General features: G+C 36.9%; 1 protein-coding gene across 2 annotated transcripts; it reads right to left on the minus strand.

Annotated features, from left to right (window-relative positions):
- Positions 1 to 48,362: 48,362 nt before the first annotated feature.
- On the minus strand, positions 48,363 to 115,920 carry rai14 (retinoic acid induced 14). 2 transcript variants are annotated; one of them, XM_015340249.2, is made up of 18 exons: positions 115,675 to 115,920; positions 114,922 to 114,992; positions 83,016 to 83,146; positions 77,171 to 77,259; positions 76,678 to 76,742; positions 75,477 to 75,534; positions 70,535 to 70,605; positions 65,174 to 65,280; positions 62,864 to 63,051; positions 61,720 to 61,745; positions 60,565 to 60,651; positions 58,117 to 58,215; positions 57,599 to 57,712; positions 54,760 to 54,861; positions 52,557 to 54,179; positions 52,134 to 52,283; positions 51,421 to 51,486; positions 48,363 to 50,774 (listed from the first exon to the last, which is right to left on the minus strand). In XM_015340249.2, the coding sequence occupies exons 2-18, from the start codon at positions 114,955 to 114,957 to the stop codon at positions 50,697 to 50,699; spliced, it is 3,090 nt and encodes a 1,029-aa protein (XP_015195735.2). In that variant the 5' UTR covers positions 114,958 to 114,992; positions 115,675 to 115,920; the 3' UTR covers positions 48,363 to 50,696. The 2 variants fall into 2 exon arrangements, with proteins under 2 accessions (XP_015195735.2, XP_015195736.2); XM_015340250.2 differs by lacking the exon at positions 60,565 to 60,651.
- Between the last annotated feature and the right edge of the window lie 28,259 nt (positions 115,921 to 144,179).

Consider the following 144,179-nt stretch of genomic DNA (forward strand, 5'->3'; position numbering starts at 1 on the left):
GTAGATCATCCATGGCATATCTGTAACACTCCTACTTTATCTCACATGAAAGTCCTTGCTACACAAGCAGCATGAGGACATGCATGATCCTGTTGGAATGTGGTTATATCAGGATGAGCCTGTAGAAGAACAGGTAGATTTAATTGTCTTAACTATCACAGGTTGCAGGACTTAGTCAATGTAATGTTGTGGATTCATCTTGCCACCATAATAGTCATCTTTATAAGTACATTTCTGAGTAAAGTTCTGAATTGACTAGATTTTTCTGCATTTATGCATAACCCTGTAAGACTGAATCCTAAAAGCGAATGTCAGAGGTGATGACTAGTGGACATGGGTCCAACTGTAATGTTTGAGTCTGCAATACCAGGGATGGGACTGAGAAGAATGAGGGGCCAAAGACCAGTATTTTTCCTAGACAACACCTGGAAATTCTTTACTGAGGTTTGGGAGGGATGATAACATCCAAGCCATTTACAGCTATTCTAAATCTTAGTCAATCCCTACATCATTTCTCAAAAGATATATTCTGTACTGTATATATACTTTCTTTCACATTTTTTCTCATACACTCCTCCTCCAACCCATTTCCACCTGTACAGTTCCCCCTTGGTTCACTCCTCACTCTGTGGGGAGGGGGGAAGGGGTCCATCCTCCTTATCCTATGGCCAAGGAGCTGGCTAAACCAGATCTCATTATATCTAAATCTTCAATAAACATCCTCAAGCACATTTAATTTTTGAGCGTTGTTATCCCTCGTGAAAAAAAATCATGAAAGTTATTTTGACAAATTTGTTTATTCCTTGTTCTGCATTATTTGCAAAAAGAATGAACACATTTTTATATGCATATAAGGTATACAGTATCAGTATATACAGCGTATAATTTCACATATACTGTATGTATATGAAATTAAATGAGCTCTTGTATTGCCTCTTTAAAAACTGTAGGATACACTTTTTTATTTTACGACTAACCTTTGAATAGGCTGAAAACCTTACAATGCAATTATTTTATAAATATTTACACACTAATAAGGTTACATCCAAACATGTATAAAGTGATGAGAACCATCTGTAGTTCCTAGAACTAAGTTTATCCAATTTAACCTTTAACAGGCATAAAAAGAGAAAAAAAAAACATTATTCAAATCAACTACTTTATATACAGTCCACCCAAGGGTTTGGAATTGGCACCCTATATTATGCATCAAGTTCTGCTTAGGTGAATCTAGAATGTTGATAAACATTTAAATGTCTTTTGAATTAAAGGGGAAAATGCTAATAATTTAATATTATTTAACCCAGCAGGCAACATTTAGATCCATTTAATCAAGAACAAGACAAATCAACTCAATTTTCAAGATTCATGAGTGGAATAACAATTTTATGTATACATACTATAGTCTTCTGCGCCAGTCACCTTACATTTTTCAAGGTTGTTTGAAAAGGTTTTTGCACACAGTACTGACAAAAAAAAGCAGGAGAATTATGACTCTCCTAATCTTGTGGCAGGTTGAAAGGTTCTTCTCTATTAAGGCATTCTCTGTGTCATTTGTGGCAGATCAGTGCCAAAAGCAGTAAAAATGAGTGCAAAAAAGATTCTTCAAAACCATGATAGCTTTTTTATTGAGATGAGACACAGCATTTATCTAAAAACATGGTCCCTTATAAATAGTAAAACAGCTTTTTTTACAGAGTCCTAATGTAAGAAAATAGTTCAATCCATGTACTGTAAAAATCATAAAAAATAAACCTTCAGTAATGAATCCTAATCCAAAAAATAGTAAAAGTGAAAAGTGAGCATCTCTCTTTCTCTATGTAGATTAGATTTGGGAGCTGAGTCAGTGTGTGAGGTTAATTCCAGGCTAAAAAAAAGAAAGAAAAAAAGCACACTACTGTACACCTGAAGAGGCTCTTCAGCCAAGATGTTACCCTTTTATTTTTAAGCATGGAATTTATCTTTCTATTTGAAATTGAAATCTGCCCTTTTACGTCAAATTCAAATTGGTAAATCCTCCATTGAGACATTAAAGAAATGGTTAACAACAACAACAACAACAACAACAACAACAACAACAACAACAATAATTTCTATTTGTGTAGCACTTTTTATCCCAAAGTGACCCACTTCATCAGAGTGTTACATCACTATGTTACATCACAGATTTAGTGTTTAAGCACCACCATCCTCACCACACATTAGATCTGGTAGACAAGGTAGAATTTTTTCACCACCTGCATTAAGGGGGGAAATTTAGACTGGCAAGACTGTGATCTTTAGCTAGGTCACCAGCATTGACTGAGAGAGAAGAGTGCTTCTAACTCGTCATCCAACAGTAACCTCATTTTCCATGAAAGCCTCCCATCCAAAACCTGTCTTACAGCTGTTTTCCAGCTCTGTCTTACAGCTCTGACTAATGTCTCTTGGTGTAGCACAATAGATTCAGCAAAGTAGTTCCGGTGGTTCTTTCATTAAGATCAAAATGAATGAAACAGAACTCAGAGTAAATAGAGCCTTTCAGTTTGAAGTATGGATTTCTCTTAAATGCAACACTCAGAAAAAAAAAACACCTGTTTTTTTTCCTTTGAAGCCCTTAAAATCTGTAACCACATGACCATACTTTTGTCTGTGTTTATTGGGGAGGGGTACAGAGGGACTGATGGCAGAAATGAAACCCTGGAAACTCCTTTCAGCAAGTTCACCTGTTTAAGCAAAGGTTTTTTCACTCTTATTTTAGAAACAGACTGGATCAAAGGTATGTCTCATGATCACATTCAATGAAATTCAAAAAAGCCTTTCAGACTTCTGATGTGGTTGGCACATCGAAGGGAGAAAAAGTCGGATGTATACCAAATGTGACTTTTATTTGTAAAAAATAGCTTAAGAGAATGTGTCTGTGAAGGGGGTCTTGAATTGACAAAGTTAGTCATCCAATACTGTACTTCGATGTTTTAGGCCCAAAGGAACCTAGTTCCTGTGAAGTAAGGATAGTAGGGATTGGAGGGAAATTTTTAATATTGAAATGATCAGGAAAAGCGGGAAACAATTATTTCACATGTACTTGGAATGCAGGGAAGCCAAAACATATCGAGCATGTTTTTTTTTCTGAAAACTGCTTCAATTACACAAAGAAAAAAAAGTTATAAAACAACACCATTTTGACAGACCACTTTGGAAGTTTGCTGGCTTCAGTGGCAGTGTTTGCAGCTTTTCTTAAAAAAAAGAAAAAGCCTGACTATGATTATTTTGCTAAAGAAACCTAACCACATCAGAAACCAGACATACCATTATCCCTAGCTTTTATGCCACAACCCACAACAGGCCTATAATTAGAGCAGTCATTAAATACTCAATAAAGGTTTTTTTCCTTTGCATTTTGCTTCATGATATTTCAGCACCCGCTATAAAAAGTATGTTTTGGCATTCGATTTTTTTCTTAGATGAGAAACTATCGATGTTTCAGGCTTGCATCTCCTAACCCTGAATGTTGCACCTTGCTAACTCTAGTTAATCTTCCAGGCTTTGAGATTTTTTTATTCAAGCTATGAAACACTTTAAAATACTCACCCCACGGGCCTGTGGAGAAAGACGATCACAGCAGTCACGCCTCTAGGTCTGGGTCTCGTTAGTATCAAAGAGCAGAGGGATCCCCTTTGGTAGCAGCTCGGATTGAGCCTCCCTGCCATTAGCAAACCATTAAATGAACTAAACTGTACCAGGCTCACCCTCTACTCCTCCCCAAACAGGGTGCATGCAATGAGGCACACTCAAAAAAAAAACACAACATAGCAAAGCAATGTAAAGCAAAACAAAAAGGTCTCCCTTTCTTTTATCATGAGTACCGCAGTATAAGAGAAGGGTGGTGTGAACACAACGGACTGTGGGATTTGTTTGAAATATAATCTGGTGTTACAAGATTTCATTTGGAAAAAACTGTGTGTGTGTGCTTAATCATATGTCAGGGGCTGTATGTGAATGTGAGCAGAAAAGTATGAATGTGGATTTTTCCTGTAATTCCCATTATGACTTTCTAAGTGAAGCAAAATCAAATGTCAGTCAAATTAAACAAAGCTGATAAAATCCACTTGTCTCAGCATACAGAAACTCTTTTTTGCTGTTTCTACTATGAATTCTATAAACCAGAAGAGACCCCCAGAAGCTTTGCACCAGGTACTTTCAACACTGGTCTGATGTTCTGTTTCTTAAGCTCTCAAATTGTTTAGGGAAAAACTGAAATGGTAGGGGAAAAGATACAGTAAGAACAGCACCATGAAATTCAATGTTGCATTGTGGAAGATAGAGAGATGGTTAAACTTAACTTGTCTGTATCAGGCTTCTTCAGAACTAAGTTGACACAAATTGAATTAGACATTTAGGTATTCTATTGGTTTATGTAATGCAAGCAGCATGTGTTCATCAGTAATGCCAAGCAGGCTTCATATAGTGTTCAAAAATAGTTTGGATGTATGAATGTAACCTCAAATCAAACAGAATATTCCATTCTAAATCAGCAAATTGCCCATCAAGTAATCATTTCATTGCAACAATCAAGTGGAAATGTAGGTCACATGGCCTGCAGGTCTTTCTATTAGAAGAATTTAGCATTGACTTAATTCAGCTTCAATACCACGCAGGTCCCCCTCTGGTAACACAGATAGGGATTAGCATGTTTATTATCTGCCAACTGCATTTTATTCACAGTGAGAATGATTATTTCAAATGGCCCATTGATAGCCAGGTGTGTTTTACAGTCTGGTTTCCACCTTTGAAATCCTAACACAAAGTCACAATAAGCAAGAACAGAAAGGAAATGGGATGCAGCCCTTCACAAAACAAACATTGTTTGTTGTTACTGCCAGACTAGTGCAGCATTTAGCTATGCAGCTCTGTCGTATACAGTATTTAAAAAAAAAACATGAGAAGTATTCATAGCTGAATACTGCTGTGTAACATACTGTATGTGTAACAAGACATGCACTTGACATGACTGCAAATGTCTTTCTCCCTGAGGGATAGTGCAGTTCTCACTCACTTTTCAAGCTGGGGTTCTATTGACAAATCTGACCCACCCAGCTCTGACAGCATGGCTGATTTTGCCCCAGTGTCTGAACAATCCTAGTCACAGTCGTCTAATGACATCATCCAGTTTCCAAGCAGCAATGTCTGGACTGTAAGGCTGCAATCTGATCAAGAAGAAGGTCTAAATCAAATAACTGGACTAGTGTTTTTACCTAATAAGTCTAAATTTCCCTTGGTTTCAAGATCTTTTGCTCTTTGATGATCAACAGACACCTGATCTTTAGTACTTTAGATGCCATTACAAAATGGTTCAAAATGTGAGGCAGGCTGCAACTCAAAAGTCACCTGACTCCATTGTTAATCACAGAAGTTATCACCTGTTTGTGTTGTCTTAGTTTAAATTCAAATATAAATTTCTGAAAGCTAATAGAAATTATTTTACTATTTTTCTAAGCAGGCACATTTTTCAGGCAGGACACTGTGTAGTGTGCCAAAAATTATTAGCTCATTGTCAACTGGATCACAGACTAGTGAATACCTTAGCTAGTTGAACCTAACCTTCACAGTGACACTTAATGTGATCTAACAGGGAAAGAAGAGTCATGTGGTGACAGATTATACAACAAACAAGTGTCTCACCTCACTCGAAACAAAAGAGGCTGCATCCTGGTAATAAAACACCACAAAACTGCCCATGTGCAATGGCTAGATTAAATATTTAAACTAAATGGCTGCCAAGGAACAAAGCAGGAAAAAATTACTCAGCAGTATCACCTATTAAAGCCAAAGGCCCGACATTGAAAATGATGAACCAGTCTAATAACTGAAAGAATAGATCGTCACTCATTTCAACTTCTGTTGTCATTGAAAGACAAATGGAAGCTAATTAAAAAGAAAAATGAATGCTAGACTGCCTATGAGTAATTATAAATTTTGTAGGTATAATGTGAACTACTTGCTGCTGTCAGGTGGCCCATTTTCAGGTCAAGGACTCTCTCTGTTAAGGGACAGGCAGAGTGCCAAGAGCTAGCACATTGTTGTGTGTAATTGCAGTTTGTATCCCACTAAGAACAACATTCTAATACTTTGGCAGCAACATCCCAGTTATTAGAGAGCTAAAATATTACATTTTATTGGTGTACACATGCCTTACAAACAAAATATTGTTTGTAAAATACACCAAAAGCAATTTAATATAAGTAGAATAAGTTAATTGCGATCCTGGAACTGCTGGAATACTTTTAGAAGTTTAATGGATGGAATACTTACAGTATGGAAGTTTTCTGTGACTGTAAGGTTCTTTTCAAAACAATGAGGTTGTTCAATGTTTGGTTAAGGTTAGATCTCTGTTGCTTATTCCTATTAAGGGCTAAGACAGAGGCTGGGTCCTGAAAGCACAGGCTCATGATGGGACTCTTGATCCCATCCAAAACCCCAGTCTATGGCACATTGACATTGAAATACACACACAGGAAAACATCACTTACCAATTCACCCTTTTATGCTAGGTGTCACAATATAATATTCTAGACAAACTGGATAACACCTGAAAGTACATATCAACTTAATTGTTCATGCAGTGCCAACTGAAACCATGTTCGTACAAGTCATCTCTCTTGCACCTGTACTAAAACACATACTTTCTGTTACCAAAATACACTTACAGATTATTAGGTTTATGTTTTATGGATCACTCCTATTTTGTACATAGTTAACATTCGCGAAAGGTCTTCATTCTGCCAGTTTTCAAATTTGGGAGGACATGTTAGTGCTCTAGACTCACTGTCAGGTTGTGGGCTCCAGTCCCATGTGAGGCACTGCTGCTACCCTTAAGCAAGGCATTTTGTTCAGACTGGGAAGGTAACGTGTCCATACTGTATACTATAAATGGGACCTAACGTAAGCCAAACTAATTAATAACAATAATCCCTAAAGCATTTTGGAGCTGCCACAAACAACAATAATGACACTCTCATTCTTCTAACAAGAGCTCAGAACCAAGATAGCAGATGTTTAGCAGAATACAACCTTAAAAGTACAGTAACAACCAATCTGACTCATTCCCAACAAGCCTTCCCTGTTTTAAAATCTATCCACTTCACTTAAAAAGATAATTTAGTTGATAGTTTCAATGCATTACAGAAAGCAGTAACAGAAATGTACGGACAAGTGAGGTGTGCAATGCTTGTTTTTCTACTTACACATTGTTCTCACTACTTGATATTTGGAGCAAGGTCACATGGCCAACACTGAACTTCCAAATGTTCCTCCTGGTATTTCTCTCAGGGCTTCGGAACAGCCCCAACTGTCAAGCCTGCTGAGTGTGAAAACCAATCAACTGTGCAGTAAAGGTTGAAAAACAATTCTTTTGCTAAGGTAATAAAGCTGGTCACCCATTTGCAATGGGCCATCATCTGATAATATGAATAAATCACAGGAGCTAGACCAGTACTAGTCTTAGTACCAGTACAGATAGTGTTTGTGTGTCTGGGGGAAAATTCAACGACAAAAGTGGGTGGACTAATAATTTTATAATACCACAAAATAGCAGTTCTTTTAAGAGTTATCTGGTAATATAATAACAAAATATTAACATTAAATAACTATCAGTAAATGTTATGTAAATTCTTATGTTAATTTACTCAGGAAGTGGACTTGTCCCTCTTGTTGCACATACTGTAGCTTTGCAATATGACTGTCATTTCCTGTTCATTCTGATCAAGGTGATGAATGTCACCTCTGATGATGAATGAGAACAAATGACATTGTGGATTGTTTCAGTGTCACCAACACAAAGGGTGTTAGATGTGACACTTTGACCTACTTGAAACAGAAAGTCTAGGTAGCTAGTTGTTTGTTTCAGTTTCATACAGATTTGGTTACTTTCATCATTGATACTATGATAGTAGAAGTCAGATTATACAGTGTGCCCTGGTGTTTTACAGTGTGATTTGCTGGTCCATTGTTCAGGTAACATATGAAGAATGAAGCTACGGATCAACTCCACTCCAGAATAAAATACTGTACGTTGGTGAAGAAACAACTAAGATAAGTTGACCTTTGCAGAACACATTGTTGCTTCCTGTGCACTTTGTTTAGTTGCAAAACCTTTGGTTCAGTGATAATGTCAATAAGATGAAGATAAAGTGAATCACATTGAATTATAATGCTTTGAAAAATAACATGAATCCCCTTTACTTTCCTATCTCAATTTAGCCCTAGCTATTTGGACAAGTGGTTTATAACTTTTGCAATTTACGACTTTTTTGTGTCTTACTGAATACTGTTGCATTCATGCAAGTCAATTACACGCAATGAATCATTTAAAAACAGACCACACGCAGATGTGCACTTCAAGACTGCTATATCCATTAACTAATATGGGAGATCTGAAAGGCCCCCGATGACAACAGGGCATCGCAATAGGAACACCGGCTGTACACTGTGCAGAAAATGCTGTAAGGAACTGTGTAAGACAGTAAGACAGTAAGCGTACATTAAGCGCAAATTATTTTGAAAGATAAGCTTTTATTTCTAAAATGTCCACTCCTCTAATTAACCTTATCTTATGGTGGAACATGTGTAAAGCAGAACCTCTTTTGGGTGAGTTGTTCATTCATTAGCAAACCTGGCAGGAGGGAGACATGATAACTGTGGCTAAGGATCTGCGCCTGTGGCTGGAAGGTTGCTGGTTCAAATCCTGCATCCGGCAGAGGAATCCTACTCCATTGGGCCCCTGAGCAAGGCCCTTAACCCAAACTGCTCCAGGGGCGCTGTACAATGTCTGACCCTATGCTCTGACCCCAAGCTTCTCTCCCTGTCTGTGTGTCTCATGGAGAGCAAGCTGGGGTATGTGAAAAGATGAATTCCTAATGCAAGAAATTGTTAAGGGCTAATAAACTGATGTTATGTTATGTTATAGTGGTATATAGTGACGCACTTAGGTCGTGCCAATTAAGACATTGCTAATTCTGGTTTCTGTAGGGGTCTGAAGGGGTCTGTGTCCTTAACGGATGTGGTAAACTCTGGGTTCGAGATTAAATTCTCAGTGCCTAGCCTCCTATGATGCCTGTTCTGAATCTCAAAACCCATTATAAGACATTGTTAAAGGTCAAGTGGTATGAGTTTGTTTCTCATTGTGTACACCCCTTAATAATCGTCACTTCTGACATTATTGTGTTTGGAACAATTCTCCTATGAGAAAGCACACTTTGGTAAGGTTGCTGGCTGTGTATCATGAGCAAGATCATCAGCTTTAGTCCAAATAATATAAAAACCTCTACAGCCACAACAATATCAGATTCCAACAGTTCCCCTGATGGCAGCTTTCTGTGTCCAAAAGCCATCATTATCCATAAGATTTATAATTTGTAACTGAATAGTGGGTAAAGTTTTTATTTAATTAAAACTCAATTATATTTTTAGCAAAGTAAAGGTATGAATATGATTTTGATTTATTACACAGGAAATTAAATCTGTGAATTGGCCTAGAAATACGTTTACCAGAACCAAGAAAAGCCTACCTTTCAGAATGGGAAATTTACTGGTAGCTGTGACAACCGTTTTCCACTAATTACTGTGTACTTAGCTTTGGAACATTCAGAACAAACTGTCGCATTAGCTTCCGAGCAATTACATAAATCTCTTTACAATTCAGGACATTTCCTTTAATATGCAGAATACCCTTGTCACTGTACAGTATGTGTACTGCAATCATTTTAAAGATCTGTAAACAACTTAAGGAAATCTGCTATAAAAATGCTTAGCACTAAAATAGATCAAGATATATTATCAACATTGCATTTACAACATTCTGTAGTCATTAACTACAGAAAGCACTTGATATAGCACAACATATATTGTTTAATAGCTTCTCCAGTGAATTCTTTTCTTATCAGAACTATCTGTAAAAAAGAAATGTCCAAAAGTAAGCACTGTGGTAAGTCATGCCTGATAAAAGTTTGAAGACAAAATACTTTGGTGACTCACATGTTGATGTGTAGATGGCTGTTTATACACAGGTCCTCAAGAGGTCTATGAATGGAACTGGTGATTTGGTAGCTTTTCAAATCTAGTGATGGTTTTTAATGGGTAAATAAGAAAAATCGTGGTTCTGGTAATAAGATTATGGCAAACATGCATAGCCTTTGGAGGATGTTTATAATACCAATAAGTACGCTCTTCTTCTTACAAAATCTGACCACCAGCAGTGTACAAAACAGCACAAACGGCAGTGTCTGTGTCAACTAAGGGAAAACCTACCTTTGCTCCTACCACCACGGAGACCTCTAACAAATATTGTTAAGCTTTTAGCTACTAGGTCTCCATGTGTTAAAACTGTACTGAAGAAAAGGTAACAAAAATAACATTTCTCTCACACAGTCCCTTGCAAAAGTATTCAGAATTGTCCTACGGTGTACTCTTTTGTGAAATTACAAAAATTCCAGAATTATAAATCTTAGCTTGAAGATCATTACCTGACTGAAGAACCTTACAGTGATAGCAGTATTTATTGTGAAATTGTGTAAACCACTTTTATTGCACACAGAGACCAGCCAACTAATTGTGTGGGTCATTATGGTCATTTTGTGCATCTACAGCATATTAACTTAGGTTTGACACTGCAAGGATTTGAATTTTATTTTTTCTATGTGTTAAGATGGCTGTGTATTTAATAAATATTAATTGCGACTTCGAAGTGTTGTGCTTTAAAATGACAAAATGTGAAAACTGAGCAAGGGCTGGAATAATTTTGCTAGGTACTCTATATTAATGATACATGAACATTAATAGAGGATTGATTGACTGGTGTGAACAAAATCCAACACTTATTTATGATCATTATTTTTTTATGGCAACTCAGTTGTACTGCCAGTATGGTCTACATGAAGAGTCTTTGTGGAATCCTGAGATTTCCTCCGATTTATAGTACATTTTTATTCTGTATTTTAAACAGCATGTTATCATTTGACAAACAGGACTCAGTGGTGTACTTCACCTTATTACCTCTTGACAAGACCTTTGTAACTCCTATTTGCCAAAACTATAAGAAGTTCCAGATTTAACAGAGTGTAGATGCTAAAATATTCAATTATACAGTACTGTCTGTGCCTCTCATAACAATTTACCCAAGTACTCACATTCCTGGATTGGTTACCAGTGACTTATTGAACAGGTTTATAAAGCATCTATATTGAAGTCCTTTATGGATTAGAGCCTAGGTGTCTCTGGGGGATTTATATATACCGTATTCCTGTCTGTTCCAGGAGTTCACTGAAGTCCGACCTGCTGGTTGTTTTATGCATTGAATCCAATGAGGCAGCTGGGACTGGAGAGTTCAGCTGCTGTACTGCATGCCTGAAGAGTTGCCATCTAGTTGGAAGAGTTCCCATCTAGTTGGCATCAAGTTGGGAGAAACTCTAGATTCTTTAAGGTCTAAATGTAAAAATTAAATTTTTGAACATGTTCCCTGATTTTAAAGTAGTTTGTATGCTGCATTGTGTTTTACTATTTAGCTTTTTTATTGTTTAATTTTGTGAGAAAGTGTGCAATGCCCTTGGCACAGTGGTTTCAATAGAAAAATCATTTTTTTCTTGGATTGCATTTACAGTACTGTATATTGTTTGGTAGTGAAAAAATAGGTACAAAGGCCTCACAGAGGAGGAGTAATACTTAAAGAACAAGTAGCTACTCAGTGCAAATTAATATCAAAGGTACTGTATATGCTAGTTTACACGTGTATTTTTATGTTGTGTGTCCATGTGCTTGTACATTAAGTTGTAATTCATTTAAATGTAGCCCTTGATCATATACCATTTTATAAATTCTGCAAAACTACAAACTGAAATGTCCCATTTAGGAAAAAGAAAAGGCTAAACAATACACACAAATAACCTAACATGTAAACATCCACATTCAAAGATCTTTATTGAATTCATTTGACCTACAGTAAAATGTACTATGCAATTTTAAATATTTTATATTTGACAGTAAATGTGTGACAGTCTGTATATAAACAGAATACACATGATGTCCTCTATTATTATTTCATGTTTAACTTTCAATTAATATTTTGTGATTTTGTGCTTTGAAAAAAACAAACAAACAAGCTTTCCATAAACGCAATATAACTTGGCTGTTAAGCAGTTAATCAAAAACTTTGCTTGAACATGTTTTAGAAAATCAAGCTTCTCTTTGGACTGTAAGGTTGCACAGGAGTGCTGTTTGTTTTGTCCTTAAATAATGTACATCACTGATACTCACACTTCATGTGTCAGAGTCACAGTCCTGCAGGGTTTACGAGTAATTCAAACCCCTCAATGGCTAAAGACCTGGAAAAATCGGTAATTTAGACTAATTAAGCTAATTAACTGTGCTCAGGTGGAAGGAGAGCCAGATGCCCCTGTGGCTTTGCAGGATCAAAGAAGAGTATCATTGTCATAACAGCGAAAAAATTAACGACAAAATACCTTATGTCAGAAACTTCCAATTTAGACTGCTAGGAAAGAAAAGTCACTCTTGAATCTTGATTTTAGGATTTTGGGAATTCATTTAACAGCTTCACTAGTGCTCGCTTAAAAAAAACAGTTGAAAGCATTAACATTTGTTATACAAAATTATGTTTGTAATTTTACAAGTAATTCAAGAGTCCATCCCTTTGGGAATTCTGGGTTAAAAGAAAATACATTACTAAATGTAACAAAGAACCCTTATATTTTTTTAGAGCTGCAAAGCTTCTGTCTTCACAGGAAATTTGCCAAGTGAATTGTAATGAGTAGTGCTATGAGTTGTAAATGGTGCACTGTATATAGTATTTGCATATGAAAAATACTCTGTGGGGCAGAAACAAAATGTGAAAATGTGTTTCTTGACAGATGCAATCTTATCATTCAATTTAGTTGATTCCATTTGATTCAGCAAAAAAAAAAAGAGCTTAGGCAAGGTACTTGCGTTTCTTAATAGTTTTCTGTAATGATCCTTTTTACATTTGGAATCGTCAATTATTTTTCTTTGTTTGAGCCTCCCAGATTAGAACTAACTATTAATAATGAACTCGCAACTATGGTGCTCATAATGCTATAGGATAGTAAGGACCTTGTATGCTTCCTCTTAGTCATCTATTGTCTCGATGAGATTTAGCATCAGTTAGAAGGGTGATGCTGATTCTATGGTAATGGTGTTGACATGGGAATGGGTCACTTTTGCAGCACAAAATGTAAGAACTGGACTGAAGTAGTTCAGTCCAGTTCTAGTTCATTGACAAGACGAGTCGATTAATGTAAATGAATAGTGTACTTAATATTTTAGTGTCTGGCATTAACTCGTCTGGCTGAGGAAATGACAACCTTGCCCTTTTGATCAAGTCTACCAAAATCCCCCTCACTTGTGAGGAATGATCCAGGGATCCTACTACAAGGGTGAAAATGAGGTGCAAGGAGGGACCCGAGAAATGATGCTGGCAAAGAGGTGAGTATTCATACAGAAAGAGTGGAAGTGCACGATTACAATGTGACCGCCTCCCAAACCTCCGTTTAACAACTACTGTTAGATATACAGTATTCATGTACAAGATTCATGGCATTACGTTTCTTTTTAACTGTACCTGTACAAGTGCTAGCAATCTTTTTTCAATCAATATGCATTATCTTGTAAATACGGACATATAAAAACGTAAAGGGACATCTAAATATCACCTATAGAGATAAAAGGGTAATGTAGCTTTGTTTAAGTGAAAAACCACACCGAAATGCTAATGCTGAGGATTGAAGTGCTAGATTTTTCAATTCAAGTAAATGTCTTTCTTGGTTTTCCCCTTTCACTGTTAACACATCTCATCACCCTAGATAGTTTCTTAGGAAGCTCATCATGGCCAACATTTGTCACAATCCCTGAAGAGTTAATAACTCTCCCATTACACAGCATTTTGATAGGGAGAAAATAAATTTGGATAAAGCGGTTGGAAAATGGATGAATCGATTATTTTTAACTTTACTGTATAAGATCACTTTATTAGCCATATACAATCTCTTGCATTAGGAATTTGTTTTTTCACATACCCCAGCTTGCTCTCCATGAGACACAGACACACAGACACGGAGAGAAGCTGGGGGTCAGAGCACAGGGTAAGTCATTGTACAGCGCCACCAGAACAGTTGGGGTTAAGGGCCTTGCACACAGGTCCCACAGAGAAGGATTCCTCTGCCAGCCACAGGATTTTAACCGGTAACCTTCCAGCCACAGGTGCAGATCCTTAGCCACAGTGCCACCATTTTTTTATTAGAGTTTTATTACAGGTAGGAAGTACTGTATTAAACATAATTTTAGCTATGCGTTAAAACTGAACTATGAAAAATATTTGAATACCTGTTCGGTTCCTTTACTCCCAATGGTATTGGTGGCAGGCAAGTCATGCAATTAACTGGGTAAAGTTACCATAGTAATTTGAGCCAAAGGATGATTAAGAAATTAGCAGTCTAACTGCAGCAAGTGCAACAGGGATGATAAGATTTAACAAGCATTTCACAGTTACATCTCTCTCCTGGACCATCATGAGCGTGATCTGAACCGGGGGTCTGACATGCTGTGACCTACTGTAGATCGAATACAATATCATATAAATGATCCACCTGAGACAGCAGTTCAGATCCAGGTTCTGATGGTCCTTCCACTTGATACGGGTTCTGCAATATATGTACTGTAGAAAATGTCTTCAAGCATTGTACTGTACTTACTAATTATAGTTGTCAGCTTCCCAAGTGATCAAGAGAATGACATACTGTATCAGTAACGTAAAAAAACCTTTAACCAACATCAGGCAGCTGAGTGGCATAGCGTAGCTTTTCTCCTGTTTCAGTTTCTATTGCCTCTTAGACTGAATTTTTGTTTCAGTGTTATTGTTAAGTATTATTGCCATTAGGAAAATTGCCACATGGGCTCATCGTTTGCAATATTACCAGGAGAGTAGAAGAGTTGGTTTCTTTATGGACATACTGTAGTCATTATGCAAAGTCCTCAAATCCGCAGTTAATAAAAAAAGAAAATTCCTTGCAATATTATCATTGCTTAACTGACAAGTGTAGGCTTGAAAACTAGTTTTCTATTAGATACTAACGTTTATTTTAGGCATATCACGGGCCCTAGTGCCAAAGCACAGGACTGTTTATAAAACGAGCCGTCCTTTCTCTAACAATTCATTTCCCTTCAGGGGAAATATTCTAAAGTCATAAACTTCTGAACAACGATACCGTAACTTTTTCTAAGATGGAAAAAAGGATGAGTTCCAACCGATGTCAGATTCTTTAAAATGCTTCAAAAACTGACGAAGTAAAAATCACATCAAGTCTGAGAGAGGGTTGCCCTTCTTGTTTCCTAACAGTGATAGGAAACGCCTTTTTTGACTTGATTGATGCATTATTGCGTGGAAACTGGTTGCTGTTCACGAAACATTATATAAACACTTGTTATGGTTTCATGTGGTGTTCTGTACTGTAACATCTTTCTTCTACACAGTTCTTTCCAACTAATGAAAGGCTAGTTGGCAAACTGAATTGATCTGATTGATGATGATTGTTCGAAAAATGAAAACTAAAGCCAAAATGAATTAGAGCTAATGTAACACAATATCGAGAAAAAATGATATAAAACTGGTAATATATGAAGTTTAGAATTCCTAGTGTCATACCGAGTCATGGATCACATTAAAATTAAATACATTTGTGGGATTTTTTTATAGAACAAAATTAGATACTATTTCAACTATTATTATATCTTTTACATTGTAAGATGGAGACTTTACGAGCCAACAACTAGCACCAAATGGAACAGGTATGAGTTGGATGACATTTAAAGGACCTGTTGAATAATCTTTCAAAATGCACGGTGTTGGAGACATGCTGGAGGCTTAATTTCTTTTCCAGTTGTTTTGTGTCTAGCAGATATCGTGGTATAAATGTTAAATTTGTTTGAAAGAAAAAGCACATTGCAATCACAGCCAACAGCACACTGCTGTAGATATAATCGGTTAAACTCCAGGGCAATCCTAAAGGTCTTTTCAGTCTGCCTTTGTTTTTTTTACTGATAAAGATAAAGCTCAATTTTATGTTAAAAAAATCTCTAGAGCAGTAGTTACACCTGGGGCTACCATTTGGAATAGGATACTAGATACTGTTGGTAGTAAAGGAGCGGAAAGTATATGCATTAAGAAAATAGTTGCATACATAAACTAAACTTAATTTCTTTCTTTGCTTCAGATTCCATTTTAACCATGAATTCAACTTAAAATACATGCCTTCAGGGACAGCACCCATTTCCAAATGAAGGCAGAGGAATGCTAACTAATTCAGAACTGATTAATGTTAATCCATTTCCTTATTTCTCAAGCCAGGTCCTGTAGACACAGGGCAGAACCTACAGTAGTTGAGTTTACCTATTTTTCTACCATTAAATCATTAATAATCAATAAATACTCAACTAATCAAGAACTAGAGGTAGACCAAGCATGATTTTTTTGCCACAATACACCCTATTGTAAAATGAATAAAAACAGGTAGATTTTTAGAGCTTTTCACTACTGTATAGTGGAAAATCTCTAGTTTTTCTCTTTCCACCAGGTCACTTTACCAAACAACAGTTAAGCACAAAAATATTTCCTTTCTGGTTTATTTAGAACTGCATTCATTGTTAACCTACACCCTCAGTCCAAACAGTTACTTTTTAGAAAGGGACAGCAACTTTTACTTTGTAGCAGAAAGCATTCAAAATCACACAGAAAATGTGATGTACTGTACAAGTAGTTTATAGTATTAGCCTTTACTTTGTGAGACAGATGCTACTAAAATAAAAACAAAATAAAAGAATACATTGAAAAAATAATTAGTGTTACTTCAAAAGAAAACAAAAATAGAAATAAGAAATGACTCACCTTTTTTCAGAAGTGTTTCTATTTTCAGCGTACAAGACTTTGTGTTGAAATGCTTTAAGTTAGTAAGAAAATTGGTCGAGAACTGCAGATTTCCTGCTTTTATTTTGCTTTCTGTGACTCAAGGAGTCCATTGTGGGATGCCACAAGAAAAAGTTTCACTAAACAGAAAAACATGTCAGAAACAAATGAACAGTGGGTATTTTATGTATGCTAAGTGTAAAAAATTGTGAATATTTGGTATCATTTTTTTACTGAAATTTTTTACTTGTCTAAACATAGCAAAGAGAATAGAATAATTATGTTGGTCTGTATAGAATTATTTTTGTCCACACACCAATAAAAAGAAAAAAAATATAGTAGCTAATTTTTGCCAAATCATTGCACTTTTGCACAAAGTAGCACTTTTGTAGTGACAATGACAGAATGTCTAGTGATTTGAATTTCACCAACTTCAGATTTCAGAGAAAAGTTTCCATAACCAATCCAGTTCTCTTGTGCTGTTTAGAAACTGGTAAATATTTCAAGTCTGTATTTTCTTACTGGTTTTTAAAGATCCATTTTGTAATCCTTAGGATTCATCTTGTTGGCACCCGCACACACACAGACACTCGCAAAGTGAAAAACGACTTTATTTTAAAGGGAAATTGATTTAACAGCGTAGATTGCTTTAAAAAATTCAACATATTTTTTCCTTTAAACAAGAACAAATGGATATTAATGGAATGTTCCAACTGTTCTGCCTAGAATACTATCAATGGAGAAGGTATGTTACAGAACATCAGTTGAAAAAAGCACAGCAATATTTTGGAAAATCTTCAAGCCACCATAAAGGATGAGCCAAAAACACAAAACCACAATGGGACAAGGATAGAAATTTATTTATGATGCAACTAAAACTAAACATTATGTTGCAATAGATCATTACAAAATGTCCCAGCACATTGTTTATATTTAGCCTTGCTTTAGCTTTAAAGTAATTCCTCTCCTTGTATTAATCAACTTCATTGCACTGCCATTTTATCTTAACAATGGATTTGAAAATGGGTTTAAATGAATAAAAGACACTTAAAAAAGCAACCAGGCCAAGTAGGCTTTAAAGCAGTAGTTACCTAGACAACCCAAAGTAAGGCCTGTGGATCAAATTGCCCTCAGACATATAAAGAGCAACAAATCTGGAATTCTATAAACATCCATTTTGCCAATGCTGAAATTTTTCCTCATCATAAACCATTTGGGCCCTTTGCGGGTCTTCAATCAGTATCCACACATGTAGCCTGTTACAGTAGGTCCAATTTGAGAGAAAACTTAGACCCACCACCGTTCACAAATTCTAGATACAGTACTTGTACAAGATGGCTGGCCTTCCATGGAGTACACACTGTTAACTTCTAGGGAACAGAATGTCATGATTAGAATTCATAAATGGTGAAAACAAAAGATACAGCTGTACATATCCATGGATCTTGTCCATACTCCACATAAGATCCACACATACATTATCCTTTGCTAAGGGCTGCATGTGTGATGCTGAAACAGCTATAAGAACTTCAATTAACAAGAACTCACAACAGCACATGGGTTCTGAATTTGTTCATCTTTGCTGCTTTTGTCTCTGGGGGCTGTGTATCTTTTACAGGCTGCTCTCCCCTGCTCTGTGGAAATAGATTGAGCAGCCAGCAAATAACTTAATAATCTGCAATTGATGAATGTTGGCATCAGAAATATAGATATGGAAATGTATCACATCATGGTATAAAACATACCCCCATTTATTATTGCTATGAGGACTAATGATTAAAATTTACTAGAAGGAGGCTGGTTTCAGAAAAAAAATGGCATTCTGCAGACCAGACCTGCTTCTTCCAGCATGTCATTTGGAAGCTTTATGGAAAAAGAGATTTAGGAATCTTTAATCACTCTTAATGCTCAAATAATGTAATTAAATTAGGAGGGGATTAAGGAATTATATCATTATGGTATGTAAATACACAAGAATTGGAGCCCAAAACAAATCAATGAAGGTATAAATTGCACAAAAACAACAAAGAAGCATTGAGAGAAACTGTATTTTATGATGTTACAGGACATGCTGTAAATCTGCTTTTCAAGACAATTTATCTGGTAGAAATTTACACAAATTGCTCTGATTACAGACCAAAGAAGAAAATGGACTGTACAGCATATGACCTGAGATCATCCAGTAGTCCACAAAATGTTATTCAGAGTTATATTCGATTGCTGTCTCTCCTTACTAACTCTGGTATCTAAACTAAAATGCATGAGCATACATCTTCTGTATGTAGCTTTCATGTGTTGAATCACTGTGGGTTTCAGAACACATCTTCTTACCTGTAAGGCTTTGAACGGTTTACATATTGACTGAATCGGTAAACTTTTAATTCCCCACACACCTAAACATCATTTGTGCCCTCTAGACTCTGGGTTGCTTTCCGCTCCCAAAACCAGACTCAGGTCTTTGGGAGAACACACTTTCTGTTCTACATCTGGTTTCGAGGTTAAGTAATCATCATTAAACCTGTATAATTACATTGCTAATTACATTATTATAACCTATGATATTATTTTTATTATTCTTATATCAGAGCTAGATATGAAAAATTGCTTGAATACTCTGGTTTGTAGGTTAAAGTAAAGTCCATACCAGAACCACAGAGGCACATTGGGCCAGAGCTCAACCTGGGTTTTGTAGCATTTTATGGACTTCAGAGTATGAGACACTAATCTGGATGGGATACAGACCCTAGTTTGTATATTTGTTTCATTTATTCTAATAATTTGTGGTCCTAATGTTTTTTTTACATTTGCTTAATTTAGTTGCAGAGTACCTTAAAAGGTAATGTCACGAAAAGCTCTATATGCAATAATGATGATTATTACCACATTTGTTAGGCTAAAAAATGCTGTGTTTAAAACTACAGTTTTTTAGTGAGTCTTTTTATCATATTATTACTTTCTGAAATTGTTTTTTTCTGATTTCCAACAGTTTTGCAAAAAAAAAAAGGTCATTGTTTTTGTTTATGAATTCCTCTGGTTTCAATTCGATCTTTCATGTACCTGTATGCATGGCACAACATAATTTCATTTTCGCATTGTGGTCCAGCATGACATTCATTTTCATCATCTTCCAGTCAATTCTTTATATTTTGGATAGAGAAAGCATAAAAATTTTAGCACAGTGGTAAATGAACACATTTTTGTTTTAGGTAAATTAGAAATAAGATGATAACTTTAACAAAGTAAATAGAAAAAGGTTTTAGTGAGTGAAGACTTAAATTAAGGTGATGTACTGTAAGTGCCCAAATCTGAACAGTACTGCAGGATTGTCACAGGGATCTGTACTATAACTGCTATTCTTCTTAATCTATTAATGATTTAGGTTCCAGAATAATAAACTAGTCAAGACTGCTGATACCAAATTAGAAGAGAAATACCAAAGAATAGTACAAAATTAACAGATCACAAACATTGTAGAAGCAGCATATTCAATTTAAAAAATACTGTAAATACAATGTAAGCAGCTGACATTTAATGTAGACAAGTGCAATGTGTTACATACTGTACAGATAGTAAAAACATAATCTGAAAGTCTGAGCTCTTAGGTCTACTTATGAAAAACAATTGGGTGTTAATGTTATCACATCTATTACACCTTATAGACAATGTGGGGAAGCAATAAAAAAAGCAAACAAATTCTAAGGTTATATCATCAAAATTTTCAATGATGAGAGTTTGCAGCAGTAATGTTCAGTGCCTCTTTGTATTATATGAAATAATTCCTATGGTGTTTGTATAAACCCAAGACGTGCCAAAATGCCCCGTCTTCACTTGACACAGCCTACGAGAGAACTGTAGGAGGAGAATGCTTTTTTTGGTGGTTGCTTTGTTTCTCGTTGGCCATGTGTGACCATGCTGGAAGGAAAGCCTTTGTGTGTGTGTACTGTATGTGGCACAAACATGTTTTTACTATTTGGTTTGGTGGGTGACAACATAAAAAGGAAAACAATGAGAAGAACAAGAACTTTAACTGTAAAAGCTGGGTGACACACTGACTTCATAGACTTTTTGTAATGGTTGGAGTATTAAACATGAGGAGGGACTCAAATGAATTAGAGAAACTGAAATATAACAAAGTTATAATACCATTTCTGGAGGAAAGGTAGATCCTAATCTCTCACACATCCACTCACCTGTCTTGCTCCCGGGACTTCCAGTAGTGCCTCTCTCTCGTATTCCTCCTGCTACACCAACTGCACCCCTGCTGCCGCTCCCTTGCTCAACCCTTACAATATGGGAGGGTGGGGGTTGGGGAGCCTCATCCTTTCATTGAGACTGCCACATTCCCTCAGCCAAGGCAAGCTACACCACATATACTCTGCATATTGTGTCTCTTTCACTCATTTGTGAGGATTTAACTGAGTGTGACAGGGCAGTTGAATTAGGAGTGTAAAAATGGGGCACAGCCACCAGAGGGCAATGATGAGACACTCACAGAACAGGAGATTTCAACATTCTCACAAGGAAATCAAGAAGTCCGCAGCTCCTGAACACTGTGGCCCTATACAAAGCCATTAGACAGGGGTTGTGTGTTCAGACCCACACAGTCTGCCTAACGTTGTGACCCGAAGTCTCAGGGTGAGATCAGTTGTGATGATTTGGAAAGGATTTAAAACTTACAGGATAGGTTAAAATACATATCCAGAGAATTATCAACAACAGCTTAAGATGGCTTCAATGCCAGCCCACTGGTATGAACAAAGATGGTTTTAAGTGGACTGGCCAAATGGGTTCGGCCAAGAGAAAATCTTCCGCTGTTACTTACTGTATATGTTTAAGTGGGAGTTTGGCAAGCTTTGAAATGGACGGGGCAGGTACAGTATTGTTACAAACTCCTTTTCTAAATCCACAGTTCTATGTGCAGGTTCTCCACTATGCTACATATTAAGGGGATCTGCAAGACCGAGCTGCTGAATAGCCATTTACCCTTTGTGGATTCTCCATTGGTTCTGGATCCAACAGATTTTCTGGGTCTGTAAGTCATCAACCATTTAAGGCTGTGTAAAGGAAAAACTGCCTTAAAAGCAGTTTTTCCTTTACTGCCTAAAAAATATAGTATTAAGCTTTATTTGTATCTGTTTAATCTTTCTATCACAGATGGAGCAGTTTGTGAGAGACAAAAAAACTGCTTTATTCCAGAACTCAGGGATCACGTGGGAACCCCTTGGTTTGTAAGTATCTGTTTACCCGTCTTTTTTAGCAGTTTCATATCTTGATCAAATCTTCCACTAGTTTTATTTTTTTTAACTAAACAGTCCAATAGCTGCATAATAAAACATCAATACACTGATCAGTAATAATTTCATCTGCTATAATAAGATAACTCAGATCAAAAATGCAAAAATATAAATAAATTATCTTTATAGCTATATAAACTTCTCTGTACACTCTATTCAAAGAGCTTAACAGGTCACACACAGCACACACCCAGATGATGCGATGGCAGTCAAAGTGGGCCTGTCCGCTCCTCAGACATCAGTTATGAGTGAGAAGGAGAACAGAATATTGATGTCAATTCATAGATGGGAGTTTTAGAAGACTATGATTAGTAAAGGCCAGGGGGGAATTTGGCCAGGACACCGGGGTAAACACCTCTACTATTTCCAAGAAACACCCTGGGATCTTTAAAGGCCACAGAGAGTCAGGACCCTGTTTTCACATCTCAACCAAAGGATGGTGCTTTTTTTTACAGTATTGTGACCCCATCACTCTACTGGGGCATGAGAACCCACATAGATGGTAGGGTCCGCACTATCCACCAACACCTCTTCCAGCAGCAGCCTTAGCTTTCCCAGGAGGTCTCCCATCCAGACACTGGCCAGGCTCACACCTGCTCAACTTCAATGGATTGCCAGTTGTGAGTTGCAGGGTGATATACAGTAGCTGCTGCCTATATGTTTCTTCCTCCACCTTAAATGCTGAGGTGTATTGTACCGCCTTCTTTCATTTGTAATCCTCCCTGTGATTTCTTTTGCTTTGAGGATTCTTTGGGTGACCAAAAATCCCTTTTATTCAAACACGAATGCAGGGTGATATAGCTGCTGGCTATAAATATTCTACAGCCACTGTAATCTGTGTTAATAATTTCTTCCAATTATGAGAATGACTTTTCAATACACATCTTGTTTTTCCCTCATCTCTCCAAATTTGAAATTGTAAAAGTCGACCGCATTAGACTTTTACTCCCTCTCTTTTTTACAAAGACAGAAGTGTTCCGGTTGATACTGGCACTTACAAATCCTAGGTTATTAAGCAAAGATGCTTGACACTAAACTTAAGTCTACAATTAACAGAATAAAAACAACTGTTTGTTTATCTAAATAATCTAAATGACCCTTTCTTTCAAATACATCTTGAGCACAACATTGACTCAAAGCTGGCCTTCCTGTCACATTCCACATGAACTCACTCTGTCAATGGTTGTTATGGACTTTTCTACAAAACAATGACCAGAGCCCTTAAAAGCCCTTAAATGACTGTATCCTTCCATTTGTTATCTTTTTTTCATGGTGCCATCTCTGTCTTTTGCCATTTTTTTTACAATAACATTGGTTTGCTGTTGACTTTTGCACAGAGACATTTCATTTGGCTTTGATGTTCTTTAATCTACTGCTTTTTTCGTATTTAGAACACACAGGTATTGTGGCTCTTCATTTGAAACCCTTATGATATGGCTAACTACTCTGCAAAAAAAGATACTCAGTAAAAGAAAACACACAATCAACTGATTTGGATTTGTTGGATATAATTATAAACAATATAAACGTTATACTATAATTACAATACATTTTATTTTATACAGCACCATTGTAATTATTAGCAATTATGAGTGTAATGGTTTGAGCCACATTTAGTTCTGTGAGCAGATTATGTTTTGAATCCATGTATTTGTCTTCATTAACAAGGCATAGACTATATTAAAAAGTCTACCAGTCCACCCATCAAGAAATTAAAACAGGACAGGAGAAAAGAGGCAGCTATGAACAAATAAAATTGTTATACTGAGAAGCATTCAGCTTCAACACATGATATTTTTACAGTATTTATTTCACTTTTAGCACAATATGTATTATTTCTTAATAGTTATCATGTTTTTAATGTTGATGCAATTCATAAATCCTTTACTGAAAAATTGTATCCACAGACTAGATTTATCAACAGCACTAAAGAATGTTTAGTCAAACTGAAAGCAGGTGACTGGTATATTGTGTTCAGTTGTCAGCAAAGACCAGGAATAGAAAACAAAAATAAAAAGTAAGTGTACCAAGATGCAGAACTAAGAAACACAACAGGATACTTTTTTGCACAAAAAGAAAGAGTTTGGTCAGTGTTTGTTAGAGTGTCCTCTGAGGACACTTTAGTAGGCTGCTTCTGGAAGTGATAACTCTGGACAAATAAGTTGCACTTATCATTGGAAATAATGGAATTGATAAGCTAAAAATATTATTTATAATCATTCCTTACACTAACAGTATATGATGCTTTTTCTGGACATTCCACTCAAAGACAGATAATGGGGACTCCCTCCACCACCACCAGTGTGAAGCCCCACCTGGATGATGCAAACGACAGCCATAGTGCACCAGTATGCTCACCACACATCAGCTATTAGTGGGGAGGAGAACAGAGTAATGAAGCCAATTCATAGATGGGGATTATTAGGAGGTCTCTACTGGTCCCACTAACACCTCTTCCAGCAGCAACCTCAGCATTCCCATCCAGTTACTGACCAGGCTCACACCTGCTCATCTTCAGTTGATTGCCAGTTGTGAGTGGCAGGGTGATATACAGTAGCTGCTGGCTATATGTTTCTCCCTCCACCTTAAATGCTGAGGTGTATTGTACAGCTTCTTTCATTTGTAATCCTTCCTGTGATCTCTTTTGCTTTGAGGATTCTTTGGGTGACCAAAAATCCTTTTATTCAGTCAAACTTGAATGGATCAAAAAGCATGATCACAAAAGCTCACTTAATCACAGTTTAAGCAATGTCTGTGTCTAATAAGAAAATAGGGTATGAAATCACTGAGACTCCAGGGCGGGGGAAAATGAGCCCCTGTGTATCAAACATCACAGGTAGGGCGTAACGTTAAATCCAAGCATTCCCTGGTGCTGCTGTCTTCGGCATCTGTTCCTCCTGCATTTATTTTCACCTGTAATACCTGACAAAGTTGTAGATTATTAAAGTTGCATATTATACCGTTTCACTTCAGTTACTATAACAGCCATGTATTTTAAACACCTATACTGTCCATGCCTTATTTAAATACTGTAAGAGCAAGCCAGAAAGCCAGAGGACACCGTGAGACCCAAGCATCACAGCAGGCCACTGCTATTCTTGAACATCCTGGTAAAAATGTTAACATTTCCCACATGCCATCTCTGAAAAGGCCCAGAAGTAAACTTGTACAGAACAAAGGGTCCCTGTCTTCAATTCATGTTAGGTTTCATCTTCTTTCTGATCGAAGCAGAATTCACGATGGTGTAGCACTGCTCTAGGCCTTACACAGCTGTACTCGTACTCCACCATGTTATTTAGCCTGAAGTACCGCAGCTCACACTGTCAGTTACTCTTACTTCCTTGTGTTTGTACTTTTCAAACCTAAACAATTTAATTAGTGTTGCAAAAATAACTTCATTTTTTCTTTTTCTGCCAATACAACAAAGAGCAAAACACTTCTGCAACTTGGCTGGTAGCTAGCTACCGAATGGGACGAATCTTGCTTTTTTGATATTAGTATTATTCTTTTCATTGTTTACTTACTAATGTCAAAACATTCGGCTCTAGGAACTCTTGACTACTTCAATCAGTGAAGGTACTTGCTTCAGACACAGGAAAGTGAGGCCTGTTTATTGTGTGTGCAGTCTTGAGTCGTGTCACTAGCCGACTGTGACTGTGATTCACACATGGTGAACTCAGTTAGCAGAGTGCAGCCAGGGGCTTGCCGGGCAAATAAAAGTGACTCCTGCAACTTTCCCAAGCTCCTGCAGGCTTATAGTGAGGTGAGGCACACACCACTTCTGAACTTGTTATGTACCTTCAGTGCATCAAAAGAAGAATGACTCAATGTGCATGCTTCTCAGAGAAGTGTGTCAGCTCTCCCTCATTCTTCCGGCAAGCTACAGGCACTGTTGCCACGAGCTGAGATGCAACAGAAACAATTAATGATTCTAAATTGGGAGGATATAAAAATGACAACTAAAAACTGTGAAAAAAAAAACTTAATGCTACAATGTTCTTCAACAACAGCCTTTAAGGGCCATGACCTATCATGTTTTTTAGGTTTTTTTTGAGTTACAGAATGTAAACTGAGTTAAGTGAATGATAAGTTCAATAATCTACAGTAATTAAAAGCTCTGCTACAATAAAAAAACAAAAAACAGAAGATCCCTATTCCCCCTGAAGCCCTAAAATGCGGAAATCGGCTCTATGACAATAAACAGTGTGATTCACCTTTTGGGAAGTATTGTCCTAATGAGAGCAGTTCACTCAGCTTTGAATTGCCCAAACCCAACATGCCGATGCAGGGTGTTTCAGTGGCTTTTCAAAGTCTTTTGGACAACAAAAAAACACTACCAACAACTAAAACCTCCTTAGTTTTTTTGGGCATAAAAGCATTTTCCCATTGGCTCATGTAACAGAAATAAATTTCTGTGGTTGCTTTCAAATTTGAAATTCATGCTGGAATTAGCAAAATTCAAATGTTTTGAACAAAGTTAAGGACATTGGCCTTATATCCCTTGAGGACTGATGTTAAACCATCCATAAATGAAACCAGGGCAGGGGTCTCCATTGAGCCTCAATCCAAGATTGGTAATACCTGCAAGCTAATGATGAATCGAGTAATGTGTTCAGTTATGAGAAAACTCTGGTTCAATACGGTGAAGAGTACATAATTGTAGATTTTAGTACTAAATCTGTAATGTATCTTTAGAAACCATCTGTTTATTTGATCAGAATGGAAATGTTCCATAATTTTAAGATCTGGTAATATAATGGGTTATCTACAAATTCAGATGGACTAGGGCTCTCAAGGACCAAGGTCAGAGATTTCTGAATTAAACCATTCATTACAAAGCAAATTGCTAAATTAATTTAAAAATAAAAACAACCCTTTAAACGACAAAAAGCAAAAATTTGATTCAAGTTTTAGAAATTTAGGATTTCATTTATTTTATTAGGTGGTCTATTGCCCTGGAAATGGGGGGAGGTTAGAGTCTGGTTACCTTTTGGAGAGATAAGAGGGCTTGAGTGTGTCTGCTAGGAGTTAAATGCTGCAGTTAAACAGACAAGACAAAATTCCTGTGGTTCTGTGTATGTCAACAAGTGAGGAAGACTTGGAATCTCCTGATTCCCAGGGGGACAGTCATTAAGATCTTCTGTAAACAAATAGGGCGAGATGATGATGTTGAGTACTTCCTTCTCTCAGGGATACCCTGCATGGTATTCTTGGAGTGCTTTGGAAGGGCCCCACAGTTGTTCTGTGTTAACCAGGACATAAAGCATTTGTTTTTACAGAAAACAACTCTAATGTTTCACAGATACTAGTCAGACACTGACGATGGTCAGAAATCAATTTCTGAATGTTTTGTAGTACAGTTCTGTGCAATAGAATTTTAGTATATTATATGCTATAGGATCAAACAACAGGCTTTTTAATCCCTAACAAGTTATCCCTAATAATTTATTAATCCTCTTTCGGAAGAGTTTGTTCTAAAAAAGTTTGCTCTGCTCAAGGTGCTTCAGATGGTTGATGTACTGTATAGTTATGTTTTTTAATAGGGTTGGTTTCATTGTTTCAAATATTTGCTACAGTAGGTGAACTATTTTGGCTAATTAATTATCTGAAGTCTTAGACACACCGTGAAGATATTCAATTTGAAATATCTAGGACCTAAAACCCCTAAACTCTTGACTCTCTAACTTCTGAAAATGCTAGGACCTAAAGATGCAAAAATATCTTCAAATTCACTCCAGACAAATGCTGGGAAATTCTTCAAATGAAATTCTGCATTCCCTTCTATTACCATTAGCAAGTCTTAGTGGAACAAATTAGCTTGCGGTACTGCTTGAAGATAATAGTCACTACAGTATCTCTCCATCTCTACTAAAACTTTCTCAATTTGTGTATTATTCTTTGAAGTTAATATGTTTTGGCATTTTTTGTTTATTTTGCTGTTTCTAAGCACTGTGGGGCTCACGAGGAATGTCTCAGACAGTAACCAAGAGGAATAGTTCAGACTATTAATATTTTATTTTTCATACATTAGGTGAAAGCATACAATACAGGGCTCTCATGCTTCACATGTTGACATCAGGATTGCAGTAGCACAGCAGAGTTATTTATCAACCAGCCAGTCCCAAAAACAAAAGTAGGAGGAGTATGAGTGGGGTAATCGGCAGAAACAAAGGCTGGGACCTTAACCTTTAACATTTCTTGTTTATGGACTCCACATAGTCTAAATACACACACAGCAAAGGAATCAGGCTGAGAATAAAGAGGTGAATAAACTATATACTATGGAACTGTTACCCCTTTAGGGTAGGGTAAAGTTTCAAACTACTTATTCTGTTCAGAGGAAGAATCTGAAGCTTTCAAAATATCAGTAAGGAAATGGCCTTATCAGAGTATCAGAATGGGTGGTTGGGACCAATATAGTTAGAAACGAATTAGCCATCACCTTTTCTAAATCACCCCTGAATAAGAACAGCAGAAAGAAAATGCTTGCACTTTGAAGACTGTAAAATAACTCCACTCAGAAGCGGAGATAGTACGACCTCCTGATACACAGGAGAGGGCATGCTGGAATGTTTCAAAATGGTTTGAAAATAGGTTCTGACAGATCGGGGAGCGCTTGCTCAGGCAGGGCCTTCCTTAAACAGCTCCTTATCTGAGGGATTAATGTGCCTTTGCCATTTGCCATGACAAGCAGCTGCGAAGGATGTTCACAGAAGTTGCCTGCTGCATCTGGTTTGGAAGCAGAGCAAAAAAAAAACGACAGCTTTGCAGGAGGGAAAAAAACACAACAAACAAAAAAGACACAAGGGATTGACCGTTGTGCCATTGTTGCTTATCTTTAATGACAGTCGTGAGCCCAGTTAGCCACTACAAAAGGGGAACCAGAGCCTGAGAGAATATTTTACGCCTTTGATGCAAATTCAAAGGTTTGGAAGCTGGATTGGAACTCTTAAAGGGTTGGTTTATACAGTCTGTATTTTGCCTGTCATCTAATTTACTGTAAGCTAATGACTCCCTGAAGATGAGGTTGATGTTGCTACTTTATCTTCAGCAGTTGTTGAAGCAGAGTAAAGGTAACAGTATAGAAGTGCTGATCAGGCCAAACTCACTACAGTGTTTCATCAGTGAGCTTCACAGCCCCCCACTGGTTTAATACCCCTGCCCTACACACCTGCCTAGAAAAGAGCTTTTTTGGAAACTATTTTTATTAGAATTGATAATAGGAGGTCTAGACATTCAGCTACAGCACATATGGGGCAATATTCTCGATTTTGTTTCCATATTACTAAATGTATCAAAACATTTTAAAAAAGAACAAGTTTGCTGACACATTTTATAATTGTATATAAGTGTATAATTTGTGCCAGTGTAATTACAAAAGAAGGAATGCATTGTATCCTGCTGATTTAATTGAAGCTATGATACACAAATAAAAGGAAAGATGAATATAACTAACAAAATGTGAAAAAGAGGATGTGGATACTTGTATGGATTATTAATCAGACTGGAATCAGCATGGAATACATCTTTACTTGTTCCATTGCAGCCTACATGTGCTGACGCAGCTACCTACTGTACTTAAACTATTATAACATCATTGGCAGACTTGCAGGGTAGTGGTGGGCAAAGCTCTTTAGCAATGAAAGAATGCTATATATTGTACATAATTAAACATAGGGGCAGACAGTTGTGTGACAAAATGGCAGTGTTTTAATGATGCCTTCTTTCTTTCTTGAAAGAGTGTTGAAATAAAGTCCTTTGTTTTGTGGGATGCCATCTCTGGGGAGTGTCAGAATGAAGGTGACTTTCAAAATGGCACACAAGGTGTCTCAGCCCATCATTACCTCTTCTTATTCCATTCCATTTGCTGTTGATTGACATCTCGTTTTTCAACATGTCAAAGGATCCAGAGCCAAGCCCATTCAACCGCTGGACAGGCCTGCCCTCTGCACAGGTCTGAATCTTGTGCTTAGTTTTAAATTGGCATGGGTCCAGTAAAGCTGGCAAACAGAGTTGAGTGACTTCAGTTATGTGTGACATACAGTACTTTCACCAGATATGCCTTTCTCTTAAAGGGCTGACACACCTGCACAACCATTGTTGATCCATAGTTTGATCTTAGAACACTTGCAATTTCCTTCAGCAAACACTGCAGCTCTAATCAGTTACTACAGATGTGTTAGCAATAATAAGTGACTTGCAAGACAAAGTCGTGTCAGAATCTCATGAAGTGTACTGCTCACAAGTCACATACTGTAAGTTAATTAAGTATATATTGTTCACAAAATGCTATATGTGTGGTGCTGTCTTATTAAATATTTATTAAGACATTCCTCAAGTCTCCTGACATTTGGTTGTCAGTCTCTACCTACTGTATCTTTATCTATGATCACTTCCTGCAAAGCTTAGTCTGTCAAAATTAGGGATTGTCATACCCATTCCCTTGTGTTCATGTCTTCATCAGGTTTACAGTACTGTATATCTAAAGCATTGAGTTGTTCTCATATTCACCCTTTTGCAAGTAAACAATAGTAAAAGTTCTGCCTATAGAAGCACAACATGTATGGTTTCAGGGGTTTTTTTTTGTGCTTATGTTTCAAACCAGGATCACAGACGTCCAGCATTTAGGACACTTGAAATAGTCCAGAAATATCAAGAAAAAGAGGCCCATATAGAAGAACAGCAAAGTGCAATGTAGTTACCATGGAAATGAACCTTCCTCATAATATTAGGCTGAGTTCCTCCAGGCCTTCAAGTGTAAGCACACATGTTTGTTAGTCCTGTATTGTGAATACATATTATGCAGTTTACTTATCGCTGCAAGAACTATATTAATGGAAAACAATATTGTGGTTATGGACTGATGCCAGCGATGTTATTTTATAATAACAAGTGTATAGGAGGAAAGGGTATGTTCCTTTGCTTCGCAACTCCCTACTCCCCTTCATCTCCAACACATACAGTACAGTATCTTGTTTTTCTTCAGTAGTTTGGCATAGGCAAAGCGAAGAGCTTCGCCAGGGTTTGGCTTGGTGTCTTTGAAGAGACACCAAATACAATTTTTGGTTGTGTGAGGGAGGGAACACTGCAGAGAGTTAGTGGCAACATCTTTTTAGCCGCAATCAGTGCAGTGACTGTGAACAGGAGAGTGGAACAGAAGATCCTATTACTCCCTGTTGCTAGTCTTTTACATAAGATTGCACCTGTAAGTGCCATGACAAATTTTGACTGTTAAAATATGATGTACTTTATTAACCTCCAAGGGGAGAAATTAAATTGCCAAAACAGTTCAGAGACAAAAAAGAGCATACAAGCACTACACAGACAAGACAATTGCTCCAAAAACAGACATATACTGTACAGTACTTTCACACAGCACGTTAACACAATTGATCAAACTGTACAGTTCACTATTCTTAAAACAAGGCCAGTAAAAAAAAACAGTAAAAGTCCAAGATAAAAAATCTTTAAAATCTTGAAAGCTTTTCAGTACATGGATGGCCATGGGTAAAACGGATCTCCTAAACCTCTCTGTGGTGCATTGGGGAACTAAAAAGCAACCACTGAAGAGGCTTTTGTGATCCAAAATCACTGTGTGGAGAGGATGCCACACATTTCCCACTGTAAATGTGGCCTTCCTCAGGATCCGTTTTTATACAATGTCCTCCACAAACTGCAGCTGTGTCCCAACAATGACACCCATCTTCTTAAATAAATCTATTAAATCAGATAGAGGCTGTCTTCTGTATGTTACCCCCCCCCCCAAACACACAGATGGATAAAAGACCATACTAGTCACCACACTCTGATAAAACATAGCCAGCATTCTACCACAAACATTAAAAGCCTGAAGCTTCCTAAGAATAAAAAGCTTTGACTAGCCATTCTTACAAACAAAATTGATGCCCAGTCCTTTTTCTTATCCAGATGTACACCAAGGAACTTGTAGGACTTCACAATCTCTGCACCAGTACCATGGATAAAGTTGCAGTTCTTAGGCTGAAGATAAGAAACCATGCATTGTAGAAGGCAGCAGATGTCTGATCATCAATAAAGTATGATAAGCTTTAAAGTGGATGATCACCCAGTATCCTATATTTTTATTAGCATTATTTTCCAAAAGCTTAATTTTCCCTTTGCATCTGTGATGAAGACATCTCATTTAATGGGAAAATCTGAATGAAGCTCTGTGCATTTGCCAAGTTTTACAAATAATTTGGGTTTAATCATTTTCAGATTTTAGTCAAAGTCTCTTACAGCCTAACATTAATAACTGTAGAAAGCCATCTTTCCGACAAATAAAACAACTCAGTTTCAAGGTCAGCATGAAAACCAGAAAGACTAATCACAAGCAGATGAAAACAGGCGAAAAGTAAAAAAGTTGTAAGAGTGACAAACCACCAACATACTGTAAGCTTAAAGCAGAATGGCAGGATTTTGAATTTTTTGTCTTAGAATACTTGAAGAATGAACTGCTTCATTTCAGAGATCAACCTTACACATCATTTGTACAGGTTATCTGTTCTGCCATGAAATCAGATTGAAAAAAATATAGGCAGCTGGATTTATTTAATTGAAGATAGCATTAAAGAAGTTCTTGCTACTGTATGCAGCTTCCACATTTGACCCTACATGACCCAGACAAGACAAAGATGATCTCTTCATCATTATGTAGATTAGCTAGTAATCAGTGGAAAATTATTGCTTTACAACCTGTGGAAAATCAGAAAAGAGGGTCTAAGGGTGAATGGGGAAGGGGACAAATAAGGTGCAGTCGTGGTTGTGGGTATTTCTTCTGGGCTTGATATTTTCACCTCACTTTTTGTAGCTCACTTGACAGATCAGTACAGTAAATAGTGTATGAAGGATATCGCCTGTCAAAGAGAAAATATCACATATTAAGGGCTTTTGTTTTATGCCAGACTCACCTCTGTCTTAATGATTAATTTGACAAACAATTATGCCATTATGAGAACGACTTCAAAAACAAGATGACTCTCTGCTGTAACCTCTTTATTTATTGAAGATAGCAGTTTGCTGTATTGAAGACAACAAAGTAAAGTGACCGTTTCTTTACAATAAAATATCTAAATTCTTCCATTTGTTTAACAGTGAAATAATTATTTGTATATATATATTCCTAAATATTTATTCAAATAAATTTAAAGCATGGTTTGCAAGATAGCTACAGTCATCTGGGTTCCATCAGAGTCTTGGGACTATAAAACTGGCATGTTGCTCCCTTTCCTATCCAAGTATTTTTATTAAATGCAGGGCATGCACACCATTTTTAATGGGACCCAGTAAACATAGCCCTAAGGTACAAATAGGCATGGGGTTCTGCAAACATACAGTCCAGATATATAGAATGTTTCTGTGTCTCTTTGAAGTGGAACAATTTATTAAGCCTGCATTAACCTCAGTAAATGTTTCCAGTAAAAATAAAAATGTTTACTGCTAGGACAGTTGTTTCACATTTTGTTTTGACAAAAGCTCTTTTCTTATACTCCAAAACAAATCTTCAAATTACTGAATTTGAAAAATGCTGCACCTTAAGCTGAGTGTATTGGTATCACAGAAACGCTGACACATTTTTAGGCTACACTGAGCTCCTCTCCTTGGCAACTATTAAGTAGGGGGGTGTTAAAAAAACATTTTGCAGTAAACTTAAGTTCATTTTCGATGTCTTCGCTCACACACTATGCAGTGTTTCAGTCATGGGATGTGAGATTTAGAGTGTCCCTTGACACATCAGAAAAAGTATAATATAAAAAATTAAATCAATTGCTGTGACTTATGACTGTGTTTTATTCTCAGAGCTGGTAACAGCAACATTGACAAAAGGTTTCACACAGAAATGGAAAACATAGAACTTCTACTTGCAGAAGGAATCAAAGAGAGATGTGTGCACACCACTCTCTTCACCAGTGGGTCTCCATTGTGAGTGACACCTGTGTCTTCTGGATTTCATTCCAGCTGAGCCCTTAATCACTAATCACTAATCACTAATGACTAATCACTAATCACTAATTAGTGCCTTAACTGATCTGCTTGCTTGTTTAGACTGCAAGACCTACAGAACCAGATGCAATTTTTCACATTATCCTCCTTATTTACTGACTAAAAGGCTCTTAACAAGCAACCAGGTTATGATGGACTGACAGCTGAGAAAGACATCATATCAGACACGGCCTCAGGATGTGAGGGTTCCTCCAGCCGCTTAAGTCCAATTGGTCATGTGTCTTGGTCACAAGTACAATAAATAGGATGATGCAAGTAAATAAAAATAAAAATCAAGGCCTATTATTTATACTGGAATTTGGAAAAGGGTACCATGCAAATCTAAAACAATGTGGAGAGACTAAAGAAAAAGGTTAAGTAAACACCTGGTTGGGATGTTTTCCATTTTTACAGTGAATGAGAACAATTAGCAGTTTGAGAATTAAGACCATTGCAATACAGTGAAGATGACCAAATGTCTTCTTTTTCTTGGGACGTTTCCAGGAATGAAAACACTATGCCAGGTGTTTCTATTTCAAAATTGGAAATTTGTTCCATTTTGCCTTTGCCTGTGGATGTATTACATAGTTGTAATATTAAAGCATTTATTGTATGATATTACATTTTCAACATCAAAGCATTTCACTATTTGGTTTACTGTAGGAGGGGTGGTCATGACATAGCAGGGCAGTGCAACCTCCTTCAGTGAATGCCAACAGCAATTCAAGTTAAAAAAACGCACGGCAGCAGTTAACAACAGCCAGGTTGTGTGCCAGATATGCCGTGTGTACTTTTCAGTCACTCACTGCGGCTGCTGTGACATTACTCAGCACCTCTGAACAAAAGAACAAACATGAGGAGTCTGAAATTAGTAAGACTTAACTCAAAGCACGTTGTTGCTCATAGCTCAAAACTTTTGTGAAGCCAAACACAGAAGGGGATCAAAGTTATGAGTTATCGACTGACTGTACATCACAATTAGTTAAGGAACTCCCCTGATCTAAGTTTTGTTTTAACTGCACAGTCTAAGAGTGTTCCTTTCACCTCTTTATCAAAAGAAGAAGTACTTTGTGATTTGGAAATGTACTTGTTAATTATATCTTGTATATGCATCAAACATAAAGAAGCAAAAGCTATTTTCCATTCTTTAACAGTATTGTCTTCCACCTAGAGAAGTGTACACAAAAATAATCAAGCATCCTGCTCTCTCGCTACACTTTGTGTTTCGCAGTGTCCAACTGATTACTACTTTCTTAGTACCGTGGCACTTGAAAAAACAACCTGTGGCTTAGAACATAGAAACATACATGAAAAAAAGGTTAAAAATGCTAGGTGCTCAATCTGCCCATCTGTCCAGTGTGGTAGTTAGTATTTAATTGATCCAAGGATCTCATCCAGCCAATTCTTGAAACAAACCTGCTTGAAAGTATTGGCTTCAACAACATGGCTGAAGTTGACCACAGTTCACTTTCTTCCAGTGTACTTACAGTAGCTTTTGTAGGTAGCTGCGTCAGCATGCCCAGACTGCAAAGGAACAAGTTAAAGGTTTATTCCATGCTGAAAAGGGAAGAAAGGAAACACAACGTTTTGGCTCACCCCCGAAGAAGGCTCTACAGCTGAAACGTTGTGTTTCCTTTTTTCTCTTTTCAGCATGGAATAAACCTTTAACTTGTTCCTTTACAGTAGCTTTGCTGTAAAGGTTAATGAACATTTCCATATTTACATTGTGCTTGTTGAAAAGCTGACAGACGTCTGTCCCAATTGATCTTTGCAGTGTAGTTGCTAATTTCTTTCACTAGGACCTCTGGACAGGTTCTAGGTGGACAGAATTTTGTTCATGTTCAGTGGGCTTAAAACATATGTCCTTTCTCAGGACAAATATTCAACATTGCTAAAGGCAATCTTCAAGGATCTGAACCAGTCAACACACAGCAATGTTTCAAAAAACTTTACGGGTCATCAAGAGGAGAGGTGTGGAGGCAGCATGAGCCTGAAGAAAATCTACAACAGGAAGGAAAGCAGTTTCAGTGGAGCTTGACACACACACTGAAGAGCCTGAAGCGGTGCGAAAATGGAAATTGGGTGGTATGCTGCCCACTCAAGAGTTTTAGAGAGCAAGAGAAGGGAAATGGGAAGATAGTTCTGAAGGGATGATGGATCAAGGGGGGTGTTTGTAAGGAATGTGAAATGCAGATGGTTTAAAGCAGAAGGAACCTAGCCTGAGAGTAGAGAGCTGCTAAGGAAAGATAAAAGGTAGACAAGAGCTTGAAAGGATTAAGACTAGGCAATCACAACCTCAAGATACAGGCAGTTGGCTACCATTTGGCTAAAGCTGCACATTTAATTATCAAAAAACATTTATATCTGTAGTGAAAGCCACTTCAAATATTGCTAAGGCTGGGAAATCTATTGGATCTTAACAGAACCAAGCACCTAAGAGCAGAGCAGTTAAGTAGTGTGTAAGTAGAAGGAAATGTACACCACTTACAAAATACAATAAATAATACTTTAATAGCACTTGCTAGAAATTTCACCCCCCCTGTGTCTCTCATTTTGTTCTTCTTTGGCTTCATTTTCTGCTCTGCATTGCTAGGCATCACAGGGCAATATTTTTATTTAGTCTTAGTATAGTGAAACAAAATAAGCCATACCCTTAATGATCCCATTAACCAGTGGGTTTTGGGTTTAAGTCACTACTGCAGGGGCTGCTGTTGCTCTCATGAGTGTGGAGCTTTATTTGGACTGAAATTCTTTAGTGTGTCTCTGAGACAGGGTGGCAAAATGGAATGGTGTTTAAGCACCTATGCTGTCTGATGCTACAATGATCCAGATGAGTATTTCTTTTGTATTTCTTATTCCACTGAATCTGCTTGAGTAAGTAGAAATAATCTGTATGGCTAATTATTATTGTGCCTTCTGGACCATATGAAAAAGCCATATGGATTGCATTACCCTGAAGTCTCAGCTGCAAATAAATAAGCATTGAACAGCTGATCTCTGTTGGACCCGACTTTTGTACCTTAAAGCAGACCATTATGTGTTCTGGAGCTGTTTCAGTCTTTCTGGTTTCCATATGGGGCAGATGGAACTGCAAATCAGAGAGAGGATAACGGAAGAACCCAACCAAGTAGGGAAAAGAGCATCCGGCCTACTGAAGAGAGATATGTTCAGTGCTTTTTAATTTTCTGCTCCACTTTATTTTCATCTTCATGGAACAAAAAGGATGAGTAGTCCCAGTACGCTGGCGATCTCTGTAATTTCCTACTGCCATATCAGTGCTGGAGGCAGCTGTATTGAGAAATAAAATATATTTTTTTCTGTATACAGTATGTAACATATACAGTATAAGTCAAATCTTTTTTAAAGACATTTGTTTCAGACTTTGGTTTTTTTATAACACTGCATAATCAGCCTTGCAAAAATAATTTGTAACATGAATAAAGGTTGACTGTATCATAAATATTGTACATGCACCCAAAAATGTATTGTATTGAAAATCTGTAGAATGTCTTTTGTCAATTCACAGATGAGTCCGTTGGATATATGGACACATTAAAATTTGTTTCCCTTTCTTAAATGCCCAGACCTGAAATTTGGCCTGGCAAAACAGAAAATTACTTCGATAAATCTGTTTCCATAAGTCTTTACCAACTTTGCACACCATCATGATGTCCATTGTTCTCGGCAGATTCGTTTAAGTTGTACCAATTTTCAATCATTTTCACATAGTCTATATTTTGACTGGACCATCTGAGGACATTCACTTTCTTATTTTTAAGCCAGTTCAGTGTAGCGTTGGCTTTGTGTTTTGGTCCTGCTGAAAGGTGATTGTTTTATCCCAGTTTTAGGTCTGATGAAGATTTTACTTCTGCATAGTAGATGGTTCAGAATCTCTTACATTTTGTTAAACTGACAATCTTAACTCTGTTTTAATATTCTAATCTTTGTTAAAAATATTCTATTACTAAAAGAAATTTTTTAACATTTCAGAAACAATATTTAACTTACCTATAAGAGTACAGCTGCCGCACTTTGCACAGTATGTCAGCCTTACACATTCCCACTTCTTGATCTTAAATAGGAACCAATATTTGTAATTTTTCAGTCGTTTGGCAGGTACCTGAATGAACCATGGGGTTCCTTTGTATTGACCTTTGCCTTGTTAGATTATGTGGGATTATTTTGCAAAGAAACCGGTCGGCATGACACTATGAAAATAACTCATAAATTATAAATGTTTTACGTTAGCTACATTTTAAAGGATAAACTTGACAGACAACACAAAGAGAAAATGCATTTGCAGGATTGCTTGGCGTAAGAGGACGGACATTAGACAGGAATGGTTAACTCGGGGAACTAAACCTTTATTGTACGTTCTTCAGCAGGAGTTATTTCTAATCCTGGTCTTAAGGGAGGGGATTTTGTAGTTTACATATTGTGTCATTAATATTGTGATCCCATCTGTTTTGAAATAAAACGTATGCATCTGTTTTAGGTTACACTCATGGGAACATCATGTCTGATCTCTGGTGAAACCTTTAGAGAACAGTGACAGGCATGTTCCTTAACTGTTCGTGCTGACACACTATATATAGATGTATGTATCGGAGGTAATAAAATTAAAAGCAGAAAGCCAGGAGAAGTCTTAAAAGGTTTGTAAGACTTAGCAGTGGATATCTGGTGTATAGTTGTAGCTAATAGAAAAAGCACCTGCCCTGCGGGCACTTCATAATTTTTTTAAAAGCTGCTAAAATATATCCATCATTATACAGTATAAATCTCACTCTTCACCACTTAAGGTCTTTTCATTATACAATGAGAGCCATACGAGCCTCTCTTTCATCACCTGTAAAATCATGGAACTCACAGAAAAATGAAGTGGAAAGTAGTCATCAAACTATGCTTACATTGCACATGTGGAATCTGATCTTGCCTAAAGTTTTTAAATAAAGTAAATACCAGTCGATGGATCTCTCCAGAATCTGTACCATCTTTTTAAATAGTTCAGTATGTGTCATATGAGGAATAAACATTGATTGGTGGTGGTTTTGTGGATATACAGTACTGGAAATAGTTACAGGAACAAGGGAAATATTTATACATATTGGCTCATATTTTGCTATGTCTATACATAGTAGATTGCTACGTTTTTTTAAATAAATGAAATGCTACCTAATACAGTATCACATTGGTATGTTATATCAATGGTTGTCAAACATTCCAGAAAGGCCTGCAAATGTACATGCATTGATACCTCTGTGGAAATTTTATTTTGTTTTCGGAAAACTCTGAATCCTGGGAAGGAAATATCAAAAGACAAGAGAGTAGAAATCAACGTTTTGCTAGTGAACACTACTGCTACTGATGGATTTCCACCCAGTGTCCTGTTTCATCCAGTGCTGTACACTATTTAAGACCTGATAAGGGTTTATGAAATTGGCACTGCTATAAATAGAAGGAATTAAGGAGTAAAATTCAAATTGTTATTACACTTAGGATACTCTTGTACCCCAGTCCAAGTTTGCTAAAATAGAAGAAAATAGAATATCTCACGTTGTAACCTTACTTGTATACTATTATACTGCACTGTAAGATGGATGGTTGTATTTGATTTAGAATTCCACTACCTTCATTTTGAAATTGTCGTGACGGCTCTAACTTTATGACTGATTTATGACCATTTAGGAAACATTTTCTTTAAAAAAATAAATTATGACATTAATTTCAAATTGTAGTAAAATAGTATTAGTAAAGACAATCACAATAGCAACTGGAGTGCTACATTACCATTGCATTTACTGTAGATATGTTTATTTCTACTTGGGACTGTAGAGTCCATGGTGATGCACTGAAAAGTGCATCTCATTTACCTTCCCATAAACCCATTAATAATGTAATGGAACAAACTATTCCCATATGTTAGTGCCTTTAAGGCAGTTGTTATTTATTTTATTAAACGGTGCTCCTTTAGCTAGGGCAATACATGACAGAGGAACAGAGGAGCGGCCGTCTTTGAGTTTTGTGGTTTGTAGACCAACAGTGACATCTAGCGTCCGATACGTGTATCTACCTAATGCTTCCAGCTGGGAAGCTCAGGCGTTAGAACAATAAAATCAACCGACTGTAAGTGACACCAGTAATTGTTTTAAATAACCTATAAATAACAAGGTGTGTACAACCATCATCTGCCTCATAGAATTTGTTGAATGCTTCATTGCTATGTTCAATCAATCTTTCTCCGATAGAACAAGGTCATAAAATACTTCCCTCTTTGAAAACACTGGCTTTGTACTCCATGGCACATGATTGGTTGTGAGTTATATTATATATACAGTATGGCTTAATCAAAAGAAGAAGAGAAGTGTAATTATGATGTGGAAAGGGAGATACTGTAGGTCAGTTTCTACAGGGCGCTGACAGGGACTAAACCTTCTGTTCAACATAGCGCAGAACTTACATGCTTGTTGAATGCGCTTCAAGTAATCACTGTAAGCGCAGCTCTGGTTTTCCTCTTATCCAAATGCAAATCCATGAACCTGAAAAACAAAGTTCATTTTATTTAATGAAACAAGTGTATTGTATTCAATAACTCAATGATGAATTAAAAATCGTATTGGTATTTGTAGTCATGTTTAAGTACAGTACACATATACAGTAATTCTTAAAACTACCTTGTGCTTTTTTTTTTTTGTCACACGTGACAAAGTGTAAATACAGACAAAGGTAAAGATTTACCTCGGATTTCTACAGGCCCTGCCACTTTGATCAATAAGAGAGCTTTTTTTCTCTCCAAACAGGGTCACATTGCCAGCACTTTAAAGCTGAGCTTCAGATGAATTGCCAACCTGTGTACTGCGGATACATCATGAAATGATGTGCCTACCCTCACTTTCATCCCCAGGAAAGCCGAACGCTCAAACTACCGAGAAGGGAAAGGCACACAACAGAATCTGAGAGAAGTATGTTTGGCAAAACATCTAAGACAGCAAATTAATAATACATATTTCAGAAAGCCGAGGTTAGCTGCATTTCAAGATACCTCTAATCCATACTCACCAATGTCGGACCAAAAGAAATTGCCTACGGGCAGGCTCTGCTGTGTATAAATTATACCATGTGTGGAATGTAAGTGACCCTGGTTGAGAGACACCGAGAAGGAGAAAGGCCGGCTTGTTATTGACATCCTGGTAACTGATGCTGAATGGCAACTATGCAAGTCCACAAGCAGCAAACCTGACAAACTCTGAGAAAATTCCTCAACACTATCTCTTTGAAGGAGATCACAGCGTGATACAACCTAATACCAATGCAGTCTACACCCACTGTATGAATTCATTTAACTTCATGCGTTACTATTAATAGTTAATGTTTTTTGCAGTACAGTGTGTCAAATCCTAAACTGGGAAGTGTAGTTTTGGATTTTACAGAAGAATCTAAGGTCAAATGTATATGGGGAGCAACAATAATACACTATTATGTTTAATGTTATAGGGTCTGGCTAAATTAAAAAACTAATTGTCAAAAACAGTTTTAGGCATCACTTCTACAACAGTTCAAGTCCAGAATAAAGCATATCAACTGTGTGTTCACTCACACTCAACAAGGAAAGAGTTATTGACGTTCCCGAAAATGTATTTTAACAAAACCTCGATTCTCATACTGGACTGTACATATGCCCTAAATATGTGTTCAGTCTTTTATTAACCTTTCTGTAAATCATTGTAACAGCGTTTACACAGGAAACAATACAAGTCAGTTTGAATCAGCAATCAGCTTTGCATTTGCAAAGCTGTTACACAATCATTTAATTTATTGCTTATAAAACTGAAAATGCCATTTTTTATTGAAGCAAAAAAAAATATTTTAAATTTTCTAAATTATAATGAAAACATGTTTTATGAGATAATCAATGCAACCTGCCATCCTGGCTCATATGAATTCTCACAGACTTAACCTCTTTAAAAAAAAAGACGCGTTTAACTTTTATGAGACATGATCATGACCTAAAAATTAATGCCAGTTGTCTTTTAAACTCAACTGGCCAGATCTGACTATTTTACAGTAAAATATTTAACTATATTCATATTGCATCCAATAAATTATCGTATTACTGCCAAACCAGTGTAAAATTACATAAAATTATAAAGGTTAGAAATGAGAGGCCTACAGTATCTTGCCTGTTTGTCAGTTAGAAGCCAAGTGATCCAGAGCATCTCATGCAGTCATCTATTAAAAGAGGCCAGGGTTTCAGCTTCCAATTGTATCCTGTTTTGTGTTTCACTGTTCATATTTCATATTCACTGTTACATAGCACAGATATGCATCGTCAACCATGTCCAGAAATGGTTCTTTCATTTATTTTAGAAAACAGAACTAAACAGCCCCATCAATAATATGAAAATATTTCTCTTCAATTTGTTGATTTTCTATTTCTTGGTGTGTTTTCGGTCTTTTGTTCGGAAAATAACATGCAAATTAGATTTAGTCTGGCAAACCCCACTGGCCTAAATCATCATAATAAAATCCAAAGGGTGTGCTCAGCGACCCACCCATCTTTTCTGCAACACATTGACCTTCAGCTGACATGCAACTGTGATGATAGTTCATCAACAGCTTTTTTATTCAAGAATTAGAGACAAGCTGGTGTTGTCCATTGCAATGATGACACTCTGATTCTCACTCAACACTGCAGTCATCAGAAATTGTAGATCAAGCACGGTTTGGGAGACATTGTGTACATATTCTGTAGTAATGTATGTATTTTATGTATTAATAATGTACATTACTAATATACATAATGCAGCTAATCATGTATTAACATAGGGTGATATACCCTATTGAATATTGCTAACACAAATAGAGGTAGAATTCATAGATTGACAAGTGGTTCCAAAGACAGAATAAACAAAAGAAAAAGAGCGTTAATTATTTCATTACTGCAGGGTTACAGTGTAATATTTGAATCATATGTATTAATCTGCACCATTGCACGCTGATCAGACACGTGATTTCAGAATTGGGAATTTGCCTGCTTTTATTTCTATCTGTGAAGCTTATGATCTATGATGACATTAATACTGTATGTGGACTCAGAATAATACCAAAATTGGAGAGTTCTATCAGGATTTAGCCAGGAACTGGTTCAAGCATCTTGTGGAAATACAGTAAATGAAATATATTTTTTTTTTTTATCTGAAATGCTAGTTTATAATAGATTGTCACTCCCTGGCCCTAAAATAGAAATAAAAATAAAATAGCACCCTGTGGTTGTTCTCTGTAGCAGAAGAGCCTGCCACATACTGTACATGTAGTAATATTTATTAGTAAATGAGTTGTTTCAAATGAGACTCCTCTATTATGGCAAAATCTGTTTTTATTCCTTTGTAATAAATCTAGACAGTCCATTTAGTAGGAGATTTTAGCTAACATATGTTTAAAGACAAAATGGAAATGTTCTTTATCTTTCAAAACCATTCTGAAATACTGCAGAACAAGATAATGTCTAGAATAGATAAAAAGTAAATGCAGAGAGAATAGAAAGACAACACTTCTTGGCCTACTTTTGTGATCTTTGCTCATATTCTGGGTTGCCATCTTGACATATCAGCCATTAGCAGGACAACTTGGATTGAGAAAGCCTATGATATTCATCATTTTATAGTGTATTTTACTGTACTTCAAAAAGTTTTTCTTGTGTTTTCCCTCTGAAATTTGCAAAGAGAATTTCTTATTTTAAATCCTGAGGCTCTGGAGAGAAGCTGGTTACTTATCAACAGTCATTGATTCAGTTACTGCAGTCAGATCAAATAGTCATATAGCTGAAGGTCATCAATTATGCTGTCTTATAAGCAGAATTTGTTTGTAAGGGGAGTTGTAGAGATGTTTCCAACTGATGGAAACAGGAAAACCATGCAGGTTTTTTAACTGTAATTTTCTTTGGAGTTTACTGAAATGTGTTTTTAAGTTTGAAGCAGATAGTACCTCCAGGTTGAATAGCGTGGAACAATGATTTTGTGTTCCAGAAATATAGATTGAAATATCCCTGTTTCCAAAAACAACAATCCATTCAGTGTGGCTTGAAATAACTGATGTGTGTGAATTGAACAGAAAATACACACAGTACCACTTGAAAAGTAAGAGTGTCAAAGTTCACAAGCTTACATTTAAGTGACCTCTCCATTAATTTTTAAACACTAATAAATGTTTTCTTGCAAGGCAAGCACAACTCTAGAAAAAATACACAAGTTTCTGTTACCCTTGACTTCTATGAACCCAAGTCTACTGACAAATGTTTTAAAAAATTTAGTGATTTTAAATCAATGGAATAAAAGATTATAAATTAACTTAATTTAAAAATTAGTATAAATTTAACTTGAAAATAACTGATTTTTGCTTCAAGACAGCTGTACTGTAAATGGTCTCGGGAAAGACTGTGCATACAGTTCTGCATACCTACTGTGTTTTCAGTGTTATATTGATTACCTGCTATTGTTCTGTGAGGACAACTCCTTGCCAAGATTATGGGCATCTCTGCTGAATCAGAGAAACACGGAGATGGATTCTTAGCCAAACAATACATTACAGGTCGCGCAGGGAGGTTTTCCACCTTTAAGATATATTTCACTTAGATATCTTTTACTTCAACTTATAGAGCTCTTGTACCTGATGCATATTTTGCTCAAACCTAAGCTGTATATCTAATCACTTTCAATACAAGGTAAAAATTCCCCAATGACATGAGCAACTGTTTTTCAAGCTGATTATATTTGGACTGACTGTGTTACTCTATGTCATTGCTCCAGACTCCATTTTACTTCCTTTGTGCTTTAATGACTTCCACCTGTCTAAAAGAAAGAGCAGGTGGGAATTATACAGTTGTAATTAGATCCTCATAATTCCTTATGATTTGGCAGAGCTTGCCCTGTCATACTAATTGATCTTTATTTATTAGAGCCTTGAAGCACTTGCATACCATTGTCTGGAGTGAATCGTTTTTTCATTTAATGTTTTCACATAATAGATGGCTACCTTCTATGCTAACCTGAATATGAGATCCTTATGCCAGTAACATCTGCTACATTAGGGAATTCATCATGCTAACGGGAAAAGAGAAAAAAATAGCTTTTCTGAAGAAATTACACAAAAGAGGCCCTTTCCTAGTAATAACACCAACAAAAAAGTGAAATCATTAAACATTTTAGCATCCCCAAATCTTATCAGATTGTGAGAGAATTCATCCATCCACCTTCAGTAACCACTTAGTCCAGACTGTATTGAGTTAAAGCTTAACACAAGGTCAGGATTAATTATACTCTGGATGTATCCTTTACAGGACACACACATCAAGGATGATTTAGAGATCATGATTAGCATAGACAACAGATCCTGAGACTCAAGCACCTGGAAAAAACTTCATACAGACAAGGGTCTCAGGGCTTAGTCAAATTCAGGACCCAAAAGTTATCAATCAGTCAGGCTATTCTAGATTGCTATTTTATGCTTTGTACTACTTAGACAAACCACTTGGCTATTGGGTGATTCAAAAAATAAAGAAAAAACAGTTTTTTCATTCATGTCTGGACAACAGAGAGCAATGGACCAATAGAGAGCAGTCTCTTATTAATTACATTTTAACTAATTCAATGTAGAAATAACTGATACACGACCGAGAACTCTATACCATTGCTAATGAAACATTTGTTGACTTACTTTTGCTTGCTATTATTATTTTCGCAAGTGTAAACAAGTTCTGAGGGATTTTAGATTTAATCTGTGGCCGACATTCTACATTCAAAAAAACAAGATCTTCACTGCTATTAAAGCAATAACAAGAGTCACCCATCATGACTCGCCCATCGTCAGGCCATTATTTCTGTGTGGAGTCAGGAGCTTATTTATCCAACAATCTCAACCAGCATCTTCTGAAAATGGCTCCCAGGAGACTGGCACACTTTCATGCTTCACACACATCACCCTTTGTGTGAAAAAAGCCTCCTGTTATCATTTCCAAATACACTTCCTCTTCAAATTCATTTGTGCTCTTATGTTTTTGTTTTAATTTAAAGAATCAAGTAAACCATTAGGTTGACTTTAGTCAAAACATTAAAGGAATTTGAACTTTTTTTTTTTTGCTTGTAACTGCAGAGATTCAGTTCCTTTAAACTAATACTTATTAAATTCCTTTTACACATTTTAAGAGTGGAAAACAAAATGAAATGCAGCACAATATGTCATTTTAAGATTACTCCTTTCATTTAAAGTCTTTCAAAGCCTATCACTCTCTACTTCAGGATTTTAGAACATGTGGATGCTCTAGAAACTCTGCTGTCAAAGCATACCACTTCAAAGAACATGATTATTTTGCCTTTTCTTCCCTGCTGCTACAAAATGACTTTCACCTGGTTCTCAAATTGAAGAAGCATCGCCGTTGATAGGGTTTTGAGCGCAAAGATGGGCTGAAGGAAATTATGCAAGAGGACACAGATGAGATTCAGGAACAAAACACATGCAGGTGGTAGTATTTAGTTGGAATTAAAGGGTATTTCTGAAGGAATATAATAAAAATAATTAATGCTTCAGAATACTAGAAGTTAAGAGGCATCTGTTATTTTGCTTGTCGAAATTTCTTAGATACAGCAGACAACAGTTACGTAGATCAAACAGAGATTAAATTAACAATTTGAAGGCTGAAAAGCTGCGTTTCACATGGCCCTATCCAGTTCAATTTGGACACAGCAGGAAGTGTGTCTAATTTCTGTTTGCTGCAGTGTTCCAGAATATGAAAAAAGCCATTGCTTGTTACATCAGGCTAAAGGCCAACCATTATTCTCATCCAAAGCGTTCAGAATGTTCAAGTACAAGACATTGATATTTCACAGTATATGCTGCTTTATAAAGAAAACTGTGCTGGGAAAGAATAGTAAACTTATGTACAAAATTTGTAAATGCAGCAACAAGACAGGGATTTCTTGACATCTTCAGAGCTAATTGCAAGAAACAAAAAATATATATATAAACCTTAAACCTGCACCTATGAATTGCTGTGGTATTTCAATTCAGTACTCTTTCCTGTGTTGATTGTAATGCATGATAGGGCAACTGTCCCTTCCATGGTTTGTTTCACAACAAACATTTTGACAGGTTTGAAATTCTGCTTACAGGTTACCAACATTGCTTAGCAATTAAGCAGTCAGTGCTGCTGTCAATAGTGCTGAAATTAAACTTTTGACAGAAATCTTGGTTTTACTTTTGACTCAGTTTTGCCATTTGAAGTTCATGTTAGGAATGTCAGCATTACATTGCTTGATTATAGTCCTTACTCTTATCTGACAGATAAATATTGATGTGTGCATTTATTGTATCAGCCATATACTACTATAATTCCTTTCTTACTGGTGCACTTACTAAGAGACTTGATAGACTTTAGCATGGACAGATTTCTACAACATGGATGCTAATTAATACTAATCTGTATCAGCACATAACTCCAATACTCTGTAAATTGCACTTGCTCCCTTTGAAATGTACTGTAGACAATCCCTTAAAGTTCTGTACCTCATGCATAAAGCAATGAACAGTCAAGCTCCAGGTTATTGTAATGCCTTACTGTGTGAATATACTCCAACACTTAACATGTGATATGTGGATTCAAACCTTTTTACTATTCAGTCTCCACACAGTAAAATAGAGCTTTCTCTTGTGTTGCACTACATTTGTGTAACTCACTAACAATCCATTAGACTCCGTTACCTGAATAATTTATTTTTTAATGTTATTTATACCACACATTTTTAGCCAGCACTTAAAATTATACCGGTCCTTAAAAATACTTCCTACAGTGACAGACTAAAAGAAGACGCTGATCTTTTTTTGATGTGAGAAGATAACATGTGGACTTGATTCAAACATTTCTAAATTCTCAAAACATATTGGTAAAGTGCAATCAGTGGACTATGTCAGAATCAAAAGTGAAACACAAAAGGAAACCAAAAGGACATGCATTTGAGATTGTATCCAATCTAGATAACCTGAATGGTTTTCCCTCATTTAAGAAATCTCCCAAAGAATACCCATATGCAGTACATTCAATACCAAAGAAAAAAACAAAATCAAATTTACCAAATTTTATTTAGCAGAAAATCCTTGGCAGGTTAAGAAAGACGTTTGACAAAAATATCAGATTTTGTTTCTATTACAATACCATAAAAATAGGAAGTAGTAAAAGGACCAATCCCTTCTTTTGAAATACCAATACAATGTACATTAGTTCTTGTACTTTATATAACCACGAAGTGGGAGAGCTATTTTGTCCATGGCAAACACTTGTAAACAAACTTAAAGCAGTGAGCACTTCTGCTGTCTTCAGAGGCAGCAGTCACATGACCAGTCATTTAAGCACCTCGGCCACACTAGAACATTCTGCGCTACATCTCAGAATGGAATGCATGCATAAATTTAAGGCAAAAAAGGTTTGCTATGCAAGGAAACCTTTCCTTTGTAAGCTTTATTAAGATGGCATTATTAATTCCAGACAGAGATACTCTGCAGAATGACAGCCTGTAGGAAAACTGATTTGGAAAATTTAAGCGTTCAGAGTTTTGTGTACCTCCTATCAGAAGAAGCAGTCATATCTTATCGGGGAAAAAAAAAATGCAGGAGCAAGTTTTGGCATTATAAAAAAAACAGTAAAAACGTGCTGAAATGTTCAAAAATCTGCATGACAAAATTCCTGCTTCAAAACATACTGTATCAAATACATAGACTACTGTAATATTAACTAAAGCAAATGCCTTAAGTGCTATATATTTTTTTGAAAAAGAAATCCCAGTGGCAGTTTACAAAAACAAATTCCTTACGCATTTAGCAATGCTGTTCCAGGATCATCAAATCTGAGGCCAATATGACATCAATATGTCTTCCCATCATCCAATTTGACTGCAGGTATGCATGTAAACATATTATTATGTTCCTTAAATGAAACTTGAAACGGGGAAAAAAAGTGCAAAGATAATACACGTTGAAAAATATTTTTTGGAGAAATACCATTTTCTTCTTCAACATATTTAGCACTTATCTAAATCATTAAATGTATCAAAAATAAAATTTTGGCTCTATAAACATGCAACATTGTCTGAATAAAGATCTTAATTCAGAGCTTTATGTTTGACAAGCAATGCTGTCATGATGCATTTTAATGGTTAATTAAAAAAAAATCACCCAAATGTTCTCCCAGTAACAGAAAATATCAATAAAGGATATTTTTGTAGTTCGGATTTGGTGCCTTAAGCCAATTAATTAAAGAATGATGGTATGTGGACAAATACATACTGTTCATATATTGTAGGTATGAACAAAAAAATCCAATAAATGAAAAACATCTCAGTGTAGTGCTGTAACAAGAATTCATACTGTATGCCTTGATCAATATCTTAAGAAATTCTACAATTAAGTTGTACAATAAGGTCACCATTTTCTACAAAGAGTACAATATGCTTGTAGGTAGTTATTCAAGTACACGATAATAAATAGTTAATTCATCAGATTTTACACAAATATCAATGTCAAAATTCTGTTATTGCATGTTGTTTCAAAAGGCATTATAAAACATGATACACACTGAAGGTATCACAAATCAGAATATAAAAAATAACTTTCACAGCATGCTATTTTGTTCAAGGGGGACAACAACGCAAGGTAGAGAATGGCATTAAAATATGACAAAACAATTACAGACCTTTCGGTCTGAAAGTATCACTGTGGTAATTCCTTGTTAGCATTCACGAGAGAAGCAGAATAACTTTAGAACATGCTAATTTCCAGAAAATATTGCTTTCTTTAGAAAAATGTGGTTCATAGAGACAGGTCTTCATTTTAGCCTTAACCTTTTAATGTGCCTGTTTGCTTTTATGGAAGCCATTACAGCACTCTTGAAATGTCAAAAATAAATTACAATATTTTCTAACGAAAATATCTGTTAAATGATAAAAAGGATATTTGTACAGTTGACCAATTAATACTGCAAATTCCTTTTACACAAAGAAAATATAATATTCTAATTAGATCTTAAAGGGCTTCCTCAGAAGAGCTTCATCTGTCAAATATTTTGGTATGTGTTATGAATCAGAACGTGGGCAAGGGATGTAGTTTTATTTTACCTTTTTACCTACTTGTATGTCAGAGAATGAATTGAAATTCATAGTAGTTTAGACTCTTTAAGTCTAAGTAGTTTAGAATCTTAACAAGTTTAGAGTTCTGTCTGTCTGTAATACCCAGGTTTCTGTTTCTAACATGCACATCACAAACGTGCTGCACTTTATAGAGGACGGATTTAAAAACACACAGTGAGGGTCTCGCTTGACTCAGAAACAGAAGATGTGCTTGTCTGTTGGATGGTCTCATGAGTCCCAGAGTCTAGTGTAACTCCTGGTTTGGTTTTAGCAGCCTCACTTTGTCTCTGCCGGCAGCTTGCACATCATTAATATCTGTTTCAGAGCCTTCTGGACGTCTTCATCCATCTGACCCTGTGAACAGACATGAAAAACAGTCATAATTACAAAAAAGTAACCACCTTCAGCAGCATTTTTTGTCGCATGAGCTTTCAATTCCATGTACTTGAATAACTAATAATGTCCGGCACATAAAATAAAGACTCCAGAGTTCTTTATTGGAATAGTTTTAGTTGGAATAGGAACTCAATATCTTGATGTAGATGCCACGGATTTCATACAGCATAATACTAATTAAATCTCCTACACACCAACCACTATAATCTAAAAAAATACTCATCGTTACTTTTTAATGGGAAAATGCAGTTATCCAACGCAACTTACAATTTTAACCATTTACAGTACATACTAGGGGTTTTTACTGGAAAAACCTGAGTGAGGTGCCTTGCTCAAAGGTACAACAGCAGTGTCATACATTTAACCCTGACCACTGCACCACACTGTTGCTTGTATATCAGCATATGCATGTTTTAAAAGGCAGACTGGAACAAATCAAAAAGCAGGATAGGGACTGAATAACATTTGGGGTGACCTTAGCTTCTGTAATACCTGACCGAACTTGACATTACAAAAGGGCTATTCCTAGGCACAAACACTGGCAGTAGAAGAAGAGAATGGAGAATGCATCTCTGTGTAAATTAATGTAAAAATTAAGTCTAACCTGGACAGCATACAGAAGGTGCATCCTATAAACAGACACAATCTCCTGGTGTTGCTTTTTAGACTCCTGTAAATGAAAAGAAAAATAATTTGAATTTAACACGTTAAAAGGGGGGAATCATTCATCTATGCTATTAACAGATATGAGAGCCCACTTAAAAGAACAAAGACATTGAGCATTTTCTGGTTACAGTAATTTCTATGCTTCTCAAAATAATCATTGAAAAAGAACATGGTTAACCTAAAAATTAAATTGCACAGATCATGCACTGAGCCCTTGTTTTGATTTCCGACACTTTGATCTTACGAAAATAGTACAAGAAAGGTCTCTCAATGCTGTTGCTCTGTTGCGTCAAGAACAATGTTTTCCACAACTGTATGTAACAGTCTGCTCACTAATGCTACAAAGGAGAAAATGAAACATCTGTGGTAAACCTGATCTTCAGAACATTGTAATCGAGGGCTCTGCACCCAAGTTATCCTCTGGTTACCAATTCTCACTGCTGTCTGATGGATTAAACTTCAATAACTGCTTTATTTACTTATTTAGCAAAAGCTAAGGTAATTTCTGGGGATTTACTCGTTGATCATTTTAAGCTTCTTGTAGCACCTAAAAGACTTTGGCTCTCCACAACCAGGGCTGCTAACACCAATATTAGTAGAAGATTCACATTATGGATAAAACAAACATCTTATAAATTTCAAAACACTTACAGCAAGCTGGAACTGCAGCTGCTTCACTTGTTGTTGAAGAGACTCCATCTGCTGGTTCTGTCTCTTTGGGGTTCCTGTTGTGTAGGACAGCTGGGAGAGACTGTTCAACGCATCCTTTAGTTTGACGACTTCCTTAGTCAACTCCTCAATCTGTGCAAAACAGCAAGTCTTTCAATAATGCTAAATGAAAGTAGATGAAAGTACGTGTCTGTGGGCCACTAGAATAGCATGATAAAGTATATTACAAGACTAGCAAAAGAACTGTTGGACTATTTAAGTCTACATATCTACAACAACAGACTTTGCTGCAAGACTGAATGACAGAGAAGACTAAGCATCTCAAATCAGAGGATTCCAGTTGGATCTTACTGCATTTTCTACATGGCTTAGCCCTAGGCAATAAAATATAAAATAACTATTTACCTTTTTATCTTTGTCTTGTTCAAGGCTAGAGAGACACTCAACACGTTTCTTCAAATCAAAAATTAGTTCTTGGGCCTCCCTACACCTGGTCCGCAGCTCATCACACTCTTCATCTTTAGATGCTACTATTCCCTGAATGGTCTGCTTTTCATTCCTGGCTTCCTTAACTTCTTGCCTTGCTTGGGAAACTTCTCTATTCAGCACCTCCTGCTTCTTCAAGGCCTCCTGTAGGTCTAGCATTAGCTGTTTTATCTCGCTCTCAAGGGTATTCTTCAGCCCCTCATGTGTACTTCTGGGTACCAAGTCTTCTTGTAGACTGATCTTCTCAGAGAGCTGCTTTTGTAATGCGTCAATCTGAAGTGCCTTCTGAGAAAGCTGCTCTTTTAGCTTGTCCACCTGGGCTTCTAACTCTTTGATGGCATTTCCAAGAGAAGAAACTACTTGCGTATGGTCGCTGAGGCTCACGGAATGTTGCTTTTCACTTTCAGCCTCTTCCTTAAGTACTGTATTTTCTTTCAATGCTTCACGGTACTTGGCCTCTGTTTCTGCCAGACTGTCTTGCATCTTCTGTATTTTTTGAGTAAAATCCAACATTACATTATCATGGTGCTCCTTTGTCACGTATTCTTCAAGCTTCTGTTCATTAAGCCCAGTTTCCTTCTCACAGGTGGCGAGTTTATTTCGAGCACTGCTCAGCTCACTCTTTGCTTCACTGTATGAATGTGATAGCTCAAGCAGACGTCTCTGCAGCCCATCAATAGTCCGGCTCATTTCTGCTTTCATATCGTCAAAATCTTTGGCAGCTGATTCCACAGGTACTGTACCTCTCAGGGCATCCTGTAACATTTTATTTTCTTCTTGTGCTTCTTTATATTTCTCAAGAAGCAGGGCCTTCTCTTGGTTTATGTTCTCTATGAGCATGCTGTATGAATTTTTCATTTCTTCGCATTCTTCTGCCGATAACCTATTACCCATTGACTCCACGTTGCTTTCCAACTGCTTTATCAAGTTGGCATCCCTTTCCTGCTCTTGCAAAGCTCTCGAAAGTTTGTCCTTCAGATGTTTAATTTCACTGTCATATAGCTCTTTCAATTCTTGCATGTTGGGAACAGCTTTGTCTTCTTCAGAAACAACTGCTTCTGACTTCATTTCATCGCGAAGAGCTAACACTTCTTTCATTGCATCCTCGTATTTGCTCTGTGTCTCTTTTATTTTGTCCCTAAGTTCAGAGACATATTCAGACACTTCGTCTGGACTGTGCTGGAGAACATCTGCAGAGCCAGGTAACAGTTTGGCCTGTAGAGTTTTTTTCTCCAGCTCAGACTCACTAAGTTTAAACTGGAGGTGCTGCAAGGCCTCCCGAAGAACTTTAATCTCTTCTTCACTCTCCATTTTCACTGACTTCCCTGGATCTTCCTGTTCTACAGAAGTAGAGCTAGAACCTAAGGCAGGCTCTTCAGAAACAGTTTCTTCATCTTCTTTTGCTGGCATGTCATGGGCTTCCACAGACTTGTCAAAATCATCCTTAGTGGAGTGGTATGAAGCATTCGAGTCAAAGCTATTGGGACGAGAGCCTTCCTGTTCACCGTGTTGACTGTCTTCCTCACTCTGATGGGTCGGCCTCTTGGAGAGCCAAACAGAAGAGATTTTAGAAGAATTTATTTTTTAAAGGACTGTTATGTCTTGAACATTAAAATGGTAATGAATACATAAACAGATTTAAATGTAAATAATTATAAATAAGCTTAAGTATTTTTATTTTTTTATTTTACAGTAGCATTGTTTGTGGCATTTTTGAATGACACCTGAGCATGAAATAATTTCAAACTTTAGAAAAGTTTTGAGTCAGTTCTATGATTAACTGAATCAAGTATTCAACATTTTAATTGTGTGGACCCAATCTCTTAAACAACGAAAGCCCTGTAGCCAAAATACAGCCCCATTTTATACTTTTTTTAAATAATACGGAGTGAACATCCAATCTCATTTGATAACATATGGTGCTATGCTGTGGACAAACCAGGAGCAAAAAATAGATTGCCACTATTTGTATTTTCATTCCCTTAACAGAATCAAAGTTGCTGCATGCAGTGAAAAACTGTTGGCCTACAAAAGATCTTGTACACTTGTACATCTGTAAACACTTTACAAATCAAATTGCAATATTTACCAAGCAAAACCTTGCAATTATTGATAAGCCTACCTTTAAAATGTTTTCCACCTGCTGATGTTCCAGTGAAAGAGAAGCAATCTTTGCTTGTAATACTGCTACTAGATTCCCTTCTTCATTTCCATTTAGTTCCGCCTATGTGAACAAGGAGAAGTAAAAACAGGTCTAGCTTATTACATAGGCAACTGAAAAGTTACTTTTTAACAATACAGAAAAGCCTCTCAGTGCTTTCAACCCAGATAGTTACTAGCTTCTCTTTTTTCAACTTCCAATGCTGACACAGACCTAAAAAATATGTTTAATTGTAATTATAATGTTTTTGCACCAGCAGACATTAAGAAATGTCTCTTTGTATTCTGTCTGCTGCTTACTTCTTGTTACCACTGAATATATTTTATTCAATAGCTATAGAATCATGCAAAAAAAAACACTTCTTATGCTATATTATCTAAACGCTACTGTGAACTAAAAAGAGTTGCAGAGATTTAAAATTGCATAAACACAGAACGTTGTGATGCAAAAGCAGGCACTGAAGTTTCACATCCTTTAATCGATGACATTTCTGCTTCTGTATTGGCTAAACAAGTTTTTGTAGCATTGTCCATTGTTTTAACACTTTAAAAAGACCTCATATACTATATTTAAAACATAAGTATTTGTGTGATTCTTTGGGTTTAACTGTCCATAAGTATTTTTTTTTCAGAGGACTACCATTAAAACACAGATTTAGTTACAGTGCCTTGCGAAAGTATTCGGCCCCCTTGAACTTTTCAACCTTTTGCCACATTTCAGGCTTCAAACATAAAGATATAAATTTTTTATTTTATGTGAAGAATCACCAACAAGTGGGACACAATTGTGAAGTGGAACGAAATCTATTGGATTTTTGAAACTTTTTTAACTAATAAAAAAATGAAAAGTGGGGCGTGCAAAATTATTCGGCCCCCTTGCGTTAATACTTTGTAGAGCCACCTTTTGCTGCGATTACAGCTGCAAGTCGCTTGGGGTATGTCTCTATCAGTTTTGCACATCGAGAGACTGAAATTCTTGCCCATTCTTCCTTGCAAAACAGCTCGAGCTCAATGAGGTTGGATGGAGAGCGTTTGTGAACAGCAGTTTTCAGCTCTTTCCACAGATTCTCGATTGGATTCAGGTCTGGACTTTGACTTGGCCATTCAAACACCTGGATACGTTTATTTGTGAACCATTCCTTTGTAGATTTTGCTGTATGTTTGGGATCATTGTCTTGTTGGAAGATAAATCTCCGTCCCAGTTTCAGGTCTTTTGCAGACTCCAACAGGTTTTCATCCAGAATGGTCCTGTATTTGGCTGCATCCATCTTCCCCTCAATTTTAACCATCTTCCCTGTCCCTGCTGAAGAAAAGCAGGCCCAAACCATGATGCTGCCACCACCATGTTTGACAGTGGGGATGGTGTGTTGAGGGTGATGAGCTGTGTTGCTTTTAAGCCAAACATATCGTTTTGCATTGTGGCCAAAAAGTTCGATTTTGGTTTCATCTGACCAGAGCACCTTCTTCCACATGTTTGGGGTGTCTCCCAGGTGGCTTGTGGCAAACTTTAGACGAGACTTTTTATGGATATCTTTGAGAAATGGCTTTCTTCTTGCCACTGTTCCATAAAGGCCAGATTTGTGCAGTGTAAGACTGATTGTTGTCCTATGGACAGACTCTCCCACCTCAGCTGTAGTTCTCTGCAGTTCATCCAGAGTGATCATGGGCCTCTTGGCTGCATCTCTGATCAGTCTTCTCCTTGTCTGAGCTGAAAGTTTAGAGGGACGGCCAGGTCTTGGTAGATTTGCAGTGGTCTGATACTCCTTCCATTTCAAGATGATCGCTTGCACAGTGCTCCTTGGGATGTTTGAAGCTTGGGAAATCTTTTTGTATCCAAATCCAGCTTTAAACTTCTCCACAACAGTATTACGGACCTGCCTGGTGTGTTCCTTGGTCTTCATGATGCTCTCTGCGCTTTCAACAGAACCTTGAGACTATCACAGAGCAGGTGCATTTATACAGAGACTTGATTACACACAGGTGGATTCTATTTATCACCATCAGTCATTTAGGACAACATTGGATCATTCAGAGATCCTTGCTGAACTTCTGGAGTGAGTTTGCTGCACTGAAAGTAAAGGGGCCAAATAATTTTGCACGCCCCACTTTTCATTTTTTTATTAGTTAAAAAAGTTTCAAAAATCCAATAGATTTCGTTCCACTTCACAATTGTGTCCCACTTGTTGGTGATTCTTCACATAAAATAAAAAATTTATATCTTTATGTTTGAAGCCTGAAATGTGGCAAAAGGTTGAAAAGTTCAAGGGGGCCGAATACTTTCGCAAGGCACTGTATTTGGTAAAATATAAAACAATCACTGTTATAGGCTTACTTTATACAGCACAACAACAAAATATTTTCCTGATCATTAAAACCTGTACCATTTCTTTAAAAATAATAAAAAACATGCCTCATAGATAAACTTACTGTATTAGATGCTTTCTCTAATGTTTTCATAGCAATCACACCAAGCCTTAAGATTCATTAAGAGAGTTTCTTTACACTGAGATCAAAAAACACCTTGGGACAATATGTGATAGGTGTAAGTTCCCAGCAACAATTAGATATTTAATCTTACTCAGGGTGAGAGAGTTATTTTCAGTGATGGATAAACTGGAAAAAGAAACCAGTTTGTTCATTGGAAGGCAAATTGCATTAAAAGCAGTTCAGTGTGCAGTGCTGCTGGTATCTTCTTTGACTTCTCTTAGACTTAACAAGCTTTCTATGGACAGAAGTCAAATATGTTTAAGCAAAATGCCCCTTTTGTGCAATTTTGTTTAATGCTTAAGAAAGGTACTTGCCTGGTTGTGGTTAAGAATTACATTCAAATCCTGAATAGTCTGTAACAGCATATTCCTCTCTTCCTGCAACTTCTCAATCTCTCCTTCAAGCACAGTGTTTTTCAGTTCACCTTGCTTCAATGATAAAATACTGTATAAATACAACTGTATAAAATAAATACCCCAAAGTCCATGATTTAACAACGAATAACAGAAGAGTAGAATATCATGGCGTGTACTCCTTATTACTTTCTGCTTGTATTACTTAAATCACAGCTTTTGCTTTATCATTACAAGTTTTACATACTAAAAGTAACAATTCTTATTCAGGCAGACACACTGAACTAATTTGCGGGCAATCAGTCATATTACACTATTTCAGGTGCTAAAGTACTTTGTTTATAGTATACTTACTGGCAAAACAAGAACTCCTGTCCAGTAACAGGCATTCTATTGAATTATAAAATTTGTTAGAAAAAACTACAAACATTTGTTTTAACCACAGAATTGAAAGCAGCTGGGTATGGAATTAAGATTACCTTAATGTGCAGTTCTGTGAATGAATCATCATTACTCATGAAAGGGGTCTGTGATGGAGTCACAAAAGGTGGGGAAGAAAAATCACATGGCTGGAAATTCTGTAAAGAAAGAAAATATTAATTACTATTGTACTGCATTCATGATGTCCGCAGCTTTCAATCCATCCATCTTAATCTCTGAATTGAACAATATTTAATGGTAAATATTCATCGTAAGGCTGCAATAGGAATTGACTGGAGATAGACCAACACTCTGTATATCTGGTCTGCAGGATGGCAGTCTGCTTTGTTCCCTTTACTTATTTAGCTTTACAGACCAAAGATCATATCTATGCCACCAAAGTTCAAAGTTCAGGACCTGAAGAGTCCTGCCACAACAAACCTCATACATTCATTAACATACTGTAGAGCATATTATTTAACACAGAGACCCGATCCTCAATGATGCTTAGCTCAAGGATAGTTCTATATTTTACTGAAGCAAGTTACAGTTACACCCATTTTCTGTATACAGCTGGGAGTATACTGGCACAATAAGGGTGAAGTAACTTGTTCAAGGGTACAAAAACAATGTCGTACCTGGGATTGGAACCCACAGGTGAGTCCTACTACCCTACCTACTACTCCTACTATTCATTATTGTATAAACAATCAAAAGTGTAAAAAAAACTCAACTTTTTGGTGACACTAAAAGGCTGCTACAAAGCCCCTGATTAACTGCACATTGTAGCAGTCCACCACTCCATTAAGCAGGAAACAATCAGAAATATTAGGTAGGGATGCACCGATATGGAATTTCTGGGCTGATAATGATTACTGATAATTAACTGCTTGTTGCGGCTGAGACAGACACCGATGATGTTGTGGTGAAAACATCATACAGAGCCAGCAAGGCAACATCAGACAAGTCGCGGCGGCTTGGGAGAGTATAATGGGGTTCCAAATGCTCAATTAGTTGACGGATCCTTGATCCTCCACAATCGAAAAGTGTTGGTCATCAAGTGCCATAAACTCCATGATTTTGTCTGTGATTGCTTTAGCCTTCAGACTGTCCTTGGCAAATTTTCTGCAATTTTCAAATGCCTGCTGGATAGGTGTCGCTGCACTTGCTACTGTTTTTGTTTTCTAGTTAATGCTAGCTGCCTCATATTCTTTAAATACATCATTGGAATGATGGTTTTTCAAATGAGTAATTAGATCAGTGGTATTGGAATTCTTTACTCTGTTTCTTCCTCGCTGGACTTCGGCTGAACATTGCAAATTGTTGTCCTCTGCTGAAAACGTTCCACACCGCCGACATTTTCACTCTGCCGCAACTGTACTGTACCCAGTCTAATGCGTCAGTGTGTACACATAAAAAAACTAGTTGCACAAACAGAAATAGGGCTCATTATCTGTTGTAATTATCAGCTGTAATTCCAATATCGGAACGATAATAATAATTAAAGTTTCCTATTTATTGGAGAATAATATATCTGCCTCCGATGCATCATGCACCCATAATATTAGACTTTAATTCTGCACGGCCTTAGAATAATCATGAATAATAATTATAATAATCATGAATCTTTAAAAAGCCTGGCAGTTTATTATTGCAATAGAGAAATGAAAAATAGCCTCAAACAATGGAAACCCCTTATTTGACAACAAAGATGCCAGATGCATTTGAGAACATTAGCAAGTCCATGCCAATTTAAAAAGTTCAAACATTATTTTTACCACTTGTTAAGACCGAAGGTCAGCAATTTGCAAGCATTTACAGTTGATTAATGATGGCATCAAGATGAGGTCTCTATCTGATGTATTGATACCACAAGTAGAAAAACAACATTATGCAAAACCAAAAAATCATTTGTGCACACACAGTATACGTCTGGGGAACAAGCCACGAATGAACAGAGCTCCCTGCTTTGATAATGAGGCTATAATATCTAAAGCACATGATTGTAAAAAAAAAAGACAGCATAAGCATATAAACAACAGCTTGTACAAACCTTTTGATTTTAGCTCAATGTGTAAGTATATTACGGTTTTTAACCCTATTAGTGAGAAATTTCTAAGAATTCTAATGTACTATTTCCAAAAGGACAAACAAGTGCCTGTCCATGACTGTAAACACAATGCACTGTATACTGTTTTTACAAGACGCATCCTCCTCAGTGGGGTTAAAGATATTATATTACTACTACTACACTACTAGGATTCTTCATGTGATCAAGATGTTTGTTAAACCAACACAATGCATAGAACTGTAACTGCAGTTGTTCTACAGAGTTCACTTACAGTATCTGAAGTAGTTTAGTAATATATTGATTTAAAATGGACATGAAAAGAACAGCCTGCAGCTCAAGGTGTATATCTTAGTGCTGTAGCCTCACAGGGATTAATTCCAGAAGGGGGTACTGTAGAACATCACACCAGCTTGAAAATACAGAGACATGCAATTACCTGCAGAGGACTAATAGGTGGAGGTGGAGCTTTTCTTTTTTTGGGAGTTGTGCCTCTTTCCTCATTTAACCTAGTGACTTGATCATGCTGAAATTTAGTGACGATAAAAAAAAAAATCCAGGAACGTTTAGTTTGGTTAGTACAAAGATGAAACTCAAGAACATTTTTTGCAATGATTTCGAAGGTGTAATTTAATTCCTTTTTTAACATTCACAAGTTAGGGTATAGAACATGCACTGCAAAGTGGAGGTGTAGTTAAGTATACAGTAAGCAGACTAATGGCAAAGTCAGAGCTAAGGAAGAAAGGATGCTTTAGAAAATGCTGAAATTCTTATTATTTGGTGAAAACCAAAAACCGATACAGTGACTCACTGCATATATGGCATAGTTTTATCTACAGTATCTCAAAAACCTCTTCAATTGAGGTTAATTTAATCGTTTTATTTTAAACATGTTTCTATAAAAAAACAAATAGCTCCCTCTAGGACACTAAAGCATGCCTTAGCATTCCATTGGTCCTTTCACACAATTTAGTGAAAAACTTGTCTCCCACTACAGCTGTGATCTTATTTATTTAGTTGCAACCCAAACTAAATTAATTACTTAGACCTTTTTATTGTCCATTGTTCATACTGATTTTTAACTGTAGCTCACAAGGCCCAGCACACCAGCACTGTTCAATAAACTTGAACAATATAACACTGATCACTTATTACTGAACTATGTTTATTTATTAAAGAATAATGCTTTGGTCTGCCACTAAATCACACATCATGCATCAATGCAAGTACATACGTATGGGTATTTTTGTTTACATAAAAATATCTTTGTGCAAATAATGGCAATTCAAACTCACTTTCTTCTATCACTATTTATAGAAAACAAATTCAACTTGTGAGGTTCAAGTGGACAGCTGCTTCATTGTATGAATGCTGTCCCAAAATGAAAATAAAAAAGAATGAAGAAAGCTTTGCAGGTGATTTTTTTTCTTTTTTCTTTTCAGCATGGAATTAATCTCATACAGTGCATACTGTATGTGCTTAAAGATTTTCCAAAGGGTGCTGAGATATGAGCAGTCTTTTTAAAGAGGACAGAATACTTAGTTCAGTTACAAAAAGAGGAGAAACTTAAAACACACATGAAAGAAAACAATACCTGAAGTTGCTTTGGTGTCTTCTTATCTGTTCCAAAAATAATAGGAGATTAAAAAAATCATAAGGTGACAACACAGGAAAGCTAGGAAAATTATGCTATCGTTTGTACAGATACAATGGTGTTATGGCATAAAACACTGATATGTAACTGTTACAATGCATTGCAACATTTTTATTTTAATGTACTTAAAAGCAGCTGAGAATTATAAAGGATTCAAAACTCGTGTGTTAAAGAATGATTAACAGTACTTTCATGCTTAAGTATAACTTTAATATAATACTTTTACAACACAAAAAATTGACTTAGGTAAAACTACAGTAGCTTTAAATGACCTTCAGCTGTGATCTCTGGATTGAGTAGTTTTTTGTAGTGGGACTGAATCATTCATTGAAAATAAATGACGATGTTTTCCTGAAGATAGACTACTGCAGCAATTCTAAACAAGTCAGCAGATGTCAGTGTTCCTCTAAAAATGTACTTAAGTTGCAGAAGGTCATTTTTGAGAGTTAAAATAATTCTTGCCACTAGGTGAAAGCAAATCACTCTTTATGGCTATTGATACTGCTTTTTAACATCAGGCTAAAAAAGTGGACAAAAGAATCTCTTTGCAGTCACAAATTATTTTTGTTAACATAGCATGATGATATTAACAAACACAGCAATTTTCCCTTTTCCTTACATAGCGTATGATGCAGGATTTCATATTCTTAAATATTTTTATTTTTCAAATGCAAGATGTTAAAGAGAAGGTAAGAGTGATCAAGAAAAAATTCAAATTAGCAGTATCTGTGTACTTCAGAATTTTCAGGCATGTCTTCTTAATGTGCTTCCATATTTTATTTAAAAAAAGCATGTGAATATTTTCAATAAAATACTGTATATACTATTACATGTCACCAAATACCAGATATAAAGTTGTACTACAGTATGTTACACACACACTGTATAAGGAATTCATTCATGTCTGTGTTATTTTATTGTTTCAATCAATACTGGAAAATCTGGAAAGCACCTCTAAAAGCTCAAGACCTGGCTTTGACACTGATGTTGAAAAATCCTAAATACCAAAGGAATTAAAATATTTTTTTCATGGTAACATCATATAAAACCAAACACATAAATGACAGGAATTCCAGGCACGTACCACAATCTGGGGATAATTTACTGAGGGCAGCCTGCAGCAGGTTAACAACCTCTGCGTTCCCAGACAGCTTCGCATAGTGCAGCACATCATGGCCGAGCGTGTCCACCAGCCTGAGGTCAGCACCCTTCTGAATTAGGACCTCCACTGTGGGCAGACTGCTGCTCTCACTTGCTAGCATCACAGCTGTCCTGCACATTGGATGATCACAGAGAGGGTGAGATGTTATTCACAGTGACCTTTCATCTCAATAACGGTGTGCTTCCCACAGAACAATCCCAGCATAATGTCTCCATTTCCATGATTGCTGGTGGAAGGTCAGGGCATTAACCTAGCAAAGTATGACTCTCAGAGAACTGGGAGAAACATTAAGATTACAGTTAAACCCTAATAAGGAATGTGGAACCCTAATGTGTTGGACCTACAGCTGTTCTTCATAGTATTACTTGCTGAAAAGAAAAATATGGTAATTCACACAGACCTAGCATTTTAACGGGTTTAATCCATTACCTGGCAGCTAAGGTTAATTTGTCAAACCCTATTTAACAGTCAATTAGCATTGCCCCACAATTCATTTCTCAAAAATCATTCATAATTACCAAAAGCTTTCCCTTCACAATTTAACAAAACATTCCACAACCATTCAGACTGGTGATTACTAAATAATCTACATCTAATGTAGAAATCATTTTAAAACCCAAATGTCCTATTGATATAAAGTAAGAGATGTATTTCAAAATCTGGTCGAATCTGGTCACCCCCACTTAACAATACCGTACATAAAAAGCAGAACAATAAAAACCAAACCAAAAATTATAAAGCTGCCTCTGAAAACAAAGCAATAAAAAAGATAAAACAAAAAAGCTCAAATCTAAAAAAGGAGCTTTTCAGGACAGATTTAAAAACATCCCCTTGTCTTTTTTTTTTCAAACCTTAAGGGCATAAAATCAAAAGGCAACAAGAATCAGCTGAGTGAAGATCACATGGAGGGACATAGGTACATATTAGCTACTGTTTATATAGTGCCTTGCAAACATGTTCGCACCATTTCTCATTAATGTTCCTTTTAAATGAAAATACAAATGAAAAACCATTTTAACTGAATAATTGTAATCAAAATTTGACTGCTGAAATTTTACACTTTTATGGATAAAAAAACTTGGATGTCAGTTACAGTAAATGTCAGCCAGCACTGTCATGTAGAGCTGTGAAAGCAACCTGGAGGACTTGAAATGAGACAAGAAGCCAGAGCAAGGACTCCAAGAAGGGAATAATCTTGGCACTTGATCTGGTCAGTGGATAATGTAATGTGGATAATAACGATAAAAAGAGAGAAAAAGTATAGAACAGAATTCATAGAGTATGTAGGGTGGTATTATATGTAATATTGTTTGGATGGACTGCTGAGAGTCCATATTGCTCCTCTGAAAACATATTAGAAATGCTCTTTATTAAGTGGATGGTAGTACAATACATATGGAATTACACTGGTTTAAATTTTGTAATCAGTTTACAATTTTGGCTTTATATAGTCCAAAGATTAGGAAATAGGCCGAATAGTCTATAAAAACAAGAACAAAGAAAGAAAATTCCAATCCTCTCTAAGAATGATGATGAATAACTTATGAGGCAAAACTAGAAAAGATCAGATTACATCCTATGTGAAGAAACTTGCTTCGCTGTCATGTGTCTAAAATTGAATTGGAAGGGAGAAGGAATAACAAGCTAACTCATAACCCCCTAGTACAGACCAAGGGAGACATTTGATCCGTCCTATGAGGGTTTTTCTCTACATGAATTATACAGAGAAACAAATCCCAGATGATTGCTTAAGTGCTTTCATCTACATGGGCATTCTTTTCACACCACATTTGGAGTTCTCCACAATATGTAATATACTGTATGTTACAAATTATGGCTTCAGCCTACTGCCAGTCAATGTATCCCATCTGTCCACCAGGCATGACTTCAGCTACACTGTAACCTGATACCTGTGTCTTTACTTGAAAGGGTCATCAGGATAATTGTGTGGGTTCCAGAAGGAAAACTGGCTGTGCTGCTGGAACAGATCTGCAAGCCGTGGTCTTGTTCAAGGGACAAAACCCAAGTTTGTCCACCTTCTACCTACTTGAAACCAGTTTAAAAACATAGATCACGGATGTTGTTGAACATGTCAAACAACACAAACATGAAAGTTAATGAGTCATTTCAAGAAAGTTAAGATGCACATATGAAAGAAAAATATTTTATTTTGAATTCTCACAACTTGCATTTTACTGAATATTTCATATTTAGTGGCAAATGCAATATTACCTTCCATTCTTGTCACATGTGTTGATATCAGCCCTGTGGTCTATCAGGCTCCTGCACACTTCAGTGTGAGCGTGTCTGGCAGACAGGAGGAGGGGTGTGCACCCATCCTGAGGGAAATCAAATAGTGAAAATACTGAACATCACATAATTCATTTACAAACATGCATCTCAATTGAAGACGAAAATCCCCTCGCATTACTCAAGACACAGCCTGTTCCCATAAACGCTTACAAGCTCAAAACAAATGTCTGTAGTAAAAGTAATCAGGCCATAGACTGCAGAATTACATCCACGTTAAAGGTCTTACTGGGTATATAAAAAAAATAAAAGGTTCTTGAGCAATACTGTTCATTTTTGTTTTCAACCCCCTGGTTATGTTTTCACATTCAGTGGCACAATTCTGAAACTAGAAATATATTTTTCTGTCTCGAGTGACTTTGTGCTCATTAACACCACTTTAAAAAATACCGCGCTTAAGAGGTCATGACATTTTTCTTTGCATAATTTATAGCGCTTGAAGCTAAAACATATGTTATGACCTCTTAAGCACATGATAAGTCATTTGCACATGTCCCTTTAAGGTATTATACATGTGATTATAATGTCTTGTGTAGCAGTTCTGAAGGGATTATCAAGCCATTATGCTGCAACACTCAAATAAAGCAGTACTGTTTATTTTAGTAAAGGCATTTTTAGTTTCTGCTGACTGCCATGCCTCTTATTGCTTAGCTGGAACTGAATCATGTAAGAAATGGGAACCGTGACTCCACAGCATTGTAAGTGATTCCACAATGTAACAAGTCGCATTGTAATGAGGTGGCACTGTAAATAATTACATTTTTTTATTTGCTAGCTATGTTCAAGTTGAAGCCAGTTGTTGGAAAGCTTTTAAATAGCAATAATCTGGCATAAAAGTAAATGCCAGTGTTGTGCTTTCCTAGGAAAATAGTCATAAGAAGCTATTCTCCACCACAGAAAATACAAACATAAATTGCCACCATGGCGTCTTTCTAACACATGCTGTGTGTAAATCCCTTAATTCAACAAATTGCAACAATTTATAATGTTGGTGCTGTATGTGCCAGAGACTATTATTTAAAGTAATATGCTGTTTCTGGAGAATGTGTTTGTCTAGTGCCATTTCCAGGTTATTAGACAGAAAACATGTTCCATAGGTCAGACCAAATGTTTTCCAAATACATTCCAGACACCCCATGCCCTGCTCTCAGATGCATATTTAACAACTTAAATGTGTGTAGAATTCAAGTTTTCCAAAGTACCAGCAGACCAACTCTCGTTGCTAATGCCACTGCAGAAGGAGAAACGATGTGGGACATTTCAACAAATGGCACCTGGATTAAGGCTTTATATACAGTATACATGTGTTGGGCCTCTAGGTGACTTTTAAGTATTACCTATTAATCATTTATGTATTTACTTGTAACAGGGTCCAAATAAAGAATGTATAAGTACTTACAGTAGTCACAATTTTTTAGACTATTATACCTATTACATAAGGATACCTATTCCCACGTGTACCTGTATTAGGTGCTTGTTGGATGAATATAGAATTGGATTCTGAAATTCTGAAAAAAATAGAAACTTATATCAAGGACCAATAACCCAAAAAAGGTCTCTACTAATATTAATTAATCTTTCAATTAAGAATTAAGAATTAGCAATCCCCTCAGAGCAGTTTAGAAATATAAGTTACATTGCATTTTGTACTGCATTGAGACTGAGGATAGCTGTTTCTTACCAAAGGCTTAATATTAACAAGTAGTCATTAAGTCATGAATAATATTAATTTCAGAAGGAGATGTTCAAGGCCTTTTCATTATTCAATTAACAATTGATTCACTACTGGGGAAAGTGTAGCTATTCTACACAGCCTTATTCAGTGAGTATAACATGGTTAGAGTACCTACTGTAGCTGACAAATTAGTAATAAATACCTAATACAAATGTCTTAAAACTACATATGCCGGACGTATATACTGTATTGCAATGACCTTTCAGAGAAATATACTTGTCTTTCTGATAAAGGATGGATAGATGTGCTATTTGCATGGGTATGTATATTGAGTACAAATGTAACTTTAAAAATAATCTCAGTATCTCATTGCTTTTTCAAGTAACATAAAATAGCATCCATCTATCCATTCATCTTCTAACTCCTTCATCTAGTTCAGGGTCGCAGGAAGCTGGAGCCAGGCCTGGCAAGCATACAGTATAAAGATCTACAATACTAATCATTTGTAATCCTTGTGCATAAAGGCTCACTGTTACTAATAATTAACAAGGCCATCAAGACTCACGTGGTTCTCACACTGGAGTAACAAAGCCAACATGTGTTCCTTATATTGCCAACAGATAGTTCAAATCATAATAAAGTGATCACTAATAAATGCAGAATGTAAAAAATATTGGTTCATTAAGGCTAAAGCCCTCACTGTACAGTTTGAAGAAACATTCCCAAATATAGCACACATTTCAACAGATAAAAATTGTGAATTATGGCTGTTGGCAAACTAGAATTACCCAAGTATTTGGACAAAGTTTTCATACCCCGTGGTGGAAAACACAGCATGGAAACATAACTATTTTTTCTCCTGTAAAACATTTTAGAACACATTACATTTATTTTTAATAACATTTTTACAATTTTTTATAATGTATATGCATATATTTTCAAATGGCATGTCAAACACTGGCAGAGAGAACTTTTCTTCTTTGAAACCAGGACTTTCAATGAATTCCAGATGTGCACTCTCCCACTGTCATGATTAACTGACAGAATTACTGGAATCACTGTCAAACGTGCAAGAGAACTATTCAAAACGCATCTGAAACCAAATGCAAGGGGAGTTAATAAAACTTGTTTTGTTGTAAAAGCTGACAGACTAATAGCTCGAAGATCTACATAATGGACTGTTTAAAAGCTCCTAAATTTAAACAGCAACACAACAACTTAATAGCTGTCATTCAACCATTTTGAGAGAAATCTGCTGACAGCAAAACTTTAAAGAATGTTTGGGAGAGAGAAAAAAACATCTCGAGAACGTTTTCGATTAATCGGTAAGAACGGAATAGAAAATATCAGTTTTAAGTCAGAGATAATAACTGTGATGTTTAATTCATACTATTGAATCATTGTAATACCCTGCAAAGAGACATCAGGATGCTGTCAAATAGCCAACGCCAAAGGTATTTAGTTTTAACTAGTATTGAGATGCATAATACTTTTGGCATAGAAATGGCACAGAAATGTATGCATTTTAATGTTCTGCATTCAAATGATTTTTTATGATACTGGTTTTGTTGTCTGCTCATCTTTACAGACCTCCTCCTTCTTTATATCGTTCCAGGATATTTCCAACATATATAAGGAACCACAGCTTTAAACCACTGAGCTCCCTGCCAGCCATACACTGTTCAGTTACAAGGAATGTTCTTTTTTAAATGCAATAATCCCTTTTTGAGCTTGGCTCCCCTAATCCTGCGGAGACCTACAGTGCTGTTACCATAAAACCCTCCGCAAGGCAGTGCCCTCTGCCATGGCTATGGGAAAGATGCCCCGCTTTAACAACCTCTCTCCTGCCAGGGCATAAAGAGGATTATCAGACCAGGTGGCACAGGCCTTCCTTGCCATCTGGACTGCAGCTCATTGGACAGGGAACCTGCCAATGACAGAGCTGTGACCTGACGCACATCTCTCTGCAGAAAGAAATGCCAAAAGGAAAAGCCCGGCATTAAATGCTCAAAGGCTTACATGTACGGTATATACTGATGCAGAACTACGACAAAGCACAGCAAAAAATACATGTACAATAGCTAACTGAATATACAGTAGCTTTACATACAGTACAGTTGATGACTATTTTAGCTTTTAAAACTGGATACTTAAAACCTTGAGGTCCAAGGTATCCCCAGGGCCTTTTCCTGTGCCACTTAAAAAATACATCCTGAAAGGCCACAAATACTTTTGTCTTGCTACAAAAATCCATGACTAGAAAGACAAGAAAAGTAAATTGGGTTTAGACTATGATTATTCTACACAGACTGGCCCTTCTGATATAGCATTTTGCCTTGTTTATATATAACTTGTGCTTTGTTGCACATGATATGGGAAATGTTCGGTCTGATTTTAATTTATTACCAAAGCAGCATCGCATGGTATTTCACTTGTTCTCCAAGGTAACAGTAAAGTGCACTGCCATTAGAAAAAAAATGGTTCCCCAGATATTAAACAATGGTTTTAAAAGGACTGCATGATATGGACTGATTGTGATGAACTACAGTACTACTTTAAAGACTAAATGAATTAAATGAACTGATACAGACATGCATTGCAAGCAAGAGAACAACACTGCCCATATGAGGTAACTGATCCTTTAAGGGCACTAAACACACTATACACATGCTATGACTTTAAGAGAGTGATACAGTATATGCAGACAGAACAGCAATTTATTTAATCGTCTGCTAGAAATAGGTTTAAACATCACAACAATCAATACATTGTTGGCAACGAGTACAGCCTATAGCCTCTCCAAAGCTGACGCTTACAAATAATGGTTCTGAAGGAAAAAGAAATAGCTTTAAGTCAAATGACTTTCACAGCAGTTTTGTCTTTTTAATAAATGGCATGAATGTTCAACTGTTTTAATCCATCACAGTTTTCCACGTAATAACTTTTAAAGGGTGATCGATTAGTAATAAGAACTCCAGCTTTATGAATTATGCTACAGTATATGCTCAACTATGATGACATCATTTTCCTTCAGTTCATAGATTATATTTCTTGCATTCAAGAACTTATACATTTATCATGAGGGATTCAAGACAAAAAACAGTTGACATAAACAACACTTCAGCGATATATTCTATCAATACAAAAGCATGTGAAACATAGCCTATCACTTTAAGAGATGCAAGATTCAAAGCTGAATAACAAGACTGAGAAAGCAGGCATGTTGAACATTGCAGCACACAAGCCCAAGCAAACCACAGACATAATTAGAAAATGCATAAACTTTGTGTCAGCTTAATTTGAAATGTAGCATATTTTTAAGAAGTTTTAATTGCATGTAGTTTTAGATCAACAAAAAGAACATATAATCACTATCTTAAAGGATAAGAAATGAACAAGAGAAGCTATGCAACTCATACTTGTGCTACTAAACTACCTAACAAACAGGACAGGCCTAATGCTCACCTCTTGTTTGCAATCGTTATTATGATTAACAGGTAAGAATTGCTTTTGACGCACAATAGCAAAACCTGCCTGCACATGATCTTGTGATGTTTAAGTTCCTACAATGTAACTGCACTTAATACATCCAATAAAATTATACATACCACATCTTTGATGTTTACAGGACACTTGTGCTCACACAGCAGTTGGACAATTGGTACACTTCCAATCGCAGCTGAAAAAGAATATTCCTTATTTTAGTGAATTTAAGTGGAACAAGGAAAAATAGACGATACAGTATATAGCAGTCACATTTTTAGATTTATTCCTCTTTAACCCTTGAGGATTCTGTCTTTAAGTAAAACAAATGGCTATTCAGGTTATCATTCCATTTAGAATCACGACACATAGCAGTTTGTGACACAGCCCTGCTGTGGAAAGCTGTGCCATTGCCTTTTTTTGTATCTCTTTATGGGGGCAGCAGTTTCTGGCAAAAAATAAACGAAAAGCAGAATTTTTATGGGTATGCTTTTTTACCACACCTTATTATTTTTAATTCTGCTCCCTGCAGTAGAGTTCAGCCATCCCAGAGGAAAGACTGTGTACTGTATAATGAAATACACATGCACCCTGTTTAAGATCAATGATGAATCTATTTTAATTCCCAAACCCATGATCCTGAAAACAACACAGGCCAAGTAGACTGTTTTCAATCCAACAGCACACACAAGAGACTTACAGACGTTCTCCTATTCTTATGTGTCTTTTGGTCCACAGCCCTAAAGGTAGTAATTATTTTGGATAAAGGGAAAACAACATGCTTGTCTAAGGTAACTAAAATACATTTTACAAGGCAAGCACTTTTTGCAAAGACCGTTGGATTTTCTGGTAGATCTGCAAGATACACAAGGTGTGGAACTAGTGTTATTTTTCTTAAAAACAAAGATCAAGGGAAAACATTACAACGTTATACAGATATATACAGAGAGGAGCGGTGGCTCTGTGGCTAAGGATCTGCGCCTGTGGCTGGAAGGTTGCCGGTTTGTATCTCGCGGCAGGCAGAGGAATCCTACTCCGTTGTGCCCCTGAGCAAAGCCCTTAACCCCAACAACTGCTCCAGGGGCGCCACATAAATGGCTGACCCTGCACTCTGACCGCAAGCTTCTCTCTGTCTGTGTGTCTCATGAAGAGCAAGTTGGGGTATGCGAAAAAAAATTCCTAAAATCTGAAATTGTATATGGCCAATAAAGCTATCTTAGATATCCACTTATTTTCTTTTTTTCACATTCATAACTTACACAGGGAGATATACATTTAGAAGAACAACAACAGAAAAGACAATTGCATACATCAAGGAACAGTGTAAATTTTGTTTAATTTTATTTAATACCCCCACAGCAGAAGACATTGAAAACCTTTGTTCAGAGTAAACAGTACATTACCGATGCCCTCCAGGCTTACTGTTGGGAAAACACCACAACAGAGAACTGAGATTCCGTCTCGGAATGTACCACTCATTATGGCTCAGAATTTAAAATTGCTTTACTCCAAAAGTGCGTTTTCTTTCACACACCGTGCAAACTGCCAGATTAAAGAAGCGTGGAACCTGGAAGTCACAATGCATCTTCCCGACTTCATAAAGTCCTTTGATGTGTATAGGGGAGGAGGAGGGTTTATTAAGGAAGGACAATTAGTTTTTCGCTAGATAGGATTGGAGAGCAATTTTGTCAAATACCTGGAGAGCTCTGAGTCACACTATTGTGGAACTAAAACTTGCTTGTGGTTGCTCATCCCCATTTTGCAATACCTTACTTGACCGATGTTTCCATTTTGACACTATGGTGCATCATCAATAGTTCTGTCTCTGGCCAGATGTGAAGCATCTACTCATCCCCTTTAAATCCACAGATGCCAATAACTTCCTTCCTCTGGAGCCCAAACAATTTTTTGACTAAGACTTGACTAACCCGCAAACTAATGATGACGTGATGAAGTTACCAGAAGAGAAAAGAACTCAGCTTGCATTTTCAAAGGAATCAAAATGAACGTTCAGATTAATGCAACCTAAACTATACAAAACTTCACTCAAGCAGGTCCTTTATTTGAACAGGTAAGATAATCTAGATCACACTCTCCTTTGCAATAACTTCCAAAGAATTCTCTTTTGTCCAGGTCAAAAGCTTTTGCGGCTCTTTGGTTGTCTGTAAAATCTGAAACGGGAATGATGGGGAACTTTTGCTTTCCAGGTGATAATGATATGAATCCTAAAGAAAACACGGACATGTAGAAAGGGAAGTAAGATGCATTTGTGCACACCAAGTCTTAAAACTACTGTGACAGTCAAAAGCCTCTCATGTAACTAACCTACTGTAACTAAAGAATCATTCAATGTATTCACACTCTTTTCAAGAATCAGCAAACTCCTGCCTTGAATGAGTCAATTTCTTTTTTACATAACTTCATATTTTCTGTGTTTGCTTTTTAATATACTGTTTGGAAGTTGTTTTTTTTGCTCTATCCCAAAAAAATATTATCCTTAAAGCAACAATGTCACATCTAGAGAAGTAAAACATCTGTCTTGTTCTAGTGGACAGCCTTTCCACTCTTTTCCTTCCATAAACTATTTTCGAAATCATAAGTTACAAAATTTCAAACCATCACAAGCTCCATCTAAAATTAAAAGCAATAATGTGCTTATTCAGTAAAAAAACAGCAACATGTAATCAGAATAAAATTATTTGACTGTAACATTTCATTTAAATTTTGTGTATTTTTTTTCCTATAATTATGTCTTTTAGGAGTTCAGTACTAAGGCTTTGCTCCAGCTGGCTGGAACTTTGATCCTTCTAATAAGACAAAACTGGTTTATTTGGGATTCACATGGCTTCTTGGCACTCGGGAGTAAGTACAGCCTCCCTGACATCCTAATCTATCGTCGCAGTTTGAAAGTCTGGATTTTGACATTTAGATACAATCATGCTTTAAAGTTTGTGAACCCATTGCATTATTTGAGATTTTTTTTTTAACCACAGAATGCGTGTTTAATCATAATTTGAATAAAGTATAATTATTAACCAATTTGAGTGTTTTGAAAGAAAATGTCCATGCAGAAAAATAATACACACAGTACACAGAAATAATAAGTGACAGGCCTGGAGAGGTCCGAAAGTCTGTTATCTGGACAGATAAGTCCATAATTGAACTATTTGAGCACAACAAGAAGGTCCATGTTTGGCGAAGAGCCAACCACCATCAAAACCTTATCCCTATTGTCAAGCATGGTGGTGGGAGTGTCCTTGTATGGGGCTGTTTTTCTTACTCTGGCTCTGGGCAACTTGACATCATTGAGGGAATCATGAATTCTGAGAAATATCAAGGAATTCTTGAGAAGAATGTCTGGCTTTCAGTTCGAAAACTCAAGCTGGGCACAAAGTGGATTTTTCAATAAGATAAAGATCCTAAACATTCAAGTAAGTCCACTAAAGAACGGCTTAGGAAGAAGAGGTTCCGTGTCCTGGAAAGGCCAAGCCAAACCCCTGACCTGAATCCTATTGAAATGCTGTGGCAGGACCTGAAGAGGGCTGTTCATGCAAGAGATCCTTCAAACTTCACAGAGCTGGCGGAGTTTTGTAAAGAGGAGTGGGAAAAAAAATCCCTCCAGCAAGATGTCAGAGACTGATAATTGGTTATAGGGGGCGACTGTGTGAAGTTATTGCTACTAAAGGAGGTGCCACAAGTTACTGACTGAACTTTACTTCACTTGAACTTTACATTTACTTTTGCACACAAGAATATCTGGTAATTTGTTAAATATCACAGTCTAATAATTTATGAGTTCAAATCCCTTTTTATGTGTGGGAAGTCTTTATTTAGGATATTCATTCTATATATTCATTAAGAGTTAAGGTTCATATAATATCTCTATAATATCTAAAATAATGACCAACTTGTGAAAAAGAAGCAAATAAAGTCATATAACTGAAAGATTTACTGATCAGATTCAGTGTTCTACTGCAAATTATAAATATTATACCACAATGTTAACAGAGCAACGTCGTATCATAATTATAATTAAAGCCAAAATAAATAAAACACACTCCTAGAGAGTGCTATGAGGTTCTGGCACAATTAGAGGGGAAATGTCTTCCCATTCCACTAGTCAGGGTAAGAACATAAGTACGTAACAAATGAAATGAGATCATTCGGCCCATAGTGTCCGATAGTTTGATCCACCACTCTCAAACAGAAAGAAACCAGGGTACCAGCTTCAACATGGCTGGGCAGCTTGTTCTATACTCTCACAACCCTAGAAGTGTTTCCTGTTGACAGTTTTAAATACACTTAAATGCAGTTTCTGCTTGTACTCCCTGGTTCATGTTCCACTGCTCATTCCTAAGAAAACTGCTGGGTTAAAATTCAGACCCTTTGGCTTCCATTTGTGATATGCCTTCTTGAATTTGATGAAGAAGGCCTGGAGATACCAATGGCCAGCAGAGAATGTTTTGTGTAGTTTTAACCATTTCTTTACCAATCTGGAAATATGCTCTATAAGACTCAAACATTTGACATGAGATGTCCATTTTCAGCCAAGCCTGAGCTTCTTGGCAGAACAAACCCTTGGCAGACAATGTGTTTGTCCAAAAGGTCTTGGCACAGGTTCTTCAGATTTTTCAAAAGCCTGAGCAAATAAAGCCAATGTAATAGTCAATTCTATCACATTTACTGCAGTGTTCGTTCATTTTCGCCGTGTTCTAATCAGTTTTACCTGGGTTTCCTCCTACTTTCCACTAAAATGCTGTTCTTGTGTGTCTACCTTATGTACCCTACCTCTGACAGGCAGCTGATGCAGGAAGGACTATCTCCTTACACCCTGTGCTTCTAGAAAAGGCTCTGGACTGCTGTGAACCTTTCAAGGAACATCTTTCTTATAATGGATGGATGTGTAGACTACAAAGGTGAACTAAATTAATAGCAGTGGACTGGGTCAAACTATACTCAATTTGAAAAACCACAAAATATAAAGTGAAATTAAATATGCATGAATGCCAGACACTCCCTCTCAACAACAATGAAAGATGTACAAAGATTAGCGTCACTTGAAATTACCTGCATGATGAAGAGCTGTCTTCCCGGTACTGTCAAGAGCCTCTATCACACATTTGCTCTGTTTAAAGAAATGAAAAAACTGCCTTGATGAGGAAAGCCATCTCAATCTCAAATTAAATCAGCAGTTGCTTTTGCTGTATGTTTACACTCTTATCTACACTTTTGAATGTGCACAAAATTAACTCAATCAAACTGATCACTAACATCAAAAGGGTTTCTGCAGTCCCTCAAGAAAGAGAAGTCAGCTGTTGTAATTACTAAGCACCTGGCTGAAGGGGAGTTTTCAAAACTGCAAAAACATGGAAAGCCTCTACTAGACAAGTGAGTTATATTTACAGAACATAAGGGTTTCAAATGGCATTATGCCATTTGGCTCATCTAGCTCATTGGGTTTTAAGTAACTTATCGATTCAGGGATCTCATCCATTGGGATGACATTTGTTTAAGCCTGAGAATATATCTGGTCATTCTTTTAAGAGCATATTGAAGGTTACAAATGAGGGGAGCCCATTTGTTAGTTAGAAGCTAATTGATCCATGGATCTCATCCATTTGGTTTTTTAAAGAAGCCAAGGTTTCAGCTTTGACAACATGGTAAAGTCGCTCACTCAATCCTCCGCAATTCTTTGAGTAAAGGCACGCTTGCCTTCTCTTTTGGATACCTGAATCGGATTTCTTCATAGTCTTCTTTGTTGAAGACTAAAAAGGGCCAGGACTGTACAGACACCCAGCTGAACTGGGATCAGTCTTAGGTTCATGAGAAGATACCAGATTATGCTAAGCAAATCCGGATGTAATACAAAATGGTCATATAAAACTAAATTTGTGGAAGATGTTTTCTTTTTTACTTAATGTGAAATTATTATGATGGAGACACAATCATACATGCATGGACAAGCTACATCACATTATGCAAATGCAAAAAGATGTGCTAACCTTTGACTGTGACTGCGAAATAACATGCAAATGGTAGAGAATGATGCAAAATGACAACTTCAAGCAGAACTGCTTCCCTCACTCTGTGCATAATAAAGTACCTCGAAATATCAAATGGAGAACAAAGATAATACGATGGAACAGTGACATGCTTAAGGTTTAATTTTCAATTCCTTCAGATCCCACAAAACCTCATATATGTGGTTTGACAAAACATTTCCTGGCTCTACCTTCCAGCTCCAGGCAGTTAACAGAGGACTGATTACCTGAATCAGTTTTAGGGCACATTCCTGGTGGTTGTTTTTGGCTGCAAGGTGTAAAGGACTTGAACCTAAAAAAATGAAAAAAAATTACAAGTCATTTATAAAGCCCAAACCAAAATCACAAATACCACATTTATGATTACAGTATAATGCTATCAAGTATACATTTAGATATTATCTTTACAGACACTCTAAACATGCCTTTACTTGATGAAGTGAAACTTGTATTAACAGCGAGTTTTTTCACTCTACGTTTTCATGCTAGGCAACACTGTTAGTCACACAGTTATCGTCTTAGCGTTCTATTACAAAAATCTAAACATTTAGAAAGAAGAAAACACATAGAGGCAGATTTCATGAAACGGCTTCCAGTGTATATTAAAAATATTTAAAAAAATGTTTGACATGGGAAAAATACAGCCCCTGCTAGAAGTAATAGATGCATGTAATGCTTCAGGTAACAGACAACGAACGGTCAGGAAGAGCTGAGACACACCTGAAGCGTCCAGGACTGAGGCATCAGCTCCATGTGCAAGAATCGCCCCAAGACATTCCACCTGCCCCTTAGCTGCTGCCCAATGCAGGCTAAAAAAAAGGGCTACATTTACCTCAATACACTCAGAATTCATTTAAATAAAATCAATTAAATGAAAAGTACAATACATGTTGCAACTAATTATATTATTAAATAACATTTGAAACTTTGAAAAAACGGATTAGAAATTTCTCAATTCCAAAGCTAAAAGATCCATAGACATGGACAGTCACAAACAAGTTTCACAAACAGTGTAATAAATAAATCCCCCCAAATATATACATATAAGGGGTTATCCAAAACCCCATTTTCTCAGCTGAAAGAATAATAAGCAGATTTTTTTCTTCAGATCTCCTTTTTCAGTTCATTAACAATCTACAAATATCACTGACCCTCCCAAATCCCAGGATATACGTCCATGATCAGAAAGCTGCCTATTCTTGTTGAGGGTCCCAGCAATTCAAATCCTATCCCGAAAGCATAGGACAAGTCCACTGCCAGGGACAGTTTTGGGATACCAACTAACTTGGCTAGCATGTCCTTCAATAGTAGGATGATATTGGAGCACATGCAAAAAACCCATGTGCACTCAGTGAGATCATGAACAGTCTGGAACTGAACCCAAAACCTAAGAACTATGAGGCAGCTTCACTAACAACGATGCCAACCCCCAGGATATAAAATTAAATTTTATAGAATAGATTTATATAAAATTAAATCAAAACAAAGCTCATATACAACTCAGTCTCTTAAAAATTACACACTCATTAAAAACAGATTTTTATATCTGCCCTGTGCACATCACAAGGGATTCACAAGAAACAAAGGCCAGATTTACAGATGTTTTAAAGGTGTCTAGGTATAAACACAAATTAGAGCAGAAGGGATAGCCACATATACAGGGTGAGCTTCCCCTGGTAACAGTATTTTTCTCTTAGCATCTGCTCTATATGGCATAAAGCTGAGTGTGATCCAACGAAACATTGTCTGATGCTAGCAATATCTGTATCTTAATTTTGCAATTTTGAGTTAGAGTTTGAAAAGTATACAAGTGGATTAAAAAATACAGTTAGGAGACTAGACTGATACAGCACAGGATCTTTGTCATAACCAAAAAAACATGACTCTTGTATTGCACAGTATGTACTTTATCAGAATGAATGGAAATTCAGCAGGTCACAACACATCAAACAAGCTACACTCATGGTTTCACTTTCCAAATTAAGGAATAATGACTCAGCTCCGAATTTACAATTTTAGGCTGGAACATGCTCTTCAGGTAGGCATAATTAAACCCTAACCCTGGGTCTGAGAAGTGCAATAACAAAAGAGTGTAGAGGATTTCTTACCTTTAACAAGAGACAGTGGTTATGGAAAAAGGCATTTTTTCCACACTTCAACTTACTCTATATTTGTATTCACAGGCAGTGTAAGTGAACAAAAAGGCTGTGCCATGTGGTTATGTTAATCCCTTTTAATGAGATGTAACCCCACTTTTCCAAAGGGGTGGATTTGCTGTATGTTTTCCAATGTGTCCAACTGTACATTTATCAGCAACTCTTGCAATATTGTTTGTAATTGCAATTTGCTTTCAATATTCAGTGGTGGAAACTGACTAACTTTTATACTTCTAGCCAAAGTTTCATGTCTATGGCCATCTTAGACATCGTCTCATTAATGCAATCACAAGGCCCAGCGTGTTTTGGCTCAGCACTCTCAAAGAGCAATATGATCTTTTGCAGAGAGCAGGGAGCTATGTCAGCGTAAAAGCTGCAAAGGGAGCCAGCAGAGGTGAATTTCATGCGAAAAGCAGAAAATGAAAAGAAAAGGCAATGTTCCAGCTGTAAAGCTTCCTTGAGGTATATCATTATTGCATTGTTTTACTGTCCACTTGTTATAAATGCAAATTTCTTGGAGATCTTCATCATAAAAATGGCCATTTCTATTTTAACACAAATGCAAAGAGTCTGTTTTACTCCAAGACCATTTGTTTACCTCAGAATTAAGGGATACTAAGCGTGCAAAGAAGTCACTCTGTATATAATCCATAAATCTGATTACCTGCTGGACATAAAGCAATTACAATAGAACATAACTAATAAATGCTTATACACATTTCAGGTTCAGAGAGACCACAACTTTATTTGGTCATGTTTATAATAATGACAGTGTGCTAAGCTAATGTCTGTGTTTTTTTTATTTAAAACTACTGTAATACTGTTAAGTGCCACAAATATCGAAGGATGCCAATTTAAGGAGTATGAATTTATGTTTTACCTGTTTTTCTTTTTATCAAACAAGTATGTAAAATGTATCAATGCAGGAAACACTTTAGAAATGTGATCATTAGGGTCCTCATCATTTAATGATCAAAATATTACCTTCAGAGCCTTGCTTATTTACTTCGGGCAGGCCACTTCATATTGTAAAAAATTGATTAATTTCATTTAATAATGAGCTCCTCAAAATCAATAAGCTGCACAGTGAAAAGGGAATTCGTCACAAACCAATCATCACAAAATCATGCTTTTTATTTTCTTCAGTGCCAGTTCATTCTGTTCTGTTCAGACAAATCCCTTAAAAAAGATCCAGCAGGCAGGTTTGATTTCTTTTCACACAGCTACATCCTGTATCCTGTTTGAACAGGAGTGAAGAAAAGACACAGCAGCTTCTGTATGGTAACAAAAGAACTTTGCCATGATATCAAGGTGTGCTATTTTTTCTCTTCTTTTATATTAAAGTTCATGTGATTGAATAATATAAAGAACTCTTCATGCTTCCAGGGGATGAAGAAACCTATAATCTTCACCACAAAGGAGGCAAAGAACATTTGTTGCTCATATGATCATTCTACTTTGAGTAACAATTTCATGCTCTTTAAAAAAATAAAACTTTACACTGAAGGGTGAAAATGTGGGAAATCACTTAACCTAAGAAATACATTTATTCTGTCATGCCAATATTACCATTAATAACTATAGAATATCTTAATTATTCAAGTTAAATAAAAAAATTAAATTAATATATGCACAGTAACTTTCTTTAGATTAGTGTAAAAGCTCTGGAGTGTAATATTTCCCAAAGCTAAGGAGATTCAAGTGTATCCTAACATGATGTGCTGTATAAAGTGACATTCTGTAGACGTCCTGCCTGTTTGTACAGTTTTCCTAAGGAGAACAACTGGGGCTGACATCACAATTAAGAGAAAACCTTCTCATCAATATTTGTAAAGCAGTTTCAAAGACAGCTATCTACTCAGGAGCTAAAGGATATAGATCTCTGGATTCTGTCCTCAGAAATATGAAGATCTATGAGACTGTATACACAAGTCAACAATACATAGTTCTCATTTTATTCGCTTGCAGCTTATAGAAAAGGACAAATTATCCATATGTGCAATATGTTATAATTTCAGAAGGTATTTCCTTGCCCTATAGCAACTTAATGCTTTTGTGGTTTTAATTGATTTTGCAGCAGAAAGTTGTCAGCATCTGCTTGAGTACATTTGAAATTGACTTCTGTGTACAAAATGGAAATACTATACAGACAGTTTTACATTTCTTACTGGCAAATATCTGTAAAGCACTGGTCTCACCACAGGTGAGAACAAGAGTTCATGTGAATTGTGCCGCAAAGCTCACTTGTCCCTGTAAGCAAAAAGGAAAACTTTGGCTACAAACAATGTAAAACGTTTTTTGGCTTTCTCAACTTGCGTATATATTTTAAACGATGCTTCACTGTCAAGCATTTGGCTGTGCATAACAATAGTGGTCACACAAAACAGAGAATTGGATCAGCAGAAAGTAAAAATGTTTCAAGAAAAATAAGAAATATTTTAAGGAAAATATTCAACTAGTCAAGTGATTGGAGATAAACGTGGGCACTGATGTTGGTCCTGCCAACAAGACAAGATTCAGCACAATGTACTGTTTAAGCGGATAAGTACAGGTTTTGCAGCAGACATTTCACTGCAGAATTATTTCAGTGTGATTTGCAAGAGTTAGCAAATGGTATTTGTTGGCAAAGTCGTCTTAGTCAATATATTGAATTCAATTCAATTGCACTCATTCAAATCTTCAGTGTAGATAAAGTATCTACAAATCATGTTGCCTTGTATGGATCGGTTTAATAAAATTATACATAAATTAATACAGTAGCAAAATTTGCTTGGTCTAAAGCATTAGCTTTATTGCAACAGAAATAGAATGATTTTCAAATATTGTCAATCTGGGATAAGTCATGAGTATTAAAATTTTCTCTGCTTTGGATTCAACATGACTATGAAGCCTGACAGGTTATAATATGAAATATATTCTCAGTTCAGATACTAAACCAAAGATAGTGCTCGAACCGGGAGCCATTCCTACCATTTTTGACAATTACAAGCAACTGATGAAAGAACGTATGAGAGGGTAATTAATATCAGTCCTTAATAGAAAAATGGAAAAAAATGTACCTGGTCCTTTTTATCATAATTATGGTTAAGACCTAAGTAAAGATGTGCATTAAATATGTTTATGACAAAGAGCAATATTTATATCCGATTCAAAGAGATATACAGTATGCATGGGCACGATCGATTACCATGTAATACGGCTGCTTCACGTCACCAGAGGTTTTGTTGCCTCATTCTAAACTGTAGACAACGGCGTCAATATGGCACGACATGTACCTGGAAATTTCAAGTGTTTTTTAATGGAAATTGGAGGTTTTGTACGTTACTTTGCACTTTGTACTTTCATTATGGTTTGAAAAGCAGTCATCAATGCCGATTCTTTATAACCCTGAAATGTAAAAATAGCGCTGCATTTCCCCTTTATCCCCTCTGATCTAACCGACAAAATTATTAAAATCATCCTTCCATCTACTTTCTAACCGGTTTATCCAATTTAGATTAGTAAAGAGCCTATCCCGGAAAGCAACTGGCACAGGAAGGATACATTACCAATAAAATCCATGCATTTTTTCAAACAACTTTTCAAACCAGACTTTTATCTATAAATCTTTTACGTGGGCCTTGACTTCTCTAAATGGAAAATGTCCAACAAGCATGTGGACATCCAATTCAAGATCTGACAGCCTGGAATGGTTATTGAAAATCTGGCACCAAAATAATTTTTCACTAAACCGTATATAATGCTCATGCACAGCAAGATTAATCCCCCGTGTATTTCTGATAAGCAAGTGCATCAAATAAAACCCAGTCATGCAACATATTCACAATACGTCAGGGGTTTTACAAAGGTTATCCTTTTACAATGTGATTTCCTTACTTGAGCCTTGGGATTCATTAGGCCAGGGCTGGATGACAACCACAAGACACGGGGCCTCCCAGGAACTAAGATTGAAACCCCTGGCCTTGACCCCTTTGCTTGTTTTTCCACTTATGGATAAATGTCATATCTCTAGCTATGGAAGAGCAGCTAACAGCAGAGCTGTGATCTTGCATAGTAATAGTCCAGTAACTGTTAGCATGGCTAACCCTTTCATCAAGAGTCTTTGTGGTGCTTGTTAATCGTTCGCAGAAATGAAATAAGTAATTTAGATTTAGATGTGGAGTTTTTCCAATCATTCAGTACAATATCCAATTGGAAGATACAGTATGACTTAAGAAGACTTAAGCTGCAGTTTTCCTCGAAAGACAAATGTGAATCTGATAGTCAATGAATCTTGATTTGAATATACAGTACTAGGGAGGCTAAAAACTGATCATAGCCTTTCTTATAGTATTTTGTTGTAGACTTTCTTATAGTGCTTTAAAGCCTATGTAATGCCTACAGAGTAGAAGCAGCAGAACAATACTCACGCTGACTTTCCCTCGCTGTCCAGTTTTACAGCATTGACTCCCTTCTTGCCCAGCAGGGAGGTGACCTTGTCCACCTCCCCATGTTCCACAGCATTCAGGAGGCGGTCATCATTCTTATTCCACTCATGACCCTGCGAGGAGAAGCACAGAGCAGCCATGAAGCACGCATCATTGCCATCCAGAGGGCCACACACTTGCACACATGAGGTGCTTGTGCGCAGTACTCAGCACCAAAACACTTTGCTTCAAGCATGACTTGAAGTGGAGCAATCTTTTAAAATAAATTTACAGAGTTGTCATATTTGCAGGTTGATATGTACTTGTTGCTACATCAGCCATCTGTGCGCAAACTTGCACTCTTCAATGCCACAGTTTAACCAATAAAAATCAAACAGTAGCATATACATCACTAAACCCCAGCCTACTGTCTGAAAGCCTACACAGATGAAGGATGTTGCGAAAGGCACGTGAAGACACAGATACAGACCTATCTAAGAATAGTTTCAAACCCTCCAAAACCTAGTCCATTGTGTAATTTCTAAGATTCAGACTACACTAAGTTTTGTGTAGGCATGCAGTAACAGCTGTATGCAGCTGGCTGCAGCTGCCTCGAGCATTAAAAAGTGAAAAATGTTCTATAGAGGATCCGAGCCTATGTGCTCAAGGGAAGATACTGCACTGATTGAAGAACCATGATTATAACTCATTTGCTGTGTGATATTATATCTAATCATTCTAATACATTCTGATTTTCCATCTCCTGCCTGTAAAAGATGTACAGAATTCTACCCAAACATTTTAAACCACACAGAACTTTTACTATGTATTCTCCACTTGAACAGATGGGATCCACTTTTGTCCAAAGTGACAGTTCACATGTAACTGATCCTCTAGTGCATGACCAGTATGCAAATTGGTCCAGAGCTCCTCTGGGAGCACTACAGATGAATTTTTATTTGCACCATCATTTTATTTCTGATCGGTTTTCTGTACTTGCAGGTGAAACATCTACAGTACAGCAGATAAAATATTTTGTCATGACAACGCTGACACAACATAGGCACATACTGTACATACTAAATCCCAAAAAGTAAAATAGAGCAATACAGTCCTGAGAAACAGCTGAATTCTTTTCACATGAAAAGCTTGCAAGTTTGAACACCACTCCTGCTTATGACTTTTAGAACGGGCTAATCCAGTTTAATCTTAGATAAGCATTATTATCCTCTTTAAGAAATCTTTGGACTGTCAACTTAATCGCGTTCTTAAGCATACAATGTAAGCAAGATGCATTCAGGTGAAGCGTCCATCTTGATGGAAGAACTACCTTAATTTCTAATGTGTAGCAGAAGAATGATTAAGTCAAAATAAAAAAAAACTGAAATACAGTAGCAGAATTCAAAATCTTCACAGGGTTGAATGATTTTCAGGTGGCAAGCACAAGGACAAATCTTTAAACATGACATATACCGTTTGTGAAAAAGACGAGTACCTTTTAGAAAATGCCAAATGTGTCCCAGTGTGTTTTGTTGCTGTACCACACTTCCTGACTTTTATTGTTCTCCCTCCCCCATTGGCCCATCATTATATCATTGTTTCTGTGACATCATTTTCAATCAGCTTCTCGACCAATCAGAACTCATCTTATTCAGTATATAACATGGAGGTTTACAGAAGGAAGAGGCCTTTTGTTTGACTTTGGTCCCGCTTGGTTTTGCTTTGCTTCATTTCACTTTTGGTATAGCTTCGGCTTTTGTTGGTTTCTGTTTGTCTCCTTTCGTTCGTTTGTGTGTTTATCCATGTTTTGCCATTACCTTGCCCTAATGTGTTATGTTCAACTTTTTGTACTCTGTTCCTGTTGATTACTCTCGTTTTCCCTTATTTGTATTCCTAGTTCACTTGTGTATTTGTGTGAACTTTTGTCTTAAGGGTTAGTTTAGGTTGTTGGGTACATTTTGCACACGTAGTTGATTTTGTATTAGTAAAACTAGTTAGTACTGGTGAGTGCCATTTGTCTTGTATGGTTTTGGGTAGTCAGTGAAGGTTAGCTAGGGTGTTTGAAGACGCCAAAGTCATTTTGTTTGTTGTTTTCTTTTCTTTAACACCACTGTAGTTCCTTTTCACTGTGTGTTATTGTGTCTTATTATGTACCAGTCACTTATTCACCTTAAAATCATCACTTTTGCAACAGCACTTGTTATCACGCTTCCTAGTCCCTCACCAGAACTAGTCACTAGTCCCACCTGCATCCAAAAATTATCCGAAATGTTACACCCCTTTACCCCTAGACACTTGGGGTCGTAACACCAAATAAGTAAATATGAAGGACTATTTTTAACAACAGTCCTGAGTCATCAATATTAGCAGCCATGAAAACATTTTAGCACTATCAAAATAAAGGGATGATACTGAATTGCCTGAGATGGATTTTATTTATTGATCCCGTGAGGGACATTGCAGTGCAACAGCAGCTTAACACAGTGAGATGTGCACTACGAAGAGTTACTCACAGCCCAGAACACACAAAGAAGAGAACAGATGTGCTTTTGTCCAGAGATCCTTATAAAAGTCTGATCATAAAACAGTAAACTGGAACCTTAAGAGCCTCCTACATTAAGCTCAGCCAGAAGAGTGAGTAACAGAATCCAGATAACAGTTACAAATTGCCGATGAAGTCAGCTAACAATACGAGAAAAGAGCTCTCAATGGCTACACAGCAGAAACACACCATCTATCAGCAGGGCCCGGCCAAGGCCTGCCTCACCCCTCCAGGGCTGGAAGCAGCCCTCCCTCTGCATGGATAGCAGATTCATGAGGTCTCCCCCTCATTACACATGTAGGTCATCCGCTGGAGAGCAGCCAAACCTTTCTTTGGTTTAACAGGACAGAAGCGCCGAGACCTCAGAAATGTTTGACTGCAGATGCACAGAGATGTAAAAGTGAGCAAAAAAAGATGACAATAGAGGTGGGGTATACTGAAAGACGTGTGATGAAGTTGTCTGGAAAAGATGAGGACCTCAGCACAATGGGTTTGGTACTGAAAATTAAACGACACCTTCAATTTGTTGTGCAGCGATATTTTAGCTTGCCGTTGCATAGACCATCACAACAAAGTAAGGGTGAGGCCCGCTGCATTTTCTGTAGTGTGCAGCGCAGTATTGTCAACCTGCTATAAAACATCTCAAAAGATATTTGAAAGTCCCTGAAAACAGTAATGTGAGAGTTGATAGAAAATAATGTGGTGCACAGATTTCACATTGGAGGCAGTACAGCAACTTTAATACATACCACCAGAAGATACATGTACGCAGCTCCTAAAATAAACAGGCCGGACGGACCTGGATGAAGTAGACCGCATCACCTCTTATTGTGTAAAACACCATAATGTGCATCCTAGATATAAGCTGATGAAGATCCCAAGACAAAATAAATAACAAAGCACTTAATGTAATTTATAGTTGTGCTAGCCTTTTGCCACTGTGGAAGACACCGAAGCCTACTATCTCACTCCTTACACTCTGCCTAGTAGAAGGCTTATGTCTGACACTGTGCTACCAGAACTGTACAGCACTGTTTTAGCATTATATACATAACATAATTCTTTGCTGGTTTTCTTGTGGTGAACTTAATAATCATATTTACATACACATAGATGACATATACAATATACAGATATAAACGCATATATATATATATTTAGGTATACAAGTTACAATCTCTACTAATGAAACCAATGAAAGCTACCTTCAGATTTCAAAAGCTAATGTGTGTTTCTAGTTCTCAAACCACTAACAAAGCAAAACATTTTGAGTTTATTATTTTGTTTTGCTTGAGAAAAAATAAATTAAGAGAAAAATGACCTAATCAAGCATGTGAATAGAATAAACATTTTATAAGGGAAGGGAGTATAGGATTTTAATCAATATTCTTTAACTTCAATTCTGTATATTTATATAAGTGCTCTTTACGTTTTTAAGAGAAAAGCAATTCCAAAGTCAAGAACACTCAGTACAGACAAGGCATGGATCCCTGGATTCCCCAAAATAAATCAATGGAGATTTAAGGATCACACACTCTTAGGAGCCAGAGGTCAGGCAGCTTGTCCCTATTTTTGGACTGGGGCTGGAAATCACTCCAAAGTGGCCTTTAAGGCAAACCTATTTCTGTCACCTGCCAATTCAGCCTGCGCTTAACATTCTGCTGGCCAGGCGAAACTCAAGTCATAAAACACACACACATGCATCACTGTGGTGGCCTGTGCAGCTGAACTACCCGCCTGCACTCCTGGAATGTCACAGTAAACAGGGGATTACAGATAAGCACCTGAGATGTACAATAGCCGAGGAGAAGACATCACCCTGCACAACAGGCTAACAAGCCAACAAGAAGTCCTCTGCCAAGTCATTGTAAAAATGTGTAACGTTTTGCTATGTGTGTTAATATTAAACTTGTCTCTGTGTTAAGAAGCTTCATTTAAAAGCAAGACCCTTACCAGTTCAGTGTGATCGATGCCCTTATTGAGTGTCCCAATGCCAAGGACTGTTTTTGACAGTCAAAGCAGTACACGGGCTTTACTTGTGAAAAGTGACCCGTGTGAAAATACTTGTTCATAGAGGTACGTGGATCCAAATGCTGAATGCATTAAAAATACAGTTCTTTTTAAACAATTTAAATTTTACTTGCAGAGACATCCAGCAGGTCAGAAAAGAGGCTCCATGTATATCTTGAAACATTAAGTGCTATTTTCATATTTCTAATCGTTGATTCTCACAATTCTGTTTTATAACCCAGTGAACTACATCTGGTAGCCCTTAATGTCCATCCACTTAAAAAAATTACAAACACACGTGGTTTTAGTCAAGGTTTTCAGGTTTAATTAAAAAAGAAAACACTAGCAGAATGTGTTAGAAATTTTGGAAACACTATTTTAGATAAGACTCATTTAGTTTGTGCATCTACTGTATGTTAGAATCTCATCATTGCTGACAGCAATGTCTCAATGGAGGAAAGAACTGAAAGTCTTGAGAACAAATTGCTAGTTTTGCAACAGATACAGTACCTTCCAGGGCTCTTAAAGTTGCAGAACTGTTCTTCCTCCAAAAACATTTGTATCAAGATTAAGAACAAATCATAACAGATTTCGCTAAACCAAGAGACAATCTGAGATTTGTGTCTGCTGCACAGATAAAGATTATGTAATCATGACCACATACTGTATATTTTAACAAGGGATCACAAAGGGCAGGTACAGGCTGTGAGACAAGCAACACTTTTAAAACTACTATGTTAACTGCTATGTTATTACCTGCACATATGAAAGCAATTGCTGTGTGACGACCTGAAGCTATCATTTGTACGGCTTGTAAGTAACTGACCTTAGTTATGAGTTGTTCCAGAAATGTATGAGACTGACTTAATGTTGTTGCACCATATGTTTAATATCTCCTATTCAGCACACACAGATGCAAATGTGGATACAGTAATGCTTTTAAAGTACTGTTATTGCAAGCAGTGTTATCATTGGACCCTGATGGAAATCATTTACTTTTATCTAAAATTTTGTAATAACCTAAGTACGCTACTAAAATGTTAGCACTATTAATTATAAAATTACAGACAAATTCGATGAAAAGATATGTATGCTAGTTCCAAGAGACACAAGATGGTCTTTAACCCTTATTTGTCACTAAAAACAAGCTGAAAGGTACAAGGATAAGAGGATCTGCACTTAGCAAAACAGCAAACCCGCTCGTTCGCAGCTTAAAAGACGAGCGTGATTAAACACCAGCTGATTTGACAACAACATAAAACCCGCACATGGAGTCGAAATGCTGCAACCACACGGGAAATTTCACACTTCTAAGTACCACAAAATACTGCACAGTGATTTCTTCCAGCAACATGACGTGGCCAGGGCCTACAGCTGAAACACTGAGACCCATGGAAAAGCGTGTTTAAAGCAGACATTTCAGCATGCAAAAAAAGAGGTCATATGCAGTACAATGCACAGGATGTATAACAGCTATGACGTGTTTATAAAACACTTGTAAGAAACAGGAAAACTCCCCGTTTTTTGGAAATCCAAAAGGAAATGAGAGAAATCTTTGCAAGGTAAAATCTTTCCAGTACTCATCAGTTATGTTTAATTAGCATTTTCCCCCCTGTGACTGATTCTGTGCCAGTACCGTGACGAACAAGAGGGCAAAGCAGGAAACGATCCAGGACAGCCTGTGTTGACACCAGCCCCGTACCTTCCGAATTTCAAACTTACTCTGTGCTCTTTCATTTACAATAAGTCATTCACTCCACTTTTTGCTAATGGGAAATATGAGGAAGGTGATCCAACAATCTGGAAGTCATTTCCTCTTTACATGCTGTACAGCTTTATCCAGGAAGGACAACAACCTCAACGACAGACTGGAGAACACATGGATGCAGAGATCAGTGCAGTTCAGCCTTAGAAAAAGATTTAAAAACTGAATACAGCTTCTTCTGTTCATAACCTTGAACAACTGATCATACCATTATCTCATGAACTGCACATCTATTTTAAAATCTTATCATTATTACCCATTTTAACGTTTTATCAATGTAGTATATTCTGCAGTAATGTACAGTAGTTTAGGAAAAAGACAAACCTCACGCAATTCCCTGTTAGACTTTACTTACTAGTGTCTGGTGCTCAGCAATATAAACGTTTGGAGCAAAACCCTTTGTGTTTGTGGGGCTGAGTCATGACAATCCCATCCTCATGTCCAACCTCTGTTCCTCACATTGAACAAGTTAAGTCCAAAAATATGCAAACACGCGCCTGATCACAGGCTGAGCTTTGTGAACACAGCTTTGACTCCGGTCATCTGATCCAGTCTGGCAATTCTACATTTATAAAAAAAAACATTCAACAGGTATTATTTCTTAGGGCGGATGGATGTGTTTCATAATTGCGTTTATGATCTTGCAATTACTTTATTCTCCTCCTTTCAACATCAAATTTCCATGTCTGAACTTCCACATTTGGAAAAATGCAGTCTGTAATTGAAGTAACATTAAGGTGAAAGAAGGGCAAAAATAAAGCAAAGCCAGTCTTCTGTTTTGTGATGGTATTATAAAAATTATAATAAGATGAATAACTGAGATTATTTGCATAATATCTCATACTTTAGCTTTTAAGTTGAGGTAAATGGAAGCATTTTATTTATGGTGACTGTCTCTGCATTACTTCCGTAAATCTCAGCTTGTGTCAGATGTAGGCCAACAGTTCATACGCGAAGAACAAAAAAATTCTCTCATTCTCAGAGAAGCACGTGGGATGAAGTCAGTAAATGAGCATGTACAGTACACAAAGCCTCCAGTGTCCATTACAACAAGTAACATCATGGTTGCCAAAACCTGCAGATTGCCCCAGAATCTACAGAAAACAAACTCCTGTCTGTGTGACCTTAGCATGTTTTTAGTTCTATTTTTCCTTTATTTTAAATCAATTGATAAAATATTCACATTTATAGCACCAGGCTAGAGCCTCCTTTATACAGCAAGGTGTTACTGGAGCAACTTGACTGATAGGTCTTGGCTCAAAGGAATATCCCAGCTGGGTTATGAATCTGCAATTTCAGCCAAGGGTTTGTAGAAACAGCCCTTAGAGGTGTTATAATCCATGGTAAAGAATTCTTTGACTGTTCCTCCTATAACAGCACAGCTCTGCTAGCAGTTAATGAAGCAGTGCGAGACTGTGGGACTGGCAGAATTGTGCGTGCAGTGCCTATCACTAGACACAAAACCCAAAATCTGCTTGGCTAGAGCTAGAAATGCCAATTAAGCAAAAGTTTTCCATTTCTAAACTCTGCCGCCGCAATACTTTTCCACTGCATACATTTGTTTGCCAATAAATATTTACTGTACTTTCAAAGAATGAAGTGCCAAATGAAATGTGCTCATTCCACACAGTATAGTTCCACTCATGTCTCTCTATTTGAGCTGAACTACTTTGGCTACCATATCATAAGACTGGTAGGAACACTCCCAATATGTGGCGCCTATGCTCAGCAGTGTAAAAAGCTGTTATTTGATTAACATACTTATTTTTGTCAGCCTTTTAAGCTTTTAATAGCTATACCACAGCTTTACTTGGCAGTACAGTGTGTCTAATACTGTAACATTACACATCTCACTGTGGACTGTGCTGCACAACGCACCAAGAGGATACCACTAAACACCATTAAAGGACATCAACACTCATGCTGCTGCAGTCCTTGCAACAACAGGAAACACTTAGCATTATCTTGAGGGGACTTGCTCAGCTAAACAACTGTCTGGCAAAGAAAAACATTAACAATGCCACCACCTCCCTTTCATATGAGTAAACATTCCATTCTTATCAAGATCGGGATTTGACAAAAAAAGAAATGCCGATATTTTGAAAAATAATAACTGACAAACACTTGCTTTTTAAATATCCATGTCAACATACAGGCATTGGACTGGTGAAAGATTATTTGTGACAGGAAGGTTTTTGTTTTGTCTAGCGATTCCTTACTACTTATGAAAACTTAAATACAAAAGGCGCTATGACTTTGCTCACTTCTGGAGCGCTATGGAGGAACAGTAATTGTAACATGCATCTTCGCAAGATCCATAAGATAGGGAACGCCCTGAAAAGTGTAGAAGAGGACAAAAAATAACCAGGACAACCAGTATGATACAAAGGCAGTGATTGACAGTATTGAATGATACCATTTGCAAATGGCTGTGTAGTATAAGAAACTTTCATAAGATCTTTGTAAAAGCAGATTAACTATTAGCAATACCCTTAATGCTCAAGGGTCAAACATAAATACTTGTCAATTATATCAATATTAAACTACAGTGCTATAATGAAAGGATACACCACATACTGTTACATCAAGATCACACACTTGACAAGCGCAGCAACTATATTTAATAATATATAAAAACTATTATAATAATAAAACTATGTATAATACAGGTCAAATGCACAACATTCATAATTCAGCTGGCAATGTTAATAGAACAGAAACCAGTATGTTTTGCTATTTCCACTAATAACTATCTTCAGTTCACATACTTGCACTGTGAACCTTCTGAAAAAAATCTGCTGTATTGCTGTTCATACCCAGGCACTTTTTTTCAGAAAAATGGTGTACCATCATAAAGAAGAAAGCCATATTTATCCCACTAAACCATATTCTTTCTGAACATACAAGTCTAGAGTTGGAAGAATGTTATTTTATTCAGTATTTGGAACTCGTACTAATTGTCTCTAATTTCAAGAAAACTAATAGCAGTGACCTGTTATCCAAATCTTCATAAAACAAGTCATTAACACAGAAGAATGTGGGGAGAGCTAAAGAAGAAAGTTATTCCAGCTATGCCTTCCTGTTGTCTTTGGGAGTCTCAGTGTTGTTCTTACACAATTACCCCGTTGACTGAAAAATGTGGCCCTGCAAACTCATGCTTATTTTAAAAATAGGCAGTAACCTTATCAGTTTCCTGCAATTGAAAGCTATGCACTCCTTGGTAAAGAACACGATCAATTTGCCCCAGCCTGGTGGTGGCTGCCAGATATAGTTAAACATTAAGCACTACGCTAAGAAAAAAAACACTGTCAGTTGCTGATAGTATCAGCAATTAAGAAAGGATATGGAGTGAAAGAAGTACAATACAAAGGAAATGTTTGGACTAGAGATTTTATACTAACGCATAAAGAGTAGAATCGGCAATAGCCATGCATATCTCACTTAATGCAACAATAATTCATATTGTTCACATGATATTCTCAAGCTCAATGCAAAGTTTCGCATTGTATTTTGAGTAGAATATAAAAGATTTCTCAGTGAAATTAGAAGCTTTTACTGGGAGAGAAGATATTTTAGTTTTTTTTTTTTAAAAAAGGTTTTTTCTTCTCCTTTAAAACAGATATTACCCCTCTACTCTAAATTGCTTAAATCAACTGACTCTGGCACTTAACTAGAGGGATCTGCAAGCACAATGCTCGGGACACAATCACTGGGTTAGCAAGATACCGACTTAAAACTGTCATGGATTTTGTGGTGCACTGGGACACTCGCAATGTGGAAAGGGGAGACAGTGACACGTAGTCCACGCAGTCTATGATCATAGTATTACAGCCACGGAGCATGTCCAGCTTTCAGAATTCTCACATACAAACAAGATCCATTAACTCATGTTCCAAAGTCTTCTAAGTATGTTTAACAGAAACAAGGTAGCCATTTCAAAATTTGCTAAATAACTATTTAAAAACTGCTAATCCTATTCCTTTTGCTGAGAGGTGTTGGACCCCTAATCTTCTTAATTTTAGACGTCTGGCTGGCGGCCACTGCAGACACAGGAATGCATGGGTAATTCTTCAGTCAGACACATCTCAGTCAAGTAGAGTTACAGTAAATGCATGATACAGGGCCATATTCCTCTCTGGAGTAATCAAATTCAGTTTTCTCTTGTCCATAAAAGCTAGGGCACACTTTTATTTTCTCATTGTAAGACACACAGCTACCTTGGCTACCATATAGAGGCATTTATTTCAATTTCAACTGAAACCAGAAATAAAGCTCTAGCAAAATCCAAAACAGTGAAAGCACAATAGGACAAGAAAAATTCCAGAAAAGGTTTCTGTTTTCATCTTTTGCCTTGCACCTCTCACAAATCGGACATTATGTGTAGCAGGCTACATCACTATGCATATAGGAAAATTAACCTCTCTTCATTCCTGGCATATTAATGTGACAAAAATTCCAAATGATCACACCACTTGAAAGAGCATAGGGAATCTAAATTCACCTAAAACCATCTACCAATGCAACAGCATTACAGCATTTTCTAAACCTTTGGGACACAGGTTTAAAAAAAAATTGAAAAATGTTTCTAAATGTGCATATATGAGGAATGCACTTGTAGAGATCTGTGATTGTGTTTCCCTTTTTCAGGATAGGAGGAAGTGAAAACTTTTTACCAGAAAACTCCTCGGCCTGTGTAGTGGCAAGTTTCATCATCTAGCCACACTAAGGCACATAAAATGGCCTACAAACCTCTGAAACTTGTGAGACAAAAGAAATTCAGAAGCATTGTGTTAAGCTGAGCTAGGATAGGTCTGCGCTGTCAAAAATAAGCTTTGTGGATATATGTGAATGCTACAGAGAAAAATATATGTTTTTAAATAAGTTAAGAAGAACGGTTAGCTCGACAGTGTGAAAAAAGAGGCAGGAGAGGCTGAAGGGAGTCCTTAGAGACCAAATATTATTAACAACGACTAACGGGAAAGATCTTTACTCTTTTACAGTACAAGCGTCTCTGCCAGACCTTTCTAACCATTCCAGCTTTTAGTCTGTAATAATTTAACTCCACGTAAACTCACAGTACATCAGAGCTTTTAAGCACCATTCCAAAGCAACTGAAGACCACAGCTCAGACTGATGTTGCGTCAAGAGCTCCAGCTGAGCTCTATGTCCCAGGTCCAAGCCTGGGCCATGCTGTACAGTAGGTAGGGTGGGATTGGCCGGCCATGGTTATCTCACCCCAGCAGCCTCCCTGGTACTTGCAGGCATGCTGTGCTGCTGCTGAGGTGGTTATCCTTCAACAAGATCTAAACTCGCAGCACTAGGCTATGGTGCGTACCCCATGTTAGAAGACAAGTGGCTCAAAGGAGTCTATCTACATTTCTTCATTCTCCTGTGTGTGGTTGCGGGGTTCATAGTTCCAAACCAAGACTTGAACAAATCACACATGGCGATTCCAAAACAGGGTGGAAACTAAAAAAAACAACTAATTGGAGATATGAGTTCCTTAAATCTTTTTTTTTCTCCATTTTTGCAATAGGCAATTTTCAAAACAAAAATTAAAAATAACTTGCCTTACAACCATATAGTGTAAACAAAGATCATACGGTAGCTACAGACCAATTCCAGTTTGTACAGTATGTTGTCAGTGTCAAACAAGTACTAAGAAAGGATCAGTCACTGCCATTTTTTGTTTACCCAAATGATCAGGGGACAATCTCCCCAACCATACCCCGTCTTCTTTCAAGAAACAGCTCGATGAAAACCTTGCATCAACTGACCGCCCAACAAGTTATGCCTTTCCAGTCTACTAGGTCATACAGATCAAATAAATGCTTCTTCTCAGTTTCACCTCACATTAGCAGCTCTTTTTCAACTTTTAGTCTTAAAGGCAGAAGGGAAGACATATTTCTACATAACTTTTCAAGACATTTTAATCAGAAAATGCTGAAACTATTAGTTTGTGGAATTCTTAAAACTGAAAGTGAAAAAGCATACTAGTACTGTATCTGTATTTCCCTTCCACAAAATCAGCCAATTCTCTCCCAGCTTGTAAGTTTGGTTAATTATTGACGCTCTGTGGAAACAAAAAAAAATCTCACTTCCATACACTAGGTAAACTGAGGCTTTTTCCTTAGGTCTTTTTTAGACATTTTTAAAAATGTTTTACTTTTCAGTGTTTTAACTGTTACCATACTGATTTTCTGGTATAAAATATTTTAGGGAAGTGACACTCTACTCAGATAACCCAGCTGTCCAGCTGGGATTTTTTAATTCTTTTTTTTCCATCTGAAATTTAGCAATGCATGAAACTGAGGAGATCAGAGGCTTTAAAGAAACGTCTTGTCAAGGTTCTCATTGCTTATGTTTCTCTTATATTTTTTTACATCTAAAATAATTCACCTGGAATACTGCAGCAGACTGATATTTATACTAAAAAAGATTTCTTTTACGAATAAAAATGAATATGGTCCTAGCTGGAACTACTTTGTAAGGCCAAACCCTAAAAAAAATATAAGAATTAATAATAAGTGTCAAATATATTTGTCTTCAATTTGAACTTGACATTAAAATGGCAGCTACATATTAAAAAAAATCAAACTATCATAGGCTAAAATATTTTGGCTCACTTTCCGCTTTCAAAATAAACTGAATGACAGTACTATAATGAAGGTATAGGGCTGCTATAATGCACAAAAACATCCACTGCACTTCTCTGCAAACTCCATCTAGTGTTTCAGAGGCTTGAAGACCTACAGCTTGAAAGAATATACGCATCATGCTGTGAGAAGAGAACCACATATCATGTTGCCTCTGCTTCAGCTGATCTAATGGATTATCTGACATTTCCATCAAACTGTATAGATCTTGCACACACTGATGACTACATGATAACTGCCAATTAGGTTTAACACATTTACCATGTCCAGCTTTCAGAGATGCAGAAGACACGAAGTGCAAGATGAGCCACTGATAACTGGCGTCAAAAAGGTCACCTGCAGTTGTGATATTTAAGCCCTGGTGCATTATGGCATAAGCAATGAATTCAACAACACTGTGCAGATATACTGTATCTAATACAAGATCAGCCTTCTAAATTACTGCACTGATTCAATAGTAGCTTCTGTTCAGATATAATTCTTCTGAAACAAAGGAGGATTGGCTTCTTAGCACACGGCATGTAATATCATGTTCCACAGAGACATTACAGCTATTCCATTAGAGGGATGACTTTTAAATGGTGAAAGTCAGTTAAGATCCTAATCTCTTAGTACAATTAACAGATGTGCGCCAGAGTAATTCTGTATATCACAGCACTTTACAGTGGATCAGACAAGAACAAACCAAAGCAGGAGTATGAATTTGTACCTTTAATAGACATTTCTCCTCAAACTACAGTAAATCACAGACACATCATTCTTTTTTAAAAAAAGACTGTCCAGAACTACCGTGTACAGTAAAGCCCCACTTCTTGAAAACATACCTTATCTGCGCCTTGGCCGATACCAGACGTACTGTGCAGATTTATGTGAAAAACATGCGCCTAGAGAGAGAACTGGCAAAGACAAACAGCAGCTGTTAAAATGACTTCAGTCCCCCGAGTCCGAGAGCTTCACTACATCTAGTATTTCAAAAAGAGAAACTGAGACAGCTTCTTTTTCTAAGAAAAACTAATTCATATCACTAGGTTGGATCTTAAGAGAGATAAATTCTGTTGTACTGTAGATATAAAAACAGGAAGGAGTGTAGAGGTATCCTTTTTTTATTGAACTGGCTGGGTCTGCACTCTTCTCTGTCCTCATTTTTTAACCTTACAAATAGTTCACCCCAGGTTAGATCAGCAACATATAAACCTGGCTGAACTGTGAGCAACCAGATGAAAAGCATGGGTCTCAGCTTAACTTGCATGACTTGCGACAACTTGAGGGAGCTGGCCAGGTACAGTAGAAGTCACCCAACAAGTCGAAAGAAAGCCTTGCTTTGATGCCTCGGACAAACTCTACATACAGAGGAGCGGAGATGTACCACATTCTGCATGTTCCCAGGAAACACCTGCAATTACTAGAGCACAAACTAGGACCATCCCATTGTATAATGTTGCTTAAGAGCAGAAAGTTATAAGAAAACATCAAGGTGAAAAAAATACAGGAAACATTTAGTTTAAAAAACGTATTTTTCCCATGTATTTATTTCTGAGATTTTTTGCTTCCAGCTTCAACGATAGAGGTGGTTAAACATTTTACATAGTGCAAACATTCGCTTTTCTGATGTTAAGTGGTGTATTTAAGAGAGGAAAATAATATTACATTTTCAGTAGAGCACATGACATTAGGTATGATTTATGTTTTTCCAAAGAGAGAACAGAAAAAAGAAAACATTTTTCAGCACTAAAAGAAAAGTTGTTGTTGGTTTGACATCTGAGACCATGTTGTATAATGTCAATAAATATCCACTGCACCAGTGAATTTCCATAAATATTCATTCTTCTGTTCAACTAAGACATAGCAGAACTTTCTTGCCTTAAGAAGGTTCTGTAAAATTAGATTCTGTAATAATACTTCCTTGTTCAGAAACAGCCTTTCCTGTGCCAAAAATAAGCATAATTTGACTACAAGAAAACCAAGTCCTCAAAATGTTTCCTAGGAAGAGAGGCATGGCAATGTGGGGATGATCAGCAAAATGAGCCAATTCCCTACAGCATGTGACAAAAACTAGCAGTTTAGCTAAGCCATTAACATGCAATGTTGAACCTGCTGCAGCAGAGTGCTCTACTATTCCCTTTTAAATAAATTAATTTCGATCGGCTTTCCTTCATGTAACAGATCTTATAGTCACAAGATTGTTTAGTCTCAGTTTTGCTCAAATTAAAAAATGTGTCTAAAACATGATTCAAATTTGCATTATTGCATTCTTTCTTTGCCCTGCAAGTTACATTTGATGTTGCTAAAGGGAAATTTACTTCAGGTGCATTTGGTTAACAATGCAAAAACTTAAAAAAAAAAAAACAACCAACAACATGAAATAAAAACCTTTCCCTCCAGCAACTACAAAAGAAAAAAAATCATCTTTCTAAGCGCAGTTCCGGCTGATTTTTTTTTAACTGGGCATGAATTCTAAATGTATACATTACTATGAATTCTTAACAAAAGACTTCGGCTCAGAAGAAATTCTAAACCATTAAAATCGGGGTTAACAAACAAATGCCATATGTTCGTTTTCGGGCAGTGTTCCTGACCCAAGAATTCCAACCCCACCAGAAAGCCTTCTGCTGTAGAGTGGTGGCAAAACATGAGCTGCTGAAAAGCAAGGTAACCTCCTGGTTCTAATAAAACTGCCATTTCTATGTACAATTCAAACTCACTCTGAAGTATAATTAGTCTGCCTGTGAAAAAAATGGATTACACTACAAAAAAGCTCTGGCGCTGAATTCTTTCCAAACTGGGTGTAGAATCACAAATGATGAAGTACACCATCTGCACACTGTAATGAGCTTGTACATTATGTAGCATCATGACTTAAAATATATACTTGTTTGTATAAGTACATTTGACATTCTTGGTATGTCTTCTATAAACGCAGAGATCTCTTATTCATCTCCTCAATTTACAATCATGCTGCTTCTACGCCACATATTCCATTATCTTTGACAGGTCATCTGTCATGATTACTTCATTGCCCTTGATCATGTGGGCAGCCCTACCAAGGGCTCTAGTACCTATGGTTTTTATGGATGTTTATTTTAATGCATTTCCAATGGGCATTCATTAGACATTTTAGTGTTGCAATAAATTCCATTCTTTGCCTTATATTCTTTTGTTACATTTCTCCTGGAAAGCCTGAAGGGAAATGTCATATTTATTTTAAAAGTTCTATGGGGGGAGAAAACACTAGGGAGGCCTATTGGGTTTTCAGCCCTGCCCTCAATTTTCACTGCTGTAGTAAAACAAATGAGATGTAATGATATGAGCACCTAATTCCTTTTCATTTTATTTTCAAAACGAAATCTGATTGAGACTATGCTAGTGTTTATTTTGTAGGGTTACCAGTATTCAGTGAAGCTCACAATTCTATGCGTCATGTGATCCTGTTACAGCAGGCAGCTCAGGCAATGAAGGAAAAGAGAACTGAACATATACAGTAATGAAGATAGGAACCTGCTTATGCTGCAAAATAAATGTTTAACAAGAACCACATCTTAATTTTGTTACACAGATTCTTCCCAAAGCTGCTGCTGATTAAAAACCTTGATGGGGCTTTTAACTTCCATTTTTCTTAGGCTTATGAGACCTGTTAAACCAGCTATAACAACTTCATATGTATTTTACTTATTGTTATCAGCTCTTCATTTTGTCGGATACCCTGCTCATACTACCCTGCTTTATTTGCTCATAAACCCTGAGCATGTTATCACCAAACACAGTCCCACAATTAGTGGCCACACTCTGGGAGACCAAGAGTCACAACATTTGGTCAGGAATTTTAAAGATCAAGCTCAAGTATGATGGCTGGGGGAGGGGTGTCGAGTTGCTACATACAGTAGCTCCCTTCATAGTGACTGCTGGCTGACTCCTGACTTCCCAGTTCTTGATCCAGTCCTAGGATCTCACCTGATGCCCTTCCTGCTGGTTCATTCTAACATATTCCACACCCTCATATAACAAAAGCTTTCTTGTGAAATGAGGATGTGACAGTTATGCTTTGAATGTCCTTCTCTCCAAACCTGAGCCGAGCCCCACTGTACATCTGTGGGATGAGTTGAGAGGTGGCTTCTAGGGTTCAGATACCAGTGAACAGGTATGTGCTTGTCCAGGCTCTTTAAGAGGAAACGGGAACAGAACCCCATAAGACTGCAACAGCAACGTGGAACAAAGCATCTGTTACTGATGTTCAGCTTGTTCTGCTTCCTAGGGCTTCTAGTCTTGACATACATGAAAACTATCGGCATGCTTGCAACAAAAAAGTGTAATTTTCCTTACAATAATTTTATGAATTTTTGGTAGTTCATGTAAGAACTTTTCATTAAAGGAAAGAATGTTTACAGGGTTATAAGCATTTGTTGACCTCATCCACGGTTGTCCTTGATGAAGAGAAGTTGAAGTAAATAAATAATAATAATCCTATTTACCAAAAGATGCTGTAATATTGGCTATTAAAATTATTGTAATCACTGTAGCGATCGTAAATTCTGGTTGATGCTGAAAACATCAACAGTCAAGATTCTGTGACAGAAGTGACAAAGAGTGACAGAATGTTTTTTTTTTTAATGCTACAGGAAACCTATCCCTTCACTTATGGGAGAAAGCTTTGAGACCAACCCTACTGAACTGATGTTGAATAAGCACCTTACTTCAGATCTACTCCAAATTGTTACTGTTGCTTCCATTGCTGGTGCTGTTGTAGCAACCACTTCAGCAATTGTAAAAACTAGTTTGTGAACAGTGCCTGTTTACATGCATTGTCAAGAAGGGGACTGTTTTGATACTTGATTTTATTGTTTCTGCATCGCCTATCATCTTTACCAGAATTATCATTTTATTTTTGCCCAGTACAAAACAGTTACTGTTAAGTAGAGGGGATTTTTAATGATTTTCTGGGAATTTAAAAGCAGTTTCTCAACTGAAAATAAAGGATGAAGAGATCTTTCTCCACTCACCCAACAGTTCAATTGTTTGATTTCCCCTTCCTTCCTCAGTCCCACCAGTCCCAGTTACAGTAGATAAGAGCTTTACTGTTTGTACTATTAAGATGGTCAAACAGTAAAGCAGGCATCATAATCAAAGCTATTTCAATGGCACATAAATGACTGATAGCTTGTGTTTCTATCCTTTTTCAATGTAGCTGAGGCCTCCGGCTTCACACCTACTGAAATGCACAACTCGGGCTATACAAATTCAAGGGAGAATTGTATGAATGTGGGGTCTATCGGGACTCCCTGTGGTTTAGGATTACTCATTCAATCCCTCTTGTAGCTGGTCCCAGGAGATACAGTGGCTCTCTCTTCTGTGTGAGGAGGCATGCTGGGTCCAGCCCTTATCGCCTTTGTTCTGTGGACGAGCAGGCATCAGATTGGCTCTTGCACCGAGACAATCAGGTCTACCCAAGGAACTTGCTGGCCTGACGCCAAAGGATTTACTGAGAGGGGATTTATTTAGGTCTTTTGTTTGTTTAACCTATTTAGCTGCACTTTCATTTTGTATTTTAATAACAGGGAAAGAAAGAAGTCTCATCCTGTTCGGCACCTCTGAGCATATTCATTTGTTCAGCTCATGTTCCCCAAAATGTATTTTATATCACCAGGAATTACAATTAAAGTTGTGTTTGAAAGCAAAATAGTTGTAGTCTGATTCTGAGGGCTTAAGGGAGAATTCTATGGCAGGCTGAACATTAAGGGGATATTGCTGCACAGCCTGTATGAAATCATTTGTTTGTGAGATCTGAGGCACCGAATTATGATGATTAGATATTGGATTGCACATTATACCAAGCAGAAAAAAAATCTGTGACCACCACATTTACCTCACTGCTTTCTATATTGATGTCAAATGTAGGGATTCGTATTCGACAAGGCTAGAATGCACAAGCAAATATCACAAATAGGTTCTGTATAAAAATGGAAAGTTGTTCCTTTTAATGAGTGTTAAGGTTCAACGTTCTTCAGCACATCATTTGTAAAGAATGACCGGGTGACCGACATACTAACCGCTGACTGACTCTGACCTGATATGGGTTTGCCTGACAGCTCGGTCTATTAATGTAAATGCTTAGTGAACCGTATATGACTTTCTTAAAGGACCATTTTTCATTATTTCTTCACTTCTAGAAATAATATCCTTTTCTGAGAGAGATCCAAATCTGGATACCAGAAAACACTGCCAAAACAGCTCTATACTAGGATGTGAATAAAGCCTGTTATACCAGATACCAAAATACTTCTTATTTTCAAACTTTATTTTCATATGTGACTTTCAGAAAAATACTCAATTTCCTTTCTTTTAAGATTCATGTGCAACCTGAAACTAATGTACTACAGTAAATAAGAATGTGATACAGAGAAAAAACACACTGTAGATGCTGTTCCTAGATTTCATTTATCAAGGTGTCTTCGGGACACGGGATTCTTACAAGTGACAAATGGGGAAAAAAAGGGATAGTATGATCACTACAACCACGATCAATCAGAAGTACTCGCAGTGCAAACACCACTCTGTTATTACCTGGCAGATGGGCACATGCATGTATAAGTGCAGAGCCTTTCTGGAAGCAGTAACCAAATGCTATTGTAGTTCAAAGTATTTCATACTGTACACACAATGTCCCTTTAACACTGTACAGTATGATCAGGAGAACACAATTCATCTCCAAAGTTAATCTTTTTAAGTCTTAAATCTTACAGTCTTGGTGATTAAAGGCCACATAAGTGATTCTATATTTTTATCAGCAAGAATTCCTTAAATTCACAGACATTTGGACCAAAACAAATGATAGACATAAATCAATTAATCCTTGAGGACTCAGTGCCAGCTGAAGTGGACTGGATTCTTGGCTTCCATGTGACGTTTCATAACCTACGAACTTGGATGACAGTCAGACTTCACAGTTAATTTCACATGACCAGATCACACAAACCAGAATACCATTAAGCCCAAAGGAGGAAAGCTTGTTGTAAGTTCTTTAAAAAAAAGCGGACACCACAAATTCTTCCTTGGATAAAAGAAGCTAATAATAACCTGTTATGGTACAGATCTGCCCTCCACAAGCTTCACTTTGTTTACAAAAAGAACACCAAAATGAAGCTTCTTTCCAGCTCAACACATTAACAATCTACTTCCCATTCAAATGTTTCTTTTGAGTGAAAAGGATGTAACAAAACTAGAATGTTCACATTAATCATCACCTTTGGGTAATAAAACAAAGTGCACTTACTGCAAAAGATGGCTATTTACAGTACATGATGATAAAATTGTGGCAATTGTGGGGAAAAAGTTGTGGTAAATTGCATTTGATGCACAGCATACATTTTGGAAATGGGGCATTCTGTGGCTTTCATGTCGATGAACACCATTGGTCCAATAATTTCTGAAAAAAAACGATTAGAGAGACTTGTTTTGGACTGTTGGTTGCATGTAAATGTGCACCAATATAACCCTCTATTAACCAATCAGGACACAAAGATTTCTAAACCCAGTTTTAAAATCTATACAGATCGACTGGTTAAAATGCACCACATGACCCTGTTTTAAAACTAGGACTTATACAGTAGACCATCTTCTCATATAACCCCGGTCACATGTTGAACATCACTGCACCACACAATTACAGTTCTAGAATCCCATTGTCCGTCCTTCGGATGAGACGTAAAACCGAGGTCCTGACTCTCTGTGGTCATTAAAAATCCCAGGACGTTTCTCGAAAAGAGTAGGGGTGTAACCCCGGCGTCCTGGCCAAATTTCCCATTGGCCCTTACCAATCATGGCCTCCTAATAATCCCCATCTCTGAATTGGCTTCATTACTCTGCTCTCCTCCCCACTGATAGCTGATGTGTGGTGAGCGTTCTGGCGCTCTATGGTTGCCGTCCCATCATCCAGGTGGGGCTGCACATTGGTGGTGGTGGAGGGGACCCCCATTACCCGTAAAGTGCTTTGAGTGGAGTGTCCAGAAAAGCGCTATATAAGTGTAAGCAATTATTATTATTATTATTATTATTATTATTATTATTATCTTCAACCATGCATTAGTATCTAATCACTGCCTCGGAGCTCAGATAACACCAACTTGTACTCCAACCATCCTCCCCATTCACACCACTAGTTTCTATGCAAAACAGAGAGGCCAAGCAAGCTAAACACTGGTGTTAACCTGCCTTAACCCCTTCTAATCCCAGACACACTTGCCCAATTTACAGTCACTGAACATAAGTAATTACCACATTACATGTGGTAGGTTGACTGTGCATAAAGTTGTTCTCAGTCATAAAAGTTGCTGGCGAATGAGAGTGCTGCAGAGGGCTACAATATACATTTAAGATGCATTTTGTGCTTAAACTGGAATTATGTAATATTACACCCTGCTGTACTAATGAAATCAGACACATATGGCATTGGGATCATTACACAGCACAACCAATGTGCTGAAAACGGGCAAAGGCAATATCACAGTAATCTGTCAGTAAACTAATAATAAAATAGAAAAGATTAGTCAGTTCCAACAATATTCCAACAATAAGCATGAAACAGGGTGCTGTCTTTAAGTGTATAATTTGAAGCACTCTAATTATCATCAGAGAGAAAATGTGTGCCAAGGAAGTAACAAACCACAATAAAGTGACATTATCATCTTATGTGCCAATTTATTCAGCATGTCAAACAGTTATATTTACCATACAGACTGATAGTCCTCTCTTTCTACTTGTTAAGACCTTACAATATTTATCCAACAAAAGCACAGTTCATGTGCTTGCAATGCATGCAAGATTGTATAAAGAGTTGCACAGCATGTTAGATCTGAATTATCAATGCTGCTAATTACAGTACTGTAAACACTAAATACTCTCATGAGGTTAACACAGCTGGTCCCAGTGAAATACCAAACATTCTAAAATATACAGATTATACAGACAAAGCATGCAAAGCAGAATATTTTAATATAAGATTCTCATGTTTATCAGCACTTTTTTTCACTTGTCTCCTGTGCTGAAGAACAAGCCACACTGCTCACTTAAGCATATCTTCTTCAATATCCTTTCTGGAGACTTTGTTTATTTCACACTCAGTCATGCAAAAAAGAGGGTAATGACTCAAATATACACATAGTAATAGTGTAAGGCATCTCACCCCACACAGAACACCTTTGAACTAAACTGTCTAAAACTGAACTGCAACCTCTGACAAATGATCTGAAAAAAATACTGGAGTTTACAAGCAATACACTGCAACTATATGCTATGACACTTAAGATGATATAGATGGCATATGACACCATAATACTGCAACAGTTTTTAGACGTTTTTTTATTACTTGTAACATTATTATAACTGCTTGTGAGGCGGAGAGGATGACCAGAACGTACACCACGCCTCTTAAGGTTGGGCGATACTGTACTGTACATGTCAGAGGTTCCAAAGGAAAAGGGATAACAGGATGCAAGATACATTGGTCTCTCAGCATTCCACCAAGACTGGGACAGGATCTGACACTAGAAATAAGCTTAAGTTACTGCTGTGTAGGGCAACATTCAGAAAGACAGTTATACATTGGAAAAACAATTAGAAAACAGATGTTAAATGATATTTTGACTCATTTTGCTAACTCTTTAGATGGACATCTTTATTTGCTACTTATTTACTAGAGCACAAATATTGATATAGATCCAGTAGATTTTAATGATGTTAAAATAGATTTTTTAAATCAATCTTTACATTTGTTTTCTTTTAATACCTATTACAGATTGATAAGAGTTCTGGCAACCTTTGTCTTCTTAACACTTTTGAACCCCTTTGTCATACTTAAAAAGTATGTTTTTTTTTAGAAACAATCACGTTTGCATTTGCAATATCCTGGATTTTTTTTTTTACTGAGGAGAAAGTGTTAAGAGCAGTTCCTTGAAATTCCTGACTCGCCCCTGTGTATTATGGGCTCAGGTCTTATGACTGGAAAGTACACACACACTCACACCAAGGACATCCTGATTAACCTTGAGACCTCCCCCTGCAGTCAAGGAAGAACAATGCAGACATTCGCCGAATCAAGGAAGCTTCCAGGATGTTGTCCAGAATTCTTTTGGACATACAATCCTGCAGGGCAGAACATGGATGATTTGTCACACCTCTTGTTGGGAATTTCAGACATTAAATGGCTATTGGGCTGAACTGAACAGCAGGCCTCAACAGAAGATCAAGAAGCCATGCAAAAGTATTCTGGGAGATGTGATTTGTGAAGGTTGCCCATGGCAGATGTGGACCCATGATAAAATCACACCCTAATCCCAAAGGGCCAGGAGGGATATTTCGAGGTGCCAGGGAGTGATCATTTAGTGTCTGCCATCGGGCCATGTTAGCTGACACAAGATAAATAGATAACTCAACCTCATGAATTAAGCTGACAGAAACATTCTGTTGACCGATACCAGTCAACTGAAGATTTTCAACCTTCAATCAGGAAAGAAAAAAAGTATAAGGAGAGAAAAAGGAATGCAAACTTTAATTTACCAGCTAATACAGATACATTTATTATTTAAAAAGACTGCACAATTTTTAACATTGTAAAAATCAACTTAGTAATATACTGGGTTTACAAAACTATTTTAATTGGCGTTCTTTTTCCCAGGTTTCACAAAACTATGAGACATTGGCATCGTGACAAATTTCAGTTCAATTTAGGCTGACTGCTCCCTAACACAAGATGTCCTAAAATAGAATCAAGAGGATATTTCTTCTCGATTACCTCTATTTAAAAGCAGCCCTGGTATGGCAAAGAACACAAATATGCCCACAAAGTTACATGAGCTGCAAACACTGCATACTTGAAATATGAGTCTTTCTAAGAAAATGCGGGGAAAAAAATCAATAAGAGAAATGAGACAAATGCTGGCACAGCATCAGACGGTTTTTGTCTTTAAAACCTTTGAACAGCTGGAGTTTTACAACACATCTAACCACCCTTTCATATGAAAAAAAATGAGGAGGAACGTTATTGGTACAATCAAAAGGCATGTTAGTCTGAATATTTATAGACTAAAGCTGGGGCTCTGCTTGCCCAAATTTCTTTTCTGACTTAGTTACGAGTCGCTTTCTGTATTTCTTATAAAATTCTTTTATGAATGATTAGTTTCCCTTTGGGAAAGAGGTCACAGACGAGGTCACTTCCTGTCTGCACCAAGCTACTGTAGTGTCGAGAGCCACCGTCCTCACCACAGTTGCAATTTGATACCTACAAGAAAAACTGGAAAGGTGGTTTTGAAACCAAATAAAACTTGAAAACAACTTTTTAGAGGTATAGTTGACTGAAGTGAATCTGTCTTAAATCCTATTCAAATACCATGAAATATTGTTCAAGTTTATAAAGCAAAGACAGCCTGGAATTTGTTACTCGTATTGCTACAGGACACTGTGTTCAAATTGGATAGCATGCTTAAATTACTGCCTAATCTGATATAACTCAGGTTCTCGGTTTGGCAGAAAGCTTTAATCTCTATGTAAACTGATAAATTGTTAGGATTTATTTTATCTTTGCACTGCTGATTTCAGGTTGGGCCCTAAATCCACTGTTTTGGAGTAGTGTTATACATCACCACAGCCATGTCAGAGCCCAGAGAGCTCTGCTGACAAAGTGAGCTAACCTTACTGGAAAAGCCAACAAATGATTAAGAGCAAAGTAATAACATTCCTTTATTATGGGGCATAGGCCTTCTATAACTCCTATCCACTTTAATTCAACACTACCTTGTTTAAGTTCATAAAGAAATTGGTTTTATAGACGGTAAGAAGCTTCTTATTTTCTTTCCAGACAGAGTAACATACTGTACTACAATATGATTATTCAACTGGGAGGGATGCTTTTGCAAATTAAACCAATGGTCAAATGTGTTTCTGGGTTCCAAAAGGGAAAAGATATTTCAGACCGACACAGTCTATTTAAATGATTTGTATTTTAAAATATTCTCTTGCTAAAGAAATGTATCCACAGATTTTGATGGAAAGCAAAACTACATTTTGTTTTCCCCAGTTTTGTCACAATGACCTTTGACAGCTGATATAGGTCTTTCAAATCGAAGGCGAATGGCACATAAGAAGCATTCAACAATTAAGTAAAGTCACTCATTTTTTTTAACATTTAAGAGACGGACTTCTGTGACCTGACAAACAAATGATAATTATTTAAATGGATTGCCTCTGTTAATCACACAGAAACCGTCATTTTAACACTCCAAAAGGCAAGAGTATCTTATAAACTGCACCACTCTGTATGTCAATCTGTACATATAGCACCCATCAGGAGTATAGGCACAAGCTAATAAAAAACATTTACTGCAATGTTGGTATTAATAAAGCACAAATTTGTGTTGTATGAGTAAATCTAAGAAGTTGTAAAACACTCTCAGTGTAACAAAGACAGCTTTTATGAGGGCAAGAAGAATGTTCATAAAGTTTTAAATAGTTATCCTATTAGAATAACACATGGTCTCACACTACCATTAACGTTTCTGGTGTGTGGTCTTATCCTTGGATTACACTTTTTTGTACTGGAAACAGCTACTAAGATCTATAATACAGCAATCCATTTGGAGCTTGGAAATACAACAAAATTGGATCAAGGTACCATATTCTTACCAGTATCAAGTTTCAAGGCTCACTTTGCTCATGTAGCATTCCCGAATAATCGAAATATCCGTCCATATTCAGTAGAGAGAACTAGGACAGCTTATATTGGGCGTATCGAGATTTACATCTTTTGCTTCTCTGTATTGTTTTATTTAATTCACGATTCAAGCTAAAAATTTAAGTCAATCATGGACGTCAAAGTGCTGTAGCTTTCAGCTCTCCTAAAAAGCCTAAAAAATAATTTAATTTGATTAGACAAGGCAGCAAAGGAAGAGTAAATAGATTTTTTGATAAATATTTGGAAGAACTGCACTTTTTCTCTTGTATTATGTATTATGTTTTAGTTCCCCTCACTGTTTTATTACAAATTGATGTTTGAACAATAGAGCTCTCGGAAATAATTCTGTGGGGGCGGATTTGCTTAATTTCACAACTGGTTTACACAATTCCTCTAAAACAGCCAGACTCCTCACTTTATTCTCAACATAATATTACAGATAATCTGTAGTCTTGAAACAGAAAAGTTTCCCACACGCCCACGGATTTAAACTGTCTCTCTGTCTCTTGTGTCTCAAGGTGTAGGTCTACAGTAAGTAATGAATTTCAAGGTTATGACACTTAAATCAGTAGTCTGCCAAGACTTTAGAATAAACTACGATTTATTTACTCAAAGAATATGAGCTATTCAGGAAGCTCTGAATGAGATCCATGCCTTGGTATGCTTGTCTGCTCTGCTTTGACAGAAAAGACAAACAGAAACGTATTACTTATAAGACCAGCTATACAAAAGTAAATTAGGCAGAGGGTCCATTTGTGTTCTTTTACTTTTGCTGGGTAATAACAGACATGAAAAACTACATCATCTACATCAGAAACACCCTGCTAGCCTCACACTAGGAAACAAACGTTCATCTACAGATACATAAGCACATATGAGCTTTAAAGATTCAGCCAACCAAGCAAATCAACAATTCCGAACCCCAAACCTGATGGTTATGGTCAGCTTGAAGGTGAGTAAATGTTTTATATTCTAATCAGGATCATGGTTAGACAACCGTCATACAGTCATCACTATATGATTAAGCTAAATTATTGCATCATCAACACTATTTAAATAAAACAACAACCTCTTAGAAGAAACTTGAGAAATCTAAGACTGTATGTGTCACATCTTACTGTCTTGTTTACAAAGACCTTTAAACAGGTATTTCCCAATAACATCTGGCATTTTTCTCACCTTCCTTCATTTACTTTTCATTTTAATGTAGGAAGAAAATGTTCACAAAATTAACTAACCTTACCCTTCTCCTAACCACAGCTGACTACTTGAGCACTATCAATCTGCGCTCTGTACACAGTGGTAAAGCGGTACTTCACTTTAACTGTGTTGGGAGCTCACTGTGCAAGAGACAGGGTGTGATTTAATCTGTACAGCAACTCACTCCATGCAGCTCCACACTTCTGACATCAATATTCACACAAACATAAATCTGTGTACTTCTGCTGTCTAAACCTACAAGCAATCCATAACAGACTTTGAATACACATTAAACGTAAAGCTTATTATTATAACAAGCATAGCTGTGAATCCCACAAGAAAAACATCTCTGATGACTCTGTATGATGAGCAATGAGGTAGTTACCTTACCTGTCCCTTACAGCTAAGAAACATGAAGAAAGCATCAACCCACACAAGAGAGACAAAAACAAGGAGATCTGGCTTGTGTCAATTCCCCTCACCACACCCAGTGACCCCAATACATAATGGCAAATAGCACACACATTGAACTCCAGAGCTTCCATCATAAAACCATTATGACAATAAAAGAAACAGTTAAACCCCATTTTTTTTCTTAGTAATTACACAGAAAATATTAATTCAATGTACTTTTAACCACAGTACTGTATCTGGTTTCAGAGATTCTGAGTATGAATGAGGTACAGCACTATAGTTACATGAGATTCAAGTGAATCAGTGAATAGTCAAAGACTCTAATACATGTATGCACACAAGGTGTTTACCGGCATCACTGTATGCTGTAGTCTACACTTTACCAGTAGCAGTGTATGTAGCAGTTGCAAAACAGCCACATGTCCTATATGTTTTTAATTCTCTGCCTTTGTTCTCAAATCTATTCTATTTATTAAGGGCTTAGATTTAACATACAGTACAGAAATACTTATTAACGTAACTTTATGTGCTGTAGACACATGTGAAGGCAACTCCCTTCTTCTCCGTCTTGTGACTTAATGCCTAGCATGAAGAGTCATTCTAGTGGAAACGAGTCACTTCCTCAGAGTTTCTGGAAACTCCCAATGTCAATGTACAGTAGAACATTTATGATTTAATCCAAAATGCCTCTGCGTCGCATTTATATTATTTTTTAATCCACAGTCGGTGGAAGGAATAAAGCCCACTTCTACAATTGACTCCACCACCTGCATGTTTTCAAAATCAGTGCTGAAATTGTGTAGCTCAGAGTGACTCCTCTAGGGGTGGCATAGACTGGATTATACGGATACTCTGGCTATCAAAGATTGAAGCATTATCACCCAACAGCACCTGTTTTCAAGGCAAGGAAAGGATAAGGCTCTACCAAAATACTTTGCTAATGTGGCACCAAAGCATTTTCTCTTCAGGGAAATCTGATAAGGAGCTTTTGACTATATCACTGACATCACAGGGTTTTTCAAGTTCATTTTGTAAAATAAAGATATAAGGATGAGTATCTCCACTGTGAGATTTGTTGTATATGCTTTACAGCAAATGAGCAAAAACAAAAAAAATATTTTGTAAAATCACCAGGAATAACAATGTATCCACTACACCCTCCTTAATGACCATTAAACAGGACAATTAAGGTGTTTTGCACAGAGTGAAACTTGTTATTGTTTATCTAGTAAAACAAATACAGAGCAATTTTAGAACAGAAACTTCAACATGACTAGGCCATTTGGCCCATTTAGTTTATCTGCTCTTCCAGTACCTAACTGGTCTGAGGATTTCATTCAGTCAAGCTTTGAAAGGAGTGATGGTACCACCTTCAGCAGGATGGCTGAGAAGATGTGTTCGCTAGATGGGACAAATGACCTAATTTTTAAGCTTTTTCTGACCTTACTCATGCCTTGATACCTAAAGAAATTGACATAATGTGTGCTTTACTCAGACCAGAATCCAACCATGTTGTTTTCTGGTACACAAAATAATTCCATTAATTTTGAGATTTAGGCTGAATTCTGTGAGAAAGATGAAAATGTTGTGTAAGAAAAACATGCAAAACACATTTAATAGTTAGGCCTTTTCAATATAAAAGGTGTCTAATCTTAAATTCCCAGGCTGTAATATTTAAATATTTAATTTACCTTTCAAATCTAACAAAGCAAATTGTGCTAGAAGCCTTAGCAGGTAACTTTATCCATACAGTATCTAATAAATAAAAAAGGAGCAGCTAACACTCTTTGTCTCTAACCTGATGCATAAAGTATATAGAAATATTCTCTGTTGAGAAATAGTTTTATTTTTATCTATAAAATACATAAATTGCTAGACTACTGTAAGAGTTGAGCAGATTTAAGCACACAGGACTATTCTCCTGCAGGTCTTATACAGTAGCTGTTTCTGGAACAATCATTTAAAACTTTGATAACATGTTAAAAAAGAACCCATGCAGCAGACAAGTCATCGCTGGTTCGAGTTTGGGCTATCATTAGTTTACTGTGGTTTCAGCTCTTCAAGCAAAGCCTCACATTGTACAAAGAAGTCATCATGGCTACATGGACTTGTGTCAGCAACGATATGTTGAGTTTACAGTAACAGTAACCTCTTTGCTGTATTGTCCCATTTCTTTCAACATCACTTCTCAATCACTGCTAATTCTTGTATATATGTCGTGTGACTCGGAAAGTGATTAAGAAGGGGATGGTTCTGACAGTGCACCTTTCATAAGACAGCTTACACGATTCTTATCCCTTCCTTTGGTGGCATCTATGTCTCGGAATTAAAGGTGAAATGGTTAACAAATGATGATCTTAAATTGCACAGGGGTAATTTAAATAATTGGCAACTCCAAAAAGCTCAAACAATAAACCTGGCTGAAAAACAAGAAACATTAAGACGTCTCCTCAGTTTTCAAAAATCTTGGTTAACTATGGAATGCGTCTTCTAATGCAGACCTGGAAAGGTGCTTTACACAGATTTCTTGGATCGACAGAGATGTACAGTAGTTTGATTGTATCACCTCACATTCTTGAGAAATGCCTCAGCTTTACTACTGCTACATGCATGTAGGATGAAACTCTGCGCTTGGACGGCTATTGTTTTCTGTGCTAAATTTGCCAGAGGTCCAGGAAACACTATGGGTTTTCAAACTCTATTCAACAACAGTTTACATCACTGCCAAACATAAAGACTAGCTTACAAATACTTGCTGAAATCACATTAAAAAAGGATCTAAAGAATGTGCAGGGAAACCACAGAACTCAAAATAACTGAAGGGAGAAAAAGCAGAATGGGCAAGTGGAAGCAGTTGTATTAAAAGAGGTGTTTTCATTGGAATGCTTGTTCTGGCTCCAATTAGTGATATTGCCAATGGACAGAAATACAAAAGGACCCACTTTTACTCAGTGAACACATCTTATTTTTGAAAATGCAGAATAAAACCTAAGAGGCCGTCCCTTGCTTTAATACATTTCTGTGTGGTCCACAACAAACTCAGTTCCCTGATGGGAGGAGTCCCCCTTCCATAGTTTTGCACACACTCAGAAGAATTAAAGACTCCGCGACTCACAATGACCCAAGGACCTATGGTGAAAAAAGCATAATGCCTGTAGTACAAAAGTGCAAGGATCAAGCCAGGGAGTGTCTAAACACAGAATGTTCATACTTTACCACCCAGCAAGTCATCCTTTAAAAAACAACAGACTAACTTGGATTTATCCTTTGAATGTCCCAGTGCCATTTTATGACTAGTATATTAAAACATTATTGTAGCTTGGTAGAGCGCATCAATACCAAGACCAGTGGAGGTAAAGACTGGAAAAGTTCTGCAGAAGCACTGATGAATGGATGAACTGGATTAGGATTGCAAAAGTGTGTTAGGATCCTTTGTTAGGATGAAAAGCACTTGTCCAAACAAGTTGTGCCTTTTGTGTTAGTACATAAACAGACATACTGTAGATTTAGAAGCAGTGTCCCACTCATACTGTAAATGGAATCCTCCAGTTTATTTGCAGTGAAACAATGTTTTTTTAGGACTTAAATAGCTCACGCAGGGATTCAATTAAATAATTGACTCCCCAGTGAACTGTAAAATCGCAAATCCTGTTCATGGACTTTCTACTTGACCCTACCCAATGGGAGGCTACCTTTAGAACAGGGTTTGTAATTTGCAGATGTTAAAAGGGTCAAAGTTGTGATTCCATCCTAGCTTAAACCAGGAAACAAAAAACCTCCCTGTCTCTACCCCAACCACTTAGATGAACAACTAGCTCAAATTTGGTCATCATTAGGCTGGTCAGCTCTTTTTCAACGTTATTGTCCAAGAAGGAGGACCCATTTTGCCACCACACTCCTTGAAGCTAAATATCTCCGTGTCCATAAAAGCAGGTCCTTGCATTTGAAGGATGCAATATGTTTGAACACTTAATCCCCGGTCCATTGGTGCCCCTCCTGAAGCTTATCTGTTTTTTTTTTCTCTAAAACAATCAATACCAGGAAGGACCATGCAACCAAAAAAGAAAAAAAAAAGATTCCAACAGTGTTGTCTTGCTTCAGTTGAATTTATAGAAATCACAAAACCTACAGACTTGGGTACTGCAGCTCAATCCGAAAGGACTTCACTTTTCACCTACCTGCTTTTGAGTCTCAACCATGTGGTGCACTGTGGTCAGGCCAAGTTCAACATTCCCCCTTACGAGATATAATCTGAACCGACATCCAGATGCATTTCTTACCAATGGTGAACCAAACAAATCATTTATGCAATAAACATAACGCATAACATTCAAAAAGGCAGGGCAATTCAGGATGTTTCTAACACCATGATCTACAGGGTCAAGCGATGCTATTAAACATAAGCCTTGAAATTAAGATGTTCTGTATTACACTGCTGTGGCTGGTGCTGGCATGCAGAATAGAAATCACAGAGAATTACATTTTCCCTGGCTCCAACTTGCAGGAGTCAAGGCCAGTTTCCATCCGCCTCGTTCCTCAACACAGACAACTCTGCCAGATACAGTGAGCACAAAACCATGCAGCGGGAAACAAAAAACTGTACTTACATCACTCTTCCTGAACTTTGCTTTAAGGCTCTTCATTTTTGTACATGCAGTTTCACAGAAGTCAACAAAGCCTGTGTGAATGAAGTACAATCGTCAATTTGAGTGCTCCTCCTCTTAAAAGAAAAAACACATTCTGGGCGTAATGTGCTCTCCCAAGCGGTCATAGCAGACCAAACAAGTGATACTGTTCAACACATGCGCCCCCATTGAAGACCGGCATTACCGTTATGCTCTTTTAATAAAGATGAACAAACGTAAAATGTTCATTTGCTAGTTTCTTCGTTTTGTTAGTCTAAAGTAACCAGCATGACGGTCTCTCTCTCTATATTTTTCCTACACGTGCTAAAATGTTTTAACCACAATAAATCTTATCTAGATTCAAATTTCACCTTGCTTCAATTAATTTTCTTTTGTGATAGAAACACATCTGCAGCGACGTCTCTTCGTAGTCAGCATATTTCCTCCAAATTACATGACAAAAAGGCTCTCTACGGCTTTAGTACACTCTCCCTTTATATTTTTTACTTGGCAATCTTTTCACTTTAACAGAGCCATCCGGACAATAAAACACATGTACTTTTTTAAAAGGGGGTGAAGGTTATGTTTTTCTATGACCGTCTGTCCAGCACTGTCCGGCTCCGCGAAAACAAAACCCCTATTCATTCCTCTACAGCCTCTGGTCTCTCATTCGTCAAGCCAGCGAGCTCTGCGCTCAAAAATGTTTTAACTTCGCCAAATGTTTTGAAGACTTACCACATAAAAAGTTGAGAGGCGTTATTAGCCAACCTGTTGAACAGTTCCCAAGTTTCACCCGAGTAAAATAAAAGAAGAGGAGAAAGAGAGGCTTAAAAATAATAATGAAACAATCTTTTTTTTCCTCTGAGCTCGGGGAGCACCGACAAGCGCTCTCGCATGTATTAAGTCCGCTCAGCCCATTCAGTGGCCTGCGAAAGTGCTCGGGCGCTCTGATTGTTTCCCTGGGTTGAAAGGGTGACGTCACCCCTGCCCTCGTCACAGCCGACTTTTTTGCAAAAGCGGCGGCTCAGTCAGGCGGTGTTGGTGTACTGCTGTCCACGGGTCTGGCCGCTCAGCCGCCTCGCCCCCGGGCAACGCTGTGACACACACACACACACTCCAAAGTTTGTTTCCAAAGAAGTGGTGCAACAAGAGTTTTATTTATTATTTTTGTTTCTGAATGAGTCAAGGCTTTGAAGCGTTACGAAAAGCTGAAGGTAGTCAGTCAGAGCAGCTTCATTCATTTGCAAGTCTAACAGTGTTTTGCTCAAGTATCTAATTAGCCTACTCCCTTATGAAATAACACAGCTATCCTGCCAGATGTACTGTATTTTGTTGTTATGGGAACTACACTTGGCATTTGGTTTCTGTTCTGTGGGAAATGCTTTTGGAGAGAGGGAAGTTTGTTCAAACGTGCAGAAGATACTGTACAATCTATGTTAGGTTTACATCACCCACGCTGTGGTGTACTATCGTTTGAAGGTGAAATAATGTCTTGGAGGTTTCACAGTGTGCTTGCAGGAGGCAAAGTATATTTCCCTCTGGAAACACAATAATATTTTAGTTTATTTGTGTTCTTTGTGCATCCTTAGTGAATACCTGTTTTTTCTATGGTTAAAAATATAAAAAGAACAGTTTATAATGGATTTTAATAATAATTGTAACAATACAGCTTCTTTCTCACCTTCAGTCCTTTCTCATCACATCCTTATTGTCATCAAAACTGACAAGCTGAAGGCACTGAGCGATTTAAGTTTTGAACAGAGAAGACTATGAGGGGTCCCGATTCAAGTTTAAAAAACATTCAAAAGCACTGACAAAGTCAACCCAGAAGGGTTTGCTTCTGCCACAAGAAGCAAGAGCATCTCAATGCTAAATGCAAATATGCAATGACAAGATCACTCTTCAAATTTGCACATGTATCCTCAATTCACAAGACATCTGTTCCTACCCTAATCTATGAACTGCAAACAGTGTTCCCTTGGAACAGTGCTCTGTTTATCATCATTGTGAGGTTTTGGTCCAAGACAGCCTAATATGATTATCATTTCTTTCAATTACAACATCTATTCATGGCTGGATATGGTGAACAGATGATGTCTGCTCTGTAGACATTCAATTATCCCTGAGCTCTGTTTCTTTATTGAAACCTTGGAATGCCCACATTTTAAAACTCTTCTTGTTCTTTAACTCAGTCAATTGTCTGTTAATTCTGTGAGACTGAATTAGTGCTTCGAATGAAGAAAATAAAAGAGAATATCTCCCGCTGCTGTGATGTATGTATAGAATGGGTAAGATAGTAGTTCTGTTTACCCTGGCCTTAGCAGTGTGTCTGTTTACAGTGACAGCTTCCAGAACCTTTCTTACAGGGGAGCAGGTCTTCTGGATCTTTTTAAATCATCCTTAGATAACAGCCTCAAACACTTTCATTTAAACTAATTAAGTATTTAACTTTCTGTATCTCTACAAATAGTGTACCATTGTGGTCGTAATATAATTTATATATTTTTTTTCTTTGCATAGTCTGCTTCACTTTAGTTTTGCTTTGGTTTTCTAATTTTACATTTTTAGTTTTTCTCAAATTTATTTTGCATTTTACATTGATTTACAAATATCACAATTGAAGTCTCATGGAGCAAGACTTACTTCAGGCTCTGTAGTGGAGAGAAAGAAGCCAATAAATTAAGAACAGAAAACATTCGTTTAAAAATAGCATACAGTATGTGCAATTATCTTGCAGCCACTAATTATCTTATACCATTCCCTCGCACATAAATTAAACAATGGATGCTCTTCAATTTGTCTCATTAAAGATACATTTATAATTTCTCAACAAACTTGATCCTATCATGTTGAGAAAGTTTGATACAGTGATAATATATCTGCAGCACAGCACCAGACACACTACTGAGGAGACACAAACACAGCAGTATCTTGTGAAGTGACAGACAATTATGCTGAAGGTAGATGTGGAAGTGTTGAACTCTCGTATATTTAAAAAAACATCCAAAGATCACTCTGTGGCTTTTAGTTTCTGAAAAATATACAATTTACATCATACATCCCCTTTGATTCAGTTTGGAGGAGAGTCAAATCTGGGGCCTGGCTGAACCCACACATATACTGAACATGACCACTTCTGTCACGTCTAAACATACAAACCTAATGACAGATTGGATTTGTCTCCCAAATTTGTGTATCTGTTACAGAATTATGTGGATTAAAGGAGCTATTCATATCGCCAAATCCAATCCTTTTAGCTCACATCTTGTATGCCCTGTTTTATGTGTTTCGTTGGTTGTTGTTTTGTATTCTGGCTTCTACAGTGTTTAGCTCATTAACTGTCTATAACTATAACTACAATATAATCTATTAACCTTAATTTTAATCTAGAAAATGAATACACAAACATGGGCCTTAAATATCTGTGTGTATGCAGTCAAAGATAAAAGTACAACTAAGGGTTAATTACACACTGAAAAGTAGAAAGAAGAAACACAATGTTTAAAATGTAGAGCCTCTTTCAGGTGTGAGGGCCGAAATACAAAGCACAGGAGAACACAGGACAGAGCAGGTGAGAACCGGCACACAGGTGAGAATGAGTAACCACAGGAAGAGGGCTCTGGAGGGAGGTGGGAAAAGCTGAAATCGGTCAATAAGAGAGCAGGTTTAAAAAGACATGTGATAACACGAAAAAATGGAACAATCCCACAGTAAGTTAGTAAACTGTGTGCACTGGCATCCATTATATGGCATCTGGCATCTGTTATAAAGTGGAAGCTTCTGTCCTGAGAGACCTGTCCTCATTCTTTGATGTGAGCATTCTTGAGTCCAGTCGGATTGATGGATTTATTCACGAGCACAGAGTATTTCAGATTTACCATAATCATTTCTGTCAGATTCAAGTCAGCTGATTGGCACAGCCAGCACTGCCCTTGGACCCTTAACACTGCCTTTAATTGTCCTTCTTTCTCACACGCGTTTCCCAGTCCACAAACAGCTAAGGTAAATTAGACACTGGACAGAATGAAGAAAACATTACTAGGAAACAGTAACACAGATATCCCAGACATATCTTTTTGCATAAACATGATCAATTCTTTCTGTTGGTGCTTAGCTAAAAGTCTCTTATTTTTATGAGTATCTACAAAGTTTATATGAAATGTATAGCTCCTAAAGAGATTTCACTTGGTTACTAACCATACATTATTTATAACAAGACAAAGACAAAAACTAGTAGTGCATTGTAGTGTATCAATTTTTGTAAGTGAATAAGAATTCATATGAATGCAAATGGGTTTTAAAACTGCACTTTTTGTGCAGTAGGGCTGTTTTATCTTTGTAATATTTCATCTGGGATAGTACCCTCTGTTGCAGTAGGGGGTAGTATTAACACTGCTTACAGAACTTTCATCATTTTGGCAATACAGGATAATGAACTGAATGTATGGCTTCTTTGTTTTTCATAACCGTGGTAATTTAGACACATCTGTGTTTAATTCTCAGAAAAAAATAGCTATGCAGTGCATTTTCCTTAGTGAATGTTTTAGCAATTTCACTGAGTTGTCATTAAAACGTGAATGTCACTGCATTCCTGTTATCACTGAGACAGAATCATCCCAAAGGATATCAAAGCTCTTTATGTGCTGGATTGAACTGCATCTTCACACAGCTGAAGTACTCAGTTTGGACTCTTCTTCTCTCCAACTGTGAATGAACAAACTAAGGGTTTGCTCAAGTAACAGTGTGCTCAAACCTGTCCAGCTAGCTACCTTACACATCAGAAACCCAAGTAACCAACTGGACAACCATGAGTGTTGCCTTAGTCTTCCTGATGCCTTTGTCCTGTTGTTTGTGATATGGGTGTCTACTGAAAAGAAAATAAGAGTCTTCTAATGCATCCTTTTGGGTAGATAATAACTCCTCTGTCCTGGAGACCACAGTCAAGAAGGTTTGTAGGGTTCTTTAAATCTGCACGAGTTGGGAAGATCAATTAAACTCCTTCTTTATTAGTCCAAATGTGATATTAACTGTCAATCTGGAATAAAAAGCTACGGGCACAGCAGCCCCCTGGAGGACATGTGCTTGTTGTCTTTCTGTTTCTTGTTTTGTATGCTGGAAAGCCCAGCTTTCTCACTGACGACAGAGGATGGTTTGACTAAAAGCAAAATAAGTCTCAATACTCCTAGCAATAAAGTGCAGGTGGGTTTCTGCCCACATAATATCTCTTAATGTGAAACCCTGGCATCCCCCATTTTCTCATTTTATGGAATCCCATTACTTATGCTCTCTGGTTACTCAGAAATCAAAGGGTCATAGGGTTGCTTTTATTTTGAAGAGATTTTTCTGAGGAACTGTGGACGGTTAGAGGCTATATGAAATGGGGATCAAGGAACAGAGTTACAGAACTGATGTCACCCCCTCTGAAATCTAGACAGTGTAGAACTCTACCATGACAGGAGGACCTGGTCTTTTGGAGTGGCAGAGCTACCCTCTGTCTAGGGAGGGGCAGCCAGTGTAAATGCCAGCAGGGGCACTGCTGCCACTGTCACATATGCACCTGTTTGAGTGAATAACAGGAAGTGGCAAGGATCTCTGGCCATTTCTCGTTGCCATAGGAGTAGTCAATTCCTCCCCCAACACTGCCACTAGGTGGAATCTTCCACTTTGACCAAGGCCAGATGCTCAGCTCAGCAATTCAGCTCAAACTGGACCGAAGAGAAACCCAAGCCAAATTCAAAGCCTAACATCTTATCACAACTCTGTTTTGTCTGCTGCCAGCCAGCTAGCAATCCCAGCTGCCTCTTTGTTTTTTTTTTCAAATCTAAAGCAAAATCCTGTGTGAGCTTGTACTATCCAATGATCAGAGACCACACAATCCCACAGGACAGTTGTATCTAGTTATCTAGTGGTTCAAAGTTAGCACAGAGGTGTGATCAGTCACTCACAGTCTTATCACTATGAGCAGTCAATAACAGATGACTGCCTACCTGTGGAGTGGGGTTTGTTAGCTCAGTGAAGTTACCTTATTACTGCCTTTGAATTTCCACACAATGCATTTCCTCTTCCAGAAGATATTTTTTAGATCCAAATGGGTCAGTAAAGGCTTTTAACTCCAATAGCAACCCTATAGTCCAGAAATCATTATACTTATCTCGGTCCTGTTGTTAGCAAACAGTTGACTCACAAAACTAGGGGATGTGTGGAGTCAAAGTTGCTTAAAGTTTCTTTGCTGCATCCTGAGCAGAGCTAATCAGATACCTGTGAACTTGTAAACATGTAATGCTATCAGTAAAACACTCCTATGTTTAATGCTCAGCTGTGGTGCCTGAAATTCTAAGAATAGAATCAACTGTTGACAGACTTGTAGCATAGCACATTCATGTAGTGTGCTGTCTCTGCATGCTGGCATGTACTGTAGGTTTTGGTGTCTAAAAACATTGGCTCTCAAAAACCGGAAAATTAGTTTAGAGTAATGCAGATTGCACCTGAATTGTATCTGGCTAAACAAACAGTTCCTTACTCTAGTGGTGAAACAGAGGGTTTCAACTCAAGTTCCCTCTCACTGTCCAAATACAAATATTAGAGTTCCCTAAGGTCTAATCTGTATTAAATGTTCCTCTGTTCTCTCTCCACTCCTGAAGTCTGCAGTCTCGAGCTACAATATAGAGGAAGAAAATGTAATAGCCATTTGCAACAGGTTTCCTCTGCATTGCATTACAAATTTATTATTAACATACCATGAATTAAATATCCATCTTATATGTCTGCTCCTTGCAAATGCTGCTCTTGTTAAAGTGATTAGAGTTAGCATGCATCCATTTCTGCTTCTTGGCCAAATCCCCGAATGTCTGCCATACTGTTACAGATTGACATAGCTCAAAGCCTACCTCTTGCTGAGAATAAAATTTATGATTTTGCCAAAGGCCTTTGATCGAGTAAAGGTTCCCACTGTGCTTAGTCTGATCTTTTCTCATTCCAATACATGCCGTTCATGATTTCTGAAAAAAGTGAATTAGCATAATTATATTACATAAGTAATTTTCATTTTACACAGCAGGGTGCAGTGGTTAACACGGCCTCCATTCTTTGCGTCGTGAACCATGGAGCCTTCAAGCAGACAAATGAAGGGGTTGCTTGAGGACAGAAATAAATTGCTTTGAATTTTTGAACCAATGGCAATCAGCTTCAGTCACTTGCATAAGCCGTGTCGTGATTCTGCAAGCACAGTGTTCTGATAACTCAGAAAAAGATCCATTTAATTCATCTGAATGAATAACATGTTCCTTTTTGGAACATTGCAGAGAACTATTTGCATTAAAAACTCATCTAAATATTTCTTGTTCTCTAACAAAGTCATTAGATCTATACTGTGGTGTAGAATGGGGTATCCCCAACCTTTGAAACATCACACAACACAGAGAGGCTGTGGAGGGATTGTTAATGTTCCAGGATCTTAGTTGTGTTTTTGGTGTCTGTAAAGTTAGTCAAAATGTACACCATGTGGCCATTTCAATACCTCTTCAAATACTTTCTCAATCGTGGCACATGGTACATGACATCTACACTGAAGCCAAAAATATCCCTTAAAACAAAGACCATGACAATTTACATCAACGTGGAATACACTTGTCATTGCCTGCTTTTCTGAGTGGTCACATGGGCTGTACAAAGTGCACGCAATACAGGCTCAAAGCAGTCTTCATTGGACAAAGTGTGCTTGAATAAGCCCAGCCCACTAGCAAATAAAATAATCATACCTTTTTTTTCTGTTTAACATACCAGACAGGTATGTCAGAGACTTTTGGCTGGAGCTCCAGCCAGTTACTGTATATTAAACGGAAAGCTGCCTTTTCTCCAGAGAATACCCCATTAAAACCCTAACCCTTTTCCTTTATGCTATTACCCCAATATAGCTCTCAGGGAACAGCCCTCTCTAACACTCACCAACAACACAACAAGACAAAAATGGTGCTCTGTTGTAGGATCATTCTGTCCAAAATCAACATTTCTCTTTGAACAAAATAAAAAGATAACAATGTCTTAATGGCTCACAGATCATTCTCATATTTAACCTTGTTCATCAGTTGTGAAGTTCAGTATTATGTAGCACAGCTATCTACCTATCCTATCACACTCTAGCACTCCACCACCACAAAAATAAACATTCTCTGGCAGAGAGAAGTGAGGAGGTAAGCATTAAAGGCAGAGGTTGCCCTCAAGCCAAGTAACCAAACAAGACTGATGCTTAAAGCCTAGGTGCTTCCTTTACTAACAAAAATACAGACCTGCAAAATACCTGCTGTGTCTGTGTTTATATTGTAGCTAAGGTTTGCAATTTCAGGATAATGCATAGTCTACACCCATTCTGTCCAACTGACATTATTTTATTTTGAAGTCTCAAGATAGCTGTAGTCAAACTGAGCAGTCAATTCCTATACTATGCATTTACCATGGTTAACTAAGACAATTTAAAGGTTTTGTTAAATCTCAATATGCTTCAGCACACCTTCACTGTTTTTCAAGTGTTTTTAGTGGTTTATATACAGTACCTTGCTCGTCTTTTTGTGCAACCAGAGGATTTCTGGTTTGTGTCGCAAATCGAGGAACAATGAGTAATCAGACAAAGAAATAATCGTTTACTCAATGTCATTCTAATCACTATTTTACAGATCCTAGGCTACAAATCTCTGTTCTGACAGCTGTCTTAAGATCTGAATTTCAGGAATTATTTTTAGGATCACATCTTTAAGTTTCCTGGCATTTATTAGAACACCTGCAATTCTTTGTATATTTCTCCTGTGGTATGTGTACACTTTAATGTTGAATGAGAACATTGTGTGCCCATAGCTCATTTCTTTTAAAGTAACCCCTTCCTATTGCATGAATGGTTGGAAAAATATGGAGGTAAATTTGTGGAAATCCTAGGAGGGATATGACAGCTGCCTACGAGCATCTCGAGAGACCTGTTATTGACTGGTTATAAAACAGGATGCTCACAAAAGGGAGATGCAATGCTTTCCATGCTCTTGAAAATCCCCAGATCTGAAGTGAGAATCCACTTATACATATCTTTCATTTTGTTTTTCAATATGCACTTGAAGTATCCTATAATATCAATTGCTTACTTTGTCCTTAAGTGCTTATTTGTCCCTGTTGTTGCAATTCACATGCACAATGAAGGATTAGATGCACAGAAATCTTAAAACTGAATGGAACAGAGGGGCCATTATGGGAGTTATTCATCTCTATTGTTTGAGTTTCTGGCTCAGTGTGGTTTGTTTATCATTTATCATTATTGTTTCTGATTCTTAACTGCCAACTCTTGGTTCACTGTGGGATGTTTTCCATTGTTTCATGCACTGTCTGAATTCACGGTGGTTACATACAGTCCGTTCTGAGCAACTGAATGTTCTCCAGTTTTGCTACAAAACCTTTATATGAAGTAAATGGAATATCCACTAGAGGGCAGTGCTTGTTAAGACGATCACAAATGTAATCATCAGTTGATGGAGTTCTCTTTTGAAATAAAGCATCTTTTGTTCAACAAAACTGTTGAATGTTGAACTCCAGTGTACAAAATTACTGAAAAAATATTTTTGTGTTATATATAAGATTAAATGATTAAAAATAATTTGTTTCCAAGCATTTCAGACAAAAGTACTGCAGCTGTGTACAGTAGATATAAATGTAAACACAGTGCAGTAACAGCAAGTTTACTTACTAAACAAGTATGCCCAAAGCATACTGAAACATAGTATTTTAACCACTTAAAGACTGTCTGTAACACAAAGCATTCTTACCTTTTTCAGCCTACTGTATGTAAATGTATCTAAACAGCAGCATTTACATCATATTGCCCAATTTGCAAGTCCTCAGGAGCTAAGCAAAACTGGGTCTAATCAGTTCTGGGATTGAAGACTCTGAATGAAAATCAGATTGCTGTCATTAGTGGTTTTGGTACATCTGTTGGGCAGCTCCCATTAAATTAAAAAGAATTAGAATGTACAGTAGCACAGAAATTTAAAAAGAAAATACAACCATGCAGATCAAAGGCTTTTTCTAATGACCATTGCCAAGCTGTGTGAATTTTTTAAAGTTTGTGACCCTTGTATATAAGAGTACAATATTTCTTGCGGCTGTATCTTTGTTTGAGCGAGCTTTGAGCAAAATATTTCAATGTTCAATAACACCTGTAAGTGTAAGTGTATAGCTTACAAAGGGCCTTGTTTTCTTCTCTTCTGATGACAACAAAAACGTCTTTCTGTATGGGACTACATCTAAAACAGACAAACAATTCCACAGTATTGTGACAGTCATTTGTGGATGTATTGTATTTTTAAATTTTTCAGCCCCTTTCTATTCTTGTACAGCAGGTGGCAGTACTGTGTTGTTGTTCCTGTCTTCCTACACTCATTACAAAATCCTATACCAGGGTTGTGTGGTCCTTATCCTGGATGGCTGATATGTCTGAAGTTTTGATGCCAACCTGGCACTTAATGAGTAACACTGGCTTGTTACTAGCACAACGGGACCAATTTAATGGCTTCTCTGACATCTTCATGTGCTGCTACTTTAAGGAGTCCTTGAAAACCTACAGAAATACATGAACACCAAGACCAGGATTTGACACCCCTGTCCTATACTATCTCTACTTGTCTCCACATCCACTGTAGGAAGGTAGCAGTAAAACAGTTTTATATGTTGTTGCCTTGGAGGCAATTGTTTGAAGCAGTAACAGTCTTTTGTGTTCAACTCATCTCATCAGAAAATATATTATACTGTATATTGCAGATCTGGGATCAGACCAGAGAACAGCAGGCATATACAAAAGACAGGCTTAATGATAATTTAGCTGATAATAATTGAAGAGACCCAATTCAATCATTCAAAATCCTTAAAGACACTGACAACATTAACCCAATAGTCCTCTTGATCAACAGAGAAACACAAACCAGAGGACACAACCTAATGAGAAATGCATGTAAAACTGAGCACAAGAGGCACTGCTTCACACAAAGGGTTGTGGGTGTGTGGGATAAGTTACCTAGCTACGATGGCAGAGCCAATACCATTGTTTATTTCAGGATTAAGCTGGATGAGATCTTCAGCTACCAAAAAACAAAATTCCTCAAAAGATGGGTGAAATAGCCTCCTCTCGTTTTGTATGTTAAATTTGATTAAATACTATATATTGAAAGCAGTTTGGTGTTAAACATTTTGCTATTGTACTGTGTATTGCTTCACAGGTTTGTAGCTGTGTTTTGAGTGTAAGCTGCCTTGCACAAAGACAGTCTAAATGAATTAACACCATGTAATGAACCGTTCGTTTCAGCATGGTTTCTGAGGAATAAAGATACTTCAGGAGGCAGCACAAAAGCTGAAACAGGATGGCAGGCAGCCTCTAACTTAAAGGCAATATCAGAAAACAAGAGATAACACCGGATCTTCATACACAGATTCAGACACAGCAGTCCTTTCTCTTGTGCATGAAACAGCTATCCCTTGACACCTGAATCAATGTCAAACTCCCGTTTGTAATTCCCTGAGGGTCAGTGACATCTGGAGAAGAAGGGTTTCACATGTTAATGGGAGCCAGGACCATTTACCCTGACTGGGCAAGTCTAGAAAGTCTTATGGCATTCCTTTTCCCCACATCGGTAACATCTGGGCAACCAGGAACTTATGGCTGGGCAATTCCTGCTGCAGTGTCTTCCTCCATACATACTGTACAGTATGGACATAGTGAAAAAACACAAAACGCACAAGGCCAAAATGGGACTGGAGAACACAAACAGCCATCTTCAATTTCAGTCTTTTTTCCATCTTCAGGACTCCGTATCCACTCCTGGAACACGTTCTTAACAAATATATACATTAACTGTATATCCTCTACATGGCCACTTGTCAGACAAAACCTCAGCACCTTCTAATGCTCCATCTCTCGGACTTTTGTTCTTAATCAAGTTTCCTTTTTTTGCTGTAGGTTTTGCATTTATTCCATTAGAATTAAGTGCCTGATAAAAAAAAAAATCAAAAGCAAACAAAAGAAAGCCACACACTGAAGTCAGAAAGTCTCACTCTTGTCTTTTATTTTGCTTGTTTTATAAATCCCACCCAGCAGTTCAAATATTTTCTAATTTGTTAGATTTTTTAACAGCATTTTTGTATGTTGTGAACAGTGGAAGCTTTTTGAATGTGGTCATGCTTCAGCTTTTATTTGCTTCTTAATGAATAAATTAAATGCTAGTCATTAATTCACATTGTTGTGAGGGCTCAAACATGTCTTGAGTCTTTGAGCATTCACTGTGAGAGAAATGGGAGAAAAAGGAAACACAATATCTCCAAATGTTTTTTTCTAATTAATATCTTACTTCTTTCTGCTTTCTGGCACCCTGCTGTTTCTATATTCTGTTACTTTCTCTGACCAGATCAATATAACACGACAGAGTGCCAAGGCTTCAAGGCTAAGACTGTGTGAGTGATCACTGAATTATGAACAAATGGTCTTTCATTTTATGTTACCAAGATTTCACTGGTCCTTGATGAAACATATTCTCTCCATTTTCTTTTCATTGTCATTTATTTGCTCAAACCTTTAAACTGAAGTAAAATGTTATATTTAGCTCTTTAATTTTATTTACAGATATTTAATATACAGCAACAGTTGTTACCTACCATTGTTCTCTCTGACCATAAACAGAAAATGTAAGAAAAAAATGACAGAGCTATTCAATGGATGTTAATAGTTAAAATATTTAAGTGTCATTTCTTTGCTCCTTGCTCTTTAATCCTAGTCCTGGAGATCCACAGATCCACAGGTTTTATAAACATCTCTAAATGTTAGAGATAGAACATGACTAATTGAGTCAATAATTGGCACAATTATGTAATTGACAGCTGGAATGCAAATCAGAAGACCCTGTAGATCTCCAGAATAACGGTGCTCATTTCCACGATATTTCTGAAATGAAAGCTGTACAGTAAATTCTTGCACTAAACCATAAAAGAAGCAAGGTCTGGCATTTGCATTTAACTTGGCATTTAATGACAGAAGTTTTTCCACAGAAGCCCTGGCTGCATACTGTATGCCAACAGGAAATAAGATTTAGCCACTCCATGTCTTTGATAGTTCCAGCTCCTTACAAGGGTGCCTGCCCCCTGCCCTACCCAAAACTAGGATCAGCCCCATGTGTTTGTCAAGCGAATTCTCAAAATGTGCCAGGTCTTAAAATGATCAATATAGACACCCAAAAAACACAGCTTTCTAGATGATTGTGAATCTGTGGGATTTAACCACACAGAGAAAATGTTAAAATCATTAAAATGGTACAGTAGCTGAAAGCCTTTATTAGGCCATAATAACAGTGTTTATGTGGGATTCAACATTATGTGCCTTGTTATTTTATGCTTCTCAACAGCAGATTGAAAAACCTTCACTTTTTCAAAACAAAAGTTTCCATCTGTATTATTGGCATTACACCAACGTCCTCTTATTGCTGATAATTTAATGCAAATATTTCAATTTCCTGTGTCTCTATTATGATGGTGCTTAGGTCACTGTATAGATCTTGAAGAATTTAGTCTGGAGGTCTGAAGTACATAGAAGGCCTGTTTTTGTTCCACTCTGCTTATTCAATTAACCTAAATTAAACATTAAAAATGAAACAACTAAATAACACATATACTGTATGATTTTTTTACAGTGGATTACACATGATGTTCACATGTTTAAATTCCTCTGGACATTGGTTGGAAGTATTGCATTATGCAGCTAATTAAATAATTAGACTAGCTAAGTAACTGAAAATTTGGATGGCACAAAATCAGAAGATACCAGAACCTCCAGGAATTGGAGGAATAGGCTCTGGGCTGTCACAGCCCTCAGCATGAAAAAAAGCATCTTTCTAGTAATGAATAGAACAGATGGATACTACTCCTTCTGGAAAGATGGAGACTGAGAATAATTTTGTAAGGCAAGTGTAATGACAGGCACTTTAAAATAGCTTTCTGCAAGATAAGATGACAAAGATTAAGAAATTAAATCCTTAATAAATAGTTTGTGTGTCAAACCAAATGTGTTATGGTTCTGTAGATGCTCTAAGAAAATAAACAAATTGTGAATAAAGACATTCAAGTAGGTAGCTCTGTCAGCATGCAAACAGTAGGCTGCAAAGAAACAGGTAAAGGTCTATCTCATACTGAAAAGAAATTTATTTCCAGATGTACAGTGTCTCTTTTCTTTTCAGCATGGAATTGTGAATTAATATACCTTTTTTAAAAAGGCTTTGTTGAAAATAAAATCTGTGATGGATGTTTGAAAGGAAGGCTTACACACATATTAGATCCTATATAGTATTATATACTGTATTATATACTACTTAGTATAGTATAATCATATTTCAGCCTTGAAAAGGTTTTAAGAAAATGTTCTGCATAATTTAGTTCAGAACCAGGATATGCTATTGCATTATTGATAAAAATGACAGAACATTTTGTATTTGTTAGTTTTTCTCCATATTTAAGTCTGTTTCTATACTGTTTTGCCCATGACATTACTGTAAGTCAAGAAACATATTTACTCTGATGAGATCAACTCCATTGTGGCTCAAATAAATCTTTTACTACCAAGTAAATTAAAATCACTAATCCCTTTCTTTGAAGCACACTAATTCCCCATTTAAATTCTTGATAATTTAGCAGATGTTCAAGTAAGTCATGTCATGTTATATAAAGCACATCATCATGTGATTTAGTTTAAAGTATTTTTTATTTCATAGAAAGGATATAGTTTGTTTTGAATTGTTTCCTTATTTCCCAGATTGAAGGAAGAATATTGTGCCAAGGTGTCACAAATACAGATGGTATCCGTAGGAGGATCTCGACAAAGAGTGAGCTATTATGTTTTCCATTCCTATCTCAGAAAGGGTAGAGTGTGTGCATTGTTGTGAAGTCCTCTTTTTTTAACATTGTCATTTTAATTCCAGACTTTTTAATGACAATTCTTTTCTAGGGGCTTATTGTATCCATCAGATGACAAGCAGAATTAATTACTGCATGCGAAGTTAGTAATGTGTGTGGATGGGTCAAAGTACTGATTGAATCTAGACCTAAATCATCAACAACCAGGGTGCTTTGCAAGAGTGCAGTAGCATTTGGCTGTAAAGAACACTAAATTAATTAATTAACCCTGGAATGGATTGAGACTTCTATATGGTTGTAATTAATTAGTGTTTGTGGTTATGTGTATGAGGTAAAATTGTGCTTTGACTTTTTTTATTGTTACATCTCTCAGCTACAGATTAGAACGTTAAGGAAATCTCTTGATTTATGATTTTAAGTGATTTTAAGTGTGTCATGTAAAACTTATTGTACAGAGTTTAAACATAAGCACAGGTGAAATAAATCTTCTGTTTTCAACTCCCATCATCAGAGAGCTAATAATTCCTGGTCAAGCTCACACAAAGCAATAATAGAAACTCATCGAAATGATCGTATCTAAACTTAAGGTTTTCCAGTATGTTACCTTAAATCAAGTCTTTCCTCATTCCAAAACCACGTTTACTCTTCATAGATGATAGAGGATAGAGGAGCACCATGTTAATTTGCAATAATGTATCAGTGAGAACATGTGCAAGGCAGGAGCCTGGGAGCTCTATTAAGGCATGATGCATTAATTATCATTCACAATGGTTTAATAGTAATGTAGAAATTCCGTCTAATACACACAGAAAATAACAATTACCAAACTCCAAACGCAAGAACTGAGTGATATGAAGAAAGGGAAGGTAAATATCTTTTGTGAGCAAGTGCATTACATCTGGGTCCTATACACTCAGTTCTCAGGCTGAAGGAATTATTGCAAAATTATATTTTTCTTCAATTCCCTTGGCTTCTGTTACTACATTATACTGTATCTTTTTTCAGGTGTCTAAACCTGAATTAATCTTTGTTTGATTACTAAGACAGAACTGGATCCTGGGTGGGATTGGATAGCAGAAAGAAGCTTTCAGCAAAGAATGCCTTTGCTTTGGCTGTCGGACAGGCAGCTGTATCCCTGTGTAGTGAGCACTTGCAAATAGCAATGACATGTCATTTAATTTTGTTCTGAGGAGATTATAAACGACACAAATGAAATGTACAAATTTCACTGTGCGAACATCCTACATTTTATTGAATAATACAAATTGTTTTTGGCATTTAGAGGTGTTTTGCGGTTGTCAGTGTAACAGCTGGATCTTCTTTTTCATTTATATTTGTCTAGGAGAAATGGATTTAATGTTATTTAAATGACTGTCATTTTTGGCAATGTAATTTTAATTTAAAGTTGGATTAAAAAAATAAACAGGAGAAAATAGGAACAAAACAGCATAGTACCTTCCCAACAACCCACAACCCTCATGGTACCAGCATCTAACTTTCTGCCTGTTTTATAATATTGTATATAGGAGACATGAAACAAAACCCTAATCACTCCCCTCCATACAACACAGAGTCAAACTCAAGGTACTCTTTGATGCAGAAAACATAAAACCTTTTGTTTTCATTTTCAGACATCTTTAGGATTTGAAAGGGCTCCAACTTGCACCCATTCAAACCTTTTTGAAAGGTTTTTGAAAGGTATCTATATATTGGCTAGAATGTGCAATGTCTACCGATGCTGTTGTTGCTATAAAATTTCAAATGAATATTGTACAAACAGTCCAACAAAAACCATTCACGAAAACATGCATCATAATCCCTCTTGAGGTAGTGAAAGCATTACACTCTAGTACAAGCCACACTAAAGTAGCTATGCCCTCCTTTTCAAGCCCCAGTTCTTTATGGGATGGTTCTAGTTTTATGAACGAATGTTTGAGTTTACAGATTGTCATGGAGTTTTTAAGTGTAATGGGACAACTGACTGACTGACTTTTTCAATCAGGTATATAGTTATCTTAGAAAATTTCAACTCCACTCCAAAGTGGTTGAATTCATTGGTCTATCACAAAGATAATACAGCAAGCTATCCTTTATTATGAACACCAACAGATAGAAAGGAATCTACCGTAATTGAATCTCAGCAGTTAATGCTAAAATGATAACAGAATCTGTCTTACACAACTGAACTTCAAAGATCACATAGAAGAAAGCCGTCCTCTACCATCTAAGGTACAGTTAAGGTTAAGTTTTCTATAAACAATATAATGCATGCATTAAATTATATTGCTTGTATCTTGTGGTATTTAATAGAAATGGACCGAAATCCAAAATACCTTTGCAATCAGGTGTACATTAAACAAATTAAAGAATATATGGACAGCTACACCAATATGTAGTGAATTCATTTTTTTTACGTTACCTTCCCTGTAATTCTGTTTGTGTTAGGGTGCTCCCCCTCCTCCCACAGGCCAAAGACATACTGGTGGGTTCATTGTCCTCTGGGAAAACTGGACCTGGTGTGGGTGGGTGTCTGTTTCTGTCTGTGTTTGTGTGTTCCCTATGATGAACTGGGATAGGCTCCAGCTCCCCCTTGAACCTGAAGTGGTTAAAAAATAGATGAATAAATGAAATTTCCCCTTTATGTGTTCTGTTAGCTGTCTTGAATGTGATACAAGTTCCCTAACCAATTTCAGACTCCAAGCCTACTCAAAAAATGTTTTACTTTACTTTACTTTAAATCTGAATGGTATAATAATAATAAAAAACTTTATTTTATATAGCGCCTTTAAAGGTGGCATCTCAAAGTGCTTTACAGAATGACAACAACAATAAATAAAAAGAAAACACAAGATAAAACACAATTACAATATACAGAGGAGACCATGGATGGTGGTACTAAGAAAAGGAGAGGGGTGAAGAATGGAACCAGTTAAGAAGGTTTTGAGTCTGGATTTGAAGGAGTTTAGAGAAGGTGACCCTCTGATATCCTTGGGGAGAGAGTTCCAGAGCTTGGGGGCCCTGTCACCCATACAATGTAGATGGGCTTGGGGGACAGTAAGGAGAAGGTTGCGAGGTGGGGAGTATGGCATTGCACCTTGATTGTAAAGGAAACCACCTGTCCAGTTGAAACCTGTTTGGAACCAGGCAGCAGAGATTGTCAGACAGAGATTTTGCGATAGATATCTTTCAGGGTGACATTCTTGGCCAGTTTAATAAAGTTATTTGTTTAAGGTGCTTGATTAAACTCTCTAGGAAATAACTCTAGGACCCCAGCACTACTTTGAGAGAGTTTCGGTTTCTGTTTCATATTGCTAAAAAAAAATCTTATATATATATGGTCAAAGTATTTACTCAGATATTTATTAGATCATGTTTTAAGCTCAGTGGTATATACTGTACAGTACAGAATATTTGCAATCCCAAATATTACATACTTATCGAAAGTAACTATTTGAGTGAGCCCAAAGGAGAGTTCCTCGTGTAGGAAATCGGTTAATGGAACAGTGTGCATCAGTATTGTACTGTAGCACAGATAAAGCCCATATCTTACGCCACATTTAAGGAAACAAAATAATACAAGTGAGGTTTTGGTTATGATAACATTTAAATCTGCATACTGCTTACCTGTACTTATTTCTATTGAAAGCCACCTGACTGCTCAAATTCCAGATTTTTAATTGCAAGTGTCAGCATTTAAAAAGGAGCTGAGAAAATACCTTTTTTTTTTCAGAACACATATAATTATTTTATGGTATGCTTTGAACTTGAGACATCATGAGACAAATTGTTATGTGCCGTCTTGCCAGCAAACCACAGCAACCACATTCACATAGTCTGTAATCCATCAGATTGTGTGCATACTGTACCTCTTTTAGAATTGCCAATGATCTGGACAGACTGCGTAGATAATACTAGTCTATGAGATACAGTGCAAAAGATAATATTGATGTACACCTCAGGTTTAACCACTATGCTACTAGCGTGGCATAACGCGGGGGAGTCTTCAGTGTGACAGGCTGTGACCTAGGTTAAGGGTGAAGCATTACCTTAACCACCACAGGTGACCTGGCTAATTTAAAACGCGCTGCAGCTGTTGAGGCCTTTTAAGAACACACTGAGCGCTTCCCCTGGAGGGACGAGCAAGCAGGACTCGAGTCCTGAGATCTCTGCAAGGAGAGAAGATTATAGAGACAGTCACAGAAGGATTTTGCAGAAAGGCCAGGCCATCTTTTGGTTCTGTTCGTTTTATCTCCTCTCCTGTTCCGCTGTGAGAGTTCACCAGCCCTGGCTGACAGTCTCCTCTCCTGTCCCGCTATGTATCATCAGCAGGGAAAGTTGAGTGTTTTTGGGTCTCGTTCTCCTTTTTGTCTAGTCTGGACCCCGCTAAATAGGGACAGACCAGTCTAGACACTGTTATTCCAAGCGGCACATTTTTCTTTTTTTTTCCTCTTTTGCTGACCTCGTACTCGTGCCTTTGCCCCCTCAAATGGGTCGTTGGCTTTTCTGGTGTCCACCGTGGCTCCTCCCAAGAAGCCGCACTGTTATATCCGAGATTTAAGGGGCCAAGAACCACGCCCAAACACATCAGTTAACACAATCTGTCAGAAATAAAACTTTATCTTATTTTATTAAAGACAGACACTTCTTCCTCTACCACCTCTCCCATGCTGTTCCTCACAGGGACGTTTTGGGCAGGATCAGGTAGGTTAGCACCACAGAGTGTTGGTATATGAACCCATCCCTGCTGCCAGATGTTATTTGGATACCCTGATCTGCAAAGCCCTCTGATTTTATGTGGTCAACAATGTCAATGTTTTTTTAAAAATTTATTTAAACTTGCTTCTGATAGGAAGTGAAAATAACTAACAATAACAAGTTATTGTCCCACTTAGTCTAGACTGGCCAAAGTTTATTGAATTGATCACTGATAAGTGTCATATTCTTAGCAATTAAAATCTTTATAACCCTAGCTTCCGAGAAGATTCCTTAATGTGGTGTACTCTGAGTAAGCTTCACCCTACTGAGGATAGATCTGCTGCATTCAGAAGCCATACAGTAGAGTGATTTGTCAGCTTTTAGAAGATTTATTTTACTTTGTTTTTTATTAATTGTTAATTTTTTATTTGTGAAACTAAGATGAACAAACAAATTCAGAAATTCATTGGCCAGTGAATGAAACGGATGGGCTTCATTTCACTCTGAAATTTCATCATCTTTGTTCATTTTGTTGTAAAATCCTCTTCAAATGTTCTTATGAAGTGGAAGGGATACCTATTTCTTTATTTAATTATTTGTGATGCAAATTTAGATTTAGCCTAAAAGCAGATTTCAGTGGTCCCTCACTGCTTCATATAGCATCAGAAATCAAAAGTGCTCTTTCATTTATTTTAAAGAAGTCAGCAATGTCTTGTGCAAAATCCTCAATTGTAAAAATTTACAATCATATTGTCAGCTTTTATAAAAATTTTAAAAGAACAACACATTGATATTCCTTGATCAAATAAAAAGCAATGCACCTTTGGAAAAAATGACACAGGATGGTACAGTACAAATATTGATTTTGTACTGTTTGGGTGGATTGAAGTTTTAATTTACAGTAACTGTCATTAAGTGTTTGTGTGCTTCTCCTAGAATTCTTCTTATGTTTTGTGCTTTTTTTAACAAGCTATATAGCTTTTAATAAATAATTTATTATTTTTTAATAAAAAATATCTTTACTTTTTAATGTATCAGAACTATCTACCACATAATAATGACAAAATTCAAAAACATACATTTACATATGGTGTCTGATGTATATGAAGGAAGAATTCTGAAACATGCCTGTTTTACCATGATTTCACCATGTTTTACTTATTTATTCTTTTCACTTACATAATAGTGAACATTCATTAGGGTGAGATAAAAATGTTCTGTTTTTAGGAGTTCATCTTTTAACATTCAAATTAATTTGTATATGCCCAAATTTGATTTATGGCTTAAGTGCAATTGTAAATACAACAACGATGGTGGCTGTGAATATTGGTTCTGATACAATCTTACCAAGCTTTTAACTGTATACTTGTCTGTTGATGCTAATCTGTTAGAGTGTGTGTCTCTCTCATGTGAATGATCATAGACTGTAAATCTTTTTATTTCTTTTGTGTTTTATTCTACAGAGACAAAGTTGGAAGGTACTTGTTACTAAGAATTTTTTTTGTAGTAAGTTCTTTTGATTCTTTGCTTTGCATCAAAAGGCTAATTATTTTCAGAACAACTTCACAACCATCCTTTTAAAACTGATCTTTCAGAGTGGATTGGAAGAAGAACAGAGTAATTTTTATATAATATATTTTAAAGAAAATGTTAAACGAGCAAATACATTTTTATAACTTACATTTAATGTAAATAAAATGATTTAATATGCTGGCTACTTTTATAAAATGTCTTCAGTTTCTAGTTTTTGTATATTTCTAAAAAAAAAAGATAACTGTCCAAATTACACTGAAGCATCAAAAAACATCGATTTGTTTTTAGAAAAATAAAATCATCTAGAACTTGGTTTTCAACCCAGGATGTCAATGATCAACAACAATTTGGGAATTGTCCATATTCGAGATCTTTGATAGCTAATAGCAACTGATAACAGATATCAACCTTACTGCATGGTGCTGTTGCACATTGATCAAAGACTTCACCTGCTGCCCTTCCACTGGGATCATCCTGATGTGACAGTATTCCAGCAGGACAAGATTGTTCAGACTGCTCATTTAACAGAGGCTGTCTTGCGAGATGTGAGCTTGATAGCCCTGATTATGATACAGTATGTGTCCCATTGAATATTTGTAAGTTTCCAAGACATTTGGTGTCTGTTCTTGGCTAAGGAGCCAATGGTAGAATCTACCACCTGTGGGATTATGACTAAACATCGTTAAGTCATAATCCCCTCTAAAAGGTAGATTTGTAACACACTTGTTAATAACTGTGGCTTCTAGGACTTGTAGACTTGTACTCATGTCCTGTACTTACTGTACTTGTCCAGTCACTGTGAAAGGATTCAGATTGAATCCCATAAGAGGCTATCTGCAACCTATTGCAAAGCTTATTTCACAAATGTACAGCTTGTATTGTCTCCAACAATGCCCATACATGCTATTGGTCTGTGACTTTGACAGTAGACGTTGATTGAAGGACAAACGTTAATCAGCATAAAATGTACCCTAAAAAATTACAAATAAATTAAATTTTCCTGATAACTTTTTTTGTTATTTTGTTGCAGTCATAAGATATATTTCTTTTCATGCCCAGAATACATTTCTGTACACATTCTTTCAGATACAGAACATCTGGAACATCTGTGTCCATTTATTCTTTGTGGCCTGTTAGTATTGAAAGAATGTCATGAGAAATTTGTATTCTGTTGTTCACACTCCATACACATCTTCTCAGTTCTGTTTGGAACAGGGCACTTTCGTTTTACACACTTGAATGTTTCTAGTTTCATGGGCAAGCTACTTATTCTCTCTGCTAAAGCCTTCTTATTTGTTTTGTGTTTGGTGCTGTGAAAGTTCCTTTCCAAGACTGGCCTTAGGTTTCATTATAAAAGCTCAAAACTTAAAAATCACCAATATCTATATCATTTTTATTATACCAATATTAAATAAAATTTGCTGAAAAATACTAGTTTTCAAGAAATATATTTTGACTGCTCACGAGGTAGCAGAAATACAGTAATTCATATAGGTCTGAAAATAACGGAAAATATATTATGACACAAATACTGCACCGTATATCCTATTGGCATGTTTTATTCTCACAGTGAAATACTAGAAATCTGCTGTAATATCTGAACTTAAAAAGTGACGTATTCACTAAGCTCTTTTCTCTGTAATTGTGTTTGAAAATAGTAAATGGAATAATGGTACAGTAATTATTGATGTAGAAATGTATTTGTTATAACAGTCAGGATAAAGGATGTTATTAATAAATCAGTGAACACAGCATGTATAATAATTGTTATTGTGTTTTTCCTAAGTGTTTTCCTGTCCAAATTAGTTTGCATTGTAACTATACATTGTTACTGTATTTCTATGCATTGCATTAAAAATACTAAAAGTACTGCAATACAAGAATGTGTTTAAGCTTGTTGCCTTCTTTTTTGCTGTGTTCCATTTTTTCTTTTATTCTCATTTCAAATAATATTTAGTGGAAAGATCAACCTATCTGCAACAGACAGCAAACAAAAATGTTTCAGAAGTGATGAATAATGGATTTCTAAAAGTTTAGATGGGGAACGGGACAAGGGGCCAATCTAGCAGTCAGTGTCAGCAGAAAAATTCTTATTACCCAGGGACAACAGGGGACCAGTGAGCAATATTATGAGGACTACAGACTATGTCAGTCTATCCTACCAGGGTATTGAACACAGTAGAAATTAATAGGTTTCCTGGTACATAGAGCTCTGGAGTGACACTGAGAGGTGAATCAACTTTATACCCTTGATGGCAAAATTAGGCGCAGAATATCATGTAATCTGTAGCCATTTCCTTGGTCAGAGAGCTCCCTCTTTTGTGTCTCACCTGTGGCTCAGTCCCAGCATTTTGAAGAATTCTGATTAAGAAAACACACACAAAGATATACAGTAATAAAGCAAAGAAAATCCTACATGGCACTTTAGCACCTGATGAAGGGAATGTGGGGAAGATGTCCTCTTGGAAGGGACATACACTGAAGTGAGCGAGTCCTTCTATTCTTCCAAGGGGTTTCGGGGAATTCAGAAGACCTTGGTCATGTGTAATATGTGAAATCGGAGAGTGTTTTTCCCATTGCTAGCTCATATATACTGTATATGAAGCGAGTGGCAGTTTTTTTCTACCTATTGCTTTAGAGCCCCTGGAACGACTAAACTTAGGGTAGTGATAGACTATCCATCCAGTTCAGCTGTTCACTCGGGTGTCGGCAAGCAATAGAGCAACACATCAGTGTCCCAACATCACACAACCAGAGCTCTAAATATTCTCTGTGGTGCTCCAGTCCTGCATTTGTTCATTCTTTCTTATTCGTTCTGAGCTTATTTAAGTTCTTAATAAGGTGTCAGTTGCATGGTACCTCTGGGACTTGAGGCAGGTGTGGTCTACCAGTTTGGTATTAATTACTAAGTCTTAGAGAGTTGACAGTAAAAGTGAAATGAGCTTGTGCTTTTAATTTCTGGCAAAATGTTGCCCACATATGGTATACACAGGCCATTCATTTAAATAATTTTATTGCATGGCTTGTGAAAAAATTCAAGGGCATAACTGAAAACTCTGTAGTCAGAGAATTAAACATTGTGCATGTGTAGGAGCCTCTTAGAACATTCACTCTGACTGGACACCATGGGGAGGAAAATTGAACAGGTTTCTAATATTGAAGGTTACAGGGCCAAATGGGTACCCAGGCTCAGAAGTGCTTCCTTGGCTCTGCTGCCAGGAAATAGCTTATTAGCACTTATTGCTTTCAAGCTCCTTAGGCATCTGATAACAAGACTTTGCATTATTTAATCTCAGAGCAATTTAGAGGTAAAGGGGAGTCCCTTCATTTGGTGCAATGTAATAAACATTTTTAACCTGGGGTTTTAATCATGTTTTAAGGCTTTTAATCATCTAGGTTTAATTTCGCTTGCTTTCCTCGCATTTGCATATCCAGTAAACAATATTTGAAAGTGATGCATTGCGGACAGGTAGGTAAATGAGATTGATGTGAAAGGTTGACTGCTTTTAACAGATAGTCCCTTCCTGAGCCTTCATTAGGCCCTATTTCTTTATGTCAATATTTTACCTGTCATGCTTATCAGCCATTTTTTACCAAGAATATATGGCCTATGTTTTCTGCTTTTTTTTTTTTGCTGTTACTCTTTCTCCTTACTGTCCCTGCCTGACTAATCTATTCCTTCCTGATGCATAAAGAATGGTTTCTTTTTAACTCCTGCTGCTACCAAGATATTAAAATGTTGAAGCTCTTGTGAACATGCTGTAAGTATTGCTTACCTCAGGAAAAATTATACAGTAGATCTAACACAGTTTTCATTTTTTAATTCCTTAATGAGGAGGCTACATACTGAGTTCACATCTAAGTTACCATTTCATGATAATGCATTGCATTATCTGAGAAGTGTTAACAGAAGTTACAGGGAGCAATCCCAGTCAAAATAGTGTATCTTTTTGTGAACATCTAAATGTCTAAATTAAATGGAATCTTATCCTTTTAACTGTCACTTATTTACAAAGACAAAATGACTCCCTGAGCTCATTTAATATAACACCACTCGGAGACTGAGAAAATAAGGAAGTTATACTGTATACAGTATGTACATACAATAAATCAAAAATTATGGAACTAAGCTGCCCATTTCAGGCTTTTGAATTTCAGGCTCTTGAATAAATGTTACTGATGTTCATTATAAGATGAAAATATTATCAGATGTCATATGTCTTGACAGTTGGCTCTAGGAACATAGGAAGATAATAAATATGAGATATAAAGCACCTGGTTATTTACACAAGTCAGTAAATTGTCAGACTAACTCAAACTGCATACTAATACTTATCTCCCTTTTTTGATTGTGTGCTTTAAATAGTAGCTATATTATTACTTTCATTATGATCAATTCTGAACGTAAAAAAGTTCACTCTGCTCATAGTCTGAACTTGAGATGACCTAGATTTGATACAACTCTGGTGTAATTTATTAAAAGACGCTTTCTAACAGTCAATGAAGTTCCTTCTTGAATAGTAAAAACTGCCTACATGGCTTAACCCAAAAAAAAAACAGCCAGAAGGGCAGTAGGAGACCCCAGGTTTCAGCTTTAATTTCAGCTTAATTGGGAATTAAAATATCCTCTCCTTTCACTTTTGTTACAGTTTGACTTAAAGCAGTTGTAATCATGTGCAGCATGTTTTGGATGGCTATCACAACAACAATTTACTTCTAAATCTCTGCATCTTGAATTTGAGCCTGGGATTTATTCCCTGAAACAGGGATTTCACTGCTTCAAGGTATTTTAGTTTATGTGCTTTGCCTGCAGTTGAGGACAAGAGTATCTTTAAAGTCACTACAATGATTAATTGAACTGAAAACTTGAAAGTTACTGAAGTATCAGTTTGCAAGTGATCTTTTTTCTGTATTCATGGAACAACAGATAACATTCAGTCTGTCCTTCAACAGGGGATTTAGGACACACATAAACTGAAAAAACTTACTGTAGACACTCCTTAGAACTAAAAGTATGCTGATACCTCCTTAGAACTTTTTTTTATTTTTAAGAAATTAAAAATCCCCTTTTACCTAAGTGGTGCATCAGTAGTTCTCAGCTGGACTGAGACTGTATGTACTGTATGTTGTTTGTTACTGTCACATGTATGACCATATTTACTTTTCTGTTTTCTTCAACGTGTCTTCTTGGAAAGCTCAGGAGGTCGTTAACCTCTTACAATATGTGTTGAATGCAGAACCATATGCAATAGCTTTGTCCCATTTCCTAATCAGTTCTTCACGACCTTTTTTTCTTTACTGTATATGCTAATAATAGCTGTCCATAGCACACTCGCAGTAATGTTTCCAAAAAGCTAATATGTAACTAATATGTAACAACTAAGTGATTTAGGCAGTTCATAGCTAATTAACTTCAAAGATTAAGTTATAAACCACTGTGCACATAAATTGCAATCTCTGTAAACACTGTTACATTACTGATAATCTTACATAGTGCTCAATCTCTGTAAACACTGTTACATTACTGATAATCTTACATAGTGTTTTTCCTTTTTTCAGTTAGCTGTATTAATAATGTTTTGTGAGTATCACAAATGCCATACTGAACACTCATGTCATTTTCTTAAAGCAGATAATATAGAGAGCTGTCAGGATACAAGTTACAGGAATTTATTTTGTGTCTAGCCCCATTGAGTGGATCGTGGATGTAGGAGAGGGGCTGTTTTCTTTCATTCCACACCATGAGCTCACTGCGAAAGAGCTGAAACTTGAAATGAGGTGAAGCGATTAAATCTCATTCTTGATGGAACGTAGCAACCGGCTTTTCTGTTGAAAAGCCAATTTTCTATCACTGCACACTGTAAAGATTTGTATGATGAATATTTAGTCTAATAACATTGAAGACTGGGAAGGGAAGGGAAAGTCTTTCAAAACTTTATTTTTTAAGCAACTAAGGTTTTATTTCCCCCTTTCTAAAGCAGTTTGTTGTTGGTTTGGTGTAACAGGAGCATGTAAATTTCATTTCACACAGTTTAAAAAGCAGTGTCTGAAAAACACAGAATTGTGAAATTTTGACCTTTGTTATTACATGAAATAAAATTATTGTGTCTGAAAACTGAAATCTTCAGTACTGTCGGTTACATTTCTAATATAATATAATTCTAATATACAAGTCAATCTTACAAATGACTGTCCATTTAGCACCTTATCAAAAGTGATAGATTATAAATGTTTGGTAGCAAATAAACTGAGTTGTTAGCCTTTTTAGATTACTGTTTTTTACACAAAGAGAGGAAAGAAGTAAAGGTCAAAATGCAGAAGCTACAAAAGAAATCTACTAGAAGATATGCACAATTACATACTATCTGAGACTAGTATAAAATGTGTTCATTAATTTAAAATAATGACATAAAGAACCTTAATATTATTTTTTACGGTACCTTAAAAAAGGAGAAGTCCTAACATGGTGAGGTAAACCCTGGTGCAGGGCAGAGCAAGCATGCAGGCAGTCAGGCAGTCAGATGTCCATACAAAGTGGAATCCAAGTGGAGGTCAGAAAACAACAAAAATAGCAAAAGAGATACCATGAAAACCAAGACTAGAATAAAGGCCTTCTAAGACTGAGCAGAGATGACTGGGAAATCAGATCTTGCGTGTGAAACACAAGGTACTGTAAGTACTGATTAAATAGTGGACGGGAAGGACTGATTTCCTGCCACTTCACATTGTTGTGGTAATAGATTGACTGACAGCTGCAGCAGCAGAAATATTGCTTGCTTTGGTTGCCCAGACACATCTTCTGTTGTGAGTGAGTATGAAACAGATACGGCATAATTGTAGACTGTAAATTCTCTAGTTTTCCATGGGACCTTTTTCAAGAACAGAGGCAATACAAGGATCTAGGGGCATGAATGGAAAATACTCTTAGGAATATGTTTCCATAAAAAGATACAGTTTTATACACTGAGGGGCTTGGAACTCTGTGGGATCCTTTAACAAACACTTTCTTGAATTTCTCAGATCATTATGATGTTGCCAAATAAGCTAGATGGTCCCAATTACCTGTTCTTATTGATAACCTTTCATTTATATGTTCTTATTTGAGAAAACTGTTATCTTAAAGAAACTAAACATGGTCAGCATTTGGACAAAAAATAATTACATATTTGCATTTTTATATTCATATACTCTACAGCAGTCCTTGACATACTGAGCTGGAGAGCACACCCTCCCTCCATAGCTCTTTGGCTGTTAAATAGCACAGACCATTCATCTATTTTCTTGAACTGTCAAGTCACTTAACAGGGTTGCAATGAGCTGGAGCCTAACAGCGCAGTAAATGGGCACAAAGCAGGAAACATCTTGGTCAGGACACGAGTCCAACAAAGGACACACACAAGGCCATTTTAGAAATGCCAATTAAACTACACGGGATACCGCAGGCAGGAAACCAGAGCACTCTGGACTTCTCCTTTTGCATATACTGTAGGTAAAACAGAAAGTTTGATTTTAAAAAGTTTTAATGGTTGAGATGCCATTCTTTCAGTTATGTTCAATGTTTCTAGGTTTTTATCCAAACACTGTATGTAGCTAGGTGACAAGAAAACCTTTTGCTTCTGGACTTCAATATATATTTAGTACCACTTCTACTAAAAGCTATATGTTTTAAATATATTTTTCTTAACACCTGACAATGATACTTGTACAAGCCTTGTGACAGAATCCGGTAACCACTGGGATGGAGACAGAAAGCAATAGAAGAATTCAGTGGGAGACAAAGGAGACAATGAATTTGCTGGGAGAGAATGAGAGGATATACTGTACTTTGGGAAAACATTTAAGGATTGCATGTGACTAGAATTAAACTTTAAAAATCCAGTTTATAGTGTTGCTTCTATAGTGAGCATACTGTATATAGTTAGCATACGAGATATCAGTGTGTTTTGTTATTGTTACCTGATTTTACCTTAAATGCATGTGAATAAGACAATTGAAGCCTCCCAAGGTGAAGCTGTGAACTCCATTTAACTTAAATAATCATTAGTAAAACACAATGCATCATAAAATAAAGAGATGAACAATTGTATATTTAT

This window comes from Lepisosteus oculatus, chromosome 3 (assembly GCF_040954835.1).
Source record: "Lepisosteus oculatus isolate fLepOcu1 chromosome 3, fLepOcu1.hap2, whole genome shotgun sequence".
Classification (NCBI taxonomy): Eukaryota; Metazoa; Chordata; class Actinopteri; order Semionotiformes; family Lepisosteidae; genus Lepisosteus; species Lepisosteus oculatus.

Bases quoted from the DNA above. Each gene is read 5' to 3' on its own strand.
- rai14 (XM_015340249.2), bottom strand. From the start codon at position 114,957: ATGAAGAGCCTTAAAGCAAAGTTCAGGAAGAGTGAT. The intron at 77,260-83,015 runs GTGAGTATTGTT...CCTTTTTTTTAG, and splicing joins GACAGCGAGGGAAAGTCAGC to CCTGCATTGGGCAGCAGCTA. The intron at 65,281-70,534 runs GTATGTATAATT...GATTTCCCTCAG, and splicing joins CTGTAAACATCAAAGATGTG to GATGGGTGCACACCCCTCCT.